Below are 144,179 nucleotides of genomic sequence, written 5' to 3' on the forward strand. Positions count from 1 at the left end.
GAGAATGTCCCATTGAAGTGGACGCAGATGAAACTGCGCAAAGGGAACTGCCTCCATTGCTGCCACCATCTTCCCTAGGAAGTGCATGAGGCTCCTCAAGGGGTGTGACTGGGTCCGAAGGAGAGAGTGCACCCCTGTCTGCAGCGAACGCTGTTTGTCCAGCGGAAGCTTCACTATCGCTGAGAGAGTATGAAACTCCATCCCGAGGTAAGTCAGTGATTGGGTCGGTGTCAATTTTGACTTTGGGAAATTGATGATCCACCCGAACCTCTGGAGAGTCTCCAGAGCAATGGTCAGGCTGTGATGACATGCCACCCGGGAGGGTGCCTTGACTAGGAGATCGTCTAAGTAAGGGATCACCGAGTGGCCCTGAGAGTGTAGGACCGCCACCACGGATGCCATGACCTTGGTGAAGACCCGTGGGGCTGTCGCCAGGCCGAAAGGCAGTGCCACAAACTCAAGGTGTTCGTCCCCGATGGCGAAACGCAGGAAGCGTTGATGCTCTGGTGCAATCGGCACATGGAGATAAGCATCCCTGATGTCGATTGAGGCTAGGAAGTCTCCTTGGGACATCTAGGCGATGACAGAACGGAGAGATTCCATCCGGAACCGTCTGGTTCTCACGTGTCTGTTGAGCAGTTTGAGGTCCAGAACGGGGCGGAATGATCCGTCCTTTTTTGGCACCACGAACAAGTTGGAGTAAAAACCGCGACCACGTTCTTGAATGGGAACGGGAATCACAACTCCTTCTGCCTTCAGAGTGTTCACCGCCTGAAAAAGTGCATCGGCTCGCTCGGGGGGCGGAGATGTTCTGAAGAAACGAGTCTGAGGACGAGAGCTGAGCTCTATCCTGTAACCGTGCGACAGAATGTCTCACCCATCGGTCTTGGACATGTGGCCACCAGGCGTCGCAAAAGCGGGAGAGCCTGCCACCGACCGAGGATGCGGTTTGGGGAGGCCGAAAGTCATGAGGAGGCCGCCTTGGAGGCGGTTCCTCCGGCGGTCTTTGGAGGACGTGACTTAGACCGCCATGCAGAAGAGTTCCTCTGGCCCTTCTCTGACCTGTTGGACGTGGAGGATTGGGACCTGGCTGAGGGCCGAAAGGACCGAAACCTCGATTGAATTTTTCGTTGCTGAGGTCTGTTTGGTTTGGACTGGGGTAAGGACGAGTCCTTTCCCTTGGATTGTTTAATAATTTCATCCAATTGCTCGCCAAACAAACGGTCGCCAGAAAATGGCAAACCGGTTAAGAACTTCTTGGAAGTAGAGTCTGCCTTCCATTCGCGTAGCCACATGGCCCTGCGGACTGCCACCGAATTGGCGGACGCTACCGCTGTACGGCTCGCTGAGTCCAGGACGGCGTTCATGGCGTAGGACGAAAAGGCCGATGCCTGAGAAGTCAAAGACACAACTTGCGGAGCAGAGGTACGTGTGACTGCATTAATCTCAGACAGACAAGCTGAGATAGCTTGGAGTGCCCACACGGCTGCAAAGGCCGGAGCAAAAGACGCGCCTATGGCTTCATAGATGGATTTCATCAGGAGCTCTATTTGCCTGTCAGTGGCATCCTTGAGCGATGAACCATCTGCCACTGATACTACGGATCTAGCCGCCAGTCTAGAGACTGGAGGATCCACCTTGGGACACTGAGCCCAACCCTTAACTACGTCAGGGGGGAAGGGGTAACGTGTGTCATTAAGGCGCTTAGTAAAGCGCTTGTCCGGAAATGCTCTGTGCTTCTGGACAGCATCTCTGAAGTTAGAGTGATCGAAAAACGCACTCCATGTATGTTTGGGAAATCTAAACTGGTGTTTCTCCTGCTGTGAAGCCGACTCCTCTATAGGTGGAGTTGGGGGAGAAAGATCTAGCACCTGGTTGATGGACGCTATAAGGTCATTTACTATGGCGTCCCCTTCAGGTGTATCAAGATTGAGAGCAACGTCAGGATCAGAGCCCTGAGCTGCGACCTCCGCCTCATCCTCCAGAGAGTCCTCATGCTGAGACCCCGAGCAGCGTGATGAAGCCGGGGAAGGTTCCCAGCGAGCCCGCTTAGCCGGTCTGGGACTGCAGTCCGTGTCGGAGTCCTCCCCGTGGGACCTAGGTGTCACCCCAGGAGCACTCTGCTGCACCGACCGAGAGGGGCCTGGGGGCGATGAACTCACAGTGCCCGGGGCCTGTGTGACCGATCTGGACTGCAAGGCTTCTAGTATCTTAGCAGACCATCTGTCCATGGATTGTGAAAGCGACTCAGAGTTTCTCAGCCAAAACTGCAAACTCTGTCCCTGCCACCTGGACAGTGGAAGCCGGCGGTTCTACCTGAGCCGAGGGTCCCACCAGTGCCCGAGGCTCCGGCTGAGTGAGTGCCACAGGGGCCGAGCATTGCACACAGTGAGGGTAGGTGGAACCTGCAGGTAACATAGCCGCACAAGAGGTACAGGTTGCAAAATAAGCCTGTGCCTTGGCACCCTTGCTCTTTGCGGACGACATGTTGTAGTCTCCTCTGAGAGTGATCACTGAGGGTATATAGCCAAAAGCAAAACAATGCGGCCGAACAGAGAAAATGTGTGTGTGTGTGTGTGTGTGTGTGTGTGTGTGTGTGTGTGTGTGTGTGTATATATATATATATATATATATATATATATATATATATATATATATATATATAATATATCACACTTCGGCACCCAAGGGGGGCCAGCACCGGGTAACCGGTGTGGCTTACCGACCGCCCAAAGCGGTTGTGTGTCCACCAGATTCCCTGCCTGGGCCTCCCAGAGCTGTAGAGCTCGTTCTGAAATCCTCCACCGGCAGAAGTGATTGTAAATATGGCTGCCAGAGCTCTCAGGGGAGGAGGGAGCCGTGGGCGTGACTAATAAAGTGCGGGAATCTGGTGCCCCACAGTGCTCAGTGAGGGGGGAGGAGAACACCTAAGTATGCTCCAGCCCTCACTGCTGACGTCCAGTCGACCGTCCCGCCCTTACCCCTGACTGGCAGGCCCGGGGGCAGGAGTTATGGTACTAGGCCGCAGAAGCCGGGGACTAAATGTAATAACGCGGCCAGCAAACAGGCGCAGTCAGCGCGGTAGTCCCGGTCGTCACAAAAACCAGCAGCCGCTGCAGCGTCTGTAACACAGGCGCTCCATGCACCGTCCCCAAGGGGACACAGAGTACCTTATAGATGCAGGGCCTGTCCCTGATGATACTCAGTCTCCTGTCCGTCAGATTCCCCCAGGGGCTGCGGAGGGAGCCCGGTCCCAGTGAATGGTGACCGGTTAGGATCCCACTTCTCCCAGAGCCTCTAAGGGATGGGGAAGGAAAAACGGCATGTGGCTCCAGCCTTTGTACCCGCAATGGGTACCTCAACCTTAACAGCACCGCCGACTTAGTGGGGTGAGAAGGGAGCATGCCGGGGGCCCTGTTAGGGCCCTCTTTTCTTCCATCCGATACAATCAGCAGTTGCTGCTGACTAAAATGGGAGCTTGAGTGAATGTGTGCCTCCTTCAACACAAAGCATAAAACTGAGGAGCACGTGATGCACGGGAGGGTGTATAGGCAGAGGGGAGGGGTTACACTTTTTAAAGTGTAATACTTTGTGTGGCCTCCGGAGGCAGAAGCTATACACCCAATTGTCTGGGTCTCCCAATGGAGCGACAAAGAAAACGAATTATACCTCGGATTCCTGTGGTTTCTAGCGCAGCATCAAACCCGTATTTCTCTTTTTACCCCCTATTACTATGAAATGGCAGTTGGTGCTGATGAGATTCTATGTAGATAAGAGGGCTCCACCCTCTGCCTCTAGCTCCACCCATCAACATCATAGAATCTCATTAGCACCAACTGCCATCTCTTAGTAATGGGAAAGTCTTCACTGAATACAGATTTTACTACAGAACTGAGAATGTTGCTAATGACTCAATTCTGGCAGAGAAAGAAGCAAATTTGTCTAATATATTAAAGTTGCTTATTTTCATCTATTAAAATTAAAACAATGGTTATGCTTTAATGATCAATCTGGGACAGCCACTGATTATTAAAAAAAAAAACAAAACCCCCACACTGACCATTCACTGATCCAAAACACTGGCATAATTATCAATATGTGTTTAAATATGGATGTGAATATGGCCTTAGAATTGCAAGCATCTCTATCTAGTATAACTTCAGGCTGATATATTTTACTCCAATACCTGTATGTGAATTGCAGAACTTCATGAGGCTGAGTTCACATGTCCAGTAATCGTATGTTAGAACAGATCTGTTGGAACAAAACGTTTTGCAAACACTTTTTTTTTTTTTTTTGTCCATTGTTAAAAACCAGAACACAGATCCAACAAATCAGTTATTTAACATTTTAGTTTATGGAGAACTGACCTGGTAACGGATTGCCATTTAGCTATCCTTCTTTCTTTTGTAAAGGATCACTTTTTTTTTTTCTTACAGGATCCATTTCAAATGGAAGATTAATAGCTTTCTGTTAACTGTTCTGTTCTCAAACTCCAATGTGTTTGTTTTTTTTTTTTTTTAAAAAAAAAAAAAAATAAATCCAGATCTGGCAAATATTTAGCCAACAGATCTCTGTAGGGTCTGTTCTGATGATTAGATAACATGTGAATTCAGCCTGAATCTTTTTACACTACTTTGACAACCCTCTTAAATGTCATCTGAATCCCCTGAACCTCCCATGCCAGCACCAACCCAGTGATGGCAGCACTGAAAGTCACATGAGTTCTGCAGTCAATCAGTGGCTGCTGATTGTTGCCTGTACCATTCAGGGCTCTCAGACAGCATGACTCAAACTGAATGTGACAGCCTCATAGAAATACATGAGGTTGTCGCTCTGGTTTGGAGACATGTGGTCAGTCTGTGTACTGTGGTCTGAGATCAGACGTAAGAGAAAGCCCTTTCTCAGAGCTGACAAACTGTAATTTATTGATGAGTAGCTGACCGGATATCACGTGAGTGCTGCAGGCAAACTGGTCCATAGACAACACCTGACATGGACATTGCTGGAACGGTGCTAGTGTGGGAGGTGAGGTGTTTTGTTTAATTTTCTTCAGGGGACTATGGAATTTAAGAGGTTGTCCAAAAGTACAACACAAGAGTATAAAGTTGGCACTAGTCCATGTACTATGTCAGATATAGGCAATATCCAAAGGTATGCACACTATAACGGGTGGTGCTCTGCGTAAATCAGGAACATACAACAAAGACCTTCAAGATGATGTATATTCACAGGACTTGTCCCAGATCTTTATTCAAAATTTCAGTTTATTTACATGAGATGCATATGGGATATAAGCAAGCAGCTACTATGGCACAATTGGCCTCCCATAATGTATACCCTGTATTCACCATCTGAAAATAAATGTAGTGTTGATGAGCTCTAGTAAGTGCCACAAATCTACCCCATATTGGACCACCCCTACAAACTAACTATAAAAACCACAAGCAGTTCAAAGACTAGACCTTTTCAGTAGCATTTCTGCTCAAAAACTTCTGAAGGGGACTTGGTATGATCAAACACTAATGCCATGTTCCCATGAGTTTTTGACACTATGTATTTTTTTCTTAATGTAAAAACGCAATGTCTTGCAGTTCCAGCAAAGTGGACGGGATTTATAGAAATCTGACACGTGGATTTTTTTTTTTTTAACTGACCTGCAGTAATGTTTGTTTCAGACATGCTAGTTTCTCTTGCAGGTACGTGGAGTTGTAATGTGCAGATTTCTCAGAGTTGTATTAAATGTGTGATAGTCATGTGTTGATTACATGTCTTAGGTTATCACACATCTATCTTTTCTGCCGTTTGTCAGATCTGGCGTGCTCCCGTACAGTCTACAGTACAGTGGCTGCACTGCAACTTCCTAGTCACATGACAGCATGTGACCGGAGCTTGTCTCACAGCCACTGTACTGTAGACTGTACAGGAGCGCGCCGGATCCTACAAACGGCAGAAAAGATGGATGTGCGTTCTTAACCTTACCTGTGGATATTTCACAAGTTTTGTTAAAGACCAGGAAGTATCTAAAAAGCTTTATTTAAGACCTGACATACCAAAAAGAGGAGCTGCAGAGTCAAAAAACATAGAATCGCCTTCCTTTTCACCTCCCCAAAACAATGAAAAAAAAACTGCACATAAGCTTGTTTACATTATAGGTGCAGAAATACTTCATTGATTATGAAATACTCATTGTGTGAATGTAGCCCAAGAGATCATGTTGGGAAATTAAGCAGTTGTAGCCATCACAGGATGAGTAGGCAAAATAAATGGTCTTCTGACACAGGGCAAGGATTGTAAGCCTGGCTTTATTGGTTGATAACACAAAAGCAAAAATTATGAATTTTTTTTATACAAGTAGAAAAAGTATTATGAATTTTATACTTTCTGAATAAAAAGATTTCAGCATTTGTGGATTTATTGGCTCACAGCTTTAGACCATCAATATTAGGCAGTCAAGTATGTACTACACATTTTGTTTATTTGGCATATGAGAAAGTTATAGGTGAAAAATGAAAAGTGTATTAAAGTATAACTATTAGGAAATTCATACAACTGGCTCCCTCCTTACAGAAGTGTTCAACAGCACATATGAAAAATTGTCCATCTTGTGTTCCACATGTGCTTTAGCCAAATAGTTTCCCTAACTTATGATGCAAGAACAAAAAAAAAAAACCAGGTTCCAGAGAAACATATGCAGATAGGGAGCAGGACGTTGATGATAAAGAACTGGGTGCAGAAAAGCCAGAGGTAAGAGACGTTTTCTGACTCCTGACTTAGCACATCTAGATCAGAGGTCCCAAACACGCAGGCCGCATGAGGCTCCTCAGGTTACTTTGTGCGGCCACCAGCCCCTGTTGACTATCGTGCCCGGTGCAGGGGCTGTGAGATGAATGTTTTGCTGGTGCTGCGCTCTGAGTCCAGCGCTCTGTGCACAACTATTCCGCCAATGGAAACTGCCTGACCTCTGCTGCTTACCTATGATTGGTGGACAGCTCCGGCTACATTGGAACGTTGTGCACAGCATCAGCAAAACATTCATCTGACACGGGCTGCGGCCCCTGCACTGGCCGTGATAGTTACCAGGGGCACGGGCCTGCAGACCGCAAGAAGCAGAGATAAGGCAGCCGAGTGAACACTGTGTGTGTGTGTGTGTGTAGGGGGGGGGGGTGTAGGTAGGACGGTACAATAACCCCTTAGCGAGCTATGATGTACTGGGTACATCATGGTGAAATTGCAGCCCCGAGCCCTGGTGGCTGGGATCGCTTTGCAAATACCTTAGATTTGGGGAGGAGGGGACCTCTCCCTGACTTTAGGAAGGGTGGTGTCTCCTCCCCGGACCTTAGGAGGCTGTGATTGGCTGACTAACACCGCTCAGCCAATCACAGCCACTGTAATGTTTCAGCCATTGAAAATAGCTGAAACATTGAAATCAAGCCATGATCAGTGCAGATATAGCAATGATCATTGGCCGGAGCTGGGTGACCTGTTTCATATACCCCCAGCTCTGATTGGAGAGACCAGTCTTGTGACCGATCTCTCCAATCACTGTGGAGCTGGGGCCAGAGACCGCTCCCCATTATTACAGGATGGGCACATTACTATAGGATGGGGACTAGGATGAGCACAATACTACAAGGGGACAAGGATGGGCACATTCCAACAAGATGGGGAACATTACTAAAAGATGTTGGGCAAAATTTCTATATAGTACTAATTGTATCCCTTTCTTGTAACTGTTACAATGTAAAAAACCAAAAGGCATGACTTTACCTTTTTTTTTTTAATAATTTAAACAAAGAATGTGCACATTTGTTATAATAAGTGAAAAAATGTTCAAAATCAGTAATCCAAAAGGTGTGTAATAAAAAATAAAAAAGTACAAATAAAAATGTCACTTTGTCCTGCAAAGAATACGGCCTCTCCAAATTATTTTTTTTCCTCTGTGCGGCCCATACACCCAGCCGAGTTTGAGACCCCTGCCCTAGATCCTAGCTTTTATGTGCAGTGAAGGATAGAAAATAAAGCTTATGGCAATTTGTGTTACGGTATACTGGCATGGAGAGAATCTTGTAATTATTCTTTCTCCACAAATAGTTTCATAGCCTGTGCAAATATACCTATAATAAAAGTACAAGCATGATATTCTTAAAAATCTCACCATTATGATTTATTATAGCGTGGAACATACAAAGAATATATGGACTTTTTTTTTGCAATCCCATGATTAAGGCTGTAATTTCTAAAACATCTGACTTGAGTAAAACTTCCAAAAAGAGTGATGTTTGCTATATAATGGTACATTATCCATCCACATGCAAGTCTTTGGCCACCAGCATTGCAGTCACCGGATGCATGAAGGCTCTATTCTTCACAAAAGTGCTGACTGCTTGGTCCCGAGCTTTGTCAAAGTTGTAAAGGTCCCTAAAGAACATACAAAAAGTAAAGCTGTTCAGGCTGGGATAATATTCACATTTCATGCAAAAAAAAAACAACAAAAAACTCTTTTTCATTCCTTATTTTGAATGAGAGAGGGGAGCTAGCACGATCTGAAATTGGCATGCATCATATAAAAAGTGCAAATTCACAGATTTATTCCAACTGTACTATAATATAAATTGAGATTTTTAGCAAATAATTGATCAATTCTTTGAGCCACCCCTGCCAACATCACGGCAAATCTCAATAGGGGGGGTCCTACACTATATTATGTATTTCATGTGCCACGCGGCCTCCTAGATAAAGTTAAAAGCAGAACTATAATGGAGCACACATACCTGTAACCTGTATATAGCCGCTTCTATGTTGCAAAAGAGGCAATTGTGGATAGAGGCCAGCCCAGGTCCCAGTATGGAGAGCAAGCTCTACACATACCAGGACTATATCAGAACTGACCCTCCCAGTGCCAGACAGCAACCATTGATGAAGGCGGACCAGATCTAAGTATGGTGCTTAATTAGCATTGCCTGTGGAAAGGGTGAGGCAACTGAATGTGAACAGCTACCAACAGGAGGAATACATTGCAAACCAAAATTAGGCGTGCATAGCATGGTGGTGACCAGCCACCAGACATTTGTAGCATAACTACAACCAAACAGAGAGAGGGGAGCCAGCACGATCTGAAATTGGCATGCATCATATAAAAAGTGCAAATTCAGATTTATTCCAACTGTACTATAATATAAATTGAGATTTTTAGCAAATAATTGATCAATTCTTTGAGCCATCCCTGCCAACGTCACGGCAAATCTCAATAGGGGGGTCCTAACCTATATTATGTATTTCATGTGCCATGGGCTGGCCTCTATCCACAATTGCCTCTTTTGCAACATAGAAGCGGCTATATACAGGTTACAGGTATGTGTGCTCCATTATGGTTCTGCTTTTAACTTTATCTAGGAGGCCGCTTGGCACATGAAATACAGAATAAAGTTAAAAGCAGAACCATAATGGAGCACACATACCTGTAACCTGTATATAGCCGCTTCTATGTTGCAAAAGAGGCAATTGTGGATAGAGGCCAGCCCATGGCACATGAAATACATAATATAGGTTAGGACCCCCCTATTGAGATTTGCCGTGACGTTGGCAGGGGTGGCTCAAAGAACTGATCAATTATTTGCTAAAAATCTCTTTTTATTATAGTACAGTTGGAATAAATCTGTGAATTTGCACTTTTTATATGATGCATGCCAATTTCAGATCGTGCTGGCTCCTTTTTCTCTGTTATGACTGTAGTTATGCTACAATTTCTTGTGACTGACCATCACCATACCATGCACGCCTGATTTTGGTTTGCAATATATTCCTCCTGTTGGTAGCTGTTCACATTCAGTTGCCTCACCCCTTTCCACAGGCATTGCTAATTAAGCACCATACTTTGATCTGGTCCGCCTTTATCAATGGTTGCTGTCTGGCACTGGGAGGGTCAGTTCTGATATAGTCCTGGTAGTACAGTGTAGAGCTTGCTCCACATACTGGGACCTGGGCTGGCCTCTATCCACAATTGCCTCTTTTGCAAAATGGAAGCGGCTATATACAGGTTACAGGTATGTGTGCTCCATTATGGTTCTGCTTTTAACTTGATCTAGGAGGCCGCATGGCATATGAAATACATTATAGTGTAGGACCCCCCTATTGAGATTTGCCGTAACGTTGGCAGGGGTGGCTCAAAGAATTGATCAATTATTTGCTAAAAATCTCATTTTTTTATTATAGTACAGTTGGAATAAATATGTGAATTTGCACTTTTTATATAATGCATGCCAATTTCAGATCGTGCTGGCTCCTTTTTCTCTTATTTTGAATGAACAGTTTAATAAAAGGCTTAATTCTTACCCTATGAAATGCATTGTCATAGATCAATGAAAACTGCATAACATGGCTGGTAACCTGTGCGATTTTTTTTTTTTTTTTTTTTTTTCCTTTTTCCACACCCACTCACTTAGTGGGAGAGTAGGACCCAAAATATGGATCAATGTAGTGTGTAAGTGTAATATAGAAATTATACACAACACATCATTGCGCTGTATGTAAAAGTCTTATGTCTTGTTAATTAACATGGACTTGCACTGGATAGTGTGCTGCCTGTGAATATTATCCATTTTGCATGCACAGACCAATTATAAGCAGAACAGCAAGCTGACTAGAAGAGAAAATGTAACCTTGATGGGGGGTGGGGGTGGGGGGGAAGTCGCCCCCCCCCTCCCATTGGCACGATTGTGTAAATTTTCTATAACAGTGCAAAGTATATAGAGCTACTTTAAAAAGGTATACTGAGGCGCTATAAAAAAATAATTTTTAGATCCAAAAATCTGCACAAACTGATTTCCCACAGGAGCTGTCAGTGTTTTACAAATGTAGTGATGTCATTTACAGTCACGTGACTGCTGCAGCCAAGTACTAGTCTCAGCAGTGATGTGCGCTGCTCATGCTGAATGATTGACTGCAGCGTATCATTGAAGCAGGAAATAAAAACAGAATTTATAGGGACTGCTGCAATGGCAGTGAATTTAACAAGAAAGTAGCATTAAATGTTAGAAAATAAAGGCTATTTTTAATTTAAAACCCTCAAAACAAATATACATCTCTAATCAGAAAAATACAACATATTTTACAATAGTGGCAAATGCAGGCAGACAGAATACTCTCAGGTGAATTTTTGGATATGGTTTTATTATTAATCATAATTTGTCAGCAGGTTTTTGTTACCTTATCTGAGAACAGCATGATGTAGGTAAAGAGATCCTGAATCCAACGATGTATCACTTAGATTACTGGCTGCAGCCGATCTGACACAATCTGAATATTTAGATTTAGCCAGGAAGCAAAGCTAAGAGAGCTACCCAGTCCACACAAGGCTCTCCTATAGAGATTGACACCTCACTGTCAATCACAGGAGGGGGTGTGCTTGACTGCCAGTATGACACTGTAGCCTGAACAATGAGAAGTCCCTGAACTCTGTTTTAACCCTTACTTCATGCTGTATTCAACTTAAATAGCAAATACCTTCTAACAGATTCCCTTTAAAGGGAACCTGTCAGGGGCAATATGCACCCAGAACCAGGAGCAGTTCTGAGTGCATATTGCTAATCCCTGCCTAACCGTCCCTGTATACAGTAGCACAGATAAAGAGATCACAAGAAAAAGTATTTCTAAAGATCCTTTATAATATGCTAATGAGGCCAGCGACTAGTTGCTAGAGTGATTTTCCCCTGACTTGTCAGAGCTCTTTGCACGCCTCGGTGGGCGTGCTAACATGCTAGTCAATACCTATTGGCACGAGTAGTGACGCGCAGACCTGTGTCTGTTGTCACAGCCACAGACACTAGGTTTAGGCTAAGTGCGCATGATCAGAAGTCCCGGCACTTCCGGTCATAGGTACTAGACCTCTCTGAAGGTGGGACGTGTACACCCGACTTCATAGTGGCATAACCAGAATTGCCAGGACTTCTGGTCATGCGCACTGAGCCTAAACCCGGCGTCTGAGGTGGTGGCAATGGACAGACGCATCACCACTGAGGACTCTGGGCATTGAATAGCATGTTTGCACGTCCCTGTGGGCATGCTAAGAGGGTAGACTAGTCCGGGAAAGCCCATGCCATTGAGACTAGTTGCTGGCCTCATTAGCATATCATATAGGATCTTTAGAATTACTTTTCTAAAGATCTCTTTATCTATACTAGTGTATACAGGGACAGTTAGGCATGGATTAGCAATATGCACCCAGAACTGCTTGTGGTTCTGGCTGCATATTGGACCTGACAGGTTCTCTTTAATTTCAATATGTAACATTTTGCAGTGAGCTCCCCTAGCAGTAAATGCAGGCACCATGACATTTATCCTATATCTACACAAGGGATCTGTAGCCCTTCATAGAAGAAATAAGTTCCAAACAGATAATTCAATTAGTGCATAGTTTTGTGTATACGTAGAAAAGTAAAAGGTTAAGATTGGCTCCAGAATTAGAGTTGAGCGGATCGGTTATAATCCGGGTCCGACAGATCCAGATCGGGTTGCCGCCGAAGTCCGGATCCGATCCGGAATCCGCGGCTATGTAAATGAATGGGGAGTCGGATCCGGGACGAGAGAGATGAATGGGGAGCCGGATCCGGGACGAGAGAGATGAATGGGGAGCCGGATCCGGGACGAGAGAGATGAATGGGGAGCCGGATCCGGGACGAGAGAGATGAATGGGGAGCCGGATCCAGGACGAGAGAGATGAATGGGGAGCCGGATCCAGGACGAGAGAGATGAATGGGGAGCCGGATCCGGGACGAGAGAGATGAATGGGGAGCCGGATCCGGGACGAGAGCGAGAGAAGAAAAAAAATTAAACAAAAAAAAAAAATTCCCGGATCTGGAACGTGCACCCCAAATCCCGGGTACTGGTCGGACTCTGATCGGACTCTCGAACCGTGTGGATCTGGGTTTTGCCGATCCGGGTCCGCTCAACACTATCCAGAATCCTTTTTATCTTACCGATACAAAGGACGTGTAAATTTCATCCGACCTTGCTCTGTTGCCATCTTTAAAGCTAAAGGAATAACGTCTTCCCACTTTGCAAGAATACAAAGTCGTAACCATCTAGAAGTGTGAAGGAAAGAAGAAAAAGAAAAAAGGCTCGTTATAAAATACGAAGATTTATAACTATATTTAAAATAAAAGGTAATGTATATAAATCCTGGTAGCAGTCAAAAGATATTTGTAAATGTTTTACAGCAGCCTTGCCATTTAAAAATGAAAGGCAGGAAGAGGGTAAATCTAGATCAAACTGATAGGTAGAATTATTAAATCAACGTTACTTACATTCTTTATTAAATTATTATGAAAAAATGCAGGTTGATATTTAAAGAACCACTCAAGTGTTCTCCTTTGTTTTTACCGCTTGAGTGGTGCTTTAAATCTAAGTCCTCTGTCCCCTGTCTTATACACACCCTCCTGCATCTTCATCTGTTATCAACGCCAATCCTGTCTGTCTCAAGCAATTTTTGACCTGATGACAGCTGCAGTGTTCCATGGAACGGCAAAGGTCACAACTCAGTACAAGTCTATAAGAGCTTTGCCTGGCCTTATGGCTCTTATAGATTTGTATTGAAAGCTTGTGACGCAATTTTGACTTGTGGCCAGCCAGCAGTTACGGTCACAAGATGGAGAGAGGCTGAAAGGTGATGATGCCGGAGGTAGGGTATAAAAAGACAGGGAGGCAGGGGACTTAGATTTAAAGCACCTTAAAGCGCAGATTTAAAAACAAAAAACAAAAAAAACACTTCTCATTGATTAGCACCAGGTCTTAAATGTCCTCACTGGGTTAATAGGTTTATCCCAATCCTACCTGATTAAGTTTCTCAGTTTTGGTCCTACATACCTAAACAGAATCTCGGAGTTCTTGACATCATTGAAGTTGTATACCTCTTGCATACATTTCACATGAGACACCGGCAATGGCTCCTGCTCAGAATGAAAATGAAATCAGAGTCAATATTCTACATCCATGTTGTATTACGTGAAAAATGATATTGTACACTTATTTGGACAACAGCGATTTCAAGCTCTTTAGTAACAATGCACAAAATCAAGAATACATCCTTAAAGGGATTGTCCACTACTAGGACCACCCCTTCTCATTCACCATGTTTGCTCCCATTAAACGTAAAAAAAAAATAAAAAATCTTTTATTCACCTCCCATGCTCTCATAGCTCCAGCAATGTTACCGGGGCCCACGTGAGATTGTCACATGTGTTCCACATCCAATCAGTGCTGGCTTTCCTGTCTCCACCTTCAGATGTATGAGTAATCAACAGGCGCGAGGGCTGTGGCTGGCCACTCCCTTCCTGTTACTTATACATTAGAAGGCGGAGTCAGTAAAGCTGGTGCTGATTGTCACCCAATCTCATGTGAGCCCTGTGAACACAAATGCATATACTGCTGTAACAGTGTCAACACAGGCGATGAGTACAGTATAAGCTTTTTTTTTTTCTTTTTAATGGGGCAAACATTGGCAATGAGAAGTGGTTGTCCTAGTAGTAGATATCCCCTTTAAAGCACGATTGTCAACTTAACTTGCTAAAAGGTTAATGCATCTAGTAGCTAAAATGACAAAAAATAAGCGTTTTGGCTACTGGAAGTGCAGAAAAAATACAAGTCCTGTATAATAAGAAGAGCACTAAAATTGTTCTTCAAGGTGGTAACTGAGACTAGTGTGTATGCAAGTATAAACAGACTGTCAATCACTACAATCCTAGGACTCCTATTAAAGGAAGTTAATACAAAACGACTTCTAAACAAGCACAGGCGCTTGGTACACCTTTGGAATGGTGAAAAAAAAAAAAAAAAAAAAAAAAAAAAAAAAAAAAAAAAAGGACGACTACTAGTTTTCCATCCTCTTTGACAACCCTGGCTTTACTACGAAAAGAGAAGGGCGGAGATAGACGGAAAACAAGTAGGTGAGAAGGTACACTGAATGACCTGACCATGCCACAAATGCATCAGGCACCTAGACATTGCTTAAAATTAATTTTCAGATGACAGACTACCTTTATCTTCTTCATGACGAGTGATTTTTCAGTTTGTTTTTTTTCTTCTTCCCTTTCAGTTTCCCCCACCCAACCCCACCTCCGCCCCCAAGAACTATACCTGTTTTTTTAATCCATTGACAAAGCCATATGAGGCTGTCAAGTTAACCGGTAACAACAAATTAAAAAAAAAAAAAAAATTCAATGTACTGGAAAATAGGAATAAAATTCCATATGCAGTGAAATTGCAGCTGCTCCTTTCTGTGAGGTAAAACATTTCCCTGGAAAAACTAGCATGTAATTTTTTTTTCCTATATGTTCTGTTTTATGCAATGCTACAAATTCCTGTTTGTTTTTTTTATCCAATAAACAGCTGGCTAGCCCTATGTTTTGCTATCCTGGCCTGTTTAAAAAACTAAAAAAAAAAAAAAAAAAAAAAAAAAAAAAAATGTTGTACCTCACAGAAAGAATCTGCTGTGCTCTCATGCTGTAACATCTGTATGCGATTTTGTGTCCTCCCCATCCCAGGAGCTGTGGTATGATTGCACCACATCCCTGTACGGTCAGACACAGCATGTACCGGTGGACTTTTATCTCAGATATCTAAAAAATAAAAATGTACCTGTTCTAATTCTGGAACTTTAATTAATAGATCTTGGAATGAAAGTAAGTTCCACAATTAGAACAGGAACATTTCTTTGTCGCTCCATTGGGAGACCCAGACAATTGGGGTGTATAGCTTCTGCCTCCGGAGGCCACACAAAGTATTACACTCAAAAGTGTAACCCCTCCCCTCTGCCTATACACCCTCCCGTGCCTCACGGGCTCCTCAGTTTTATGCTTTGTGTGGAAGGAGGCACACATCCACTCATGCATTCCCATTTTAGTCAGCAGCAGCTGCTGATGTTATCGGTTGGAAGAAAAGAGGGCTCCCACGGGGCCCCCGGCATGCTCCCTTCTCACCCCACTACGTCGGCGGTGCTGTTAAGGTTGAGGTACCCATTGCGGGTACGACGGCCGGAGCCTCATGCCGTATTTCCTTCACCATCCCTTGGGGGCTCTGGGAGAAGTGGGATCCTGAGCGGTCATCCAGGTACTGGGACCGTGCTCCCTCCGCAGCCCCTGTGTGGAATCTGCCGGACCGGAGTATTTTCTTCATCAGGGACCGGGCCCTGCATCTGTCAGGTACTCTGTGTCCCCATGGGAACGGTTCATGGAGCGCCTGGCACCCGGACGCTGCAAGGGCTGCTAGGCCGTGAAAGCCGGTGGACTTCCGCGCCGACCGCGCCTGTTTGTCGGCCGCGGTCATAAATTTAGTCCCCGGCTTCAGTTGCGGCCTACTTGCAAAATCTCGCCCCCGGACCTGTCTGTCAGGGTAGGGGCGGGACAGCCGACCGGACGCTGCCTGGGACACACAGCGGCTGCTGATCCGTGAAAGCCGGGGGACTTCCGCGCCGACCGCGCCTGCTTGTCGGCCGCGGTCATAAATTTAGTCCCCGGCTTCAGTTGCGGCCTACTGGCAAAACTCCCGCCCCCGGACCTGTCTGTCAGGGTAGGGGCGGGACAGCCGTCCTGACGTCGGCAGTGAGGGCCGGAGCATCCTGTATGCTTCCTCCCCCCTCTTTGATCACAATAGGGACCCCAGATTCCCGCACTTTTTCCTGGTGCCGCCTACCGCTCCACTCCCCCTCTGAGAGGTCCAGCAGCCATTTTTTTCAGACATTCTGCGCGGGAGAATCATCAGGAAAGAGCTCTTCACCGCTGGGAGACCTGGAGCAGGGAATCTGGAGGACACACACGCCGCTTTTTAGCGGTCGGTAAGCCACACCGGTCATCCGGTGCTGGTCTCCCTGGGGTGCCTGAATAGATACGTATTATATATCATATATATATATATATATATATATATATATATATATATATATATATATATATCTATATATATATATCTATCTCTGTTCGGCCGGGCTGTATACTCTTCCCTTATACCCTCTGTGATCACTCTCCTGGGACACAACAGCATGTCGTCCACAAGGAGCAAGAGCGCTAAGGCACAGGGTTTCTTTGCGACCTGTACCTCTTGTGGGGCTATGTTGCCTGCGGGTTCCACCTACCCTCACTGTGAGCAATGCTCGACCCCTGTTACACTGACTCAGCCGGAGCCTCGGTCACTAGTGGGCCCCTCGGCTCAGGTAGACCACCCTGCTACCACTGTCCAGGCGGCAGGGACAGAGTTTGCAGTTTTTGCTGAGAAGCTCTCTGAGTCACTTTCACAATCCATGGCTAAGTCTATGGACAAATGGTCTGCCAAGCTGCTAGAAGCCTTGCAGTCCAGACCGGTCCTTACACAGACCCAGGACACTGTTGGATCGGCGCCTCCAGGTCCCTCTCGGTCCACGCCGCAGCGCGCTCCCGGGGTGGGCTCTAGGTTTCACGTGGAGGACTCCTCCACGGACCACAGCCCCAGACCAGCTAAGCGGGCCCGCTTGGAATCCTCAGCTTCATCTCGCTGCTCAGGTTCCCGGCTGGAGGACTCGCTGGAGGACGAGGCGGAGGTCGCAGCTCAGGGCTCTGACCATGACGTTGCCCTAAACCTTGATACACCTGAAGGGGACGCCTTAGTAAATGATCTTATCTCGTCCATCAACCAGGTGTTAGATCTATCTCCCCCGCCTCCACCTATAGAGGAGTCGGCTTCTCAGCAGGAGAAACACCAGTTTCGGTTCCCCAAACGTACACTGAGTGCGTTTTTCGACCACTCTAACTTCAAGGATGCTGTCCAGAAACCCAGAGCGGTTCCGGACAAACGCTTTACTAAGCGCCTTGCTGACACACGTTACCCCTTCCCCTCTGACGTAGTTAAGGGTTGGGCTCAGTGTCCCAAGGTGGATCCTCCAGTCTCTAGATTGGCGGCTAGATCTGTGGTATCTGTTGCAGATGGCTCATCGCTAAAAGATGCCACTGACAGGCAGATAGAGCTCCTGGTGAAATCCATCTATGAAGCCACGGGCGCGTCCTTTGCCCCGGCTTTTGCAACCGTGTGGGCACTCCAAGCTATCTCGGCTTGTCTAACCGAGATTAATGCGGTCACACGTACTTCTGCTCCGCAGGTTGCGTCTTTGACTTCTCAGGCGTCGGCGTTTTCTTCATACGCCATGAATGCAGTCCTAGACTCTGCTAGCCGTACAGCGGTGGCATCCGCTAATTCTGTGGCAGTCCTTAGAGCCATGTGGCTGCGCGAATGGAAGGCAGACTCGGCTTCCAAGAGATTCCTAACCGGTTTGCCGTTTTCTGGCGACCGATTGTTTGGAGAACGATTGGATGAGATTATTAAAGAATCCAAGGGAAAGGACTCCTCCTTACCCCAGTCCAGACCGAAGCGACCTCAGCAACGTAAGATACAAGCGAGGTTTCGGTCCTTTCGCCCCTCCGCCAAGTCCCAATCCTCTTCGTCCAATAGGCCGGAGAAAGGTCAGAGGAACTCCTACGCGTGGCGGTCTAAGTCACGCCCCCAAAAGGCTGCCGGAGGCACTGCCTCCAAGGCGGCCTCCACATGACTCTTGGCATCCCCGAACTGCATCCTCGGTCGGTGGCAGGCTCTCCCGCTTTGGCGACACCTGGTGGCCACATGTTCAAGACCGATGGGTGAGAGACATTCTGTCTCACGGTTACAGGATAGAGTTCACCTCTCGTCCTCCAACTCGTTTCTTCACAACCTCCCCCCCCCCCTGCTCGGGCCGACACACTTCTTCAGGCAGTGGCCGCTCTGAAGACAGAAGGAGTTGTGATTCCCGTCCCCCCTCAGGAACAGGGGCGCGGCTTTTACTCCAACTTGTTCGTGGTGCCAAAGAAGGACGGTTCATTCCGTCCCGTTCTGGACCTCAAACTGCTCAACAGACATGTGAGAACCAGACGGTTCAGGATGGAATCTCTCCGCTCGGTCATCGCTTCGATGTCACAGGGAGACTTTCTCGCATCGATCGACATCAAAGATGCTTATCTCCATGTGCCGATCGCACCCGAACATCAACGCTTCTTGCGTTTCGCCATAGGGGATGAACACCTTCAGTTCGTGGCATTGCCTTTCGGCTTGGCGACAGCCCCACGGGTTTTCACCAAAGTCATGGCATCCGTTGTGGCGGTCCTACACTCCCAAGGCCACTCGGTGATTCCCTACTTAGACGATCTCCTAGTCAGGGCACCGTCTCGGGAGGCGTGTCAACACAGCCTTACCGTCGCTCTGGAGACTCTCCAGCAGTTCGGGTGGATCATCAACTTTCCAAAATCCAAGTTGACACCGACCCAGTCATTGACCTACCTCGGGATGGAGTTTCATACCCAGTCAGCGGTAGTCAAGCTACCACTGGACAAACAGCTTTCTCTGCAAGCAGGGGTGCAATCTCTTCTTCAGAGTCAGTCACACCCATTGAGGCGCCTCATGCATCATGGCGTCACGGCACAACAACAAGGTCCCGGCCTTCATGGCACGATCTCAGGATCACAGAGCTCTGGCGGCGGATGCATTAGTACAGGATTGGTCGCAGTTTCATCTGCCTTACGTGTTTCCTCCTCTGGCGATGCTGCCCAGAGTGTTACGCAAGATCAGATCCGACTGCCGTCGCGCCATTCTCGTCGCTCCAGATTGGCCGAGGCGGTCGTGGTACCCGGATCTGTGGCATCTCACGGTGGGTCAACCGTGGGCCCTTCCAGACCGCACAGACTTGCTGTCACAAGGGCCGTTTTTCCATCTGAATTCTGCGGCCCTCAACCTGACTGTGTGGCCATTGAGTCCTGGCTCCTAGCATCGTCAGGGTTATCTCAGGATGTTATTGCCACTATGAGACAAGCCAGGAAACCGACGTCCGCCAAGATCTATTACAGGACTTGGCGGATATTCTTGTCCTGGTGCTCTGTGAATGGGTTTACTCCCTGGCCTTTTGCCTTACCCATTTTTCTTTCCTTCCTTCAATCTGGAATGGACAAAGGTTTGTCACTAAGCTCTCTCAAGGGACAAGTATCGGCGCTCTCAGTATTTTTTCAAAGGCGCCTGGCCAGGCTCCCGCAGGTCCGCACGTTCCTGCAAGGAGTATGCCACATAGTCCCACCTTACAAGCGCCCACTAGAGCCCTGGGACCTTAACAGGGTGCTAACGGCTCTTCAGAAACCACCTTTCGAGCCGCTGCGAGATGTCTCCTTATCACGTCTTTCGCAAAAGGTGGCATTTCTAGTGGCAGTCACATCACTCCGAAGAGTGTCGGATCTTGCAGCGCTGTCATGCAAAGCCCCCTTCCTGGTTTTTCACCAGGATAAGGTGGTTCTGCGTCCTGTTCCGGAATTTCTCCCTAAGGTGGTATCTCCTTTTCATCTCAATCAGGATATCACCTTACCTTCTTTTTGCCCTAATCCAATTCACCGATGTGAAAAGGATTTGCACTCATTAGATCCAGTGAGAGCACTCCGGTACTACGTGTCTCGCACAGCGCCCCTGCGCCGTTCAGATGCACTCTTTGTACTTGTCGCCGGTCAGCGTAAGGGTTCGCAGGCTTCCAAGTCAACCTTGGCTCGGTGGATCAAGGAACCGATTCTTGAAGCTTACCATTCTTCGGGGCTTCCGCTTCCTTCGGGGCTGAAAGCCCATTCTACCAGAGCCGTGGGTGCGTCCTGGGCATTGCGGCACCGGGCGACGGCTCAGCAGGTGTGTCAGGCAGCTACCTGGTCTAGCCTGCACACTTTCACGAAACACTATCAGGTGCATACCTATGCTTCGGCAGATGCCAGTCTAGGTAGGCGAGTCCTTCAGGCGGCGGTTGCCCACCTGTAAGAGGGAGCCGTGTCGGCTCTATTTATCGAGGTATTCTTTTACCCACCCAGGGACTGCTTTTGGACGTCCCAATTGTCTGGGTCTCCCAATGGAGCCACAAAGAAGAAGGGAATTTTGTTTACTTACCGTAAATTCCTTTTCTTCTAGCTCCAATTGGGAGACCCAGCACCCGCCCCTGTTCCCTTCGGGCTTGTTGTTCTGTTGTGTACACATGTTGTTCATGTTCAATTGTTTCTTTGGTTCATGGTTTCAGTTCTCCGAACATCCTTCGGATTGAATTTACCTTAGACCAATTTATAAGTTTCCTCCTTCCTGCTCTTGCACCAAAACTGAGGAGCCCGTGAGGCACGGGAGGGTGTATAGGCAGAGGGGAGGGGTTACACTTTTGAGTGTAATACTTTGTGTGGCCTCCGGAGGCAGAAGCTATACACCCCAATTGTCTGGGTCTCCCAATTGGAGCTAGAAGAAAAGGAATTTACGGTAAGTAAACAAAATTCCCTTCTTTTATTTTTTAGATTTAGATTTTTTTTTTTGTTTGTAGGACAACCCCTTTAAGTAGTTAAAAGAAAAAAGTTTGTAAGAGCAAAGTAAATTTGATTTGCGTTATTTCCCGTGATCTGACATTTCCATATTAATAGCGGTGTAAAAAAAAAAAAAAAAAAAAAAAAAAAAAAAAAAAAAAAAAAAAAAGACTTAAGTGTCAACATACCTATTGATACAACGATACCAATTTGGGGTAGATACATCCTTTTGATCACTGCTTATTGCAACTTTTGGTAAAGCCGCAATTTTGGAGTTGTGAATGGTCGGTAAGCTGTAGCACATCCTAACAGGATGTCATCACTTTCCGAGATGGAAAAGTCCTTTAATGTCAATCTGTTAAAGACGTCACCTAACGTTTCTTCAGTAACTTACACAGAGCGTCCAGTCAGTAGACTTAACATGCGCTGTCAGAACTGTTCCTTATGGCACTACCTAGGTAAGGCTAGTTTCACACTTGCGTTGGGTGAAATCCGCTGGGTCCGTTGCTGCATCTTTTTGAGGCATCCGTTATTTTTGTGGTGTCAACGGATGCAACGGATCCGTTATTTCACAGGAATCCGTTAGCTGATTCCTGTGAAATAACGGACCCTTTGCATCCGTTAGGCGTCCGTCTAACGGAATGAGTCAGCTCCGTTTTTTTATTTTTTTCCATTCTGGGCATGCTCAGTAGAAATTAGCGGAATCCAGCGGCGGATTCCGTTGTAAAGCACTTTGCAACGGAATCCGCTACCATAGGGAGCCATTACAAATTTTAACGGAAGCAACGGAATCCGCTGCTTCGCGTCATTTTAACGCAAGCAATTAATGTTACATTCAGCGTTGCTTCCGCTCGGTGGAAGCAACGCAGCGTCGCCCAGCGGAAGCAAATCAGGTACTTTTGGCACAATCCGTCATCCATACAAGTCTATGGGAAACAGCGGAATCTGTTAACAGATTCCGCTGTTTTCTAAAAGGGCGGATTGTGACGGAAGGAAAAAAAAACAAGTGTGAAAGTACCCTAAATCACACCAAACCCCAGCAATTTAACGACGTGCTAGGGGTTTACGCAAGAAAATGTACCTTAGTTAACACTAAATAAAATATTACAACAAAATCTCTATGGAAATGTCATCTTCCTTCTGCACTATAGATACTTAGATCTTAAAAAAAAAAAAAATTATAATGATTACACTACTAATAAATTGTGATTTATATATATGCATTTGACCTACCTTGTGCGCTCCATCCTGGAAGTATCATTATTAATAAAAAGGAATCAATGCAAAACAATTTGCATAATAGAATATGACGGTAATGCTACAGCGAAGCAGCAACAATTACCTTAAGAAGCAAGAGAGTCAGAAACTCAATTTGCTGATGGCATGATAATTCTTTCAGGTCGGTGGCAGCGAATGAACTCAAATCACTCTCCTTAGCCTGTACAAAAAGCCAAAAATAGAAAAAGAAATTAATGCTATGCTATGCTCTAAAATAAACAATACAAAATGTGAAATCTGATCTAATTAGTCATCATGTCACAATCATTTCACCATAATAAAAGTAGCAATCATCTCCGAGATCCTACCCCAATATGTAGTAGGCATAATATCTGAAAATACTTCCAATTAGAAAGGTAGTATAGTTCTCCTGATATAGCCATGTCTCTTACCTCATGGGCAGGGCATTGCAGCAGCTTGGGTATCCATGGTTACAACCACTCATATAGTGAATTAATTAGTTGCTCATGGTCGTAAGCATGGACACCTAAATAATTCACTATATGGGTGGTTGTAACCATGGATACCCAAGCTGCTGTAATGCCCTGCCCATGAGGTAAGAGACAGCCATAATCAGGAGACCTAAACTACATTTCCAATTGGAGGGATTTGCTTCTATTATTATGCCTACTACATATTGGGGTGTGTGTATATGTATAGATATCGCACCAATCATTGGTACCCACCTTTTTAAAGGAAAAGTTTAAATGAAACCATTTATTCTGAAAATAGTTTCTGACCTGATGGTGTAATGTTATAGAGCAGGGGGAGCGGAGTAGAGTGATATATATATTTTTGTTGGAAACGTTTCAGTCTTTTAATTGAAATAATTATTTTAATAATTGAAATCCCTGATGCTTACATATATAGGAGTCCAGTGGGCGGTCTGATAAGTGATTGACAGTCTTCCTGGTATGACTGAACATGATGGATAGCTGTCAATCACTAGTAGAACCCCCCCTCTGGACCCCTATACATACAAACACCAGGGATTTAAGTGGATAAAATACAAATTATACACAATCTTTTCCCACAGACCTGCCTGGCTTCTCTTTCCCAAACCATGCACATAAAACGTAGAACGAAACACTAACCATTGCTGGCTAAGCAGTTTTGTCCCCCCTTTGAGAACACCTTTTGAACATGTTCACACAAAAGAACCAAACAACAACAAAAAAAAGCACCAAATTGTGGAGATTACGCTTTGTACGTACCACAGATTTAACCTTCTCATCCACAATGATGGTAATTAGAGTTGAGCGAGTACCTAATTATTCGTACTCACTATTCTCATAACGAGTACTGTCTAAGGCTATGTGCCCACGTAGCGTATTTTCATGCAGTTACGCTGCGTTCTGCACTGCAGCGTAACTGCATGCGTCCTGCGTCCCCAGCACAATCTATGAAGATTGTGCCTAATCCATGCCCATGTGGCGTATTAGAACGCAGCACTTCAGTTGCTGCCAAAGCTCTGCGTTCTAAGAAGTGACATGTCACTTCTTTCGTGCGCTTTGCATACAGCCCCCGCTCTGTTTATGGGAGGGGCTGCATCCAGAGCGCATGAAATCGGCTTTTTATTACGGACTGTTTCTGCAGCGATTTGAAGCGCACGTGTGCTGTTCAAATTGCTGCAGAAATTGGGCAGCGTGGGCACATAGCCTAATACTCACGTATTCATTCTGAATGGTGTGTGCAATGCAAGTCAAACTCACAATGTGATGAGTAACCCGAATTCCACACTATTTGATACTCGCACGAAGAGCACAACATTCGGGTCACTCGTTACTTTGCGAGTTTTTCCCCATTGACTTGCATTGCACACGTTATTCAGAATGAATACGCGAGCAGTAGACAGTACTCATTATTTGTATAGCGAGTATGAATAGTTAGGTACTCGCTCATCTCTAATGGTAATGAGTTAATTTACTGACGTATTGAAAACTGTTCAGGCCACAAATGATGTTGCTCCTCTTACCTCCGTCCATCTGTTGCCAAGTTGAATACAGGCATTGGCGAGAGTCATATCATACCTGCAAAAGATAGATGTACGATATCAACCACTACAGCATAATACTAGATACAGAATTTTCAGAGACTTAAAAATAAAAAACAGATATTAGTTTCTCCATTGTCTGCCTCTGCATATATTGGACGGATGTTATCTGAGGGCAGTCAGAGGTTTCACACGCACCATAGACTTGTATAGGTGTATGTGATCCGAGATACCTCTACCAATGCAGCATTGCATGCTGCCATTTTTTCCTCACGACGATTTGTGAACTCGGCGGCTCGTGCAGTCTATGTGGGCAGCGTCACTGAGCTCATTAGCTTCAGCATTGTTGTAGTGACAGACCAGGGCAGCAGTGGGGGACCTGGGGTTGGTAAAACTCCTACAGCCTATGAAAAAGTATTCTAAATGGGAATCACACCTCTAATCTTTAGGAAATAAGGGTCTAGCCCAGTGATGGCTAACCTATGACATGCTCGTCACTGGTGACATGCCGAGACATTTATGCTGACATGCGCAGCATGGGCGGGCAGGCAGGCAGTCGCATCCCGATCCACAAGAAAAGCTGCGGCCAGCAGTGATTTAACTAGAACTGCATGTGCAGCTAAACCGTTCCATAATAACTGGCCCAGGGGGCCCTACATGCAGTTCTAGTTAAATCACTGGCAGCCGCCAGTTATTTGTGTTCTGTATCTTTAATCAGGGTCCGAAGTGAAGCATGCTTATGTACCACGCAGTACGTAACACACCTCTCTCTAACCCAGGGGTTTCAAACACACGGCCCTTGGGCTGAATGCGGCCCCAGAGTCAGCTTCTTGCGGCCCGCAGACCCCCTGACGATCGCAGCAGGGGGCCGCAGTTATTTGTGCTTTACCTCCGATAATTTCCGCCGCCATGCACAAGAAATCTCTGCAGAGCTTCACCAAAGGCGGCCACCGGCCAATCAGAGGCCGAATCCTAACTGTGTGCAACATACACACTGTTACGATTGACCTCTGCTTTTCTGATCAAGAGGTCATTATGTGACCGCTCATATGTGGTTTGCATACTTGCGGTCACATGACAACTTGCTTCGATCTGCGAAAGACTGAGGACAAGTACAAAAAACACCCCACAAATTTGAAAGGGGCATAATTTGCATTTTTTAGACTAAATTTGTATTTCTAAAATACTGATACAAGATGTGAACGAGGAAGCAAGAGCATAAGGTCACTCAAGCTTCATTTGTTAAAGTTAGAACTACAGAATGGATGGATTCCACAATTTATAGCAGTGTTACCTACGCATTTCAGATCCTTAATAGCTCGTAATCATAACGCAATAAAAACGTGAAATGAAATACCAAAGACCAACCATTTAGTTTGTATTTTTGATATGAAGAAAAAGCCTAAGGGGTACTTTGCACGCTGCGACATCGCTAGCCGATTGTAGCGATGCCGAGCGCGATAGTCCCCGCCCCCGTCGCAGATGCGATATCTTGTGATAGCTGCCGTAGCGAACATTATCGCTACGGCAGCTTCACACGCACTTACCTGCCCTGCGACGTCGCTCTGGCCGGCAACCCGCCTCCTTCCTAAGGGGGCGGGTCATGCGGCGTCACAGCGACATCACACGGCAGGCGGCCAATAGAAGCGGAGGGGCGGAGATGAGCGGGACGTAAACATCCCGCCCACCTCCTTCCTTCCTCATTGCAGGCGGGACTCAGGTAAGGAGATGTTCCTCGCTCCTGCGGCTTCATACACAGCTATGTGTGCTGCCGCAGGAACGAGGAACAACATCGTATCTGTCGCTGCAGCGAAATTATGGAAATGATCGACACTACACAGATCACCAATTTTCGACGCTTTTGCGATCGTTTATCGGTGCTTCTAGGCTTTACACGTTGCGACGTCGTTACTGGTACCGGATGTGTGTCACTTTCGATTTGACCCCGATGAGATTGCAGTAGCAATGTCGCAACGTGCAAAGTACCCCTTAGAAAAGGACTAAGAAAACCGGAACACTGGCTTTACTTCCTTGTCCACATCAAGTCTGGTTTTGAAACCAGCCGTGCCTCCATGTAATGCTGGGTGAGCGGATATATTCTATCATAAAACAAATTGGATACTATCACAAAGCTGACTTTGAACAATATATGCAATTAATGACAATAATGCACTAGGTTTGAGTCAGATGTGATGTGTCTTTGCTACAAAGTAAAAAAAATAAATAAAAACAAGCTGAAGATCCTAAAAGTGAAGCGATTTTATCATTTTTTATTTAGAGTTTGCACCAATATAGAGATTGCAACCAAATCTATTATGGAAATTTCCAGAAATAAGTGAAAATAAGCCAAAAGGGGAGAAAAGAATATGAAAAACACAACCAGCGGAAACTCACTTGGGTTGCACTGGTGGCAAGCCTGGCGTGTGCATCCACCCATTCCAGTCAACTTTATCAAGAATCTCCACCTGTGTATTAGGACAAAAAGGACATGTGATCTATGCAATGGCAAGAAGGAAAAAATAAAAATATAGATAAAAATATTCCTATACCTGGTCTTTGAAATATGAATAGAGGAACGTTTTCCACTCCTCGGTGGTTACACTTTTATAAGCAAACACCTGGATGTAGGTTTTCAAAAACCCCAGAAACACATCTAAAAGAAATTTGTACATACAATGGAAAAAAAAAATATAATATAAGGGATCATCAATATTGATAAAAAATAATAATCATAATAATCATCAGAATAATGCTAATACACAAAGTGCTCAAAATAAAAAGTCTCTCATTGTTAAATAAAAAGTGTGGGACCAGGAAGGGATGGAGCCTTCAGCCCACAGCAAGAAACAATCAGAGAATGGGGCCTCATTTTACCAATTTTTCCAGAAAATCTTAGTAACCTGCAGCGATTCTGTTATTTCCTAGGGTTTAATGGACATTTGCATTACCAGAGCAAAAATTAAAAGTATAATAAGTTCCACAATATGGTCACGTCACACAGTTGTACATGAATTAAAGGGGTAATAATGATATATATGTATATTATACATTATATGTTATACAGCTGTATCCTATGGGCCAATAAAGGCTATTTTCTTCACTTTATGCGGAGTGCTGCCTTCATTTTTTTTTGCAATATATATTATACATATACAATTGGCAAGTGCCAATGGTGGATGGTCTCTCACAAAGAGATCATTCCAGCTGTATTGCACTGCAGCTCTCACATACAGATCGAGGTGCCAGTATCAGCACTGAGTGATAGTTACATTACTCAGCGTGAGTGATACTGCTTCTAGTCACCAGGGGGAACCAACAGCTGTAGAATGCAAGGGGATCTGAGGGCGATGCAGATTTGTATGTGAGAGCCCATTCTCTTGCCAACACTAAAGCCTGCTTTACATGTTGCAATTTCGCATACGATATTGCCCCCATCGTATGTGTGGCACGTTCAATTTGTTGAACGTGCCGCACAAACGATTAACCCCCGTCACACGTACTTACCTTCCTTACGACCTCGATGTGGGCGGCGAACGTCCACTTCCTGGAGTGGGAGGGACGTTCGGCGTCACGCGGCAGCCGGCCAATAGAAGCGGAGGGGCGGAGCTGAGCGGGACGTAAACATCCCGCCTACCTCCTTCCTTCCACAATGTGGGCCGGGAGCCGCAGGATGGAGGTAAGATCTGTTCATCGTTCCCGGGGTGTCACACACTGCAACCCCGGTGTGCAACCCCGGGGACGATGAACAATCTGACGTGCAATTCTAGAGAAAGGTACGATGTGTATGCGATGAACGTTTTAACGTTCAATCGCACATACCTGTCACACACTACAATGTAACTTACAATGCCGGATGTGCGTCACTTATGACGTGACCCCGCCGACACATTGTAAAATACATTGCAGCGTGTAAAGCGGGCTTAACTGTTTGGGGTCTGATAAATGTGATTCTTTTAAGGGGTGTCTGCTTTCTTTTCCAGCTCAGAGAATTATAAATTTAAGCACATAATTTAAACCACTGTAAATGTGGTATGTACCCCCCACTATAGGACTGGTTCTGCACCATGAGAAAAGTAGGTCAGATACGAAAATGTGGATCTGAACCAGTAATCTGATTAACACAAAAAGGTTGATGTCCCAGAATGCGATGACATGATATTTGAATAAATGTTGGTTTTTGTTGAAGAATAAATGTGCATTGCTGTTCATGGAAAAATATAAGACATCCCCTGAAAATAAGCATCTTTCGGAGCTAAAAATAATATAAGACCCTGTTTTATTTTCAAGGAAACTCGGTATATATACATAGACACACATTAACTGAAAGACTCCCTTAAAAAAAATATATATTTTTTTTTAAACGGGTCTGTCAGTCAATGTGCTGCCCTTAAATAAGCAGATCATAAGGACAGGTCTATACTACAAAACCGCTTAAAAAAATATTGCACCTTCAGGCTTATAACTAGTGACGGACGAACTTGCAGATATCTGGGATCGGCGGGTCTAACCAGATAAATATAAACACGATCCCCTGACGAAGGAGGCACATTTTGCACCTCTGAAACGCGTTGGGACCCCTTTTGCCCGCTACAGGCCTCCATAGCCTGTCCTGAGCCTTGTGACATCACACGCTCCTCCACACACACGCGTCTAAGTATCCAGGGAAGCAGCCGGCCGGGGCTCCTTGATACAGACGCCAGCTCTGACTTGCACCAATTCCACCAGGTCACATCTTACCCCGTGAAGCCTGCCCGCAGCACACCGCAAGTCCTCGCACCCACTGGGAAGAAGCAGCTGCATTCCTGCAACTCAGCCATCCTGAAACATGCCATCTCAGCAGCGGCCCACGCTGGTCGGATAAGGATTCACATCTACTCATCTGCATTTACTGTTATCACATACAACAAGTAAAGGTGGTGTCACACATACAGCGACGGCGCTAAGTCACCATTTTCTGTGATGTAGCAGCGACGTCCTGTCGCTGTGTGTGACATCCAGCAATGAGCTGGCCCCTGGTTTGAGGTCGCCGGTCGTTGCTGAATGTCCTGGACCATTTTTTGGACGTTGCCCTCCCGCTGTGAAGCACAGATCACTATGTGTGACAGCGAGAGAGCGACGAACTGAAGCGAGCAGCGAGCAGGGAGCACGGAGATGGCTTCTGGCAGCCTGCGGTAAGCTGTAACCAAGGTAAATATCAGGTAACCAAGGGAAGCCCTTTCCTTGGTAACCCGATATTTACATTAGTTACTAGCACCGCTGCTCTCACGCTGCCAGTGCGGCTCCCTGCTCCCTGCACAGTAATTAACCCGATGTGTACTCTGCCTAGGAGTGCAGGGAACAGGGAGCCGGCACTGGCAGCGTGAGAGCGGCAGACGCTAATAACTAAGGTAAATATCGGGTAACCAAGAGAAGTGCTTTCCTTGGTTACCTGATATTTATCTTAGTTACCAAACGCTTCCACGCGTCGCTGCTGGCTGGGGGCTGGTCACTGGTCGCTGGTGAGATCTGCCTGTTTGACAGCTCACCAGCGACCATGTAACAACGCAGCAGCGATCCTGATAAGGTCAGGTCGCCCGTCGTGATCGCTGCTGCGTCGCTATGTGAGACACCAGCTTAAGTTGTCCCCATTCATTTAAAATCGTTTAAAATTGTGTTTAAACTGTGCTGACCCTGACTATCACTTTGTGAGCGCTATAGTCTCTTGTTACTAATGATCTCTCTCATTCACTTAGCAGCTCCAAAGCTGATTAGACCCCCACACACAGGGCTCCACACACTGTAAACCCATAGATTAACTCACTCTGCAGCATTAACTGTTTGTCCACTGCCCCTGAGCGCTGGTATCTCCTGTTTTATAAATATAAACACGATTCATATCTGGAATTGATCCCAGATATGTGGCCAGACGCTGGTCCCCATATAAGTCTATCCAGACCAGAATCCAGCGCTTTAAAATGATGCAGTAGGGATAGGGGGATTAGAGCAGGCGCGTTATACTTACCGAGTCTCCACGTAGGTCTAACGCTACTTCCGGGGCCGCTCATTATCCTTCATACATATTCACTGCTTCCCCTGCCCATCAACAGTTAACCCCCCCCCCCCCCAGCCTGTGTAAGATTGAACTGAGTAACTTCACCTGAGGTCACTCAGTTCAATGTGGTAACCTGAGGTCAGGTTATCTGCGATCACAGGTGGAGGACCGTGGGGACCTTCAGCTGTAACGCAAATAACCTCAGTGATGTCACTGCTCATCGTACGACTCAGTGTTTGCCTGAAGCTCACAGAGGGCAGTAATGTCCTGTTGCAGAGCGCTGTCACTTCAGATGTAGCAGAGCTGAAATCATAATGGGACCTTGTGTGGATCAAGTTGGATCTGGGTGTTTTGAGGATTACGAATAGGGTGAAAGAAGGTGTTTTTTTTATTTTTTTTTATTTTATTGTAAATAAAAGGATTTTTTTCAGTTTGTGTTTATTTCTTTTCACTTACAGATTAGTAATGTGGAGGTCTCCTAGACGCCTCCCATTCCTAATCTCGGGATTATAGGCAGCTCTGAGCTGTTATTAACCCCTTATTACCTCGATTGCTACCGCACCAGGGTAAACGAGATGAGCAGGGTAAAGTTCTAGGATTGTCGCATCTAATGATGCAACAATCCTGGGAAGCTGCAGGTTGCTATTTTTAGGCTGGGAGGGCCCAGTAAGCACGAGCCTCCCCAGCATGCGAATACCAGCTCCCAGCTGTTGGCTTTATCATGGCTGGGTATCCATATTGGGATGAACCGTACTGTTTTTTTATTATTTATTGGAAAAGAAAAAAACCAGTCGCATGCGGTTCCTCTTATTTTGGTACACAGCCAAGATAAGCACATGGCTGGGGGCTGCAGCCTGTAACCTTATGCTTTATATGTGCTGGGTATCATCATATGGGGGGGGGGGCCCTATGCCAAATTTTTTTTATTTATTTATTTTTATGCCACATTATAGACCTGTAGACAGGGTCTGTGGCTGCTACCGTGTTTCCCCGATAGTAAGACACCCCCGATAGTAAGACGTAGTGGGGGTTTTGGGGGGGGGGGGGGTCGCTAATGTAAGACGTACCCCGAAAGTAAGACTTAGTAAAAATTTTTTTTTTTCTTCTTCTTTACAGTACAGTTACAGCGGCCGAGCGCTCAGCTGAGCGCCCTGACATGCCGGCGGCTTAGAGCTCAGCTGAGAGCTGACACATGCCGGCGGTCTGGCGCTCAGCTGAACGCCCCTGACATGCCGGCGGCTGAGCGCTCAGCTGAGTGCCCTAACATGCCAGCGGCCGAGCGCTCAGCTGAGAGCTGACATATGCCGGCGGTCTGGCGCTCAGCTGAACGCCCTGACATGCCGGCGGCTGAGCGCTCAGCTGAGCGCCCTGACATGCCGGCGGCTGAGCGCTCAGCTGAGAGCTGACACATGCCGGCGGTCTGGCGCTCAGCTGAACGCCCTGACATGCCGGCGGCTGAGCGCTCAGCTGAGTGCCCTGACATGCCAGCGGCCGAGCGCTCAGCTGAGAGCTGACATATGCCGGCGGTCTGGCGCTCAGCTGAACGCCCTGACATGCCGGCGGCTGAGCGCTCAGCTGAGTGCCCTGACATGCCAGCGGCCGAGCGCTCAGCTGAGAGCTGACACATGCCGGCGGTCTGGCGCTCAGCTGAACGCCCTGACATGCCGGCGGCTGAGCGCTCAGCTGAGTGCCCTGACATGCCAGCGGCCGAGCGCTCAGCTGAGAGCTGACACATGCCGGCGGTCTGGCGCTCAGCTGAACGCCCTGACATGCTGGCGGCTGAGCGCTCAGCTGAGTGCCCTGACATGCCAGCGGCCGAGCGCTCAGCTGAGTGCCCTGACATGCCAGCGGCCGAGCGCTCAGCTGAGAGCTGACACATGCCGGCGGTCTGGCGCTCAGCTGAACGCCCTGACATGCTGGCGGCTGAGCGCTCAGCTGAGTGCCCTGACATGCCAGCGGCCGAGCGCTCAGCTAAGTGCCCTGACATGCCAGCGGCCGAGCCAGCAGTCAGACACTGTGTCTCACATGCTGGGGGCTCGTCTGACTGCAACCAATCACAGACGCCAGGACTGCCGGTGGGCGGGGGAAGCACAGAATATACACTTGCTTTTTCTTATTTTCTTTATTTTTATTTCGTATTACCAGAGTTTCTGGACCCGGATCATTACCCAGAGTTCCCTGAGAACTCCGGGCCCAGCAGTCTGGTAATTTTGAACCTGCGTGTATCCGGATCTTTACAATCCGGGTCCACCCATCAGTACTTATAACATCTATTACAATAGAGCAGACACATACTGCAGTCTAGCATATTCATGAAGCGAGCACTCCTTTGCCTCTCTCACCAGTCATCAGAGGACCTCAAATAATGACGTGAACATAAAAAGAAACTAATAGTTAATAAAACAACCATTTCTATATAATATTAAGGTTTTTCTTTTCTTTTTGTAATCTGCAGCTCTTTTGTACCTGACAGAAAAAAGCAATTTTAGAAAAGAAAGCAAGATGAAATTTCTACACTACCGAGTCTTGCACACATGGATTGATGCAATATTTAAATGTGAAACCCAACGACTCATTGCAACAACGATGTAGAACAAAGAAAAGCTTTATCGAATGATCCAAGGGTTTGTAATGCAGAAGCCGTTCGAGGACGCCTGGCACAGAACAGAAAAACAGCTCTAGTAAGGCAAGGCCATCTTCGGAAAGAAGCATCAAGGTAATGGATATAACAAAGAACCATCAAAACAAAAGCGTGTTCTTGGTTTATGGTCAAGGTTTCCTGCCCGAGGTCGTAGAGCATCGTGTTAGCAGTCCTATGGCAACAATGGGGGAGGATAGCTCTTCACATGGCAGTCCATTATCCTGCGACATGGAAGCACAATCTGCACCTGCCATATGGGTTCTGTTTTGCTAATAGAATTTTAGGATGTTTTGGCACTCAAAGGCTAAATATTAATCTTTTCTGTCACACACGTGAGGTAGAGGATGTCTTCCACATCCAACATTTACAGACCTGGTCCACCAAGAAGCTGCTCCAAGTAAAACAGAAGGGCAAAGCCTTTTTCATATGGTACGGAGGAGAATGCTGCATCCACATCAACTTCATGGAGGTTGGGGACAAGGTTGGTGAGTGGATTAGTAGCACCGAAGGTGTTAACCTGTACAACAGAGAAAATGCCCAGAATATTAGGCAGTAGTGCAATGAAAGAACAAAGTGAAGTCTTCTAAACTAATTTTCCAATACTGTAAATAAATAAAAAAAATATTTATCTCTTTATAAAGATGTTTACCTATGTCTCTGTAGAATATATTTATAGATTATAGAGAGCACCCACACTATCTCTAGTGCTCGCTCACTCACTATATCCCCTTCTAGCTCATACTCTCCCCCTCCAGCTCTCACTCTCCCCCGCACACCATCCCCTTCTCCCTCCAGCTCACACTCTTCCCCTCCCACTCCAGTTCACACTCGCCCCTTCCCCCTCCAGTTTACACTTGCCCCCTCCCCCCTCCAGTTCACACACCCCCCCTCACACTCTCCCTCTCCAGCTCACACTCTCCCTACCTCTCACACTCTCTCCCTCCAGCTCACACCATGCCCCTCACAGTATTCCCCTTCCAGCTCACACTCTTCCCCTCCCACTCCAGTTCACACTTGCCACCTCCCCCCTCCAGTTCACACACCCCCCCTCACACTCTCCCTCTCCAGCTCACACTCTCCCTACCTCTCACACTCTCTCCCTCCAGCTCACACCATGCCCCTCACAGTATTCCCCTTCCAGCTCACACTCTTCCCTTCCCACTCCAGTTCACACTTGCCACCTCCCCCCTCCAGCTCACACTCCCCCTACCCTTCACACTCTCTCCCTACTACCCCTCCAGCTCTCTCCCTCACACTCACCCCCTCCAGCTCCCACTCACCCCCTCCCACTCCCTTCCTCCCCCTACAGTTCACACTCTCCCCCTTACACTATCCCCTTCTCCCTCCAGCTCACACGCTCCCCCTCACACTCGCTCTCTACCCCACATTCTCCACCTCCAGCTCACACTCACCCCCTCCCACTCCAGCTCACACTCACCCTCTTACACGCCCCCCCCCCTTCATTTCATACTCTCCCGTTCACCCCCTCCCTCTCATTAGCGGTGTTCCTTCCCTAGCGGACTGGTCACCGGTGGTAGACAGCAGAGGTGGCCAGTAACTTAGGCAATGAGCTATACACAGCAAAATAGAAACCCCACACAGATCCCGAACTGTACACAATAAAACTAAAAATGTATTAATAAATTACTTGCAAAGTAGCTTGTTTTTACAAGCAGTTTCCAATATTACTCTTTGATAAGATGAGACCACACCCTTTAAATTCACCACTGTCTTCTTTTGCCCCACACCAAGGATAACACATTCTGTTCTTCCTATAAAGTTCCGTTAATGTGTTACTACTTGAATTTGGACCTCTGTATAATACCAGACTAAATGGATTAATATTATAAAGTGTACATCTACATCATCTGGCGTAGAATGTTCACAACTCCTAATGTAAACATATGAAGACAAAAGGGCCTACATACTGCGTTCTGAAGTTCTTTCCATCCTCCCAAAGCCTTGAACTGTCGGAACTGCTCTCCATACAGAAGTCCATCAATTCTCCTTTCCAGATAAACAGTGTGACCTTCATTTAACCTGATACAAAAAGCTGCGATTAAGTATATTCTTCTATATTAAAAGGGTGTTTTTATGAATGAGAAAAATAAAGTGTTTTGTTTTTTTGCATCCAAATAACACTGCCACTCCCATCTGTGGTTGTGTCTGGTATTACAGTTCAGATTCATCCACTTTAATAAAGATAAGCTGCAATACCACACACGGCCCATAGGCACTTGGTGGGGAGGGGGGGGGGGAGGGGGGAGTAGCCCCAATTTGTGATCCCTCTTATAATAAAGAAATAAAACTAGTTCCATATTCTCTAAATCCAGTACAATAAATGGCCAAGAATAAGACAAAAGCTTATAGAAAATTGAAGACCTGATAAAGTAATAATTTCTGCAGAACAAATATTTGATTTTCTGCACAAGGCAGAATTTCCCTTTAATTTACTACCTATTGTGACACTGAACCAACTGCAGCCACATAAGGTAACATGGATTTTGTTATGCCTTCCTCTTCAGCTAAAAAAGAAGTTTTTGCTTGGGGATGACAAAAACAACCATGTAAGGAGATAATGAATCAGATATGTACATACCAGAAGTTTTCCCAGGTTCTGTTTGTGACCAAGTTTCCTGTCCAGCTGTGTGAAATTTCATGTGCGATGACCTACAAATTAGATGGGTAAGAGTATCATGTCTGACATCCAGAAGATTACATTTGTGACTATTACTGCATGCACAATGGGCTGGCGAAAAAACGAAAACTTGTGAACCAGAAAATATTGGTAGGAGATTTTATATACAAAAGATTCTAAAACAAAAAAAAAAATGGAGAAGTTGCCTAAAAATGGAGAAGTTGCAAGCCATGGGCAGAACAGTTCTTCAGTGGTTAGCATTGTTGCTTTGCAGCGCTGGGTTCCTGGGTTCAAATCACATCGAGGACAACATCAGTATAAGACAGTTGGTTCTATTTGATTAAATGTAACAGTTACCACCAAGATGTAACAAAGCACCAAGCTGCAGATCAAACTAACACAGGGTGGAGAAAAAGTGCACATGCATAATAGCTGCAAGAGTACTCGGTTCCATAGAAGTGATGACACGCCCATAATAAAGTACACATGCATAAGAGCAGCAAAGATAGCTCGGTCTTTGTGACCCCCCTTGAAGAAGCCCACGCGAAATGCACGTCAGGGTCCTGGAGATGTACCTCTTTACAGGGTACTATGGGGGAATGCTTCCTACTTTGGAACGATTATGCATGTGCACTTTATTATGGGCGTGTGTTCCCTTCTGTGGAACGGAGTTCGGAGTTCTCTTGCTGCCATTATGCATGTGCCCTTTATCTCCACCCCATGTTAGTTTGATCTGCAACGTGGTGCTCTCCTCATTTATATTCCTCACTAGCCCTAAGTCTGTTATTGTATAAGCTGTATTACTATTGGTTATGTTAAATAAACTAATCTAATTCTTTACTATGGTGGATTAATGACTCTTTTTAGTTATAGATTTGGATTGTATCTTGAGCAACTACCAATTACTTTCTGCAATCTAGTCATTTTGTAGCAAGCTGGGCTTTCTGATCTACATTTTGGATCACGATTATGTTTCCCTTTGCCTATTGTTCAGATGTTGACACAAAATAAACGTGAGAAAATGTTAAAATGGGGCAGAGAAAATGCCCCGATTATTATGGGCATCGATACGTGGGAGTTGTTAGAACAGAAGAATACGTTCTGCATGATGCGCTTTTTCTTCCATTCTGAAACTCACAAATATCAGAATCAAGATGGACCTCATTATAATCCATGGTGTCTGCAGTCTACAGTTTTCATCCATTTTGTTAAAGATTAGGGATGAGCGAGTATTACGGTATTCGGGCTTCGGGCTACTCGTTACTCCGTGAGTATCCTTGTAATTACTCGTTGGGAGTAGCGAATCCAATGTCAGTCAATGGGAAATGTGAGTAATTGTCTGCTGGACCCTACAAAGCGGTCTGGGGGCTGAGTAAAAGGCTGAAATGGATGCATGATTGCTTAAAAAAGCCAGCGGCTTTTTACCGCCCGGATTTTAAACAATCAGCTGATGCACGCTCCACGCCTGGGTCCTTCGCTCCCTGGTGCTGCGCTCCCCGCCCGGTCCTAACTTAGGATCGGGTGGGGAGGCGGCGGGGGAGCGAAGGACCGGGCAGCGGGGAGGGAAGCACCAGTAGGGGGAGCAAGGCAGGCAGCATGCATCAGCTGATTTTTTTACCGCCCGGCTTTTAAACAAACGGAGTCTTTTTTAAGCAATCAAGCATCCATTTCAGCCTTCTACTCAGCCCCCCGACTGCTTTGTAGGGTCCAGCAGACAATTACTCTGCTGGACCCTATTAACTTAGATTGGACTCGCTACTCGTAACGAGTACACCAGTATTAGGACCTACTCGTTACGAGTGTAGAGAGTCCGAGTAGATCAGTAATAATAATAATAATTAATAATTTTATTCATTTATATAGGGCTATTAATTCCATAGCGCTTTACATACATCAGGAACACTGTCCCCATTGGGGCTCACAATCTAGAGTCCCTATCAGTATGTCTTTGGAGTGTGGGAGGAAACCGGAGAACCCGGAGGAAACCTACACAAACACAGGGAGAACATACAAACTCCTTGCAGATGGTGTCCTTAGTTGGATTTGAACCCAGGACCCCAGCGCTGCAAGAGTGCAGTGCTAACCACTGAGCCACCGTGCCGCCCAGTACTCGCTCATCCCTATTAAAGATCCATTTTTCCCCCATTAGCTAGGTTTGCCTGTTTCTAAAAATGGAGCAGACAAGAGGAATGGTAAAACACAAGTGTGAATACATTAGCCTCACTTCTAGATTCGGCATACAAGTATACACGTATTGTGCAAATTGCTATGATTACAGGATGGCAAATAGGTTGAAAGGATGTTAAGTATTTTCATTTGTTTTTAACGTGTTGGGTTTTTTTTATCCAAAAGGGGAGATTTACATTTCAATGTTCTACAGTTCTTACTTTTCACCAAAATGTTCTTATATGCCAGTACATTGGCTTGTGTACTCCTTGTATAGCCAGTTGTTAAAGGGAACCTGTTATTAGCTTCATGCTGCCCGATCACGGTGACTGGCCGACTGCAGCCAGGTATGTTTTACCCTAAAATGTTACGGCAATTGAGAGAAAACATAGGAGGAGCCGGCAGGGGACTGTAGGGAGAGACCCCATTTGTCTGGTGCAGCCCCCTAGCCAGCTGCTACCCACCCCATTCCAGTGGATTGACCACTCTATCCCATGTGTGTACATAGGGAGAAATCTGTATCAACTGGGGCTAGAAGAAGCTGACCAGTGACCGCGCCTGACTAGTCAGGTATCTGTATAATTGCCGTCCAGCCTTTCAAACTCTGAACTAAAACAATCACTCAACCAGGCTCCGATTCATGCTTCCTGTGGCTCGGGTAATGTGAATTTAAATTACAGGTTTCCTTTAAGGCATAACCAAATATGACTATAGAGGCAATATGGTCAAAGGCCTGGCTTCCTTTAAAAGACCATTTGACACCCCCTTTATGCTCTGCCATAATTACCGCTGACTGCAGCTTTCTAAGGCCAACATAGGGTTAAACAGCAGAAATCTCTTCTCTACTATTAAAGCAGGGCTACATCTATGGACTTCTATGCTCGTCCAGATGCAGTTACTCATTGCCACTTAAAGGGAATCTCTTGCCAGGTTTTTGCCACTTAATCTGAGAGAAGCATCATGTAGGGGCAGACACCCTGATTCCAGCAGTGTGTCACTTACTGGGCTGCTTAGTGTAGTTTTGATAATCTACTGCTGATTAAACAGTGATCATTAGAGGACTTCTTAACCTGCTGTCAGGTAGTCCAGCATATTCATGAGCTCTGTATAACTGCTAGATCTTAATTAAGTATAGATAATTAAAAAAAAGAGAAAAAAAAAAAAAAGTTTTTTCTCTTAAACTGCAATATTCTCAAGAAGCTGCCAGGGCTCCCAATCTAGTTAAATGGGCCAGTTTATGTGAATAATGCCCAAAACATCACTCAAGGCAATATATTATCCTAAAGATGGGGTCACTGCAACAGCCACAGATAGTCATACAAAAAAACACAAGAAAAAAAAAAAACACAAAAAGACAGAAAACAACACAGTTATATTTGCTGTCAGGCACTGGACAGTGGTCCTAGGTGAAAAAAAAAAAAAAAAAAAAAAAAACACACAGCAAAACCCAACATAATAAACCTAAATACATATATATATTCCATGAGGTGCTGACAGTGGTCAGACACACAGGAGAATATATAGTAATACAAGGACAAGGAATGATCTCACCGCGTCCTTCTAGGTCAGGGTATACAGAGTCTCCAAGGGAATTCTGGGTCCAGAGTCATGATCCAGTCCTATCTGTCTAGTACTAGCACTATGGGCAGATGATAGCTGGGTTTAAGGGCCTCATCTATACTGAAGAGTCAAATAAGACAAAACGTGTCAGGTCGCAGATAGGTTCAACATAGGGGTCCAGCGTTATACATCTAGCTGTGGACCATCCTTGTTAGGACGGGTGCTCAGGGTAACATAGATTTTTTTTGGTTTCTCCAGGAGATATTAGGGACAGATAGGATTGGATTAAGACTCTGGACCCAGAATTCCGATGGAGACTCTGTATACCCTGACCTAGAAGGACGCGGTGAGACCATTCCTTGTCCTTGTATTACTATATACTCTCCTGTGTGTCTGATCTCATGGAATATATATATATATATATATATATATATATACACACACACACATAATATATTATATATATATATACATATACATATACACACACACATACATAATATATTATATATATATATATATATATATATATATATATATATATATATATATATACATATACACACACACATACATAATATATTATATATATATATATATACATATACATATACACACACACATACATAATATATTATATATATATATATATACATATACATATACACACACACATACATAATATATTATATATATATATATATATACATATACATATACACACACACATACATAATATATTATATATATATATATATATATATACATATACACACACACATACATAATATATTATATATATATATATATATATACATATACACACACACATACATAATATATTATATATATATATATATATATATATATATATATATATATATAGATACATATATATATATATATTTTATATATATATATACACATATATATATACACATATATATATATACACATGCACACATATACTTTATGGGTTTGTTTTTTTCTTGCGTTTCTTTTTTTTGTATAACTATCTATGATAATATATTGTGATAATATATTGCCTTGAGTGATGTTTTGGGCATTATTCACATATACCGGCCCATTTAACTAGATTGGGAGCCCTGGCAGCTTCTTGAGAATATTGCAGTTTAAGAGAAAAAACTTTTTTTTTCCTCTTTTTTAATTATCTATACTTAATAAAGGTTGAAGTTTTATGATGCTTAATTGAATTAATATTTATCTGATTTCGTATTGCTGTTACAATAACTGCTAGATCTGCAGCAGACAAAACATTGATTTTATCAAATCACAGCAAACAGCCCAGTAAGTCACACATCGCTAGAATCGGGGTCTCTGTCTCTACATTATACTACTCTCAGATTAGGTAGCAAAAACCTGGTGACAGATTCCCTTTAAATCGAGTATACTGGTGAATAGGTTTAGAAAACATAAAAGGAAATATTATAAAACGGAAGACATGGCAGAAGGAAATTGTGTATATAATCAAATACAATAGGGAAGAATGCCATAGGAGTTACAGGCACTGAATTTGGGAGGCACAAGCTGTTTGATAAATTTGCCACATTCAAGCTACTCCGAAGACAAAAATTGAAATCTATGTCTGCAGTACAATTTTGTCAATAGTTTCTGCCAAAGGTACTGATATATCTGCCATACCAAAGATCACCCTGGTCTATCCCATTTATATGAGTACGCTTTCAAAATTAGCAGGAAATGTGAAAAGTAAAAAAAATAATAAAAAAGATAAAAAAAAAATTTTTTAGCGCAAAATATGCTGTGCACCAAAATTTACCAATCAACATAGCACTAGAATTTCTTATTACTGTATAATACTCACACTTGCTAAAGATCGGTCACCAGCCTGAAACAAAAACCAAGAATTAAATTCAGACTTGTAAGATTTTTTTTTCAGGTTATAAAAAGGCATTAAAGTAAAAAAATCAGGAAAAAAAACAAAAAAAAACAAAAAACAACACACACTACTGCATGTACTTAGCCCTTAATAAACAAGCCTTTATGTTATTACAAATATGGATACTAAATATGTAAAGTTTATGGGATTTTTTGAATTTTGTCTTTTGGGAAGGTTTTAATAACATTTTTTTCTTCCGTTTATTAGTTACATGTCTTCATTACATATTTCGTCCCCCGACAGGTGAAAAAACGGTTACCGTACTTTTTTTTTTCATTGCTCAGTTTTTCACTGGTACTGGGAGACCCTACAGGAGCATTAATGCAGCAATGGCAAGAGACATAGATACACACTCAAGATCAGCAACACGCGCTCCACTGTCTAAAGACAGGGGTCTGTAAGGAACGGGCTAAAGAGTTTCTGTGGAATCTGCATTTCTTCTCCCTTAGGCTATGTTCACACTAGAAAAATGATTTTTCTTAAGAAATTTCTTAAGAGTGAAGGATTAGTGCACCTGCGTTAAAAAACGCATCAAAAACGCACCTGCGTTTTTGCCGCGTTTTCGGTGCGTTTTTGGTGCGTTTTCGGTGCGTTTTTGGTGCGTTTTTACCGCTGGTTGCTCCCTGCGTTATTGTGCCAATTATCTATGGCAAAAAACGCAGTTAGCTGCAGAAAAGAAGTGACATGCTCATTCTTTTTCTTAAGAAAATCTACTGAAAGAATTTTCTTAAGAAAAAAACGCAGTGTGTGCACAGCTAATTTTTTTTGCCATAGGTTTTGCTGGGGAATGTCTGCAGAAAGGTTACAAGAATTTCTCAAGAAATTTCTGCAGCAAAAACGGACCCAAAACGCAGGTAAAAAACGCAGTGTGTGAACAAAGCCTAAGGCTACATGCGCACGCTGCTTCTTTTTCGTGTTCACAAACTGCAGCCAAAACTGCAGCCAAAACTGCACCTTGTCAGAGAGAGCCTGGAAATGTCACAAAAAATGTAGGTGCTTTTTTGGTGCATTTTTGCTGCTTTTTTGGTGCGTTTTTGGCTGCAGTTTTGTCAACAATTGTTTCATGTATTTTTCAGTTCAAACAAGCCCATAAAGCTTGTTGAATTGGAAAAAAAAAAAAATTAGAAATAAATAAATAATTAAAAAAAACGGCGTGCGGTCCCCCCCAATTTTAATGCCAGCCAGATAAAGCCATACGGCTGAAGGCTGGTATTCTCAGGATGGGGAGCCCCACGTTATGGGGAGCCCCCCAGCCTAACAATATCAGTCAGCAGCCGCCCAGAATTGCCGCATGCATTAGATGCGACAGTTCTGGGACTGTACCCGGCTCTTCCCGATTTACCCTGGTGCGTTGGCAAATCGGGGTAATAAGGAGTTATTGGCAGCCCATAGCTGCCAATAAGTCCTAGATTAATCATGTCAGGCGTCTATGAGACACCTTCCATGATTAATCTGTAAATTACAGTAAACACACACACCCGAAAAAATCCTTTATTAGAAATAAAAAACACAAACACATTCCCTCATTACCAATTTATTAACCCCGACAAAGCCCTCCTTGTCCGGCGTAATCCAGCATGCTCCAGCGTCGCATCCAGCAGTGCTGCATGGAGGTGACCGGAGAAGCAGCAGACACCGCCGCTCCGGTCACCTCCATGCAGCTAATGAAGACAATAGCGCGATCAGCTGAGCTGTCACCGAGGTTACCCGCTGTCACTGGATCCAGCGGTGGCCGCGAGTAACCTCTGACAGCTCAGCTGATCGCGCTACAGCGTGGAGCCGGCGGCAGGAGCGTGGAGCCAGCGGCAGGAGCGTAGAGCCGGCGGCAGGAGCGTGGAGCCGGCAGGAGCGTGGAGCCGGCAGGAGCGTAGAGCCGGCGGCAGGAGCGTGGAGCCGGCAGGAGCGTGGAGCCGGCCGGCGGCAGGAGCGTGGAGCCGGCCGGCGGCAGGAGCGTGGAGCGTGGAGCCGGCCGGCGGCAGGAGCGTGGAGCCGGCCGGCGGCAGGAGCGTGGAGCCGGCCGGCGGCAGGAGCGTGGAGCCGGCCGGCGGCAGGAGCGTGGAGCCGGCCGGCGGCAGGAGCGTGGAGCCGGCCGGCGGCAGGAGCGTGGAGCCCGGGACTGTCAGCGGCGGCGGCGGTGGCGGTGAGAGGGGTCCATCATCTCCCCTGTGCGGGGACCGCGGTACTTCGGGGAACACGGGGAGGACGGGACTATCAGCGGCAGCGGCAGCAGCAAGAGGGAAAAATCAATGTTTTCAGCTGCCAATGTCCATCCCCCTCTCGCTGCCGCTGCTGATAGTCCCCGTCCTCCACATCATCTCCCCTGGGGACAGCGGTACTTCGGGGAACACGTGGAGGACGGGACGGGACCACTTGCCTGACCTCACTTCCTGACAAATCACCTGCGTTTTTGCTAGCAAAAACGCAGGTAAAAGGCAGGTAAAATGCACCACTTTTGATTAGCATGCATTTTTCCTGCGTTTTTGATGCCCTCATTGATTTCAATGGGTGACAAATGTTGACAAAAACGCAGGAAGAATGAACATGGTGCATTTTTTTTGTCACAAACTTTTGACAAAAAAAACGCTGACAAATAAACTGCAGTGTGCGCATGACAAATCTGACTTCTCATAGACTTTGCTGGGAAGTCAGATGTCAGAAAGTTCTGCTGACAAAACTGCAGCCAAAAAAGCAGCAAAAAAGCAGGAAAAAAAGCAGCGTGCGCATGTAGCCTAAAGCTGCACCAGGCTTATACAAAAGCTGTGCAACATTAAAGCCAATCCAAAATCAAAAGTAAAAGTGATATCAGTGACAGCCGATGAGTAAGAGATAAAAAGTTTGAGAGAGTGGGAACCTCCTCAACCCATCCCACCCAAAATAAATAAAAAAAATAAATAAATAAAAAAAGTCAAAAACATACAAACACAAAAACGACATACCAGCTACACTATCATTTTTAGTCCCTAATTTCGAAGTGTTCTATGTTTCAGAGTGATTATCCAGTTCTAGCAGCCACTAAAGGCTGCTTTACACGAGTCGATCTATTGTGCGATGCATTGTTGGGGTCACGGTTTTCGTGTCGCACTTCCGTAGTTCATAACGACATCTTTGCATGTGTCACCTCTGTGCAATTCCAAACGATCAATAATCGTTATAAAATCGGCCATCGTGTACTCGTCGTTTATTTCCATAATATCGTTTATTTTTGGCTTTCAGAACGACACATTGATAAATGTGACTCCCTTTCATCGTCCTTCTTCGTCGTTTTTTGAAACGTCATCAACGTCCAGGGCGTAGTTGCTATTTTAACCCCTTAAGGACGAAGCCAGATTTGTACTTAATGCCCAGGCCATTTTTTGCAATTTTGACCAGTGTCACTTTATAAGGTTATAACTCTGGAACGCTTCAATGGATCCCGGTGATTCTGAGATTGTTTTTTCGTGACATATTGGGCTTCATGTTAGAGGTAAATTTAGGATGATATTTTTTTATTTTATTTGTTAAAAAATCTGAAATTTGACAAAAAAAAATTAAAAATTTTGCAAGTTTCAAACATTTAATTTTTATGCCCATAAACCGGAGAGTTATGTCACACAAAATAGTTAATAAATAACATTTCCCACTTGTCTACTTTAGATCAGCGCAATTTTTGAAACAAAATTTTTTGGGGTTAGGAAGTTAGAAGGGTTCAAAGTTCATCAGCAATTTCCCATTTTTTCAACAAAATTTACGAAACCATTTTTTTAGGGACCACATCCCATTTGATGTGACTTTGAGAGGCCTGGGTGACAGAAAATACCCAAAAGTGACACCATTCTAAAACCTGCACCCCTCAAGGTACTCAAAACCACATTCAAGAAGTTTATTAACCCTTCAGGTGCTTCACAGGAACTAAAGTAATATGGAATGAAAAAAATAAAAATTAACATTTTACCTAAAAATGTTACTTTAGCACTAATTTTCTTACTTTTTCAAGAGGTAACACCAAAAATTGGACCTCACACTTTGTTACCCACTTTCTTATGAGCGCGCCGATACCCCACATGTGGTCAGAAACCTTTGTTTGGGTAAATGGGAGGGCTTGGAATGAAAGGAGCAATATTTGAATTTTGGAAAGCAAAGTTGGCTGAAACAGATTGCGGGCACCATGTTGCTTTTACAGATCCCCTAAGGTACCTAAACAGCAGGAACCCCCCTCAAGTGACCCCATTTTGGAAACTAGACCCCTTAAGGCTTCTATCGAGGGGTATACTGAGCATTTTGGACCCACAGGCACTTCACAGATTTTGATAACGTTACTTTGTCATATTGAAAATTGTAATTTTTTTTCTCAAAAATGTTGCTTTAGCATCAATTCTCTCACTTTTTCAAGAGGTAATTCCAAAAATTTGACCCAAATGTTTGTTACCCACTTTTTTATGAGCGCGGTGATACCTCACATGTGGTCTGAAACCTTTGTTTGGACAAATGGGAGGTCTTGGAACGAAAGGAGCAATATTTGAATTTTGGAAAGGAAATTTGGCTGAAAAAGATTGCGGGCACCATGTTGCATTTGGAGGACCCCTAAGGTACGTAAACAGCAAAAAAACACCACAAGTGACCCCATATTGGAAACTAGGCCTCTCAAGGAATTTATCTAGATGTTTGGTGAGTACCCTGAACCCCCAGGTGCTTCCCAGAAGTTTATAACGTTGAGCCATGAAAATAAAAAAATAAAATTTTACCACAAAATTGTTACTTCAACCAGGTAGCTTTTTTTTTCACAAGGGTAACAGGAAAAAAATCACCATGAAATGTATTCTGCAATTTCTCCTGAGTTTGGTGATATCTTATATGTGGTGGAAATCAACTGTTTGGGCACACGGCAGGTCTTGGAAAGGAAGGAGTGAAATTTGACTGAACATTTGACTGGAATAATTAGTGGACGCTATGTCGCATTTGGAAAGCCCCTAAAGTGCCTAAACAGTGGAGGCCCCCCACAAGTGACCCCATTCTGGAATCAAGAAACCTCAAGGCTTTTATCTAGGTGTATATTGAGCATTTTGAATCCACGAATACTTCACAGAATTTGATAAGCTTAGGTTGCCATATTGAAAATTTTCATTTTTTTCACAAAAATGTTTCTTTAGCATCACATTTCTCACTTTTTCAAGAGGCAACAACAAAACGTGGACCCCACAGGTTGTTATCCAATTTCTTGTGAGCGCAGGGATACCCCATATGTGGCCAAAAACCTCTGTTTGGATATATGGGAGGGCTTGGAATGGAAGGAGCACCATTTGAATTTTGGAAAAGTTGAAATAAATTGCGCGCACCATGTCACATTAGCAGGGCCTCTTGGGTACCTATACATTAGAAACCCCCCACAAGTGACTCCATTTTGGAAACTGGACCCCTCAAGGATTTTATTCAGGAGTATACTAAGCATTTTGAATCCACAGGTACTTCACAAAAATGTTGCTGTAGCAACAAATTTCTCTCTTTTAGGCTATGTGGCCATGATCCAGCGACACGGCGTCCAGTACACAGTGTCAGCCTTCCTACAGAGATGTGAGTGTTGTCCACGGGAGAACGCAGCTGCCCATGCACACGATTTGGGTTCAGGCTGCTGTGGAGCTCTATGCTACCTGCAGAGAACACTCATCTCCGCAGCATAAATTGACATGCTGAGGCTCGGGAAGCTGCGCCACAGGTCGGTTTATGCTGCGGAGAAAAGAAGCACAGTGGGCACGGGATTTCTAAAAATCCTTCCACTGTGCTTCTACTGCACAACGCAGCGTTATGGACGCAGGGAAAATACTCTGCGTCTAAAACGCTGCAAACCCTGATTGTGGGCGCACAGCCTAAAATGCTACAATGGATGAATGGATAGATGTCAAACATATATAACGTCCCACCCCCCTGCATATTCTAAGCTGGCGCCCTTTAGTGCCTTTCATGTGGCACTAAAGGGTGCCTAGCCTTGTATTTAGCCCAAAAAGAAAAAAAAAATAAATTAAAATAAATGACGTGGGGTCCCCCCTATATTTGATAGCCAGCTAGGGTAAAGCAGACAGCTGTAGCCTGCAAACCACAGCTGACAGCTTCACCTTGGCTGGTGATCAATTTGGAGGGCTCCCCAAGCTGTTTTTTTTTTAATTATTTATAAATAAATAATTAAAAAAAACAAAACAAACGTGGGGTCCCCCCAAATTAGATCACCAGCCAAGGTGAAGCTGACAGCTGGGGTCTGGTATTCTCAGGATGGGAAGAGCCATGGTTATTGGACTCTTCCCAGCCTAAAAATAGCAGGCCGCAGCCGCCCCAGAAGTGGCGCATCCATTAGATGCGCCAATTCTGGCGCTTCGCCCCAGCTCATCCCGCGCCCTGGTGCGTTGGCTAACGGGGTAATAAATGGGGTTGATACCAGGTGTGTAATGTCACCTGGCATCAAGCCCAGCAATTAGTTATGTCACGGCGTCTATCAGATACCCGACATAACTAATTGACAGTAATAAAAAAAAAAATTGACAACAAAAAAAAAATTATTTGAAAAAACACTCCCCAAAACATTCCCTGATTGACCAATTTATTGAAAAGAAAAGAAAAAAAAATCCGCTGTAATCCATTTGGACGTCCCACGTCGACTCTGGACCTTCTAGAATATGGGGGGGCACGTTCAGGGAACGTATCCCCCATTTTCTAGGTGTGAGGACCCTCCATTTGAGGAGAGTGGGTGCAATGAATCTGCACCCACCCTCCCTGGGTCACAGCTGCACACACAGTGCCGAGCAGCAGCAGCAGCCAGCGCAGCTCACACTGAACACAGGAAGCTGTCAGCTGCTCTGCACATGTGACCGGCGTCTGCTGAGAAGGAGCCGGAGGAGGGGGCCGCGGGGGATCAGAGCTGCGACAGGTATGTATGACACCGGGGAACACCGGGGGGGATAGGGGGGGACCCGGCAGGGCCTAGGGAGCAGGTATCTGTCGCATGTGTTATGGCACATGCGACAGAAACCATAGGAAAGGGGGAAATGCGGCCGGCGCGCTGCTGTGCTCGCCGGTGCGCGCGGCCATCTTGGATTTTCGGGAGGGGGTTGGGGGTCGGGGGGGCACTTTGGGGATACCGAGGGGACCGGAGGGAACCGGGAAAAAGATTTATCTCCCATCTGGCATGTTTGATCATGCCAGATGGGAGATAAATGATTTTTTACCGGCGCGGTCATTTACTGTAACCTGATCATCGGTATACGGTGTATACCGGTCATCAGGTGAGCGGGGACCGGAAAAACCGGCCAGAATCATGATCTCCAGGGTCTCAGCTACCCCCGGCAGCTGAGACCCCGGAAATTTTCTGACTCTGGGGGGCGCTAGACCCTTTTTTCCGACCGCCGTTAAAAAGCGGCGGATCGGAAGAAGTACCCTAATTTGTCGCCGTTAAAAGGCGTATCGGCGGTCGTTAAGGGGTTAAATAGACACACCTAATATGTTGTGATTGGTTGTCGCTGATGCGTTTTGATTTGCTAATCATGAAATAAAAGCCGGAGCTAGTGTTCTGAATTTCGCCCATTCTGGGTAGCCTTGGCGCAGTGTGTATAATAGTACAGTGTTACTTATTTGTTTTTGTCGGGATTCCTCTGCTTGTGTCCTTTTGCAACCGTATTTGTGGTAAGTTTTATTTTAGCCCCTTTTTTTTTTTTATAAAACATACAATGTCAATATCAATTGAATAAATAAAAGGTAAAAACCTTTGCTTAAAAAATTTACAAAAATAAGGAAAACATTTTTCCTAACCAAAATATTATTTGAATAATATTAAAAAACATAACATTAAAAAAAAAAACCCAAAAAAAACAAAACAACCAAACAAACCTTTGATGCAAGACAAACAAAATACTCCAAGAGAAGGATGCCAGGAAAAAATGTTCGCTGATGCAAGGGAAAAACAAGACAACAAGGACGGACGCACGAGAGACGATTTATATTAAAGCCAACCAATCAGCCAAAGAATAAAGACAGGAGTGTGCTGGAAAACAAGATTCTGGGCGTGATAGATTATAGACAACGTCACAGAGGGGTGTATAGTTTACATAAAAACGCCCCTACGAAAGACAGATTGACTAAAACAAAACATGTGTGAAGCCTTTAGCAGGCTTTACACGCTACGACATCGCTAGCGATATCGAGCGTGTAAGCACAAGCCCCCGTCGTGGATGCGATATCGTGTGATCACTGCCGCAGCGAACATTATCGCTACGGCAGCGTCACACGCACTTACCTGGTCGTCGCTGTGACTGCTGAACAATCCCTCCCTCAAGGGGGAGGGACGTTTGGCATCACAGCGACGTCACTAAGCGACAGGCCAATCAAAGCGGAGGGGCGGAGATGAGCGGGACGTAACATCCAGCCCACCTCTTCCTTCCGCATTGTGGCCGGCGGCAGGTAAGGAGACGTTCCTCGCTCCTGCGGTGTCACACACAGTGATGTGTGCTGCCGCAGGAGCGACGAACCACATCGATAATCAACCATTACCGATTTTTGGTTTTGGGACGACCTCTCCATGGTGAACGATTTTCACCATTTTTGAGGTCGTGACCCCGACGATAAAACATTAATGATATTGTAGCGTGTAAAGCCCCCTTTTGGCACGACCGCCATGGACAATCAATACATCGCTGATCGCTATTGGGTCGTTGATCAAAACAAAACATGTGACGCATAGACAACAACCTATGTGCGATCAAAACAAAAACAAAAAACGGGCGTGACGCAAAAAAAAAAAAAAAACACGCGATCGGTCGTCTCGTGTAAAGCAGGCTTAAGACACTGTATTAAAAGAGCTTGGTCCATGACTTACAGAAGTTGTCCCCTACTTTTACTTTGATGACTTATTCTTAGGGGCACTTTGCACACTACGACATCGCAGGTGCGATGTCGGTGGGGTCAAATTGAAAGGGACGCACATCAGGCGTCGCAGGCGATATCGTAGTGTGTAAAGCCTTTTTGATACGATTAACGAGCGCAAAATCGTCGCAATCGTATCATCGGTGTAGCGTTGGTCATTTCCATAATTTGGAAATGACCGATGTTACGATGTTGTTCCTCGTTCCAGTGGCATCCCACATCGCTGTGTGTGAAGCCGCAGGGGCGATGAACATCTCCTACCTGCGTCCTGTGGCTCACGCCAGCTATACGGAAGGAAGGAGGTGGGCGGGATGTTTACATCCCGCTCATCTCCGCCCCTCCGCTTCTATTGGCCGCCTGCTGTGTGACGTCGCTATGACTCCGCACGACCCGCCCCCTTAATAAGGAGGCGGGTCGCTGGCCAGCGTGACGTCGCAGGGCTGGTGAGTGCACGTGAAGCTGGCGTAGCGATAATGTTCGCTACGCCAGCTATCACAAGATATCGTACCTGCGACGGGGGCGGGGACTATCGCGCTCGGCATCACAGCATCGGCTTGCGATGTCGTAGTGTGCAAAGTGCCCCTAAGGATAGGCCATCAATGTCTGATCAGAAGGGGCCCAACACCCCGCACCACCACCAATCAGCTGTTTACAGTGCCGCCGGTGGCAGCAGGTGGCCGGTACTGCTCAGTTCCGGAGCTACTCTGGCTTCTGATAGTGGCCACGGCCGGGTACTGCACATCCACCTTCTATTGATTTGAATGCGAGGCAAATGTGCAGTACCTGGCCGTGATCACAATCAGAAGAGAGCAACTCTGGAACTGAGCATTTCCTGCCGCCTACTGCCGTCATCAAGAACAGCTAATGAGCAGTTGTGAGGGCTGTCAGACCCTGGCTGATCAGACATTAATGATCTATCCTAAGGATAGACCATCAATTTTAAAGTAGTGGACAACCCCTTTAAATAGTCATATACCTTTATCAAAGAAGAGGAGACTTTGCTTAAAAAAAAAAAAAAAAATTGCAACACTATGACTGATAACAATGACATAAAAGTGATTTAAAGTAGATCGCAAGAGGTATGGAGGAGCGAAAAGCAGATCCTATAGTATAGCTGTACAGAGATACATAGGTTACATAGCTAAATAGTAGTAATTATAGGAACAATAAATAAGCCTAAAAGTTAATGTACATAGCTGATCAACCAGGTCATAAAAAGTTAAATATTACATATTTGCTGAGAAGTGGTGCACACAGTACTATTATTATTCATCCATATGGAAGATAAGAAAGTGCTTAGTGCAAGTACATGGCTCTCCATATAACATGCATATACAATACTAGTAGGACTATTCAATGCAGGTGCCTATGGAATGAACCCAACATTATGAAGGTATGTCTGTACAGTTGTATGTACTCTAGGATCTGCTTTTTGCTCTTCAATACTTCCTGACATCCATTTTAAATTATTTTTCTGTCACTGTTATCAAGCAATAAAGTTTAGCAATTTTTTAGTAAAGTTTACTCTTCTTAAATAAAAGGTATATGCTACTTTTATGGAGATGATACAAACTACTTTGGCCCTTATATTGCTTAAATATTCATGGTTTAAACGAAGGATCAGTCATCAGTATCAAAGTTGGTGGAGTTTCAACACATGGCACGCCACTATTCAGATGTTTGGATCTTTTGCGGTGGTTGGATGTACACAGTGTATAAACTAGGGCTGTGGAGTCGGAGTGATGGAGTCGGAGTCGGTATAAAATGGACCAACTCCGACTCCAAAAATATATAATAAATTGGGTACAGTAGTTCTATGCAGAATGTGCTGAATATTTTTTCATAAGATTTTGGGAAAGTTATGAAATGTCCTATAAATGGCTGCTCTATTCCTGATCTAAGGCTGCATTCACACACAGCGTTTTTGCTGCGTTTTTTGAGGATACGTTTTTCAGCTGCAAAAGCAGATCAGCTTTTTGAAAAACCGAGGTTTGAGCTCATAGATAATGTTTTCAATAGCAAAAGAAGATTAGAAAAACGCCACACAAACTGATATGAGCCCAAAAACAGATCCTCACAAAACAATTCTTCAAACATACGTACATACTGATGAATGAGAGTAATGAACAACGGCTAGAAGAAAATGTAGGATTCAGTATGTGTGAGATGGAGCCACAGTGCTCTTCATGTAACTGAGGAACAAACCGTTATTACAACAGAAGAACAGCAAAATGATACTTTAGAATTAGATGATCTTGTTGAAGCTTCTTCAAAACACTTTCATATTCATCACATGCGCGGTGTTGTTCACACGCTGCAGCTGGCAATAAGAGAGTCTGCAAGAGGGACATGCTGGAAATCTTTTTGGAAAAGTGAGGAAATTGGTTATTGCCACCAGAACTCCTAAAATTGATTCCATCTTGAAGAGACGTGCTGGGAAAGGGGCAATTGTCGATCAAGCCACTCGGTGAGGCAGCACTTATTTAATGATTGAGCGATTGCTTGAACTAAAACTGGTTCTTATAGATATGGCAAACCCTTAGGTAACCCTAAATGAAGGTCAATGGACACAGGTGGCTGAATTGAAGGAATTGCTTAATCACCAATTTACCGTGACTAACAAATTACAAGCTGAGGATTTAACTCCTAGAATATAAAAGGGTAAAGCCGGGCTCTAAGGATTTAACTCCTGGCATTTTCATAAGTGAGTGTCAGAACTTACTATTTTGCCTGTCCTAAAGAGGTGGTTTAATAGCAGATGGCATTTCTGCTTCAATGAAACGGAGAGAGACACAGCTATTGGAAAATAAAATTCTTCTGGCAGCTGTTTATGTGGTCCCAAGTCATCGTATACTGCTTGATGATGAACAGCTTACTAAAACGAAAAGAAGCTCTGACTGAGGTAGCAGTTAGGATGAGTGGCTACAGGACTGCCAGGCGCAAGAGGACTTTGGTCCTGACAGTGCTACTGCTGCCATATCTTCATCCTCATCAGATGAGAAGTTTAACTTTGACAAGTATTTGGATGACATGGAGCAGGCAAAGCTTTGCCACAAGGAAAAAGATTTCACTCCGTCTCCTATAGAAGCAGATTGACCAGATTTCAGCAAAATTTTTCACTTACTCTCAAATAGAAAAATTCAACCATTCATCAAAACTGACTGTGCATGAGGCAATTCCTTTACACACGGACATTGTTAGAGATGTTGCCCATGTGGTTACGGCTTTGCCTCCAACCCAAGTTAGTGTAGAGAGGTTGTTCTTTAGCCTTAAAATTATTAGGTCCGATTTACGGTCATCTATGAAGGAGGATGTGATGGAGGCAATTCTATTTCTTACAACACATTGATAGAGTGCACAAATGTTATATGGTATGTTTTAGTTGAAAACTGTTTTTTTGCCACTTACATAGTTTATTACATAGTGTTTAAAATAATTATATTATATTATATTAATATATATATATATATATATATATATATATATATATATATATATATATATATATATATATATATATATATATATATATATATATATTAGGCCCCCTTCACACGGCCGTGAAAAAAACGATCCGTTTTTTCACGTACGTGTTAAAGGGGTGGTTTGCTCCCCGTGTGCCGTGTTTGTGGCACATTCCTGTTTTCCGTGTGTTATATGTAATAACACACGGAGAACGGAAAGCCCCGCCTTACTTGATTCTTCCAGAGCTGCCTGTGGTGCTGAATGACAGCGTCCGGCACAGGCCACGCCCTGCTGACGCTGCTTCCGGCCCCCAGTGAAGAAGATGCGTTCTTCAAATTCAATGGGGGAAGGCTGCAGGTGACAGCCGCGGCAGAGACTGCAGGGCTGATGGAGGAGAGTTTGTGTTTTTTTTTATTTTTTGAATGACACGTGTGTTTCTCCGGCGCGTGTCACCCGGGCCCGCATCCACACTACTTCCGTGTGGTACGTGTGCGGGCCCGTGCTGCCGGAGAAACACGGACATGCATCCGTGTGGAGCAAACGGCACACGTCTGTTCCACACGGAGGCACGGGCCCGTGGCAGAACACGTGTGTGCACATATACCCATTGATTTTAATTGGTATACGTGTGCCCGTGTCTCCTGTACATACGGGCACGGACCTACCACGTACCGGAGACACGTGCGTGTGAAGGGGGCCTTACATAGTGTATTACATATTTACAATTTATTACAGTTTTTTGTGTTCTAAAGTTGTATTCCAATAAATATATTTTATGTTCTATCTAAATATCTTGATTATTGTATCATAAAAATGATTAAATGTCTGATGTTCACATTGTACTACAAGAAATCTTTCACTTAACTATAAGCAATATTTGTGGGAGTCTGAGTCGTGGAGTCTGAGCAAGGGAAATTGAGGAGTCCGAGTCGCAGGTTTGGCTTACTGACTCCACAGCCCTGGTATAAACACCTCTGTAGTGTGTTTACAGGTGCTGCGGCTAAGCTCTGATTATAACAAATGGAAGCCTAGCTGCAGTACCCGAGAATGGGCACTAGACAGTATATAGAGCTGTTCAGTTCAAGCTCTGTATTTCTGGAGATTCCTCTGCTCTAATCTATAAATAGCTCTTTAAGTCTTTAAGACCCAACACTAAAGAACCACTCTAGCGGAGTGGTGCTTCTAATCTAAGGTAGCACCCTCTAGTTATATCCTCACCCTCCAGTGTCTTCAATTTTACCGAAGCCACTCCAGTCATGTGCCATCTTGTGACCGCAGCTTCCGATTGGCCAGAAGTCAGGTCACAAGCTTACCATGCAAGTCTATAAGAGCCAGGATGAGGCTCCCATAGACATGCATTGACCTCCAGCTCGCTCAATGAAAAAGTGGAGCGGCCAGTAGGGCGATTATGCTCAGGGAACTTATATTGAAAAGCACCACTCCAGGGGAAATAGAAGTACAATTTGTTTATTTATTACACACACACACACACACACACACACACACACACACACACACATACACACACACATACACACACTTTTTTTTTAAATAAGAAAAAAAACAAAACAGCTGGAGTGGTGCTTTGAAGAACCCTCCCATTGTTTTTTTCATACTAAATTATATATGTAAAGAAAATGATACTTGGTTTTCCAAATATTTGTAAAATATAAAATTTGAAAATTCTGACTCATATTGGCATTCAGCCCCCTGTAGACTGAGCCCCCTAAATAATATCCTTAATGACCAATTGCCTCCAGAATTCAATTAAATTAGTAAACTGACTCCTCCTATCTGTAATTTAAACTTAGTATAACTACAGCTGTTCTGTGACGGCGCCAGGAGTTTTGTTTGAGAACATTCGGCTTCAAACAGAAATTATAAAAACAAGGAACGCACCAGACAGGTCAGGGATAAAGTTGTGGAGAAGAGAAAAACAGATTTAGGTTATTCAAAATTGCTCAAGCTATGAACATCTCACAGAGCATTGTTTAATCCATCATTCAACAATGCAAGGAGTATGACAGAACTGCAAACCAACCAAAGAAGTCCTCTAGATTGACAACCCAAGCAAGAAAAGCACTAATTAGAAAAGCAGTCAAGAGGCCCATTATCACTCTGGAGGAGCTGCAAGAGAGCCAAAGTTCAGGTGGGAGAATCTGTCCACAGGACACCTATTTGTCGTATACTCCACAAATCTGGCCTTTAATGAAGAGTGGAAAGAAGAAAAACCTTTTTTTAGAGCAAGTTCAAACAAGTCCCATTTGAAGATTTCAAAAACCCATGTAGGACCCAGCTAGCATATGTAAAAAGGTGCCCTGGTCAGATGAGATATAAATAGAACTAACACTACATCACCGTAAAAACACCATCCCCACTGTCAAACATGGTGGAGGCAGCATCATCCTGTGAGGATGCTTTTAATCAGCATGGACAGGGAAGCTGGTAAGGATTGATGGAAAGATGGATGGAACTGAATACAAGGCTATCGTGAATTAAAACCTGTTAAAGGCTGATAAAACATGAGACTGGGGCAAAGGTTCACCTTCCAGCTGGACAATGACCCTAAACATACTGCGAGAGCTACCATGGATGGATTAGATCAAAGCATAGTCGTGTGTGTATATGGCCCAGTCACTGTTCAGAACTAAATCCCATTGAGAATTTGTGACAAGACTTGAAAATTGCTGTTCACAGATGCCTCCATCCAATCTCAGAAGAATGGGCAAAAATGTCAGCTTCTAGATGTGGAAAGCTAGTAGAAACCTATCCCAGAAGACTTGCAGCAGAAATTGCATTGAAAGGTGGTCCTACCAAGTATTGACTCGGGGAGGAAGGGAGGGGGGGCTGGGGGTCTTGGGGCCTGAATATGAATGCATGTCACAATTTTGAGATTTATATTTTTTAAAATATTTAGAAAACCATGCCTAATTGCCTTAACACTTCAAAAATACTTGCTACTTATCACACAAAATCCCCCAAAAAATACAGTTACGTACTAATCTACCCCACTTTCTCTGATATCCAGCGCCGTTCTGCTCCTTTTCTGAGTGACATCACCACTCTTCAAATTCTTTGGATCACTCTTTGTTTTGTGTGAGTCTTTTACAATGAAAGTCTATGGAGCCTCGTTCTGACACCAGGTCACACAGTACAGTGTGACCCAGAGAGCCTGAAAAGCGGTGACGTAACTCAGCAGCGGAGCAGAACGCCCCTAGATACCAGAGAAAATGGCGGTATGAGAGTAATGCACACACCCCATTTCCACTATTTGCACAGAAACTAAGATTTAATGGTGTGAGAGAATACAATCCATTTTGTTCCTATAGAAACCATCTTGTCTTATAACTGAATGATGTCACAGGGCTCAGCTAACACTGCTGGGCGGCAGTGGCATACCGTCAACAGAGGCAGGCCAGCCACACGACCGCTATGGGGCCCAAGAGTCAGGGGGGCCCAGTCCCAGGGCTGCACCGGCTTCACCCCTCTCACGGGTCCCCCGCCAAGAATCACATTTTCAATTGCATCGACATTGCAGCTGTCGATACAATTGAAAGCAATGATGAGAGGGGGTGCGGAGCACTCCTCCTCTCATCAGTCTCCTGCTGTGTCTTCTCTGCTTCCCTCTGACAGCTCAGCACAGTGGAGCGCGATGATATCACCATTGCGCACCAGTGTGCAGAGCAGCAGAACAGTGGACACACACTGAGGAGACCTTAGCACCGGTGAAACGTATTTGTATAGGGTGGCTGCATACCTATAGGGTATAGGGTGGCTGCATATTTGTATAGGGTGGCTGCATATTTGTATAGGGTGGCTGCATATTTGTATACGGAGGAATATAAAGGGGTGAGATACGGCTATATGGGGGTTGCATACTGCTATATGGGGGTTGCATACTGCTATATGGGGGAATATGTCAGCTGCATTATAATACATGGAGGACTATGAGGAGTGCATTAAACTATATAAAGGAATATGGGGTGTGCATTATAACATATGAAGGACTATGTGGCCCATTATTAGATATGGAAGGCTTTGTGGGGCTCATTATATTATTTGGAAGGCTATGAGGGAGCCATTATACTTTATCTACAATTATTTGAGTGCCATTATACTGTATGCAAGCAATTATACAGTATGAAGGTTTGTGTGGGACCTATCATACTGTGTGGAGGGCTGTGTGGGACCATTAAACTACTGTATTTGTAGGGATAGTGGGGGCCGTTATACTAGATGTACGCCCATTATACTGCATGGAGGGCTATGTGGGAGGTCACAGTTGGGGGTCACCATTCATTTCCAGGGTAGTTGAAGGGGGGTACAGTAGGTTCATCATACTGTCCATGTGGAGGGTAGTGTGGAGGAATTCACGGTGGGGGAATCATACAGTGTTAGTGGGGCACTTTTGTTGCCATCATAATTTATGGCAGAAGTGAAACGGGAATCTAGGGGCTTCAATAGGAGGAAAATTACTTGGTAAGGGCTGTAAAGGTGTGAAGTATGCTTCTGTGACCCAGCCGAATCTAATTAGAAATTCTGCTATGGGGCCCCATGATTTCTATGTACGCCCCTAATGGGCAGGAAGTTCCACATTTCTACACACCCCTCCGGCTCTTACGAGTGCATAGTTCTGAAGTTATTTCTTTGTTTGGGATACTATATAAACTGGTCACATGATGTAATAAAAGCCGAAACTTTCAGTACACCACAAAGCCTGTGTGTTGCAAGGATTTCCCAAATGCTTGTAAAACAAATCTTATTAATTTGGAGTTCCAAAAGCAAAGAAAAAGTGTATTTCATTCACAACGGAGGAAAAAAACAAAAAACACAAAAACAACCTTGAGAAGCCTTCTTTACACAAATCTAAACCGAAAACATAGTACACTTATAAAATCTAGATGGAAGTGGCAATTTTTTTTTTTAACAGGGTATAAGCAAAAAGTCAAATTTTAGTAGATTCTTTAATTGGCTTTTTATTTTATTGAAGATTTATTTATTTTTATTTTTTTACATAGGAACAAACATTGCAGTAAACCATATGATTAATATGTATAAGCAAATGAAAACTATGTATTATGTTAATTTTTTTCAAAAAATTATTTTAAAGAAAATCATTAAGACAGTTTTTGGGAACTCCACCAATTCAAAGGATTTTAATTCACATAGATTTCATAAGGTGACATGTCTTATGTTACTTATGTATCCCAATCAGTATCATTTATGTATACAGTGGAACCTTGGATTACGAGAACAATCCGTTCTGGGAGTGTGCTCGTAAACCAATTAACTCGTCTAGCAAAGCAAAATTTCCCATAGAAAATCAATGGAATGCAGACAATTTGTTCCAAAACTTTTAGTAATATCCCATCCTGGTCCCCTATTGTGCCATTCCACACATGCACAAGCACGCGCGCACACACACACACACACACACACACACACACACACACACACACACACACACACACACACACACACACACACACACACGCACACACACGCACACACACACAACATTATGCTCACTTATCCTCCGTTCCCTCGTTCTTATCCTCCTGATTCTTGCAGTCCGCTGGTAACCATAGCGGCCAATACAAGGGCTTCAGCGGCTGTAGTCATTGGCATGAGCCGCTTGCCTCTGTGATTGGCCAGCGCGCTGACGTCACAGGCATGAGCCGCTTACATCTGATTGGCCAGCGCACAGACTTCAGTGGCTCTGATTGGTCAGGGTGCTACCATTGGGAAGCACAGCGGCAGCTCCTGTATCGGTCGCAATGGTTACCGGATCCACATACCGGCGGACAACAAGAACCAGGTATAAGGCCGGCAAGGGAACGGAGGTTATATGAGCATTATATACATAATATATGTGTATTTGTGTGTTTGTGCGTACGGAACCGGAAGTGTGTGCGGTATTTTGCTTGTACAGCAAAGCTTGCTCATAAACATACAAATTTGCAGCAAGCTTTGCTCATATAGCGAAATACTTGTACACCAACACCAAGTTACTCGTAAACCGAGGTTCCACTGTACACTGAAAATATATTGCAGAAAGAATACTGTCACAGTCATCATCACACGTACATTAATTACTTACCAGCACAGTCGGAGTTACAAAAGTAAGGCAAGGGTTTTCCATTCCACCGTATGGAAATGATGGAGGCAAAATGAGTAAGTCGTATTTCTCCCAGACATAGGGGCCTACCAGAGATTCGGCATGCTTCAGCATTTTTTCTGTCTACAAAGTGTATGTAGAAAATCATAAATTATTTAACACAAATTAATTTCAATGCAAATATTCATAAGAAAAGGTGAACATTTTGACCATATGATGACAGCAGTCACACATGTATAACCCACCTCAGCAAATTCATAGGCAGAGGCTTCCAGAAGCTCTTTTTCAGTCCATACTGTAGTTCTTGGACCAATCTTTCTAAAATTGCAAAGCATATAAGTAATGAATACAATAAGGGAATTTCTTTTTCTTGGGTTACAGAAAAAAAAAAAAAAAATGTAGATGTTGGTTTCATTAATTACTGAAAGCACCAATCCAGTAGTACTTTAATGTAAGGTCTCTAGCCCTACTCTCATAGTAACCCTCCAGCGTTTTCCAACTTTTTTCAGCATCTCTACGGTCCCGCGGCATCATCTTATGACCACAACTTCTGACTGTCCGAAAGTGAGAAGTTATGTCATAAGCCCTCAATGGAAGTCTATGAGAACCAGAATGAGGCTTTTTTAGACTTGTACAGAGCTGTGACTTCTGGCATGCTTCATCAAACACTGAAGCAGACCAACTGGAGCAATGCTGATAATACATAAAGACACCGCAGGGCGAGTATAACAGTAAGGGCGGCTTTGCACGTTGCAACATCGCACGTGCGATGTCGGTGGGGTCAAATCGAAAGTGACGCACATCCGACGTCACTTTCGACATCGTTGTGTGTAAATTCTAGATGATACGATTAACGAGCGCAAAAGCGTTGTTATCGTATCATCGTTGCAGGCTCCGACTTTTCCATAATTATGCTGCCGCGACAGGTACGATGCTGTTCCTCGTTCCTGCGGCAGCACACATCGCTGTGTGTTACGCCGCAGGAGCGAGGAACTTCACCTTACCTGCCGCCGGCGACTCTACGGAAGGAAGGAGGTGGGCGGGATGTTTACATCCTGCTCATCTCCGCCCCTCCGCCGCTATTGGCCGCCTGCCGTGTGACGTCGCTATGACGCTGCACGACCCGTCCCCTTAGGAAGGAGGCGGGTCGCCGGCCAGAGCGATGGTCGCAGGGCAGGTGAGTGCATGTGAAGCTGGCGTAGCGATAATTTTCGCTACGCCAGCTATCACAAGATATCGTACCTGCGACGGGGGCGGGGACTATCGCGTGCGACATCGCAGCATCGGCTTGCGATGTCGCAACATGCAAAGCCCGCCTAAGAGTAGGGGGTTTAGATTCAAAGCACCACTCTAGTGCTGAACAACTTGTGAAATTAAAATATTGTAGAAAATCAGATTTCAAGTATGCCAGATATTTTATTTCATTATAAAATTCTATTATATTGCACTGGCGCTCAGATCATGTACCTTATCACTATTTATATAGATTGGTTCAGTTGTAGGAGAATAAAGCTGCTAGTAGGTAGGGGATACCATGTGAGTATCACCAGGGAGGTTAAAATAATAAATAATTGGTGTACTACTACGCTAAATATTCCATTTGATAAATCAAATTTTTATCAAATGGAATATTTAGCACAGTAGTACACCAATTATTCATTATAAAATTCACAAAACATTTCTCCTTGTGGTTAGTTTACTTGTTGAAATATGCCATCACTTGCGGATTGCGGTGTCCACCTGTTTGGACCTCCATCCCTCCTTAGACGAAAGAAGCATTGTGGCTTCTTCGCAGTGTTTCTTTCTATAGCTTTGCTCCCACTATAAAGAAATAACACTACAATCCCCTTTTACTTGGATAGAGCCGTGTTGAAATTCCCTGCACAGCGGGAACACAGGACATGGGGAGGTCTTAGTCCCTTCAGTCTCTAGTTCAGAAAGGGTTACAAATGTCAGACTCATGCTAATCAGAATACTATGGTATATCCTAGCAGGATGGAAGAACAATTAAAAATGTGCATTGCCATTTTTTTGCCTGTACAGTGTAGAATAGTCCTTGGTGTTAAGGGGTTAATGGCAGTGGACAGGATATGGGTGGACACACTATATATGTCTATGTGATGTTGCTTCTACCTGCTCTCACCTGAAGGGGAGAAACCAGCAAGGTTAGCAAAGAAACACTGTAAAGAAGGGAATTTTGTTTACTTACCGTAAATTCCTTTTCTTCTAGCTCCTATTGGGAGACCCAGACAATTGGGTGTATAGCTTCTGCCTCCGGAGGCCACACAAAGTATTACACTTTAAAAAGTGTAAACCCCTCCCCTCTGCCTATACACCCCCCAGTGCATCACGGGCTCCTCAGTTTTGGTGCAAACGAAGGAAGGAGGAAACTTATAAATTGGTCTAAGGTAAAATTCAATCCGAAGGATGTTCGGAGAACTGAAAACCATGAACCAAGAACAATTCAACATGAACAACATGTGTACACAAAAGAACAACAGCCCGAAGGGAACAGGGGCGGGTGCTGGGTCTCCCAATAGGAGCTAGAAGAAAAGGAATTTACGGTAAGTAAACAAAATTCCCTTCTTCTTTGTCGCTCCATTGGGAGACCCAGAAAACTGGGACGTCCAAAAGCAGTCCCTGGGTGGGTAAAAGAATACCTCGGTAAAAGAGCCGTAAAACGGCCCCTTCCTACAGGTGGGCGACAGCCGCCTGAAGGACTCGCCTACCTAGGCTGGCATCTGCCGAAGCGTAGGTATGCACCTGATAGTGTTTCGTGAAAGTGTGCAGACTCGACCAGGTAGCCGCCTGACACACCTGCTGAGCCGTAGCCTGGTGCCGCAATGCCCAGGACGCACCCACGGCTCTGGTAGAATGGGCTTTCAGCCCTGAAGGAACCGGAAGCCCAGAAGAACGGTAGGCTTCAAGAATTGGTTCCTTGATCCACCGAGCCAAGGTTGACTTGGAAGCCTGCGAACCCTTACGCTGGCCTGCGACAAGGACAAAGAGCGCATCAGAACGGCGTAGGGGCGCCGTGCGAGAAATGTAGAGCCGGAGTGCTCTCACTAGATCTAGCAAGTGCAAATCCTTTTCACATTGGTGAACTGGATGAGGGCAAAAAGAAGGTAAGGAGATATCCTGATTGAGATGAAAAGGGGATACCACCTTAGGGAGAAATTCCGGAACCGGACGTAGAACCACCTTGTCCTGGTGAAACACCAGGAAGGGGGCTTTGCATGACAGTGCAGCTAGCTCAGACACTCTCCGAAGTGATGTGACTGCCACTAGGAAGACCACCTTCTGCGAAAGGCGTGAAAGAGAAATATCCCCCATTGGCTCGAAAGGTGTTTTCTGAAGGGCCGTTAGCACCCTGTTCAGATCCCAGGGTTCTAGCGGACGCTTGTAAGGAGGGACTATGTGGCAAACCCCCTGCAGGAACGTGCGTACCTGCGGAAGCCTGGCTAGACGCTTTTGAAAAAACACAGAGAGCGCCGAGACTTGTCCCTTAAGAGAGCCGAGAGACAAACCCTTTTCCATTCCGGATTGAAGGAAGGATAGAAAAGTGGGCAAGGCAAATGGCCAGGGAGTAAAACCCTGATCAGAGCACCAGGATAAGAAGATCCTCCACGTCCTGTGGTAGATCTTGGCGGACGTTGGTTTCCTGGCCTGTCTCATAGTGGCAATGACCTCTTGAGATAACCCTGAAGATGCTAGGATCCAGGACTCAATGGCCACACAGTCAGGTTGAGGGCCGCAGAATTCAGATGGAAAAATGGCCCTTGAGACAGCAAGTCTGGTCGGTCTGGAAGTGCCCACGGTTGACCCACCGTGAGATGCCACAGATCCGGGTACCACGACCTCCTCGGCCAGTCTGGGGCGATGAGGATGGCGCGGCGGCAGTCGGACCTGATCTTGCGTAACACTCTGGGCAGCAGTGCCAGAGGAGGAAATACATAAGGCAGTCGAAACTGCGACCAATCCTGAACTAATGCGTCTGCCGCCAGAGCTCTGTGATCTTGAGACCGTGCCATGAATGCCGGGACCTTGTTGTTGTGCCGGGACGCCATCAGGTCGACGTCCGGCTTCCCCCAGCGGCAACAGATCTCTTGAAACACGTCCGGGTGAAGAGACCATTCCCCTGCGTCCATGCCCTGGCGACTGAGAAAGTCTGCTTCCCAGTTTTCTACGCCCGGGATGTGAACTGCGGAGATGGTGGAGGCTGTGGTTTCCACCCACAGCAGAATCCGCCGAACTTCCTGGAAGGCTTGCCGACTGCGTGTGCCGCCTTGGTGGTTGATGTATGCCACCGCCGTGGCGTTGTCCGACTGAATTCGGATCTGCCTGCCTTCCAGCCACGGCTGGAACGCTTTTAGGGCTAGATACACTGCCCTTATCTCCAGAACATTGATCTGAAGGGAGGACTCTGGCTGAGTCCAGGTACCCTGAGCCCTGTGGTGGAGGAAGACCGCTCCCCACCCTGACAGACTCACGTCCGTCGTGACCACAGCCCAGGATGGGGGCAGGAATGATTTCCCCTTCGACAAAGAAGTGGGGAGAATCCACCACTGAAGGGAGGCCTTGGCTGCCCGGGAAAGGGAGACGTTCCTGTCGAGGGACGTCGACTTCCTGTCCCATTTGCGGAGAATGTCCCATTGAAGTGGACGCAGATGAAACTGCGCAAATGGAACTGCCTCCATTGCTGCCACCATCTTCCCTAGGAAGTGCATGAGGCGCCTCAAGGGGTGCGACTGGGCTCGAAGGAGAGATTGCACCCCTGTCTGTAGTGAACGCTGTTTGTCCAGCGGAAGTTTCACTATCGCTGAGAGAGTATGAAACTCCATCCCGAGATATGTCAGCGATTGTGTCGGTGTCAATTTTGACTTTGGGAAATTGATGATCCACCCGAATCTCTGGAGAGTCTCCAGAGCAATGTTCAGGCTGTGTTGGCATGCCACCCGAGAGGGGGCCTTGACAAGAAGATCGTCTAAGTAAGGGATCACCGAGTGTCCCTGAGAGTGTAGGACTGCTACCACTGTTGCCATGACCTTGGTGAAGACCCGTGGGGCTGTCGCCAGGCCGAAAGGCAGTGCCACGAACTGAAGGTGTTCGTCCCCGATGGCGAAACGCAGGAAGCGCTGATGCTCTGGTGCAATCGGCACGTGGAGATAAGCATCCCTGATGTCGATTGATGCTAGAAAGTCTCCTTGGGACATCGAGGCGATGACGGAGCGGAGATATTCCATCCGGAACCGCCTGGTTTTCACGTGTCTGTTGAGCAGTTTGAGGTCCAGAACGGGACGGAAAGATCCGTCCTTTTTTGGCACCACAAACAAGTTGGAGTAAAAACCGTGGCCCCATTGCTGAAGGGGGACAGGGATCACCACTCCTTCTGCCTTCAGAGTGCTCACCGCCTGAAGAAGAGCATCGGCTCGCTCGGGGGGCGGAGATGTTCTGAAGAAACGAGTCGGAGGACGAGAGCTGAACTCTATCCTGTAACCGTGAGACAGAATGTCTCTCACCCATCGGTCTTGGACATGTGGCAACCAGGCGTCGCAAAAGCGGGAGAGCCTGCCACCGACCGAGGATGCGGTTTGGGGAGGCCGAAAGTCATGAGGAGGCCGCCTTGGTAGCGGTTCCTCCGGCGGTCTTTTTAGGACGTGACTTAGACCGCCATGAATCAGAGTTCCTCTGACCCTTCTGTGGCCTGTTGGACGAGGAGAATTGAGACCTGGCTGAGGGCCGAAAGGACCGAAACCTCGATTGTACCTTCCGTTGTTGAGGTCTGTTTGGTTTGGACTGGGGTAAGGACGAGTCCTTTCCCTTGGATTGTTTAATGATTTCATCCAATTGCTCGCCAAACAGGCGGTCGCCAGAAAATGGCAAACCGGTTAAGAACTTTTTGGAAGCAGATTCTGCCTTCCATTCACATAGCCACATGGCCCTGCGGACTGCCACTGAATTGGCGGATGCTACCGCCGTACGGCTCGCAGAGTCCAGGACAGCATTCATGGCGTAGGACGCAAACGCCGACGCCTGAGAGGTTAAGCACACAACCTGCGGAGTAGAGGCACGTGTGACTGCATTAATCTCAGACTGACAAGCTGAGATAGCTTGGAGTGCCCATACGGCTGCGAATGCCGGAGCAAATGACGCGCCTATAGCTTCATAGATGGATTTCATCAGGAGCTCTATCTGCCTGTCAGTGGCATCCTTGAGTGATGAGCCATCTGCCACCGCAACTATGGATCTAGCCGCCAGTCTAGAGACTGGAGGATCCACCTTGGGACACTGAGCCCAACCCTTGACTACGTCAGGGGGGAAGGGATAACGTGTGTCATTAAGGCGCTTAGTAAAGCGCTTATCCGGAAAAGCCCGGTGTTTCTGGACTGTATCTCTGAAGTTGGAGTGATCAAGAAACGCACTCCGTGTACGTTTGGGGAACCTAAATTGGAATTTCTCCTGCTGAGAAGCTGACTCCTCAATCGGAGGAGCTGGAGGAGAAAGTTCTAACACCTGGTTGATGGACGCTATAAGGTCGTTTACTATGGCGTCCCCTTCAGGTGTATCAAGGTTGAGAGCGGCGTCAGGATCAGAGCCCTGATCTGTCACCTCCGCTTCATCCTCCAGAGAGTCCTCATGCTGAGACCCTGAGCAGTGTGATGAAGTCGAGGGAAGTTCCCAGCGAGCCCGCTTAGCCGGTCTGGGACTGCGGTCCGTGTCTGAGTCCTCACCGTGGGACCTATGAGTCGCCCCAGGAGCACTTTGCTGCGCCGACCGAGGGGGGTCTGAGAGCAATGATTCAACAGTGCCCGGGGCCTGTGTTACCGGTCTGGACTGCAAAGCTTCTAGTATCTTAGCAGACCATCTATCCATAGACTCAGAAAGTTTGTCAGCGAATACTGCAAACTCTGTCCCTGTCACCTGGACAGTGGCAGCAGGTGGTTCCACCTGGGCCGAGGGCCCAACCGGTGGCTGAGGCTCCGGCTGAGTGAGTGTCACAGGGGCCGAGCATTGCACACAATGAGGGTAGGTGGAACCTGCAGGTAGCATAGCCGCACATGAGGTACAGGTTGCAAAATAGGCCTGTGCCTTGGCACCCTTGCTTTTTGCGGACGACATGCTGTTGTCTCCTCTTAGAGCAATCAGTGAGGGTATATAGCCAAAAGCAAATAGTGCGGCCGTACAGAGCAAATGTATACAATATAAGCATATAAATATACACTTCGGCACCCAGGGGGGCCAGCACCTAGTAACAGGTGCGGCTTACCGACCGCCCTCAGCGGTTGTGTGACCACCAGATTCCCTGCCTGGGCCTCCCAGAGCTGTGGAGCTCGGTGTTGTCTCCCCTCTGAAGTTCTCCAGCGTCAGAAGTGCTGATAGGAATGGCTGCCAGCGTTCTGAGAGGAGGAGGGAGCCGTGGGCGTGCCTCAGAAAGTGCGGGAATCTGGTGCCGCACGGTGCTCAGTGAGGGGGGAGGAGGATACTAAGTATGCTCCAGCCCTCAGCGCTGACGTCCAGTGCAGCGTCCCGCCCTTACCCCTGACTGGCAGGCCCGGGGGCGGGAGTATGCGGTACTAGGCCGCAAAAGCCGGGGACTAAAGTTATAAGCGCGGCCGGCAAACAAGCGCGGTCAGCGCGGTAGTCCCGGCGCACAAACACACCCAGTAGCTGCTGCAGCGTCCGTTACACAGGCGCTCTATGCGCCGTCCCCAAGGGGACACAGAGTACCTCAGAGTAGCAGGGCCCTGTCCCTGATGATACTCGGCTCCTGTCCGTCAGATTCCCCCAGGGGCTGCGGAGGGAGCCCGGTCCCAGTGTATGGTGACCGGTTAGGATCCCACTTCACCCAGAGCCCCTAAGGGATGGGGAAGGATAACGGCATGTGGCTCCAGCCTTTGTACCCGCAATGGGTACCTCGACCTTAACAGCACCGCCGACCAGAGTGGGGTGAGAAGGGAGCATGCCGGGAGCCCTGATAGGGCCCTCTTTTCTTCCATCCGACAAAGTCAGCAGCTGCTAAAAAGTGGAGCTTGCGTGAATGTGTCTGCCTCCTTCAACACAAAGCAGAAAACTGAGGAGCCCGTGATGCACGGGGGGGTGTATAGGCAGAGGGGAGGGGTTTACACTTTTAAGTGTAATACTTTGTGTGGCCTCCGGAGGCAGAAGCTATACACCCAATTGTCTGGGTCTCCCAATGGAGCGACAAAGAAAATAACACTCAGAATTTTAGGCCCCTTAAATGCAGAATGCAAAATCTCTAATGTATTCCTATAAGCCACTGCCCCAGACTGTCCCCTGGATCCTGCTTGTGACGGATAGGCTTCTGCCTTTCAGCTCTTACAAGCAGAAGGCAGTGGGAAGATACACTGGAGATTCTGCACACAGCACTCATACAGCAAAGGAAAACAGTATAAACGCCACTTTACACGATGCAATATCGGTACCGATATCGCTAGCGTGGGTACCCGCCCCCATCGGTTATGCGACACGGGCAAATCACTGCCCGTGGCGCACAACATCGCCCGGACCAGTCACACTACTTACCTGCCCTGCAACGTCGCTGTGACCGGCGAAACGCCTCCTTTCTAAGGGGGCGGTCCGTGCGGCATCACAGCGACGTCACTAAGCGGCCGCCCAATCAAAGCGGAGGGGCGGAGATGAGCGGGACGTAACATCCCACCCACCTCCTTTCTTCCGCATTGCGGGCGGCGGCAGGTAAGGTGAGGTTCCTCGTTCCTGCGGCCTCACACGGAGCGATGTGTGCTGCCGCAGGAGCGACGAACTACATCGTACACGCTGCAGCAGCGATATTTGAGAAGGGACCCCCATGTCACAGATGAGCGATTTTGAACGTTTTTGCGACGATTCAAAATCACTCATAGGTGTCACACGCAACAACATCGCTAATGCGGCCGGATGTGCGTCACAAATTCCGTGACCCCAACGACATCGCATTAGCGGTGTCGTAGCGTGTAAAGCGGCCTTAAGTCATGGAAAATTGTATAACTCCCTAACAATTTGGATCTACACAATGCACTAGATTATGCACATGTATTGCAAAAAAATAGTGAGCAAGATGCCTGTTACGACCGATCAGGCTCATCTGACTATTTTTTTCCAAATAAGATTTGATAGGCTCTGACGGGTTGTGATGAGTAATATCCATTTTTTTCTATAAAGTTATCTAAAATGTGAATAAGGTAACCAAAAAAAAAAAAAAAATTAATCAGCATGTGATGTCAGACACACAGATATAGGACCGTTATATCAATTGGTTAAAAATAAAGACTTTTTATAACAATTCACTGTCTATAACACTCCTATGAGTTCTGAATACAAGTTATGATGGCAAATTACAGTCGGTAATATATATGGAAAGGTTTTGACTACACAACAGGCTTAACTGGGAGTACACTTACCTCCCCTCCAAAGCGCCAGCCACTAGAGCAATTAAATAACTTGGTATTGGCACCTGTTCAAAAAGAAGAAAAAAAAAAAAAATGGGCATTCCGTCAGGTTAAATCCACACATGTATATGGATTAGAAAATACATCTACTTTTTCTTTACATACAGTACAGACCAAAAGTTTGGACACACCTTCTCATCTCTAGAACAACTGTTAAGAGGAGACTTTGTGCAGCAGGCCTTCATGGTAAAATAGCTGCTAGGAAACCACTGCTAAGGACAGGCAACAAGCAGAAGAGACTTGTTTAGGCTAAAGAGCACAAGGAATGGACATTAGACCAGTGGAAATCTGTGCATTGGATCCAAAGATCACAAATTTGGACTCATCAGACCAACCACCGTGTCTTTGTAGAAAAGGTGAACGGATGGACTCTACATGCCTGGTTCCCATTGTGAAGCATGGAGGAGGAGGTGTGATGGTGTGGGGGTGCTTTGCTGGTGACACTGTTGGGGATTTATTCAAAATTCAAGGCATACAGAACCAGCATGCCTACCAAAGCATCTTGCAGCGGTGTGCGATTCCATCCGGTTTGCATTTAGTTGGACCATCATTTATTTTTCAACAGGACAATGACCCCAAACACACCTCCAGGCTGTGTAAGGGCTATTTGGCTAAGAAGGAGAGTGATGCGGTGCTACGCAAGATGACCTGGCCTCCACAGTCACCAGACCTGAACCCAATCGAGATGGTTTGGGGTAAGCTGGACCGCAGAGTGAAGGCAAAAGGGCCAACAAGTGCTAAGCATCTCTGGGAACTCCTTCAAGACGGTTAGAAAACCATTTCCGGTGACTACCTCTTGAAGCTCATCAAGAGAATGCCAAGAGTGTGCAAAATAGTAATGAAAGCAAAAGGTGGCTACTTTGAAGAACCTAGAATATAAGACATATTTTCAGTTGTTTCACACTTTAAGTATTTCATTCCACATGCTTTAATTCAAATTTTGATGCCTTCAATGTGAATCTACAATTTTCAGAGTCCTGAAAACAAAGAAAACTCTTCGAATGAGAAGGTGTGTCCAAACCTTTGGTCTGTACTGTACAAGACTAAATTCTAAACGCTATAGAATAAAAGAAAAGAAACTCTACGTTTTGCTTGAAGCGATAGATCTTCCTATTGCAGTCTTGGGGATCAATAAAATCGCCGTCATTTAGAGCGCTCATTAACGCCACCAACTCCTTTGGAATCGACACCTAGTGAAGAAAAATAAAAGATTTCTCAAGCCCTTTATTTTTACAGGTTTTTAAATACTGACATTAATAGGCAAAAATTACAATAAAATGTTACAAAAAATATCTCACAACAAAACACCTCAAAATGTTCAAAAATGTCCTTAAATCCTCAGGATTCAGTCCCTATTGCAATGTGGGATCTGTAATTTGGCTATTAAGGTGAAATCCTACAGCTGTGATCTTACAATAAAAAACCCTAGAAATAAAGTCATTACAAAACTGCACAGTTAGAAACCAAGGTTATAGTCACAGGACTATGAATGCCAACTAAACGTTTCACCTAATCCAATTTATAAAGCAAGAACGGTGTGAAGAATGCTGGTCTTCATGAGGTGACCTGTAGGGAGTCAGAAGCTCTCGATTTATTAGGAGGCACACACCTCTTAACACATAACCTCCTCCACACCACATTAATAAATTAGAAGAATCTGAAAAGTGGCGTGCGCCTCGCTAGCAAACTTCCTCCAGACACGTAACGTACGGCACAGCCCGTCATGAATTAGACAAGCTGTGGCGTCACGTTCCAGTGCTGTGAAAATGCCAGCAGTCAAAACAATGTAGGAGCAACTCAACCTTCAGAAACGTTTGTGATATTTCAAGGCGACTTATGCCAGAATTCTGACTTCTTCATCTTGATAAAGCAGGGACCAAGTGTTTCTACTTGGAGAACATTCTTAAGCCCGCTTTACACACTGCAATTTCGCATACGATCTTGTATGCGATTTGCAACGCCCCCATCGTATGTGTGGCACGTTCAATTTGTTGAACGTGCCGCACATACGAGTAACCCCTGTCACACGTACTTACCCGTCCATACGACCTCGATGTGGGCGGCGAACATCCACTTCCTGGAGTGGGAGGAACGTTCGGCGTCACATCGACGTCACGCGACAGCCGGCCAATAGAAGCGGAGGGGCGGAGCTGAGCGGGACGTAAACATCCCGCCCATCTCCTTCCTTCTGCATTGTGGGCCGGGAGCCGCAGGACGCTGGTAAGATCTGTTCATCGTTCCCGGGGTGTCACACACTGCAATGTGTGCTACCCCGGGTACGATAAACAATCTGACGTTCAATTCTAGAGACAGGTATGATGTGTATGCGATGAACGTTTTACCGTTCAATCGCACGTACCTGTCACACACTGCAATGTACCTTACAATTCCGGATGTGCGTCACTTATGACGTGACCCCACCAACACATTGTAAGATACATTGCAGCGTGTAAAGCGGGCTTAAGATTAGCAGCATTTATGTTTGCGGTTTCTGTGCATAGAATATTCAATTAACCCCATCACAAAAACAAAAAAAAAAAAAATCTTCAATTGGGGGAGATTTATGCAGAGACTTGTGCTTTTCATGACTTGCATCTTGAGTATTACAAACTATCTGTCCCTTCTCTACAAGGAGATGTGGCTCATCGTAAAACAGTGCACCGAATTTGGATCAAAACCGTAGCACAAATATCTGGAACAAAGTCACCATTAATAAGTGGTGTACACTTTGCCTAGACAGTCTAAAAAAAAAAAAAAATACAAATAAAATACACCAGATTTATCATAGTGAGTCAAGGATTTATGTGTGCAGTTCCGAAGAATTAGCCAATGGGGGAACCTATTAAATACTAGCGTTCTATACACCAGTATAAGGGTATGTTCCCACGATCAGGACTCACTGTGTTCTGCACGCAGCGGATCCTGACCTGCGGGGCCACGACTTCTCCTCAGGAGACTACAGGTGCTCGTACCCACGATCAGGGATCAGTGTGCTGCGGTCTCTCGCTTGTGTTCTCCCTATGGAGGACGCATGTGAATCCGCCTGAAACAATTGACATGCTGCGGTCTGGAAAGATGCACCGCAGCTCGGCGTTTGCTATGGAAAAAACAAGTATAGTTGGGCACGGGATTTCTGGAAATTCCCATCCACTATGCTTGTAATGTACAACACAGCATTTTGGACGCAACGAAAACACAATATATCCAATACGTGGCAAACATTGATCGTGGGCACACACCCTAAAGATAAGTTCACATGTCCTGTCACCATTTAGAATGGATCTGCAGAGAGCTGTTGGGAAAAGAGTTCTACAAACACAACTATTTTGTCCATTGTTTAATAACTGATTTCGTCCGGATCCGTTTTTCTTTTTTAACATAGGAGTCTATGGAGAACAGGTCCGATTACTGAGTGCTATTTAGCCATCCGTTTTCTTTAATTTGTAATGGATTCATTCGTCTCCTACAGTATACGGTTCAAAACGGAAAATAAATAGTAATCTGTTTACAGATCCATTCACCATAGACTCCAAGTGGATCTGGCAGGCATCATTTTGCCAACGGATCTCTTCAGGATCCATACGAACGGATGATTACAGGACATGTGAAATCAGCCTTAATATTAAGCATGCTTGAGGAAGATGTGCCAAATTTATTAGGAGGCGCAGCTCAACATTTTCCATATGATCACTATAGCGGAACCAGCTGCTCCCAAATGTTTGGGGTTTTTCTTTATCTGCCAAACTGCTCCAGAAATATGGATTGTTTTTTTTATTATTTCGTCTTTCAAGGGGCCATGGGTCACAGGATTATCTAGGGATGTATCTTTAGGCTACTCTGCATCATTACCCTGTGAGGAACATTCCATTGTAAACACCAGAAAAATAAAATCACTAAATTAAAAAAAAAAAAAAGCCATTATCTCTGATCCTATATGAGGGATTTACACTACAGTTCAAAAGTTTAGGGTCACTAAGATATTTCCTTATTTTTTAAAGAAAAGCACATTTTTTCAATGAAGCTAACATTAAATTAAACAGAAATACACTCTATACATTGTTAATGTGGTAAATAATTATTCTAGCTTCAAAATGTCTGATTTTTAATGCAATTTTTACATAGGTGTATAGAAGCCCATTTCCAACAACCACCACTCCGGTGTTCTAATGGTACATTGTGTTTGCTGTGTTAGAAAGATAATGGATGTTTAGTAATACCTTGAAAACCCTTGTGCAAGTATGTTAGCACAGCTGAAAACAGTATTGATGATTAGAGAAGCTATAAAACTGACCTATCTTTGAACTAGTTGAGAATCTGGAGCATTACATTTGTTGGTTCCATTAAACTCTCAAAATGGCCAGAAAAAGAGAACTCGACAGTCTATTCTTGTTCTTAGAAATTAAAGCTATTCCATGTGAGATATTGCCAAGAAACTGAAGATTTCCCACAACGATGTGTACTACTCCCTTCAGAGGAGAGCACAAACAGGCTCTAACCAGAGTAGAAAGAGAAGTGGGAGGCCCCACTGCACAACAAGACAAGTACATTATAGTCTATAGTTTAAGAAATCGAAGCCTCACAGGTCCTCACAGGTCCTCTATAAAAGAGAAGACTTAGGGGAGACCTAATAAATATGTACAAATATATCAGAGGGCCATATAGAGATCTCTACCATGATCTGTTTGTACCAAGGACTATGACAAGAACAAGGGGGCATTCTTTTCGATTGGAGGAAAGAAAATTCCTACATCAGCATAGAAGAGGGTTCTTCACGGTAAGAGCAGTGAGGCTCTGGAACTCTCTTCCTGAGGAAGTGGTGATGGCCAACTCACTGAATGAATTTAAGAGAGGAATGGATGCATTTCTTGTTAGCAAAAGTATAGAAGGTTATAAATAGCATAATCTTACAGGTAGATAGAAGAGCGACCTAGATTATTAGAGGAATGGGGGGGGCTGCAATACCAAGACAGGTTATTAAACTTGGGGTTAGTTAGTTAGGAAAAACAAAGGCTTAGGGGGATCTAATCACAATGTATAAATATATGAGGGGACAGTACAGAGACCTTTCCAAAGATCTCTTTACACCTAGGCCTGCGACTGGAACAGGGGGCATCCGCTAAGTCTTGAGGAAAGAATGTTTAATCATAATCACAGATGAGGATTCTTTACTGTACGAGCAGTGAGACTATGGAGCTCTCTGCCGTATGATGTTGTAATGAGGGATTCACTAGTAAAATTTAAGCAGAGCCTGAACGCATTTCTTGAAAAATATAATATTACCAGTTATGTATATTAGATTTTATGACAGGGTGTTGATCCAGGGAACTAGTCTGATTGCCGTATGTGGAGTCAGGAAGGAATTTTTTTCCCCATTGGAGCTTATTTGACACATTGGGGTTTTTTTGCCTTCCTCTGGATCAACATGTTAGGCTACAGGTTGAACTAGATAGACTTAGGCGGGCTTTGCACACTACGACATCGCAGGTGCGATGTCGGTGGGGTCAAATCGAAAGTGACGCACATCCGGCGTCACTTGCGATGTCGTAGTGTGTAAATCCTAGATGATACGATGAACGAGCGCAAAATCGTCGTCATCGTATCATCGCTGCAGCCTCCGACATTTCCATAATGCCGGGGGAGCGACAGGTACGATGTAGTTCCTCGTTCCTGCGGCCGTACACATCGTTGTGTGTGAAGCCGCAGGAGCGAGGAACTTCACCTTACCTGCCTCCCGGCTGCAATGAGAAGGACGGAGGTGGGCGGGATGTTTACATCCTGCTCATCTCCGCCCCTCCACTTCAATTGGCCGCCTGCCGTGTGACGTCACTGTGACGCCGCACGACCCGCCCCCTAAGGAAGGAGGCGGGTCGCCGGCCAGAGGGACGTCGCACGGCAGGTATGTGCGTGTAAAGCTGCCGTAGCGATAATAATCGCTACGGCAGCTTTCACTAGATATCGCACGTGCGACGGGGGCGGGACTATCGCTGCAGCATCGGTAACACATTGTTACCGATGTTGCAACGTGCAAAGCCCGCCTTAGAGTCTCCCTTCAACCTTAAAAACTATGAAACTATGAAACGGGCAGCTTCATTAAAACAGTACCCGCAAAACACCAGTGTCAACGTCTACAGTGAAGAGGCGACTCCAGGATGCTGGCCTTCAGGGCAGAGTGGCAAAGTAAAAACCATATCTGAGACTGGTTAATAAAAGGAACAGATTAATATGGGCAAAAGAACACAGACATTGGACTGAGGAAGATTGGAAAAAAGTGTTATGGACAGAGGAATCGAAGTCTGAGGTGTTTGGATCACACAGAAGAACATTTGTGAGATGCAGAACAACTGAAAAGATGCTGGAAGAGTGCCTGACCCAATTGTCAAGCATGGTGGTGGTAATGTGATGGTTTGGGGTTGCTTTGGTGCTGGTTAAAAGTGGGTGATTTGTACAATGTAAAAGGGATTTTGAATAAGGAAGGCTATCACTCCATTTTGCAACGCCATGCCATATCCTGTGGACAGCGCTTGATTGGAGCCAATTTCATCCTACAACAGGACAATGACCCAAAGCACACCTCCAAATTATGCATGAACTATTTAAGGAAGGAGCAGGCAGCTGGTATTCTATCTGTAATGGAGTGGCCAGCCCACTCCCCAGATCTCAACCCTATTGAGCTGTTGTGGGACCAGCTTGACCGTATGGTACGCAAAAAGTGCCCATCAAGCCAATCCAACTTGTGGGAGGGGGGGGGGGGGAAGCATGGGGTGAAATATCTCCAGATTACCTCATCAAATTAACAGTTAGAATGCAAAAGGTCGTCTGCAAAGCTGGAATTGCTGCAAATGAGCATTCTGTGATGAAAGCAAAGTCTGAAGGAGAAAATTATTATTTCAAGTAAAAATCATTATTTCTAACCTCGTCAATGTCTGGACTATATTTTCTATTCACTATGCAACTGATTTCATAAATAAAAGTATGATTTTTCATGAAAAGACAAAAATTGTCTGGGTGACCCCAAACTTTTGAGCTGTAGTGTATATAAAAAAAATAAAATAAAGAATAAATTAATTAAATAAATAAATAAATAAATAAATAAATACTCAGGGGAGCGAGGGAATAAAATAAGAGCAAAAACTGGCCTCTTTTGTCTTGGTGACAAAATTTACATTCAATTCCGTTTGCAATTTACTAAGACACCATGCATTATTGCTGTCAGAGTATCTGCAAAAGGCACCACTCGCACCACAAACATTAGATGCCATGTTTATTCTATCACTTATTTAGGAAACAAACCTGACAGTAATAGGAGAATTTCACTGATGGAGTATCTTGACAAGGAATTATAGTTCTGCAATGTGTTGCCTGGAAAGAAAAAAAAATATTTGATTGAAAATATATTACCAATAACTAATAATTAGCGAATAAATGAGTAGCATTAACGTTAATTGAATTTTAGAAAAATCCACATGTGGCAAAATGTAGTTCTGTTTGTAATTCGCTTCTGTACAGATTCAGCAAAATTGGTGTCTACTGTTCTTCTTGAGTGTAAAAGGCCATCAAAAGGTTATTATATACACACACAATTTTTTTTCCCATTATCATTATTATATACAATGCCTTGAAAAAGTATTCATACCCAGTGAACTTTTCCACATTCTTTTTTCACATTACACAAAATTCTGAGTGGCGAATTGCTACGAGTAGTCACCTAATTAGTAATTTAAGTCTCACTGTGGGTAATTTATTCTCAGTATAACTACAGCTGCTTTGTGAAGACCTCAGAGATTTGTTTGAGAACATTAGGGATCAAACAGCTTAAATCAAACCAAGGAACATACCAGACAGGTCAGGGATAAAGTTGTGGGAAACAGTAAAGCAGGGCTAGGTTATAAAAACAATAACCCAAGCTCTGAACATCACAAGGCGCACTGTTCAATCCATCATCAATAAACTGAAACAGTATGGCATAACTGCCAACCTACCAAGACATGGATGTCTACCTAAACTGACATCCCAAACAAGTAGGGCACTGGAACCGGTGGCAAGGGAGCTATCAGACATTAAACAAGAAATCGGCCAAATTGGACACAGGGTGGAAACCTTGGAAGCTGCCCAAGCCACATTAACCTCCACTTCCAACACTGTCATCTCCTGCCTTCGCCAACAGGAGGACAACATCAATCAAATTCATGCCATCCTGGAGGACCATGAAAACAGAGAAAGGCGAAACAACCTCAGACTAACGGGACTCCCAGAATCGGTGGCAAATGAAGCTTTGATCCCGACCCTGCAGGGCATCTTCTCTGACCTTATAGACTCTGACCCTGCTCCAACATTGGAACTGATAAGAGCTCATAGATCTTTGAGACCTCGACCCAAACAAGGGGAACCACCAAGGGATGTCATATGTCGCTTTCTGGATTACCGAATAAAAGAACTTATTCTTAAAAAAGCCAGAGAAGCGGAGTCCATAAGTCATGAAGGCTCTAAAATCCTGATTTTCCAGGACCTCGCTTCCACCACCCTGACCAAAAGGAGATTGCTACAACCCTTCACAACAGTGTTACGCCAACGCCAGTTTCCGTACCGCTGGTTATATCCATTTGGCATTGCTATATCTGCTAATGGGAAGCACTACCAAGCCAAAAATTCTGCGGAGATAAGGCGGATTTGTGAAGATTTGGGGATCACATTGGAGAAATATCCGGAGCTGGAAATCCATCGATTGGCTTCTACGCTACAAATGCTTCCAGATCCGGCACCGTGGCACAGTCTCACCCCAAAGACCCACAGATCCAGACGCAAAGCGGCAAAGAAACTCCAGATGAACTCTGAGGGCGAGCCCCCCTGAAGGGACCTTTGAGTGGGTCTGTTGTTGCACACAACTGATTATGCTAGTTAAAACATGCAGTTATTATAGGGGTTTTGCACCTATTGCTCCCTCTTGATGCACACTCTAACTTGTTTGAATTTCAAATAGTTGAAAATGTTGATAATAATACCCTGTTCTCCTCTGAACTTCTCTCCACCCCCTGCTCTCTCTCTTCTTCTCTTCTATTGGTCATAGGTCTGGTCCATTCATCTCGATGGAAAAAGAACAGAATGTCCTTCCATCTGTATTACCATGGCTTTACATCATAAGGTATTTACGGCAATAAGCCTCAATTCACATGGGTTAAATTCCCCCATACAAAGGTCACAGACGCTACACAGCCTAAAAAAGAAGCACGCGGACATGATATTCTTCCAAGAAACGCATTTCCGCGAAGGCAAAATCCCAAGTTTTAACAAAGCATACTATAACACTTGGTTCCATGCCCCCTCCCCACGTAAAGGTTCTAGAGGGGTCTCCATAGCCCTGGCTAAAGACATACCCTTCCTAGCTCAAGATGTCGCTATTGATCCAGAGGGCCGGTTCATTTTCGTTAAGGGTCTTGGCCGGCTCTATGGTAACCCTGGGGAATGTATATGCCCCAAATGTCAAACAGATTCGTTGGTTGATGTCCACACTCAAAAAATTCCGCGTTTTTTCAGAAGGTACTCCAATATTGTGCGGTGATTTTAATGTGGCTCTGGAACCTAAATTGGATTCCACTGCAAAAAAAAAAGTCACCTCTCTTTAAGGGACCTATCTCGGATTAAATGCTCTCTCCTTTCCCTTTCTTTGGTAGATATCTGGCGTTACCAACACCCCACAACTAAAGATTTTACATTCTACTCTAATCCTCATAAATCATACCACAGACTGGACTACATTTTTCTACCCAGGCACCTACTACCTAATGTCAATGACACAGAGATCCAGTCAACTCCCTACTCTGACCATTCTTATGTCTCAGTCAGTTTCTCACTCCTGAGGCCGTATTGGCTTCACCGTACGTGGAGATTGAATGAATCAATTCTCTCCTCGGAAGAAAATAAGAAACGCATATCTGAATGTCTCCGTAATTATTTTGCAGAGAACAAGACACAAGATATTGCGGCCCCAATGTTGTGGGAAGCGCATAAGACGGTCATCAGGGGAGAGTTGATCTCCATTTCCTCATATCTCAACAAGCAAAGGAAGTCGTCCTTGCAGACTTTGTATGCTGAGATTGCCACGTTGGAGGCTCAGCATAAAAAGTCCCTATCCCAACAGACATTAGAACAACTGACAGCGAAGCGTGTGGAACTTAGGGATATGCTTAATAAACAGTCGGCTAAATTTTATCTCGGTTGGAGGAATCGTATGTTCCTCCACGGGGATAAAGCTTCTAAACTAATGATGTCCCTGATAAAAAAAAGACAGGCTCGCACTTTCATACATGCAATCAAAACCTCACAGGGTTATCGCACGCAAGACTATTCCCAAATTTCGGACGAATTCCTTCGTTTTTATAAAAATTTATATCAAATTCGGCCAGAGGAGTCAGATACGGAAAGGGACAAGAGGAAATGTGGTATACAAAACTACTTAGCCAAATTAAATCTCCCAAAACTCTCTAAAATACAGCAGGCGACCCTGGGAAAACCGTTCACTCGAGCCGAGGTCCAGTCCATCCTGTCCATGAGCCCTGTGGGGAAGGCTCCAGGTCCAGATGGCCTTCCCATTATCTATTATAAAAAAAAATTTTGATATCCTGGGGGACCACCTCTTAGCATCATGCAACGCTCTACTACACGGCGATCCTATACCTAAGCAAGCACTAGAGGCGCATATATCATTGATACACAAAGACGGGAAAGACCCGGAGTGTTGTGGAAACTATAGGCCCATCTCACTCTTGAATGTGGACCTTAAGATATATGCTAGCTTAATTGCTAACCGAGTGGCGGATATCCTTCCAGATCTCATCTCCCCGGAACAATCGGGGTTTGTTAGAGGTAGAGAGGGGAAGGATAACGCGCTAAGAGTAATAAACTTAATGCAACACGCCAGGACCCATAAGCTGCCTCTGGTGCTGCTGGGAACGGACGCTGAGAAAGCGTTTGACAGGGTGGACTGGACCTTCTTGCAGGGGACGTTGGAGGCCTTCCATTTTCCTCCAGATACCATACGCGCAATCCTACAGATGTACACATCCCCCACGGCCAGGATTAAGATAAATAATACTCTCACCGACCCCCTCGACATTAAAAATGGCACAAGGCAGGGATGCCCCTTATCCCCCCTACTCTTTATCTTGGTCATGGAGCCATTGCTAATTTCCATCCAGCAAGACCGGGAAATCGAGGGGTTCAACCTGCAGGGAGTTCATCACAAGTCTGCCGCCTTTGCCGACGACTTGCTGGTGGTAATGTCCAGACCGGAAAGGGGTTTCCCTGCCTTTATGAAAATACTAGAGGAATATGGCCACTGGTCTAACTTCAAAATTAACCTATCTAAATCAGAAGCATTAAGCATTAATATCGCCAGTAAAGTTACAAAGTCTCTCCAAAACTCGTTCTCTTTTCGGTGGCCAAATAGTCATATAAACATACTTAGGCATTAAACTAGGGAAAACCTTCAAGTCCTTGTTCGATCTCAACTATAAGCCCCTTCTCCCTAATCTTACCGCACAAATAGCCTCGTGGAGGGCTCCCTTTCTTTCGTGGATGGGGCGGAAAAACCTAATTAAAAGCATTATACTCCCAAAGTTTATCTATCTCTTTCAAATGTTACCCATACCAATCCCCACGGCTTTTCTTTCTTATTGTAACTCTTTAATATCCAACTACGTCTGGAATAAACATAAACCAAGAATCAATTTTCAAACATTGAACCTTCCAAAAGACAAAGGGGGTATGGGTTTACCCAATGTATCGTTATATTACCAAGCCGCCGTCCTCTCCAGAACGGTAGACTGGATCAGACGCCCACCGAATAAATTGTGGATATCTATAGAAGAATACTTAGCCCCCACCCCTCTGCGAGCTATGTTACTTTCCCCTCCTAACCAGAAAGATAAAAGAACCATTCCAAATGAACTAACGAGAACCCTTATGCACAAATGGAAGGAAAATAGGGAGACACTGGCCCCCCTCTTTCCCCTCTAACCCAAGTTTCAGACATACTAGACGCTGATGTAAATCAAGCCGCGTCCACGAAGGCCACATTCCTGACCAATGTAAATGTCCCGTTGGCTGATCTTTTGGTGGATGGCTCTTTGATATCTGACCAGGAGATGGGTACGAACCCTCTCCTCGCTAGGCTCACATTTCTCCATCATACGAAATTAAAACACGTGATCCACCCATTATTGCCTCACACTCGTCTCGACAGACCTTTAACTACATTTGAATCTTTCTGTATGCAAACCCGGGCTCCCAGAAAAGTTCTTTCTAATCTATACCATACCCTGCTTACAAAAAAACTGGTGGTAAAGAGAGCATATATACCAAGATGGGAAAGGGACCTGAAAACTACATTTACCGATCTACAAACGAGCCAAATTTACAATGCCTCACACGGTCCGTCGTGTTGTGTGAGAGTTCAGGAGAATTCCTTTAAAGTGATTGTGAGATGGTACATTGTCCCCACCTCGTCTAGTTCGTAGAACTCTTCCACCTCAGATCAATGCTGGCGATGCGAGAGGGACAGGGGAACGTATCTACATGTGTGGTGGGAATGTCCGATTATCCAGACCTTCTGGCGGACAGCATCACAGTTAATACTTGACCTCACAGGCAAAAAAGGGGTCCTGGATCCTAGACAAATGCTCCTGAACTTCCCAATGTGGCCTAAGGATAAAGCTACTTCGAAACTAGCGACATTTGTAGGCTCAGCTTGTAAACTTCTCATAGCCCAATTGTGGCGCACAACGAAAATTCCCACTCTCACGCAGCTCTTACTGAAGATTGATCAATTATATCATGTTGAAGAACTTTCGGCCCTCTCACGTCAGAATGTGCTCCTTTTCCACCAGGTTTGGAAGGCTTGGCAAACCTATAAGTCTACTCCCCAATTCTCAGTAGTTACTTCGCAGACGGCAACTTAGGGAACTGTGAGTCATCCCACCACCCTCCAATGAGATGAAGGACAACTGTCAGACCATACCCACCACGAGATGAGTGGACCCAAGACCAAAATCCTCTCCTTTCTCTTCCCTCTTCTATCTCTTCCTCTTCTTTCTCCGTCTCTTGAACACTTTCATTCTAATCCCTTAACTGAATTTCATGCGATATAAATTCGCTCTTCTAGTTTCTAGCTACCCCCCCCCCTACCCCTATTTCCTATAGTACTTACTGTTAAAATTGTTACATATTAATCCAGAAACCAAGCTAAAATCTGGATCGGACTTTCCCACAGCCGGAAGATTAAGTCTATTATTTGGATAAGCTCAGGCAGCGCAAAAGTAGTCTGAGTTATACAGATATAATGGGAAGATACGATACAGTTGAAATAATACTAGTTAAGACTGTGATTTCTGTTGACTTTGTATTCTTATTTTTTTGCTTCAATAAACAAAACATTAAAACAAAACAAACAAGTAGGGCACTAATTAGAGAAGCAGCCAAGAGGTCCTTGGTCACTCTGGAGGAGCTGCTGAGATCTACAGCTCAGGTGGTAGAGTCTTTCAACAGGACAACTCACAGGTACGCAAAATTTGGGTTTATGAAAATGGTTTCAAATCCAATGACTGATTCTTATATTTTCCAATGCCACGATTTAAAAAAATAAATAAATAAATAAAAATAAAAAAAAAAAAAACACTTCTATTTTTAACCATCATGTATTGATCTTTCATTCTGCAACTTTATTTGAAATTCATTTTTGTGCCTTTTACTTATCTCTTCAAAGCGCCTCTTGATACCTTTTCTATTATAGAAGGCCTATGGATCTTCTGTGAAGCGTCTAGCAGTTTTCCCCAATCATATTCCATCTACCTTAGTATTGTCGTTACATCTCCTTAATATCCTCATGAAACATTTCATCTTACTCTTCGATAACAGCAAGTTTTCAGTACAGTAGTTCAAATGGGAATGTAGAAAAATGTAACTTCATGTTCATCAGACAGACAGACAACCCAACATTTCAGCATGTTCTCCATGACAGACTTACATTTTGGATCTTTGTTGTTACCTAGAAATTTCTTCACAACTTCCTTAAAAAAAAAAAAATAATCTTAAGTCCTTTTCACTACAGCTTTTATTTTTGTTTTGAACACTTCATCATGTGTTTCCAAATATCTGGACCTACAAAAATGCCTTCCTTCAATTGTGCTTCGGAGAGTCCCTGAAACTCGGTACACAGGTACATAAACGTCTATCCTTCTTTCAGTAGAGCGGTCACAAACTGCTTCATATGTCCAGGCTTAATGCGGAGTAGTGACAGGAGAACTTTAGTGGGATCAACTAAACTTTCTGCAACTATCAAAGTTCCAAAGATGTTCTATTTGGCCAACGTTTTGGCTCCAGTGATGAGTCCTATCCTGGCTCTCCCATTCACACAAAAAGCACGGGTACTAAAGGGTACTTTACATGCTGCGACATCGCTAGCGATTTCGTTAGCGATGTGAAATTCTAGATCGCAAGTGCGATCTTTCGGGATCGCACATAGGTCATTTTACGCATGTGCGATCTCGAAAGATCGCACTTGCGATCTAGAATTTCACATCGCTAACGAGATCGCTAGCGATGTCGCAGCATGTAAAGTACCCTTTAGTGTATCCTCCTTGCACAGCAGCAACATTCAGATCACCACATATTGACCATCCTTAATTCTCGTAGTTCTTGAGAATAAAGTCTAAATTCTCATAGCTTTCCTTCAAGTGCCCAGAATGCTCTACAGGCACGGATGCCTACTTGCTGCCATTCTGCAGTAGCACAGATATCAGACTTTATTGGATGAATCAATAAAGAGTTTCCACTAGCTCACATTATACTTATGTTACATTTTTCCATCAGCATAGGAACATCACTACAATACACTAGAGCACCATCTTGAGAAAAGTATGGAAGGAATTCCTTTTGGAATTCTATTCTTTGGAAGCCTATGGAGTCAGTGTTTTTTGTTTTGTTTTTCTTTTAACAATCTGCATGTGACGGAATTTTTTCGATATTTTTACTGAGATCAGCGACTAAAATTATATAAAAATCACTTCTTACTTTGAAAACAATTTTATCCCTGTAGACCTGTGGGCCTCACACACACCACATAAATCGGAAAAGTGCTATCTGTTTATCGGACAGCACTCGGACCAATGTTATTCAGTGGGGCAATGCTGATTACCGATTTTTCTCACTGACAAAATTAGTCTGTAGTAAAAAAATAAATAAATTGCAGCATGCTGTGATATCACTTCAAAACATGATCTGTGTGGGAGAACAGAAAAAATAAAAATCTGATGCCCCACATAGCCACAGTACATCATCCAATTTTTTCAGACATTAAAATTCTGTAACATAGGAAACTAAATGATTGCATACGGATGATAAAGTGAGAAAAAAAATAAATAAATTGCCCCGCTTTTCTAGATAAAAAGGACAGAATTTTTTTTTTATACTGTTATGTGACTGTAGCCTTAGTCATACACTCCAAAAATCTGGCCTTTATTGAAGAGTAACAAAATGAAAGCCATTTTCTGAAAACAAATCATAACAAGTACCATTTGCAAATAGCCATGTAGGGGACACAGCTAGAATGTTAAACAAGGTGCTCTGGTCAGATGAGACCCAAGTAGAACTTTTTGGGCTAAATGCAAAACTCTATGTCTAGGGGAAAGCTAACACTGCACATCACCCTGAAAGCACCATCCCCATTGGCAAACATGGTGGTAGGTACCAGCATAATGTGGGGTTGCTTTTCTTCAGCAGGTACAAGGAAGCTGGTCAGAGTTGATGGAGAGATGGATGGAGCTAAATACAGGGCAATCGTGGAGGAAAACCTGTTAGAGGCTTCAGAAACATGAAATTAGGACATTGGTTGACCTTCCAGCAGGATAAAGGCACTAAACATACCGCCAGAGCTATAATGGATGGTATATATAAAAGTACGTGTGTGTGTGTGTGTGTGTGTGTGTGTGTGTGTGTGTGTGTGTGTGTGTGTGTGTGTGTGTGTGTGTGTGTGTGTGTGTGTGTGTGAAAATTGCTGGTCACAGACCCCTCCATCCAATCTCACTGAGCTGGGGCTAATTTGTAAAGAATGAGCAAAAATTGAAAAATTGAGATGTGTAAATCATGAGGAGACACACCTCAAAGACTTGGAACAGTAATTGTAGCAAAAGGTCGTCCTACAAATGTATTGACTCGGGGGCTGAAAAGAAATGCACATCACTATTTTCAGAACAATATATTTTTAAATATTTGGAGACATATATTATTTTGTTTACACTTCAAAGACTTGCTATGTAGTATCAATAAAATACATTTACATTTGTAGGTGTAACATGAACAATTAAAAGTTGATGGGGCATAAACACTTTTTCAAGGCACTGTAAATATACTTCTACTCACCTCTCTGCCCCCTCCAATCCTCACAGTCCCTGATCTGGTCCTCGCTGCATCTTCTGATCCTCCTCACAAGTGTGTTATGACCTTATGCACGCATGCGCAGAACTATCCTGGGCCTCAGAACCGGAAGTCCCAGCTCAAAGTGAGAGCCATGAGGATTTCAGAAGATGTGACATTTACCGGATGGGTGAAAGGGAGTGCTATGATGAGGATAAGAATTTCTCTTTTTTTTTTTTTGTTTACATATTACATTTATTGTGTGTAATTACATTCATGGAGAGTAACTTCTCTGCAAATAACATGTCCTATGAAAATCCAAGCGAATTGGCAAATTTGAATTTAGATAGGAAAGGATATGAAAGGATCCCGAAGGATACAAAATCACCAAGTGCTCCAGAAACTAGCTTGTTTTTGCTGTATTTAGATGTAAAGAGGTTTTCATACTTTCACCAATACACTTTTTAGATCCTTTGTCAGAATATTATTGCCTTTTTTGTCCAAGACAGTGACGTTGTTTCGAGTTCCGCAAAGAAAAACGTCTAATACATTAAGCTTGCTTCTTCCTTCTATATATACAAATTCAAATTTTGCCGGAGTCACTCATCTGTACTGATAATCCACCTTATCGCTCGCTGCCAAGCCCTTCATGTGCTGCCTATTCCCCAACTAACAATGGCTTACAAGGCAGCCATTTATTATCTGTCTCTCCATACATCTCCGTACTAGTCTCCAGATTCCATCCCACTCATAACTCATACATTCCTCACCCAGTCCTCTCCCAAGGATTGCCAATCATCTGGAATTCAGTACCGCAACATGTCCGATTGTCTCCCTCACTCGTTACCTGAAAACTCATCTTTTCAGGTAAGCCTATAGCCTGCAATAACCTTGCTACCACCTCACTATTCATATAGTGACAATTAGTCCATTAACTGCTCATGGTCGTAACCAAGCTGCAATGCCCTGCACATGAGGAAAGAGACATGGCTGTATCAGTAGAACTATACTACATTTCACATAAAAAAGCATTTGCTAATATTAGTAAAGGTAAAGTGGAGGTGAAAGGTTTAATGCCGCTCTGCTGTGTAAAGAAAGGGCAATCCAAGGGTTCCATGATGGTGAGTTTATTGAGTTACGCGTTTTGGAGATACCATCTCCTTCAGACTTGTTGTCTGATGATGACAAAAATGAAAAAAAGAGTTCAAACATCCTTAATGCAAAAAATTGTTTATTAAATTATAAAGGTGAGAGTGGGAGTGAAAAATTCTAGGGACGCTCATGCGTCAATCTCTGGCAGGTCATGCACCGATTGGACACTGGACCTATTCATACTTCCGTTCATGCAAATGATGTTACTCGCTGACGAAGGCTCACGCCGAAACGGCCGTCGGGTGGGCGCTCTTCCCTATCAAATACCGGTAATACTTTCTTGCAGTGCAGGATTACGAGCTTTGGGTTCCCTGCTCCCTATATCGATCTTGGTAAGCGGATGAGTGTTTATTATTCTTGGGGAGATAGTATGTTCTATCCCCTGTATAGTCTATTTATTTATGATCCCTTATGGATGACATCACACCATGGGCCCTGGGTACTAATATGGTATATATGGTTGCTTATAATCAGTGGCATTAAATACTCTGTTAGCACTTTGCAATTTACATTCTCAGACTCTCTGATGCAAATCTGCCGTAGGTGGTTATTTTTGTGATACTCACACAGTTCAGTCTGTAATCCTTGGGCTGTTTATATTACTTCTTAATATTATATATATATATATATATATATATATATATATATACATATACATACATACATACATACATACATACATATATTTAGTATTTGCAATTTTTTTTATATAATCTGTGCCTGCCTTGATTACCATTTTCCGGCATTGTAATTTATAGTATATTAAAATCTATGGATATTCCAATATTTAGCAATTACACTTGCTGTGGGAATTGTGTGCCCTTTTCCTGACCTGTGTGGTCACATTTTTCACCCCCCACTGTATCACCTTATAATTTAATAAACAATTTTTTGCATTAAGGAGGTTTAATCGCTTTTTCTTTTTTTGTCATTGTTCTTCCCTGCGATTTTGCTTTGTCCATCTATTTTTCCAAGCATAAATATTTATAATTTGATCTTTAGTCATTTTGGACAATATGATGAATTTGCTTTTGTTGAAATTTTTTGTTTATGTTATCTGATGATGGAGATAGACTCTAAGAAACGCGTAACACAATAAAATTACCATCAGTGTACCCTTGGTTTGCCTTTACTTTACACAGCAGCGCGGCATTAACCCTTTCATCACCGCTTCACCTTGGATCTCCACGTGAAGCTGCAGCAGCCGTGCTATCTATACGATTACAGGTGGTTGTGACTCGCACAACCCTACGAGGTGATCATCATTCTCTGTGCCTCACCAGGTGTGTCTCACTGGGATAAGACCCTGTTTTGCGCTTCTTTGTCTTCCAGTTTTTACTTCTATTATTAATTATTATTATTATACCTATTGGTATAAGATCTTAGAAATGGAAATACCCCTTTAAGTACTAGGGCAGACAAGAGGTTTCAACTTCCAGATATCCGATTGCACTGGGCTTTGCTGCCAAAAGAACTATGAATATATAGCAATATATCACAACTTCACATACAGACCTTGAAAGGGAAGAAGTGCATCATATTACCTGGCACTGACTGAAGAGATAAGGGTGCGTCTTCCCTGCAGTCTGCTCAGGGTTAAGCCACTGAAGGGCCGATGATTTGGGGGAGGTTTCAGAACAGATTTCCAAAATGGCTTCTTGTCCTCTATGCAAAATAAAAAAAAAACAAAAAACAAAGAAATAAATTAAATTAATACATAATGATTTAATGCTATACTATCTACCTTATAGAATTAATATGGTTACATTATGTAAGCATCAGCAGATTAGGCCAGCATGACCGTACTACACCATTTCATGAGCAGAGATTTTTTTCGTGTTGTGCTTTCCTTTTTTTTTTTTATTCCTTCCCCTTGGTCCATGAGCCATAACTCCAAGAGCCAAGCATTTTGTTCACAGACGTACAAGCGTTTGATTTTTGGAAGTAAGGGGCACTTTGCACACTACGACATCGCAGGTGCGATGTTGGTGGGGTCAAATTGAAAATGACGAACATCCGGCGTCGCAGGCGATATCGTGTGTAAAGCCTTTTTGATACGATTAAGGAGTGCAAAATCGTCATAATCGTATGATCGGTGTAGCGTCAGTCATTTCCATAATTTGGAAATGACCGATGTTACGATGTTGCTCCTCGCTCCAGCGGCATCACACATTGCTGTGTGTGAAGCTGCGGGACCGAGGAACATCTCCTGCCTGCGTCCTGTGGCTCACGCCAGCTATGCGGAAGGAAGGAGGTAGGCGGGATGTTTACGTCCCGCTCATCTCCGCCCCTCCGCTTCTATTGGCCGCCTGCCGTTTGACGTCGCTATGACGCCGCATGACCCGCCCCCTTAATAAGGAGGCGGGTCGCCGGCCAGAGCGACGTCGCAGGGCAGGTGAGTGCATGTGAAGCTGGCGTAGCGATAATGTTCGCTACGCCAACTATCACCATGATATCACAGCTGCGACGGGGGCGGGGACTATCGCGCTCGGCATCGCAAGCATCGGCTTGCGATGTCGTAGTGTGCAAAGTGCCCCTTAGAGTTGTACTTTTGAATGACACCATTCATTTTACCACAGCGTACTGGAAAATGTGAAACATTTCCACAAGCAGTGAAATGACACACAAAAAAAATATTATCATTTCTTATTGACATTTTTGATTAGTCCACCATAATGGTGGATAAAAACACGACAAAAAAAAAAAAAAAAACGAATGGAACTTTGTAAAAGAAAATGTTAGGCTGCTTTCACACTTACGTTGTTTTGCATCCGTCACAATCAGTAGTGTGACTGATGCGTTGCAGATAGTGGCACAACTGATCTGACTGATGCTGAAAAAAAAACGATCCGTTGCGTTTTGTTTTTTTTTACTGCTTTACTGGCTGATCGTTCACAAAAGCCAGCAAACGGGCGTTCAGCTGATCGTTCAAAAAAAGCGTCCGCCGGCCGATCAGCTGATCGTTCATGCCACTGGAACTGAATTTACAGTCGATCATGGTTTTTTACTGTGCGCATGCTCACAGTAAAAAAGAGAATTTTGTTTACTTACCGTAAATTCTTTTTCTTATAGTTCCGAAATGGGAAAAACATTACATTCAGTGTTGCTCCCACCTGACGGTCAGTCAGTAAACGTCAGATCCGTCAGCGGCGGATGCAACGCAAGGCCATCAGTCACAATCCGTCACTAATAGAAGTCTATGGGGAAAAAACGGTTTCCTGCAAAATATTTTGCAGGATACCATAATTCCTCAAGGCGACGGATTGTGACTGATGCAAAACAACACAAGTGTGAAAGCAGTCTAAAGCCTGCTTTAGACGCCTCAATGTATCTTACAATGTGTCGGCGGGGTCACGTCGTAAGTGACGCACATCCGGCATCGTAAGGTACATTGCAGTGTGTGACAGGTACGTGCGATTGAACGGTAAAACGTTCATCGCATACACATCGTACCTTTCTCTAGAATTGCACGTCAGGTTGTTCATCGTACCCAGGGTAGCACACATCGCAGTGTGTGACACCCCGGGAACGATGAACAGATCTTACCTACGTCCTGCGGCTACCGGCCCACAATGCGGAAGGAAGGAGGTGGGCGGGATGTTTACATCCCGCTCAGCTCCGCCTCTCCACTTCTATTGGCCGGCTGCCGCATGACGTCGATGTGACGCCGAACGTCCCTCCCACTCCAGGAAGTTGACGTTCGCTGCCCACATCGAGGTCGTATGGACGGGTAAGTACGTGTGACGGGGGTTAATAGTTTGTGCGGCACGTTAAACAAATTGAACGTGCCACACATACGATGGGGGCGTTGCAAATCGCATATGCTATCGTATGCGAAATTGCAAAGTGTAAAGCAGGCTTTAGATAGTGTCATCATTTTCCGAGACCCATAACACTTTCAATTTTCAGCCGCTGGAGCGGTGTGAAGATTTGTTTTCTGTGGGGCAAGACATTTTTTTTCGATTCCATTTTGGGACAGATACAGTCATATGAAAAAGTTTGGGCACCCCTATTAATGTTAACCTTTTTTCTTTATAGCAATTTGGGTTTTTGCAATAGCTATTTCAGTTTCATATATCTAATAACTGATGGACTCAGTAATATTTCTGGATTGAAATGAGGTTTATTGTACTAACAGAAAATGTGCAATCTGCATTTAAACAAAATGTGACCGGTGCAAAAGTATGGGCACCTCAACATAAAAATTACATTAATATTTTGTAGATCCTCCTTTTGCAAAAATAACAGCCTCTAGTCGCTTCTATTTGACCATTCCTGTTTACAAAACAATTCCAGTTCAGTTAAGTTTGATGGTCGCCGAGCATGGACAGGACGCTTCAAATCATCCCACAGATGTTCAATGATATTCAGGTCTGGGGACTGGGATGGCCATTCCAGAACATTGTAATTGTTCCTCTGCATGAATGCCTGAGTAGATTTGGAGCGGTGTTTTAGATCATTGTCTTGCTGAAATATCCATCCCCTGCGTAACTTCAACTTCGTCACTGATTCTTGCCCATTATTGTCAAGAATCTGCTGATACTGAGTTGAATCCATGCGACCCTCAACTTTAACAAGATTCCCGGTGTCGGCATTGGCCACACAGCCCCAAAACATGATGGAACCTCCACCAAATTTTACTGTGGGTAGCAAGTGCTTTTCTTGGAATGCCGTGTTTTTTTGCCTCCATGCATAACACCTCTTTGTATGACCAAACAACTCAATCTTTGTTTCATCAGTCCACAGGACCTGTAACTGGCTTGTCCAAATGTGCTTTTGCATACCTCAGGCGACACTGTTTGTGGCGTGCTTGCAGAAACTGCTTCTTTCGCATCCCTCTCCCATACAGCTTCTCCTTGTGCAACGTGTGCTGTATTGTTGACCGATGCACATTGACACCATCTGCAGCAAGATGATGCTGCAGGTCTTTGGAGGTGGTCTGTGAATTGTCCTTGACTGTTATCACCATTCTTCTTCTCTGCCTTTCTGATATTTTTCTTGGCCTGCCACTTCTGGGCTTAACAAGGACTGTACCTGTGTTCTTCCATTTCCTTACTATGCTCCTCACAGTGGAAATTGACAGTTTAAATCTCAGACAATTTTTTGTATCCTTCCCCTGAACAACTATGTTGAATAATCTTTGTTTTCTGATCATTTGAGAGTTTTTTTGAGGAGCCCATGATGCCACTCTTCATAGGAGATTCAAATAGGAGAACAACTTGCAAGTGGCCACCTTAAATACCTTTTCTCATGATTGGATTCACCTGCCTATGAAGTTCAAAGCTCAAAACCAATTTAGTGCTTTAGTAAGTCAGTAAAAAGTAGTTCGGAGTATTCAAATCAAGAAATTGATAAGGGTGCCCATACTTTTGCACCAGTCAAATTTTGTTTAAATGCGGATTGCACATTTTCTGTTAGTACAATAAACCTCATTTCAATCCAGAAATATTACTGAGTCCATCATTTATTAGATATATGAAACTGAAATAGCTGTTGCAAAATCCCAAATTGTTATAAGGAAAAAAGGTTAACATTAATAGGGGTGCCCAAACTTTTTCATATGACTATGAAATTTTAAATGCTTCTCATAGCATTCTCAAATAGCATTTAGCAGCATTGCTGGAAAAAAAAAATTGCTTTTTTTATTGTTCTGTTTACCAACTAGATAAATTAATTCTAGATTTTCAAAAATTGGACTATTCAGGATACGGTGATACCACGTACTTGTGTTTATTTGTCATCTTTATTTTTAATTGGAGAAAAAGGGGTGATTGGAACCATTTTTTTTTTTTTGCTGCATTTATTAGTCCCCTTAGGCTACGTTCTCATGATGAGCTTTTGGAGAGTTGTTTTTTTTTTATGTATTAAAAATTCTGCACCCATTTTGTAAATTAGGTGAAATGCGTTAGTATGCGTGTTTTTTTTTTTTTTAAATGAAACGGTTTTGTTTTCGTCGTTTAAATAAAGCTGCTTTGATTTTGATACTTTGTACTTGGCCTTGACAAAACTTTATTGATATAACAATGTGAGGATTACATGTGTTTGATATGTTTCCGCACCGAAAACGCATGTGTGTTTTTCACGTGTGGATTTTTTCTACATTTATGCCAAAAATCTGCCAGAGAGCTGTTAATACTACTGCCAGAGTTTGACAGCAGCATTTAACAGTTTAACATTTAAGGGTGGACCTCCACTCCACTCGTGTGTCACAGCCATTACCTGCCAAGTATGGGGTGAACGCAACCCGTGAGTCTGCTCCATACCCCCGCTACCGACTTACGCTATACAAGTAGGACGGATGTTGGTAGCAGGTAAAATTGAGCACCTCCTCCAATTACAGCAGCTCTACTGGAAAGAACGGCCACAGAAAAGTAAGGCTACTTTCACACTTGCGTTCAGCGGAGTCCGTCACTATGGAGAATAGCGCAGTCCGTTAACGCACTGCGCTATACTCTATAGACTTGTATGGATGACGCACTGTAACGCAAGTGACAGCGTTGCATCCGCTGGACGACGCAGCGTCGTTATTTTGACGCTGCGCCGGGCGGATGGAACGCTGCATGTAACGTTTTTATGAGCAGCGAAAACCTTTATTTTTCACTGCGCATGCTCTCTTTTTTTTGCTTTTTTTTTTTAAAATCACAAACTTTATTTTATTTCTCGGTGGCCGAACGTTCAGCTGAGCGCTCGGCCGCCGGCATGTCAGGGCACTCAGCTGAGCGCTCGGCCGCCGGCATGTCAGGGCACTCAGCTGAGCGCTCGGCCGCCGGCATGTCAGGGCACTCAGCTGAGCGCTCGGCCGCCGGCATGTCAGGGCACTCAGCTGAGCGCTCGGCCGCCGGCATGTCAGGGCACTCAGCTGAGCGCTCGGCCGCCGGCTATTAAGAGCGATCAGCTGATCGTTCACAATAGTCGGCTGCCGGTACTGTAAAGAAGTAAAAAAAAAAAAAAATAAGAAATAAATAACGCTCTCTGTTATTTTGTACGATCCGTAGCATTGCGTTGTGCCACTATATGCAACGCATCCGTTGCATCAGTCACACAACGCAATGCTACGGAAGCCGTCCAACGCAAGTGTGAAACTAGCCTAAGAAACACTGTTCTAGAACCAAAAGTTCTGCTCCCAGTAATAAAGATACAAATGTTCCCTTCAACCAACTGGTGTATACCACAGAACTTCCCTTTGGGTGCAGCCATATTTCCAGATTTATTCTAGGCCTAACAATCTATGATTAAACTACGTCATAGGTTATTAACCAATTAAAGTGGTTTTCTACTTCTAGGATTCGGGCTTCTAATTGCCACAGAGTCAAAATGATAAACCCACCCTCTCCTGATCCCACCACTCTCACCTTCGTTTTTGTGGCTGCAGCAGTGACGTCACAACATACAGCACACGTCTGAGCAGATATGGACAATATGGCTGGTTCGTGTGAGGGAGAGTACTATTTGACTTTAGTAATTTTAACCCAGTGTAGGCCATTAGAGACCAGAGTGGTGTAAGTGGAAAACCCTAAGGCTACTTTCACACATCCGGTTTGAGCACTTCGGCTCAATCCGGCTGTGAAACCTATGCAACGGATGCGGCGAAAACACCGCATCCTTTGCATAAGTTTTTACATGCGGCTCGTCCGTTTTTTTTCCGGTTGCGGCACGCTACTGAGCATGCGCAGTGGAAGAAACCGCATGCGGCGTCCGAATGCGGTTTTTGCCGCATCGCGCCGCATTCGGTGTCCATAGACATGCATTGAAAAATGCGCCGCAGCGGCTGATGCGGCGCGATGCGGTTTTTTTTGCTGGAGCAAAAAACGTGCCAGGGAACGTTCCATCCGGCCACCGCATCGGCTAAATCTGCCGCATGCGACAAAAAACGGACGGAACGCAAGCCCATGCGGCACAATGCGGCGCCAATGAAAGTCAATGCTGGAAAAAAAAGGAAACCGGCGGCAAAAAAAACCCGTTTTTTGTTTTTTCAGCAGAGCGCCGGATTGTGCCGCACTGCTACAGCCGGATGTGTGAAAGTAGCCTAAGGGTGCTTTCACACACAAGTTTTTTGCCATCAGGCATAATGCGGCAAAAACCTGAAAAAAACGGATCCGGCATCTGTTGCCGCCAGATCCGTTTTTTTCCTCAAAGACTTCTATTAGCGCCGGATTGTGCCAGATGGCCTTGCGTTCCATCCGGCTTTTGCCGGATCCAGCAAAATTTGCTTGTCCGGCGGCTGGATGGAACGCTGAGGGGAACATTTCTTGTCTCTGGCGAAAAACCGTATCGTGCCGGATACGGCGCCATACGGTGTGTTTTATAATGGAAGCCTATGGACGCCGGATCCGGCATAATGCAGCAAAGAAGGGAATTTTGTTTACTTACCGTAAATTCCTTTTCTTCTAGCTCCTATTGGGAGACCCAGACAATTGGGTGTATAGCTTCTGCTTCCGGAGGCCACACAAAGTATTACACTTAAAAAAGTGTAACCCCTCCCCTCTGCCTATACACCCTCCCGTGGATCACGGGCTCCTCAGTTTTGGTGCAAAAGCAGGAAGGAGAAAACTTATAAATTGGTCTAGGGTAAATTCAATCCGAAGGATGTTCGGAGAACTGAAAACCATGAACCAAAAGAACAATTCAACATGAACAACATGTGTACACAAAAGAACAACCAGCCCGAAGGGAACAGGGGCGGGTGCTGGGTCTCCCAATAGGAGCTAGAAGAAAAGGAATTTACGGTAAGTAAACAAAATTCCCTTCTTCTTTGTCGCTCCATTGGGAGACCCAGACAATTGGGACGTCCAAAAGCAGTCCCTGGGTGGGTAAAAGAATACCTCAATAAAAAGAGCCGCAACGGCCCCCTCTTACAGGTGGGCAACCGCCGCCTGAAGGACTCGCCTACCTAAACTGGCGTCTGCCGAAGCATAGGTATGCACTTGATAGTGTTTCGTGAAAGTGTGCAGACTAGACCACGTAGCTGCCTGACACACCTGCTGAGCCGTAGCCCGGTGCCGCAATGCCCAGGACACACCCACGGCTCTGGTAGAATGGGCTTTCAGCCCTGAAGGAAGCGGAAGCCCAGAAGAACGGTAGGCTTCGAGAATCGGTTCCTTGATCCACCGAGCCAAGGTTGACTTGGAAGCCTGCGAACCCTTACGCTGGCGAGCGACAAGGACAAAGAGCGCATCTGAACGACGCAGGGGCGCCGTGCGAGACACGTAGAACCGGAGTGCTCTCACTAGATCCAAAGAGTGCAAATCCTTTTCACATTGGTGAATTGGATTAGGGCAAAATGAAGGCAAGGAGATATCTTGATTGAGATGAAAAGGAGATACCACCTTAGGGAGAAAATCCGGGACCGGACGCAGAACCACCTTATCCTGGTGAAACACCAGGAAGGGGGCTTTGCATGACAGCGCTGCAAGCTCAGACACTCTCCGGAGTGATGTAACTGCCACTAGAAAGGCCACCTTCTGCGAAAGACGTGATAAAGAGACATCCCGCAGCGGCTCGAAAGGTGGTTTCTGAAGAGCCGTTAGCACCCTGTTAAGATCCCAGGGTTCCAGCGGACGTTTGTAAGGTGGGACTATGTGGCAAACTCCCTGCAGGAACGTGCGGACCTGCGGAAGCCTGGCTAGGCGCTTTTGAAAAAACCCTTGACAAACCCTTGTCCATTCCGGATTGAAGGAATGAAAGAAAAGTGGGTAAGGCAAACGGCCATGGAGGAAAACCGTTATCAGAGCACCAGGATAAGAAGATTTGCCAAGACCTGTAATAAATCTTGGCGGACGTTGGCTTCCTGGCCTGTCTCATGGTGGCAATGACATCCTGAGATAACCCTGAAGACGCTAGGAGCCAGGACTCAATGGCCACACAGTCAGGTTGAGGGCCACAGAATTCAGATGGAAAAACGGGCCTTGTGACAGCAAGTCTGGGCGATCTGGAAGCGCCCACGGTTGTCCCACCGTGAGATGCCACAGATCCGGGTACCACGACCGCCTCGGCCAATCTGGAGCGACGAGAATGGCGCGACGGCAGTCGGATCTGATCTTGCGTAACACTCTGGGCAGCATCGCCAGAGGAGGAAACACGTAAGGCAGTCGAAACTGCGAACAATCCTGAACTAACGCATCCGCCGCCAGAGCTCTGTGATCCAGAGACCGAGCCATGAATGCTGGGACTTTGTTGTTGTGCCGTGACGCCATGAGATCGACGTCCGGCGTTCCCCAGCGGCGACAGATCTCTCGAAACACTTCTGGGTGTAGAGACCATTCCCCCGCATCCATGCCCTGACGACTGAGAAAATCTGCTTCCCAGTTTTCTACGCCCGGGATGTGAACTGCGGAGATGGTGGAGGCTGTGGCTTCCACCCACTGCAGAATCTGCCGGACTTCCTGGAAGGCTTGACGACTGCGAGTGCCGCCTTGGTGGTTGATGTATGCGACGGCAGTGGCGTTGTCCGACTGGATACTGATCTGCCTGCCCTCCAGCCACCGATGGAAAGCCAATAAGGCTAGATACACTGCCCTTATCTCCAGAACATTGATCTGAAGGGAAGACTCTATCGGAGTCCAGGTTCCCTGAGCACTGTGGTGGAGAAAAACCGCTCCCCACCCTGACAGGCTCGCGTCCGTGGTGACCACAGCCCAGGTTGGGGGTAGGAAGGATTTTCCCTGCGATAGAGAACTGGGAAGGAGCCACCACTGAAGAGACGTCTTGGTTGCAAGGGAAAGAGAGACTTTCCTGTCGAGGGAAGCCGACCTCCTGTCCCATTTGCGGAGAATGTCCCATTGGAGTGGCCGCAGATGGAATTGCGAACGGCACTGCCTCCATCGCTGCCACCATCTTCCCCAGGAAGTGCATGAGGCGCCTTAAGGGGTGTGACTGACCCCGAAGAAGAGATTGCACCCCTGTCTGCAGAGAAAGCTGTTTGTCCCGCGGTAGCTTGACTACCGCTGACAGTGTATGAAACTCCATCCCGAGGTAAGTCAGTGATTGGGTCGGTGTCAACTTGGATTTCGGGAAGTTGATGATCCACCCGAACTGCTGGAGAGTCGCCAGAGCGACGGTAAGGCTGTGTTGACACGCCACCCGAGAAGGGGCCCTGACTAGGAGATCGTCTAAGTAGGGAATCACCGAGTGGCCCTGAGAGTGTAGGACCGCCACAACGGATCCCATGACTTTGGTGAAAACCCGTGGGGCTGTCGCCAGGCCGAAAGGCAATGCCACGAACTGAAGGTGTTCGTCCCCGATGGCGAAACACAAGAAGCGTTGATGCTCGGGTGCGATCGGCACGTGGAGATAAGCATCCTTGATGTCGATCGATGCTAGGAAGTCTCCTTGTGACATCGAGGCGATGACCGAGCGGAGAGATTCCATCCGAACCGTCTGGTTCTCACAGGTCTGTTGAGTAGTTTGAGGTCCAGAACGGGACGGAATGATCCGTCCTTTTTTGGCACCACGAACAAGTTGGAGTAAAAGCCGCGACCACGTTCCTGAAGGGGAACGGGGGATCACAACTCCTTCTGTCTTCAGAGCGTCCACTGCCTGAAAAAGTGCGTCGGCCTGAGCGAAGGGCGGAGAGGTTCTGAAGAAACGAGCCGCAGGACGAGAGCTGAACTCTATCCTGTAACCGTGAGACAGAATGTCTCTCACCCATCGGTCTTGAACATGTGGCCACCAGGCGTCGCCAAAGCGGGAGAGCCTGCCACCGACCGAGGATGCGGCTAGGGGATGCCGAGAGTCATGAGGATGCCGCCTTGGAGGCAGTGCCTCCTGCGGCCTTTTGGGGGCGTGACTTGGACCGCCACGCATAGGAGTTCCTCTGGCCTTTCTCCGGCCTGCTGGACGAAGAGGATTGGGGCTTGGCGGAGGGACGAAAGGACCGAAACCTCGATTGTATTTTTCGTTGCTGAGGTCTCTTAGGTTTGGATTGGGGTAAGGAGAAGTCCTTTCCCTTGGATTCCTTAATAATCTCATCCAATCGTTCGCCAAACAAGCGGTCGCCAGAAAACGGCAAACCAGTTAAGAACCTCTTGGAGGCCGAGTCTGCCTTCCATTCGCGCAGCCACATGGCCCTGCGGACTGCCACAGAGTTAGCGGATGCCACAGCTGTACGGCTAGCAGAGTCTAGGACTGCGTTCATGGCGTAGGAAGAAAAAGCTGACGCTTGAGAAGTCAAAGACGCAACTTGCGGAGCAGAATTACGTGTGACAGCATTAATCTCAGCCAGACAAGCTGAGATAGCTTGGAGTGCCCACACGGCTGCAAAGGCCGGGGCAAAAGACGCGCCCGTGGCCTCATAGATGGACTTCACCAGAAGCTCTATCTGCCTGTCAGTGGCATCCTTTAGCGATGAGCCCATCTGCAACCGATACCACAGATCTAGCCGCCAATCTAGAGACTGGAGGATCCACCTTGGGACACTGAGCCCAACCCTTAACGACCTCGGAGGGGAAGGGGTAATGCGTGTCAGTGAGGCGCTTAGTAAAGCGCTTGTCCGGAACCGCTCTGGGCTTCTGGACAGCATCTCTGAAGTTAGAGTGATCGAAAAACGCACTACGTGTACGTTTGGGGAACCTAAACTGGTGTTTCTCCTGCTGAGACGCCGACTCCTCTACAGTAGGAGGCGGGGGAGAGAGATCTAACACCTGGTTGATGGACGAGATAAGATCATTCACTAAGGCGTCCCCTTCAGGTGTATCAAGGTTAAGGGCGACGTCAGGGTCAGAGCCCTGAGCTGCGACGTCCGCCTCGTCCTCCAGAGAGTCCTCAAGCTGGGAACCCGAGCAGCGTGAAGAAGTCGGGGAAGATTCCCAGCGAGCCCACTTAGCCTGTCTAGGACTGTGGTCCGGGCAGGAGTCCTCCACGTGAGACCTAGGGCCCAACCTGGGAGCGCGCAGCGGCGCGGACTGAGAGGGGCCTGGAGGCGACGATCCAACAGGGGACGGGGCCTGTGTAAGGACCGGTCTGGACTGCAAAGCTTCTAGCAGCTTGGCAGACCATTTGTCCATAGACTGAGCCATGGAATGTGAAAGTGACTCAGAGAGTTTCTCGGCAAAAGAGGCGAACTCTGTCCCTGCCGCCTGGACAGGGAGAGCAGGGGGGTCTACATGAGCCGAGGGGCCCACTAGTGACCGAGGCTCCGGCTGAGCAAGCGAAGCAAGGGTCGAGCACTGCTCACAGTGAGGGTAGGTGGAACCCGCAAGGTAACATAGCCCCACAAAAGGTACAGGCCGCAAAAAAACCCTGTGCCTTAACAGCTTTGCTCCTTGTGGACGACATGCTGTTGTCTCCTAGGAGAATGATCACTGAAGGTATATGGGCAAAAAAAGGGTATACAGCCCGACCGAACAGAAATATATATATATATATATAAATACGTATCTATTCCGGCACCCTAGGGGGACCAGCACCGGGTGACCGGTGTGGCTTACCGACCGCTAAAAAGCGGAGTGCGTGTCCTCCAGATTCCCTGCCTTAGGTCCCCCGGAGCTGCAGAGCTCTTCCTGAGAATCCTCCACCGGCAGAATGCCAAAAAATGGCTGCCGGAGCTCTCAGGGGAGGAGTGGAGCCGTGGGCGGCGCCAGGAAAGTGCGGGAATCTGGGGTCCCCACAGTGATCAGTGAGGGGGGAGGAAACATGCAGGATGGTCCGGCCCTCACATCCGACGTCAGGTCGGCAGTCCCGCCCTTACCCCTGACAGGCAGGCCCGGGGGCGGGATTTTTGCGACTAGGCTGCGATGAAGCCGGGGACTAAATTTGAGACCGCGCCCGACAAGCAGGCACGGTCGGCGCGGAAGTCCGCCGGTCTTCTCAATTCACCAGCTGCCGCAGCGTCCGGGAAGAAGGTGCGCTCCCTGCACAGTCCCCTATGGGGACACAGAGTACCTTAGAGTTGCAGGGCCCGGTCCCTGAGGTTGAATAGACTCCTGTCCGGCAGATTCCCACAGGGGCTGCGGAGGGAGCACGGTCCCAGTAAATGGATGACCGCTCAGGATCCCACTTCTCCCAGAGCCGCTAAGGGATGGTGAAGGAGACGGCATGAGGCTCCGGCCTTTGTACCCACAATGGGTACCTCAACCTTAACAACACCGCCGACGTAGTGGGGTGAGAAGGGAACATGCCGGCGGCCCCGTGGGGGCCCTCTTTTCTTCCAACCGACATAACTAATATGAGAATGCATGAGTGGATGTGTGCCTCCTTCCACACAAAGCATAAAACTGAGAAGCCCGTGATGCACGGGAGGGTGTATAGGCAGAGGGGAGGGGTTACACTTTTTTAAGTGTAATACTTTGTGTGGCCTCCGGAGGCAGAAGCTATACACCCAATTGTCTGGGTCTCCCAATGGAGCGACAAAGAAAAAAGGATACGGCCGCCAGATCCGTTTTTTGAACTGAGCATGCTCAGCATCACAACGGATCTGTCAAAATACTGAAGGAACTGATGGAGAAAAACTGATGCAACTGATCCGTTTTCTCGCCGGATCCGTCGCATCAGTTTTTTCGCCGGATCATGCCTGATGCCAAAAAACTGATGTGTGAAAGCAGCCTAAGGCTACTTTCACACATCCGGCTTGAGCTCTGCGGCTCAATCCGGCTGTGAAGCCTATGCAACGGATGCGGTGAAAACACCGCATCCTTTGCATAAGTTTTTTACATGCGGCCGGTCCGGTTTTTGCCGCTTGCGGCATGCTACTGAGCATGCGCAGTGGCAAAAACCGCATGCGGCGGCCGGATGCGGTTTTTGCCGCATCGCGCCGCATCCGGCATCCATAGGGATGCATTGGGAAAAGCGCCGCATCGGCTGGATGCGGCGCGATGCGGTTTTTTTTTTGCCGGAGCAAAAAACGTGCCAGGGAACGTTCCATCCGGCCGCCGCATCGGCTAAATCTGCCGCATGCGGCAAAAGCCGGACCGAACGCAACCCCATGCGACACAATGCGGCACTAATTAAAGTCTATGCAGGAAAAACGCAACCGGCAGCAAAAAAAAAACGGTTGCGGTTTTCCTGCAAAGTGCCGGATTGTGCCGCATTGCAAAAGCCGGATGTGTGAAAGCAGCCTTAGGAGGTACAGTATGTCCACACATAGGTTATAACACCAACAAACAAAAAACACGTGACATAAGCTTCCTTGTAATTGTAATGGGAAATGTGTCCATTCAGGTTTTGTTCTGCTGGTTTTTAAGTGTATGGGGAAAAAATCAAATTAACATGTCAATTTTTCATGGAAAATGTGCCAAATTTTACATGGTGTTGCAATAAAAGTGAACAAAGAAAAAAAAAAGCTCCATACACAAAGATAGAAAGAAAAACCTTATGTTTAAGACATTTCTAGAGGTGGATTTTTCCTTCTAATGTGTGACCATGCTCAATGATTATTTCCTATTAATAAAAATCTATGACATATAGACATCTTACAGCCAACTCCCAGTGGTTGAATTCCCCAGGATTACAGGCTGATCGCAGGGAGGTTCACCAGCATTTAGAGAAATGCACCTAAACCTTCAGCCCAAACAGATTCAGGGACAATAGCTGTGATCACCAGCAGCTCCTCGTGTCACTGTACTCAGCGGTGACAGGAGTAGCAGCCGCAACACCAGGCTCACAGGAAGAGGTTCCGGGAGCAGAGGTTCGGGATGGGGTGAGAACCAGGGGCGGGGAAGCAATGATCGCATCCGAACATCCATAGCACAATGCCTGGCCGCAGATCACTGCTCCCCGCCGCTGCTGTGTTCAAAGCAAAGCAGAGAAATCACATGCTGCTTTCCTCTGAATTAACTGACACAGCTCTGCTATATCACTGCATACTGATATAGCAGAGCTGCGTACTGTATGCAGCTTTATGGGGCACTATATATGGAACATGGTATTGCGAAGCATGATATTGCGAAGCACAGTATATCATGGGGCACGGTATTGCCAAGTACGGTATATTATGGGGCACGGTATTACACAGCACTGTATACTATGGGGCACGGTACTGTAAAGCATCGTATATTATGAGGCACGGTATTGCAGTGCACAGTATATTAAGGGGCACGGTATTGCATTGCACGGTATATTATGGGGCACGGTATATTAAGGGGCACGGTATATTATGTGGCACGGTATAACAGAGCACAGTACATTATGGTGCACAGTATTGTGGAGCACGGTACATTGTGGGGCACAGTATACAGTGGGACACTATGCCACCTGTCATTGGTGACACTTTAGACATATTAAGATCACTTTGCAGTCACCAACCAAATGGCTTTGCACTGTGTCCTAAATTTCCTCTTTCCTTATCCTTTTGGAAACACCCAGGTTGGGAGGGGAGGGGACATCACACACAGGAGAGCAGATTCTGCCCACTTTACTGCAGTTGTAATCTAGGTTAGTTTTACACTTTTTTCAGTTTTTCAGCAGCTGCTCCCCCTAGTGTTTAAAAGTGGAACATTTAAAACTTTTTGAATTATTATTTCATATTTTGCTCAATTAAAACAAATATTTAAACAAGACATTAAAACATTAATAATATATTTTTTCAGTTTATGTTTTTTTTATGCCACTTTCCCTTTAATGCAATGAACGTTGTAAATCTAAGGGGCACTTTGAACACTACAACATCGCAAGCCGATGCTGCGATGCCGAGCGCGATAGTCTCCGCCCCCGTCGCAGCTGCGATATCATTGTGATAGCTGCCGTAGCGAATATTATCGCTATGGCAGCTTCACATGCACTCACCTGTCGTGTGACGTCGCTCTGGCCGGCGAACCGCCTCCTTATTAAGGGGGTGGGTCGTGGGCGTCACTGCGACGTCACACGGCAGGCGGCCAATAGAAGCGGAGGGGCGGAGATGAGTGGGATGTAAACATCCCGCCCACCTCCTTCCTTCTGCATAGCCGACGGGAGCCGCGGTGACGCAGGTAGGAGATGTTCCTCGCTCCTGCGACTTCACACACAGCGATGTAAGCTGACGCAGGAGCGAGGAACAACATCGGACCGTCGGTGTCAGCGTAATTATGGATTTCGCCGACGCTACACCGATGATACGATTACGACGATTTTGCGCTCGTTAATCGTATCATCTAGGATTTACACACTACGATGTCGATAGCGACGCAGGAAGTGCGTCACTTTCGCCGTGACCCCACCGACATCGCACCTGCGATGTCGTAGTGTGCAAAGTACCCCTAAGGCCCAATATCTAGATGCACAAGTACAAATAAATAAGACGAGAGACTGCCAAGTAAGGAGCCACAGGGTGTGAATCATTACAGTGGCAAACTTCGTACTTCGCTCAGTCATTACGTACAATAGCAGGACGAGTGATAAAACTGGTCAGAGTCTTCGCAATCTACAAGTTTGCAAAATGTAATCACACTTTCAAAGCAATCCAAAGTCTTAGAAGTCAAAGAGCCTCAAGAACATGATCAGAATCTCCTACCGTGCAAGAACTGATTACCTGCCTGCCAAGACCAGCCATTAAATATAGTTATTCATTGGAGAAGGAGACAATAAAAACTCAAAATGTTTATCACCGCACAAATGTATTAGGAATAAAGGCACTTGTACCTGGTCAGGGGGGATGGAAGGGTGATTTGCAGGGGGGTGCCCTTAAAGCTGTGAGCTGCCCCAAGGGAAAATTTGGCTTCTTGTCCATTTAGAGAAACTTTTTTGATGGTGAGATCTTTGGTGTCCAAAATCTATGGAGAATAAACAAAAAAATAGAAATAAGCACATACAAATCATAAGGAAGAAGTGCAAACAGTTCAGTGGTAAGAATACTCCGAATAAACACATGAAATTCCTAGGCATTGGTTAAGTGTGTGTTCAGTGGTCACGGCTCTGCCCTACAGGCCGTGTCTGGTATACACAGGGTTACAACACAGTGAATAGAGGGGATTGGCATTCTGAAAGAACTAAAAATCCCACCATGATTCTCACCAAAATTTATTAATTCTTCTTAACTGTACCATACAGTTTGTACTCTGAGAAACACAAAAGAACGAGGGCCAAACCTGAACATTTTGGTGGGTATGGAGAAGTACAGATTCTGACTACAGATGTAAAGAAATGAGGAATCAGGCCATGTAAGATGTGAATAGTGATCTAATGGGAAATCCACCACCAGAGGTGTCCAGGAGCAGATAATGACCTTCTTCCTATAGGGAACACATGCACACATGGCTGAGTGTTCATGAGTAAGAAGGGATGCGTTAAAGGGAACCGGTCACCTCGGATAACACTATTTACCTGCATACATAGGGTTAATAGTTACAATGCTGTCCGGCTGCCTTACTGAAAGCGCGGCTACTGGAAAAAAAAATGTAATTTATTCCTCTCAGTAGCCTCTGGCTTTCAGTTATAGAGGTGTGGCGGCACGCCTTCAGTCACTACTCACTATACTGTGACCCGAGATTTTGATTGACAGATGGGTCTACTGCAGATCAGTGCAGAGCCTGCTGTCAGGGAGTGCTCACTAAACTGCCGCTGACAGTGTAGTGAGCAGCGATTGAAGCCACACCAGCAAGCATCTATAACTGAAAGCCAGCAGCTACTGGGAGGAATAAAGTTTATTTTCTCCTGGTAGCTGCACAACATTGTAACCCTATAAACCAGTTGATTTACACTATAGCTGCAGGTAAATAGCGTTCTCAGAGCTGACCGTTTACAAATTGCAGGTGGCTGTCAACCTTCGATGGTGTACAGCCAGCCTTAGATCAATCCAGCTACCTAAACTGAATATAAAAACACACAATACTGGGGATGAATAGAGAAAACAATCCTGATAGATACACAACACTGAACCAGAAAGAAACTAAATTGCTAAAGTTACAAAGTATAAAATTACAAAGCAGTAAGTGAATATTTGCAAGAAATTGCAGTAAGTACAGAGAAGCTACAATACAATGTAATACTGTACATTGGATCAATGGCCGTACAATGCTAATAACAACCATGAGACCTGATACCATCACTAGAACCTGCAGCGATACAGCCAAGAATGAGGGAACTGCTGCATGAAACTTAATGTACCGCACAGTATATCATGGTCCAGGGGTGTGCCAAGTCTTTGGGTCTGTGAAATACTCGGACAGCACAGACATACTACTAACTCTCTAGTGCTGTCACTTTTTAATAAAAGCTTTTTTTAACAAAATTAAAAAAAAGTGATGAAACGGATACTGAAATCTGACACTGTCCAAAGACAGAAGAAAATCTGACCCACCAGGTGGATGAAAATCCGGTCAATTTCCTTCACGTACGAGAGAGAAAAAAAAAGAAATTCCTTAATCAAGCTCAATTCTATATGTAGTACAAGAGGGTTACAGTCACAGATGTGGGCAGGGTGTGATGGCACAAGTCATGGCACGGCCTGGAAGTTGTACTTGCACCCACAAAATATCTGAGGTTAATTAATGTTAATCTACTATTCAAACAGCCGGTTGTTGTAGTAGTGATCGCCTAATGGGCGTGATATAGTGAGAGTGAGCCAAAAGAGGAGAGAGCGAGCTAGAGACAAAAAGTAAAAAAGAGAGACAGACCCAAAGGGGGGGGGGGGGGAAGAGAAAGAGAAAAAGAGAAAAAGAGAAAAAGAGAAAAAGAGAAAAAGAGAAAAAGAGAGAAAGAGAGAAAGAGAGAAAGAGAGAAAGAGAGAAAGAGAGAAAGAGAGAAAGAGAGAGAAAGAGAGAAAGAGAGAGAAAGAGAGAAAGAGAGAAAAAGAGAAAGAGAAAGAGAAAGAGAAAGAGAAAAAGAGAGACCCATATCTGGAGAAACTAGCAAACCCCAAAGTGCGACAGATCCTGAACCAGTACAAACTAAAAAGGTCACAGTCTACTCATCGAATCCTGGCGGCATGGACAGAACTACAAGCCCCAAGAGAGCAGACTGTGACAACAGTGCCACCAGGAAGCTGTGGTGGATGAGGCCCATTTTTCCTGAGGTCCCCTAAATACTCCACGGTGAGGGACACTCACTTCAGGAGACTGTCTGATGTCTTTCCAGACTTCAACTCCATGGAAGAGGAAGAGAAATTGATCGCACACACAAACTTATAGGGGTACTTTGCACACTACAACATCGCAGGTGCGATGTCGGTGGGGTCAAAATCGAAAGTGACGCACATCCGGCGTCGCTGTCGACATCGGAGTATTTGAATCCTTTTTACTACAATTAACGAGCGCAAAAGCGTCGAAATCGTATGATCGGTGTAGCGTCGGTCATTTCCATAATTTCGGAAGGACCGATGTTACGATGTTGTTCCTCGTTCCTGCGGCAGCACACATCGCTGTGTGTGAAGCCGCAGGAGCGAGGAACATCTCCTTACCTGCGTCCCAGCTGCAATGAAGAAGGAAGAAGGTGGGCGGGATGTTTACGTCCCGCTCATCTCTGCCCCCCTGCTTCTATTGGCCGCCTGCCGTGTGACGTCGCTGTGACGCCGCACAACCCGCCCCCTTAGGAAGGAGGCAGTTCGCCGGCCAGAGCGACGTCGCAGGGCAGGTAAGTGCATGTGAAGCTGCCGTAGCGATTATTTTCGCTACGGCAGCTATCACAAGATATCGCAGCTGCGACGGGGGCGGGGACTATCGCGCTCGGCATTGCTACCATCGGCTTGCGATGTCGTAGTGTGCAAAGTACCCCATACACACACACACCATACATCAGATTGCACACACACAGTCACTCACCACATCCAACAATATCGATTGCTTACGGCCAGCAGGAGAAGATGGGATGAAGATGCGAGGACCTGCGGTGGAACGCATGGAGCACTCGATGTGCTCCACCCCAGATCATCTATGCGTTCCACCGCACTGCATCCCAGAATTCTTTCCCGTCCAGAAGCAATCGGTATCACAGGATGTGGTGAGTGTGTGTGTGATCTGATGTGTGATCTGATGTGTGATCTGATGTGTGATCTGATGTGTGATCTGATGTGTGATCTGATGTGTGATCTGATGTGTGATCTGATGTGTGTGGGTGTATAATCCACTGCATGTCCTCCCGTTCGGCATCTCGCAAGTATGATTGTAGAGTCTTCTCTCTTCGGTCTTCTTTTTTTTGGGGGTGTCTGTTTTCTATAACGAAGTGTCCTGCGGTATTCTTTAACTTTTTTAGCTGCATGGACACTTCATTATTGAACCACGACTAGGGCTTATTTTTGGGGTAGGGCTTATATTTAAGCCTTACACCGAAAATGCCTAAAATTCCTGCTAGGGCTTATTTTTGGGGGAGGTTTTATTTTTGGAAAAACGGTATTACACATAAGAAAATATAAAAGAAAGATCTTTAAAATAAAACAACATGGGGAGTGCACTGTAGGCAATGCAGATCACCAGGAGCCAGCAGGGGACCGGACACATTAGTGATATCCTTTCATGAAAATACCAGGTCCATGGAAGCCAGAAAATCCATACAAATGGACACTATCAGGAAAAACCCCAAGACCCAATGACTTTAAAGGCCTCGTCACACATAACGAGATTGCCAATGAGATTGTTGCTGAGTCACAGTTTCTGTGACGTAGCAACGATCTCGCCAGTGATCTCGTTATGTGTGACACCTACCAGCGATCAGGCCCCTGCTGTGAGATCGCTAGTCATTGCAGAATGGTCCGGATCATTTTCTTCAAAGACGATGTCCTGCTGGGCAGGACACATCGCTGTGTTTGATACCTACCAATGACCTCCTAACACAGTCCCAACGCCCGCCGACATCGTTATACAGGTCGCTACTGCGACCTGTATCGTTACTGTGTCGTTGGTAAGGCCTGACTGTGACATCTCACCAGCGACCTCCCAGTGACTTACCAGCGATCCCTATCAGGTCGCATCGTTGTCAGGATCGCTGGTAAGTCATTGTGTGTGATTGGGCCTTAGGAACAGGGGGAAAAAAACAAATATGTTATTCTATCACGATACAAGGAACGTACAGTAATTAGAAATGGAGGCATTTCATCAACAATTCCACCACATTAAGAACCAAGCGAAACCCCTGAAGCAGAGAGGAAGCATAATCACTTCTGATCAGACCACAGCAGGCAGTGTCTCCAGCTGTCCCCCAGACCCCATCTACATCACAACCCCCCCAGGGATATACTCAGAGACTGTCTTTCCCTATTACAAAGCAATTCTATTGTATTTAGTTCAAAGTGTCAAAGAAGCCAAGGTGAGAAAAATGCAAATGACCATCTGGGGGTCGAAATATCAACTTCAAAAGAAGAAATAACTGTGCTAAAATCAGACCTGCAACAAAGACCGGAGAGGACACCTCAAAGTACCAGCACTCCCCCAAAACCAATGCCTACACTCTACACACAACCCCAGCAATAACAATACAGCCCCATCCACACAGCTAATCAGGGTAACCAACACACGAAGGACCCAACACTGCAAAGTAAAACTCTACCATCAATCCCCGCAACAACAAAAAATACAGCCCAATCATCACAGCAGAGGGCAACCAACATCCAAGGACCCAACGACAGACAGAAAACATATGGTCCAAACAAAACACCAGGTCCTGACATAATAATAATAATAATAATAATAATAATAATAATAATAATAATAATAATAATAGTAAAAATCAAGATCAAAATATGCCACCAAAACCTACCACAAAAACTGGTATATCCTATAAAAATCTAATTTTCTTTAAAAAGGTATATCGACTAAATATGACATCCTTAGTTATCAGCAGCTGGAGCATTCAAGGGCTGAATTCCTCAGCTTTTGGGTCCAAGACAAACGACCCAGACTTCAAACAAAAGCTATACAAATCATAGCCATCAAGATCCTCCTGGAGACATGGGCCGGGCAGAGGAGGAATCTCTCGCACCTATGGGATACAGGGAAATATTTGTCTCTGCCCAGAAAAACAAAAACACCAAGTAGGGCCGATGCTCAGAGGGCATACTAATATGGTACAAGGAGGAGATCAAGGAGAAACTCATCATACAGAGACACACGCCACGCACAGAGATGCAGCTTAGAACTAGACGCACTTTAGACAGCCTCAAAGTAAAGAGAGCCTTAAAGTAATGAGATCAAGACCCAATGTAGAGAGAGACACTCAACGTAGAAAGATACTCAACAGAGATAAAGAGAGATCGCCAATGTAGAGAGAAAGATACACAACAAAGAGAGATACCCAATGTAGAAAGAGCGGGATACCCCAACATAGAGATACCCAATGTATAGAGATACCCTACATACAGAGAAAGATACACGACAGATACCTAGCACAGAGAAAGAAAGATACCCAACGCAGAGAAAGAAAAAGATACCCAAAGTAGAGAAAGTCAGAGAGATACCCAACAGAGAATGAAAGATACACAACAGAGAGATTCCCAACGTAGAGAAAGATTCCCCCAACGTAGAGAGAGTGATACCCAACATAGAGAGAGCGATACACTGACAAGGGAAAGGGAAAAGGGGAGAAGATCCAGCTCACCCACCGGTACTCAACTGAAGCAAAGAATGTCTGTTAAACCAAACAGAGATCCAGTGAATAAAGAAAAGGTTCCAGCTTCTTTAAAAATTTTCAAGATTTATTCCAACATATTTTTAAAATCCATGGCAAAAGCAATGCATTTCGAACGCCAGCATGCGTTCTTTTTCAAAGAAGTACATAACATAGAGAGAGATACCTAACAAAGAGACACAGATATCCAGCATAGAGAAAGAAAAAAGATGCGCAACAGAGATAACTAACATAGAGAAAGAAAGAAAGAAAGAAAGAAAGAAAGAAAGAAAGAAAGAAAGAAAGAAAGAAAGAAAGAAAGAAAGAAAGAAAGAAAGAAAGATTCCCAAAGTAGAGAGAGACTAATGGTGTTCTGTAACATAAAAGTAATACTCTCTCACTAGCTGGGGCACGGGATATATTCAGCATTCGGCTCTTAGTGATTGTCATAATTGGTAGAATTTTCTAGCAATATTTCCAGAATTTTGATAATTGTCGATATAACAGTGGGAAATATATTGGACATTATACGATCTTCACAAGGTTAAGCACACATATTTGCTGAATTGCATTTAAAGGGGCTTTCCTAAAATCACAAGCCATCCATAGGTTAGGATAATTAGGGGTTAGGGATAATTCGCTGATGTGCACCCACTGGGACCCTGAACGGGTCTCCAGTACCCCAATAGCAGTAAGAGGACATTTTATCATCGCTTAAAAATAAAGATCTGCATTCTGTGCATGGAAGCTCTGTTCCCCTTAGGCTGCTTTCACACATCCGTTTTTTCCTGTGCGGCACAATCCGGCGCTTTGCAGAAAAAACGCAACGGTATTTTTTTGCCGCCAGTTGCGTTTTTTTGCATAGACTTACATTAGTGCCGTATTATGCCGCATGGGCTTGCGTACAGTCCGTTTTTTGCCGCATGCGGCAGATTTAGCCGATGCGGCGGCCGGATGGAACGTTGCCTGGCACGTTTTTTTGTCCGGCAAATAAAACTGCATTGCGCTGCATCCGGCCGATGTGGCGCGATTTGCAATGCATGCCTATGGACGCCGCATGCGGCGTCCTGCAACCAAAAACGCATCCGGACGCCGCATGCGTTTTTTTCCACTGTGCATGCTCAGTAGCCTGCCGCAAGCGGCAAAAACCGGACGGGACGCATGTAAAAAACTTATGCAAAGGATGCGGTTTTGTCGCCACATCCGTTGCATAGGTTTTAGAGCCGTATTGGCCGGCTCTGCTAAAACCGGAGGTGTGAAAACAGCCTTACACCCATCGAGCAAAGTTCGAGCAGACGTTATCCCGTTAGTTACAGACAACAGCGCTGCTGCTGATTGCGATCTGACCATACTGTACAATGATCCCCACATGTATGGCGCTCAGGTTATACTCCGGTATCAGAGCTGGAGCAACTAAACATGGGGGAATCTAGTCTGAAACCAGATCACCTGCTGCCTACACAGAAATGGAGCATGAGTTATATATGGGCACTATAGACATGGACACACTATACACATGGGCACTATGTAAATGGGCACTATAAAGCACTATAGACATGGGCACTATGTACATGGGCACTATAAAGCACGATAGACATGGGCACTATGTACATGGGCACTATAAAGCACTAGACATGGGCACTATAAAGTACGATAGACATGGGCACTATGTACGCGGGCACTATACACACGGGCACTATACAGCACTATAGACATGGGCACTATGTACGCAGGCACTATACAGTACTATAGACATGGGCACTATGTAAATGGATACTATACAGCACTATAGACATGGGCACTATGTACGCGGGCACTATAGACATTGGCACTATGTAAATGGGCACTATAGACATGGGCACTATGTACACAGGCACTATAGACATGGGCACTATGTAAATGGGCACTATACAGCACTATAGACATGGGCACTATGTAAATGGGCACTATACAGCACTATAGACATGGGCACTATGTAAATGGGCACTATACAGCACTATAGACATGGGCACTATGTAAATGGGCACTATACAGCACTATAGACATGGGCACTATGTAAATGGGCACTATACAGCACTATAGACATGGGCACTATGTAAATGGGCACTATACAGCACTATAGACATGGGCACTATGTAAATGGGCACTATACAGCACTATAGACATGGGCACTATGTAAATGGGCACTATACAGCACTATAGACATGGGCACTATGTAAATGGGCACTATACAGCACTATAGACATGGGCACTATGTAAATGGGCACTATACAGCACTATAGACATGGGCACTATGTAAATGGGCACTATACAGCACTATAGACATGGGCACTATGTAAATGGGCACTACACAGCACTATAGACATGGGCACTATGTAAATGGGCACTATACAGCACTATAGACATGGGCACTATGTAAATGGGCACTATACAGCACTATAGACATGGGCACTATGTAAATGGGCACTATACAGCACTATAGACATGGGCACTATGTAAATGGGCACTATACAGCACTATAGACATGGGCACTATGTAAATGGGCACTATACAGCACTATAGACATGGGCACTATGTAAATGGGCACTACACAGCACTATAGACATGGGCACTATGTAAATGGGCACTATACAGCACTATAGACATGGGCACTATGTAAATGGGCACTACACAGCACTATAGACATGGGCTCTATGTAAATGGGCACTACACAGCACTATAGACATGGGCACTATGTAAATGGGCACTACACAGCACTATAGACATGGGCACTATGTAAATGGGCACTACACAGCACTATAGACATGGGCACTATGTAAATGGGCACTATACAGCACTATAGACATGGGCACTATGTAAATGGGCACTATACAGCACTATAGACATGGGCACTATGTAAATGGGCACTATACAGCACTATAGACATGGGCACTATGTAAATGGGCACTATACAGCACTATAGACATGGGCACTATGTAAATGGGCAGTATAGACATGGGCACTATGTAAATGAGCACTATACAGCATTATACACATGGGCACTATGTACACGGGCACTACAAAGCACTATAGACATGGGCACTATGTACACGGGCGCTATACAGCACTATAGACAAGGGCACTATGTAAATGGGAACTATACAGCACTATAGACATGGGCACAATGTAAATGGGCACTACACAGCACTATAAACATGGGCACAATGTAAATGGGCACTACACAGCACTATACACATGGCCACTATGTAAATGGGCACTATACACATGGCCACTATGTAAATGGGCACTATACACATGGCCACTATGTACATGAGCACTAAACAGCATTATACACATGGCCACTATGCAGCATTATACACATGGGCACTATGTAAATGGGCACTATACACATGGCCACTATGCAGCACTATAGACATGGGCACTATGTACGCAGGCACTATACAGTACTATTGACATGGGCACTATGTAAATGGATACTATACAGCACTATAGACATGGGCACTATGTACACAGGCACTATAGACATGGGCACTATGTAAATGGGCACTATACAGCACTATAGACATGGGCACTATGTAAATGGGCACTATACAGCACTATAGACATGGGCACTATGTAAATGGGCACTATACAGCACTATAGACATGGGCACTATGAAAATTGGGAACTATACAGCACTATAGACATGGGCACTATGTAAATGGGCACTATACAGCACTATAGACATGGGCACTATGTAAATGGGCACTATACAGCACTATAGACATGGGCACTATGTAAATGGGCACTATACAGCACTATAGACATGGGCACTATGTAAATGGGCACTATACAGCACTATAGACATGGGCACTATGTAAATGGGCACTATACAGCACTATAGACATGGGCACTATGTAAATGGGCACTATACAGCACTATAGACATGGGCACTATGTAAATGGGCACTACACAGCACTATAGACATGGGCACTATGTAAATGGGCACTACACAGCACTATAGACATGGGCACTATGTAAATGGGCACTACACAGCACTATAGACATGGGCACTATGTAAATGGGCACTACACAGCACTATAGACATGGGCACTATGTAAATGGGCACTACACAGCACTATAGACATGGGCACTATGTAAATGGGCACTATACAGCACTATAGACATGGGCACTATGTAAATGGGCACTATACAGCACTATAGACATGGGCTCTATGTAAATGGGCACTACACAGCACTATAGACATGGGCACTATGTAAATGGGCACTACACAGCACTATAGACATGGGCACTATGTAAATGGGCACTATACAGCACTATAGACATGGGCACTATGTAAATGGGCACTATACAGCACTATAGACATGGGCACTATGTAAATGGGCAGTATAGACATGGGCACTATGTAAATGAGCACTATACAGCATTATACACATGGGCACTATGTACACGGGCACTACAAAGCACTATAGACATGGGCACTATGTACACGGGCGCTATACAGCACTATAGACAAGGGCACTATGTAAATGGGAACTATACAGCACTATAGACATGGGCACAATGTAAATGGGCACTACACAGCACTATAAACATGGGCACAATGTAAATGGGCACTACACAGCACTATACACATGGCCACTATGTAAATGGGCACTATACACATGGCCACTATGTAAATGGGCACTATACACATGGCCACTATGTACATGAGCACTAAACAGCATTATACACATGGCCACTATGCAGCATTATACACATGGGCACTATGTACATGAGCACTAAACAGCATTATACACATGGCCACTATGCAGCATTATACACATGGGCACTATGTAAATGGGCACTATACACATGGGCACTATGCAGCACTATACACAGGCACTATACACATGCACACTATGTACATGGGCACTACGTCATGGACACTTTACAGCCCTATACAAATGGGCAGTATACACATGGGCACAGGTACCAGGCTGGTGACGGAGTCCTGCAGGCAGCGCACGGTCAGGGCACTGGAGGCGGCGATCACTCGGGTTTTGAAGTCCACTCTCAGCTGCAGGTTCAGGTGCCGGGTGATGAATTGCTCGGAGGAGCAGAACGAGCTGGGGTCAGACATGGTTACAGTTACACGAGCAGCGGACACTGATGAAGAAATGTGACGGCTCACACACAAGAAGGATGAAAAAGAAGCCAATCCCTGCCTGGAACGGGACCACGTGACCGCGAAAGGCCGTGTGGGAGTTGTAGTTTTGTTCGGTTAGTTTCACAATCTCCCTTTCAGGAAGTGCTCATGGTCTATAAAGGGAAGCGGCATAATATTCTGCAGACAGGGTCAGTGTCAGGCAGTAAGAGGCTGATGGCCATTTCCATGTGCTACCAATATATGCAGGGATATTCCCAATAAACCAAGCATTTGTACAGGAGTGCTGCCTTTTGGAGGCTTTACAGAAATAAAAAGATTATGGTGCAAGGTAACAGAACTTCTCATGGCTCAGAGTATGTTCACACTGTGCTTTTTCTCAGCATTTTTTTTGAGTGACTCCACTAATAATGCAGGAAAATAAATGCTTATAACATGCTCAAAGATTACCTTTATAGCTTTCTTCATTTCTGTGGAAATGCGACTTGCTGTTCTTAGGTTCAGGATTCTGAACGTCTTTTAACCTCTGGTTTTCAGACATGCTAAGCTGAGCATTCAGGTGTTTTCCCCTAGGAAGATGCCCCCTTCACACGTCAGTGATTCCGTTACGTATGACGTCTGTTTTCATAGATACCGGAATCACAGACATACGCAGACCCATTCTTCGGTGCTGCTGTCATTTGCTTCAGGGCCCCCTCATTATGCTCATTGCATATTCACTGCACCGCGGACCCGGAAGCAAGTATGACCGCAGCGCCGCAGACATCAGCACCACGGACAGCAGCGCCGGGGACAGGTGAGTAAAAAGTTCCTGCTCTATATGTGCTATCACACAAAATCAAAATCACGGCACACGGAGGGCTGTACACACCTTCAACACATCAGTGAAAAACGTGTCTTTTTCACTGACGTGTGAAAGAAGCCTTACATAACAGTAAACAATTAATAGGCCATGACGATGCCCACGTTCTTTTGAAGATTTTGTCAGCATTTTTACCTGAGAAAAATATTTATTGCATAAAGGATTTTAATAAATGCTAGTAAAAAGATGCCCGATTTTCTTTTTTTCCTCCCATTTTTATTTTTGCAAGATGAGTTGTAGTGACCAATTCCCGAGATCCATAATTGTTTTTATTTTTCTATCAATGGAAGGATTTTTCTTTCTTTTTTAGAATGCCACTAGTTGTCATAGCAACCAATCAGTTCCCTGGATCTCGACATGAAGAGCAGTTTCCCGCTGCCATTCTCGTAGTGAAAGTGCAAGATCTCACTCTTTCCACTAATCCAGAGCTGCCACGTACTGACCCGTAACCGCTGTAGTGATGTCATACCTCCCAACTTTTGAAGAACAGAAAGAGGGAGAGATTGTGCGACGTGCAGCACGTCGTGGCAAGTTTTGACCACGCCCCTAGCCACACCCATTTGGCAGTGAGGGACATTTAGCAGATGCCCCGGACTGTTCATTCATTCATAGTCGGAGCAGCCAGAACTTTCTCATCTCTATGTAGCTTCACTATATGATAAGTTGCCATTTTGTGTCTGTAAAGCCGTGTTCACACGTTGCATAAATGCTGTGTTCTTCGTTTTCTGCACTACACTACACATTAACAATCTTTTACCCATTATTTGACACGTTTCTGGTGCCGATAAGAAGCTGCGTACAGAAAAGCTATGATTCTGCTCTTAAAGTAACTGCAGTTTTCTCCATGTGTTTTTTTTTGGGGGGTTTTTAAGCTCCACATAGAAGCCTCTAGATGAAAAAAAAGCACCAGAAACGCAGAGTTCAGCTTTTTATGGAATCACATCCACTTGGATAGTTAAACTCAGTAGAATTTCTGTGCAACAAAAAGTGGCAGAAAAAAACGCACCATTTACACTACATGTGGACACGGACTAAATGTTCAAGCAAAGTGGATGTGATTTCATGAAATCTCCTCCCACTGACGCTGCTGAACTGTGCACTTTTGCTGTTTTTTTCCCTCTATATACTTCTTTGTGGAGCCTGAAAAAAACGCAACCCAAAAAAAGTGCTGTTACATTTTTAAACGCAGAATCAAAGCTTTTTTGTAGTATTAAACGCATTAAAATCCAGGATTCACATCTGCAACAAACATGAAATATTGGGAAAACGTATAAAAAAACACAGCAAACACGCAATAATCAGAGAAGCGTTGTGTGGTGTGCACACGTGGAGAAAAACGCTTCATTTACGTTACATGTGAACATGGCCTCAGCGTTACATTTTTATTAAAGGGAACCTGTCAGGTGTAATATGCACCCAAAATCACGAGCAGTTCTGGGTACATATTGCTAATCCCTGCCTAACTGTCCCTGTGTACACTAGCTTAGATAAAGGGATCTTTAGAAAAAGTATTTGTAAAGATCTTTTATCTTATACTAATGAGCGCAGGGACTAGTCCCAGGAGTGTTGCTTCTCTTGCCAGTCGCCCCCTTTAGCATGTTAGCACGCCCCTGTGGGCGTGCTAACCTGCTAATGAATGCGCAGCATCAGAGGATGATCTCACTCACCTCTCCTCTGCCTTCGCCGCTCGACGCAGAATTTCGGCTCAGTACTCATGACCCCAGACTTCCGGTCATGCGCACTACTTCAGTTTGAAGCAGGGACACGTACACCCGGCTTCTTGGATTTCGGCTCAGTGCGCATGACCTCGGAGTTTTGGTCATGCGCACTAAGCCGAAATCCAGCACTCGTTCCTTCAGCATCACACATCGCTATGTGTGACACCGCAGGAACGAGGACCATCTCCTTACCTGCGTCCACCGGCAATGAGGAAGGAAGGAGATGGGCGGCATCTCCGCCCCTCCTCTGCTATTGAGCGGGCCGCTTAGTGACGCCGCTGTGATGCCGAACGCACCTCCCCCTTATAGGAGGGATTGTTCGGCGGTCACAGCGACGTCGCTGACAAGGTATGTGCGTGTGACGCTGCCGTAGCGATAATGTTTGCTACGGCAGTGATCACCACATGTCGCACATACGACGGGGGGCGGGTGCTATAGCACACGACATCGTTAGCAATCGCTAGCGATGTCGCAGCGTGTAAAGCACCCTTTTCTCAAATGCGTCTTGTTTATACCTGGCAGTAGTCTATATCTTTCTCTACTTTGTATTGAGTAGGAGTCCCATGTTGGAGCTTTCCATCTGGACACTCCATAATAAGTCCTTCACTCCATCTATACTTGTTTCTATCAATGTTGTATTGTCTGTATATTTTAGATTGTTGATGATTCGTCCAGCAATTTTGATTCCTTCTTTTTCGACAAGTCCAGCCTTCCTGAAAATACCTTCACCATATTATTTGAAGAGAAATGGTGAAAGGATGCAGCCTTGTCTGACTTCTCGCTCTACTTTGAACCATGCCGCGTCACCATTTTCCATTCGAACTATTGCTTCTTGGTTCATACAAAAGGTTCCTTATGAGGCTGATTAGATGGTTTGGTACACCTTTATTCTTCATGATATTCCAAAGTCAAAGGCTTTGCTGTAGTAAATGAAGCAAAAATAGAGCACATCATTATATTTTTTGCCCTTTTCCATCATCCATCTATTGTTAGCAATTACCTCTGCCTCTTCTGAATCCTGCTTGTTCCTCTGCAACTCTTTGTCAAAGTAAGGCTGTAGCCATGTTTGTAGGATCTTCAGTAGTATTTAGCTGGAATGAGGTATGAGCACAATAGACTGATAGTTTCCACAGTTGATAGCATCTCCCTTCTTTGGAATAGGAATAAACTCCGATCTTTTCCAGTCCTTGAGCCATTTACCGATTGTCCATATGTGCTGATTTCTTCCCATATCACTAAGTCATTCTTGTAGAGGTGCTCCACGCATTTTTTTTTAAATCTTGTCTTGATCTGTTCTGGCTCAGTTAGTTTGATCCCATTGGCATCTTTCAACATTTCCACTCTTGGTTGAAACGTTTGTCGTATCTCTTCGATCTTTTGGTATGATTTCCTGGTCTTGCCATGCAGCTGTACATTTTCTATCTCTGCACAAATATTTTGGTAATAAAGTTCTTTGTCTGCTCAAATTACTTTCTTTAGTCTTTTATTGATGTTGTCTGTGACCTGCTTGTTACCTTTTGACATTCATCTTTCTTCTATGATCTTTAGGATGGAAGGAGTGTTCCCCTGGGTTCTTAAAGGGAGTAGATGAAAATCCAGCAGGAAATCAGTAAGCAATGAGTACTATACTAACAGCAGGAACAACAGAAAGTCAGGGAGCATTTTGCGCAGCCAAATGCTGTGATCTTCTATTTCCAGAAACCACATGAATGTCTGTCAGCGATGACACACCCGTGACAACAAGTCAGTGAATCGTCCTCCAGCCTCATTTCATTCACCAACTCCATAGTTTCCAACAATGAATCCAGGTTGCTGTGGTTCACTTTGGCATTCAAGTCTCCCATGATAATGAGTAAGTTTTCTTTTGGTGTCTTATCGATTTCTTCTTGAACTTTATCATAGAATAGTTCAGTGTCCTCCTCGGCATCTGTTGTTGGTGCGTAGACTTGTATAACTGTGATATGTAGTATTGGCACTCCTTGTAGTCATAGCGAGATGACTCTATCACTGACTGCATTGTATTTGAGGACAGTGTCAGACAATGTGCAGTTGAGAATAAAAACAACACCGTTTCTACTTCGGTTATCATTGCCAGAATAGTAGCCCAAGTATTCGTTTGATTGGAAACGTCCAGATTGAGTCCATCTTAGTTCATTAATTCTGAGTAAGTTGAGTCCTGTTCTGTCCTTTTCAGGTTTGACGATAACGAATTTGACTTGGTTCATGGTTCGCACATTCCAAACTTTATGATATCTTTGCAACTTTTGATATTTCCTTTCGATAAAGCGATAAAAGCACCGAGACATTCTTGCGGCTTTGATCCTAGCACATCCTGAGACTTAATCATACTCAGGTCAACCATTGGTTCTTCCCCAGTAGCTTGTTGAGTGCCTTCCAACCTAGTGGTGCATCTTCTAGCACTATATTGAAGTCCTTTAGTTGTATTCTCCTTTACGGGAGTTGATTGTCAGGCCTTTCTTCCACGCGGTAATGTTGCTCCCTTGAAGGAGCCACACTTAATCAGAGTTGTATGTTATCAATACAAACTGCGTCATCATGCATTGTCCTGCTGCTGACACTGGTACAGGGGCGTATGCATAGTTTGGTACCTCAGTTCAGTTAATACCTGTATCAGGTATCCCTGATGGCAAAATAATTTGCGGACATCATGGCTTTCATCATCACTTATACACAGAAGTAAGACCCAATACAGACATAAAAAACCCACTCACAATAAATACATCATATATATATATACATCAAAAACACAATTCAAATACACAATATAGATACCAAATACATTATTTAGACATCAAATACACAATATAGACAGCAAAAACACAATACATACATCAAATACACAATACAAGCAAATGCACAATTTAGACATCAAATACACAATACATAAATTAAAAAAGAACCCACAATACATACGTCAAATACACAATGCAAAACGAATACACAATACAGACATCAAATATGCAATACAAGCAACAAAAACACAATACACACAACAAATACACATTACAGAACTCAAATATACAATTTAGACATCAAGTACACAATAGAGACTGCAAAAAGACAATATATAGCATTGGCTGAATTAATATATGTTTTCTTGATGGGGTGGGTTTAGATGTGATATATTGACTTTCATGGTTCTTTTGACACTAGCACTTTCCATGTTATATATATATATATTTCTTTTTTACATATTGAATATTTATTGTCTATTATTACACATAGATTTGCACTTCATTTGCTATATATGTTCATGTTTTAGTCTTAGAACAATTTTTTCCATCTCCATCATCAAATATTTAATTCACAAATTGGTTTTCAATTTTTTTTTTCGTATATATGCTAAAGCCAGTGCTATACTGGCACTATCAGGCTGATTCTCTGTATACCTTTAGTGGTCAGCAAGGATGTTTAGGTTTTGAAATTCAAGAAAGTAAAGTGACAGCAGCTGAAAATCAGATCATATCTGGGGGGGTATTCATAGTTATCCCCTCCCCCTGTTAGAATTAGCATACAGTAAGTATTATACAATTGATATAACTTTTTAGTTCCAAGACCTGTGGTGAGGTCATACCCATGTGACCAGAAGGGGCGGGGCCTCAGCCAACAAAGCTGATATAAGAAAGCAACATTTTTCTGTTAGCTGAGGCCCTGCCCCTTCTGGTCACATGGGTATGACCTCACACAGGTCCTGCAAGGGAAGAAGTGAATTGTTTGTATAATACTTATACTAATTCTAGCAGAGGGAGGGGATAACTATGAATACACCCCAGCTATTATCTGATCTTCAGCTGCTGTCACTCAACAATTAGCTAATTTTATAAACTTTACTTTCTTGGATTTCAAAACCTATATATCCGAGCTGACCACTAAAGGTATGTAGAGAATCAGCCTGATAGTGTAGGTCATATACGAAAATCCTGGTGATTGGTTCCCTTTAATGCTATATGTATCCTGGTACCGACTAATTGTTAGTCTTAGGTATTTCCTTCTTTTTGTAGATTTGTAGGGCCACTCAGTGCGAGGATTGGTCTCTCGTCTTAAAGGGGTGGTTCACCCATTTTTTTTATTTTCTGTATGAGCTCTACTTACCTTTCTAGGCGTCTTCTCCATTGGCTTCTGTTTCCAGTTCTGGCACTGATTGGCGCTATCCTGCACTCTCAGTGCCGGTCACATGACCCCCTGGAGCTGTGGCCGCCGGCATCCTCTGACGTCCCGGCATTTCCGGGCTCTCAAACAAGACGGGTACGTCACAGGATGCCGGCGCCACTCAGATTGAGTGACAGGGCTGTGGGCGGTGACTACCGCACGTCACAGCTCAGCATCGAGGGGAGGACCCGGAGGACGTCTGTGTGGAGCCGGCGTCCTGCAGATGGTGTGAGGCACGGGGCGCCAGTGTGCAGTACAGGGGGGGGGTCTTCAGCTGACTCCCCCCCTGCACGTAAGTATGTGATCACACTGTCCACCCGCCCGCTCTGCTGCGATGTCAGGAGAGCAGCCGGTGTCGGGCAGTGTGATCATCTGCTCCTCCCAGCAGCAAGACACTGACAGGCATGTCACCGCTGTGCTCTGCCATCTGTCCTGCTGCATGGGACCAACTGTCTGCACTCTGTCACCTGCACCACAAGTCACAGAGTGGAGACAGTTGGTGACAGAGCACCTCTGCCCCCCCCCTGTTCTTTCCCCACTCTCTTCTCTCCCCCCACTCTTCTCCCCCTCCCCTCTTCCCCCTCTTCTCTGCCCCCCTCTTATCCCTCTCTCCTCTCCCCTCTCTTTTCCCTCGCTCTCTTCCCCCCTCGCTCTCTTTTCCTCCCCCCGCGCTCTCTTTTCCTCCCCCCTGCGCTCTCTTTTTCTTCCCCCTGCGCTCTCTTTTCCTCCCCCCTGCGCTCTCTTTTCCTCCCCCCTGCGCTCTCTTTTCCTCCCCCTGCGCTCTCTTTTCCTCCCCCCTCGCTCTCTTTTCCTCCCCCCTCGCTCTCTTTTCCTCCCCCTGCGCTCTTTTTTCCTCCCCCCTGCGCTCTCTTTTCCTCCCCCCTGCGCTCTCTTTTCCTCCCCCCTGCGCTCTCTTTTCCTCCCCCCTCGCTCTCTTTTCCTCCCCCCTGCGCTCTCTTTTCCTCCCCCCTGCGCTCTCTTTTCCTCCCCCTCGCTCTCTTTTCCTCCCCCCCTCGCTTTCTTTTCCTCCCCCCTCGCTCTCTTTTCCTCCCCCCTCGCTCTCTTTTCCTCCCCCCTCGCTCTCTTTTCCTCTCCCCTCGCTCTCTTTTCCTCCCCCCTCGCTCTCTTTTCCTCCCCCCCTCGCTTTCCTCTCCTCCCCCCTCGCTCTCTTCTCCCCCCCTCGCTCTCTTCTCCCCCCCCTCGCTCTCTTCTCCCCCCCCTCGCTCTGTTCTCCCCCCCGCTCGCTCTCTTTCCCCCCCGCTCGCTCTCTTTTCCTCCCCCCTCGCTCTTTTCCTCCCCCCCTCGCTTTCTTCTCCTCCCCCCTCGCTCTCTTTTCCTCCCCCCTCGCTCTCTTTTCCTCCCCCCTCGCTCTCTGTTCCTCCCCCCTCGCTCTCTTTTCCTCCCCCCTCGCTCTCTTCTCCCCCCTCGCTTTCCTCTCCTCCCCCCTCGCTCTCTTCTCCCCCCCTCGCTCTCTTCTCCCCCCCCTCGCTCTCTTCTCCCCCCCCTCGCTCTGTTCTCCCCCCCGCTCGCTCTCTTTCCCCCCCGCTCGCTCTCTTTTCCTCCCCCCTCGCTCTTTTCCTCCCCCCCTCGCTTTCTTCTCCTCCCCCCTCGCTCTCTTTTCCTCCCCCCTCGCTCTCTTTTCCTCCCCCCTCGCTCTCTGTTCCTCCCCCCTCGCTCTCTTTTCCTCCCCCCTCGCTCTCTTCTCCCCCCTCGCTCTCTTCCCCCCCCCTCGCTCTGTTCTCCCCCCCGCTCGCTCTCTTTCCCCCCCCGCTCGCTTTCTTTTCCTCCCCCCCTCGCTCTCTCTCTTTTCCTTCGCTCTCTCCTGGCATGGTCAGTACAGAAATCTCTCCATCGTGGAGGGGTGAGAGGGAGTAATAAACATGGAGTCCCTACCGTGTCTGTGTATTTATTTCTAATAAAGTATTTTTCTCTGTGTGGTCTTTTTTTTTTAAACCCTTTATTGAAGATTCTTAATGGCCAGGTCAACCTTGGCCTGACATTAAGAATCTCGGGCTTTATACCAGCGGGTAAAACATAGCTGGTATTAACCCCTTATTACCCAGCGTGCCACCTGCCACCAGGGCCACTGGAAGAGTTGGATACAGCGCCAGAAGATGGCGCTTCTCTGAAAGCGCCATTTTCTGGGGCGGCTGTGGACTGCAATTCGCAGCGGGGGGCCCAGAAAGTTTGGGCACCCTTCACTGCGGATTCCAATCCCCAGCTGCCTAGTTGTACCTGGCTGGACTCAAAAATTCGGCGAAGCCCATGTCATTTTTTTTTTTAATTATTTCATGAAATTCATGAAATAAAAAAAAAAAAAAGGGCTTCTCTATATTTTTGGTTCCCAGCCGGGTACAACTAGGCAGCTGGGTGTTGGGGGCAGCCTGTAGCTGCCTGCTGTACCTGGCTAGCATACAAAAATATGGCGAAGCCCACGGCATTTTCTTAAAAACGTTTTCAGGGAAAAACCTTTATAAAAAAAAAAATGCTTCCCTGCATTTCTATTGCCAGTGAAAGTAACACCAAGCAGCGGGGGCTAGCAGCCAGTAGCTGCTTTGGTTACCCTTAGCAACAGAAAATGCAGCGGGAGCCCACAAACAATGTGATTTTTTTGTTTTTTATTTTTAATGAATTTTTGTTTAAAAAAAATCGGCATGGGCTTCGCCCATCGAGCACCAGAGCATTTTACTGCTCAATTCATCCCAAGTAATCAGATGACTCCAGTGTCGGCCGATTACTTGTTCTGTGTCCCCCTGCATCCATCGCAGCGTGTACGGGCTGTGAGGTCAGCGGAGTGGAGACAGTGACATGCTCTGCTCTGACACATAGTGTGCTGCATGTCACTATCTTTCTCCACTCTGGCACTTGTAGTACAGGTGACCGGATGTACATGTCACTAACTGTCTCCACTATGGGACTTGTTGTGCAGGTGAGAGTGTATACAGTTGGTACTATGCAGCAGAAATCACAGAGTGGGGCAGTTAGTGACATGTATCATCCGGTCACCTGCACAACAAGTCCCAGAGTGGATACAGTGACATGCAGCACACTATGTGTCAGAGCAGAGCATGTCACCAACTTGCTCTGCTCTGTCACCTGCGGTGCTGCATGTAACGTTTTTGCCGCGATTTGGTGCCTTTTTTGCTGCGTTTTTGCTCACTGCGTTTTTAATCAGTGCACAATGCCATTAAAGATTGTTGATGAAAAAAATAAAAAAGGTCTGATGTCATTTCCTTATTCAAAATGTTCATTGTATGCAGGAGAGCAGACAGCAGCTGCAGAACTACAAGGCTCAGCATCCTCCATCCAGGACTGTATGCAGTTTTTTACCCAAAAAGAAAAAAAAAATGACGTGGGTTTCGCCATATTTTTGTATGCTAGCCGGGTACAGCAGGCAGGTACGGGCTGCCCCCAACCCCCAGCTGCCTAGTTGTACCCGGCTGGGAACCAAAAATATAGAGAAGCCCTTTTTTTTTTTAATTATTTCATGAATTTCATGAAATAATTTAAAAAAAAAATGACGTGAGCTTCGCCTAATTTTGGTGTCCAGCCGGGTACAACTAGGCAGCTGGGGATTGGAATCCACAGTGAAGGGTGCCCAAGCTTTCTGGGCACCCCCACTGCGAATTGCAGTCCGCAGCCACCCCAGAAAATGGCGCTTTCATAGAAGCGCCATCTTCTGGCGCTGTATCCAACTCTTCCAGCTGCCCTGATGCCGGGTGGCTAGCCGGGTAATAATGGAGTTAGGACTAGCTGTATATTATCAGCTAGCCCTAAGCCCGAAATTCATGGTGTCACGCCAATATTAGACATGGCCACCATGAATTTCTAGTAATGACAAAAAAAAAAAAAAACACAACACACAGAAAAATATTTTTAGTAGAAATAAAACACAACACAATTAGTGACTCCATCTTTATTGAAATAAACCCCCCTCCGCAGTAATCCTGGGTTAGGGTCCCGCGCCGTCCAATCCGAATCCAATATCATCTGATCGGCTTGCTGGAAGGCAGAGCGATCAGATGATGTGTCAGGTTAAAGGATGTGAATCACATCATACATCAGCTGATTGTATAAAAGCCGATTATACAATCAGCTGATGCATCAGTGCAAAAAAAAAAAAAAATAAATAAAATACTTACGTCTGTGCTGATTACCGGCAGCTCCTGGAGCGATCGGATGAGAGTCTGATCCTGTCCCATCGCTGCAGGAGCTGCTGGTAATCAGCTGATGAAGTCCCCTGACGGCAGGATCAGCTGATAGCTGGCCGGGCGCGAAAAAGCCGGCGAGACTACGATCAGCTGATGCGTCAGGTGACTGCATCAGGTGATCCACGGCCAGGTCCTGCAAGCTTCGTGCGTGCCCCGGGGAGACTGCACACAGCCGAAGCGGCGGGACCGAGACAGGGGCTGGAAGCAGGCATGGCACCGGGACCCTGCAGACAGGTGAGTATGACATACACACACACATACACACTCACTCACACACCGTATATATACACACACACACTGTATATACGCACACACACACTGTATATACGCCACACACACTTTCTTCCCCTGGCTGTGTGGAGCTGCTGCTGTCTCTGTATGATTGATCTCAGTGCACATCCACTGGGAAGAGGCAGGGAGGAGGGTTTGGGTGGGAGCAGAGTGGGTGTATTAGACACAATGGGTGTGTTAGATAAGCTAGACACCGCCCTAGAGCCACAAAGAATTCTGGGACTTGTAGGAACTGAACACAGGAAGTCAGAGGAGAGATTAACCCCATCAGAGCTGGAGCCAGCAATGAGCATGTGCTGCTAGTGCACAATGAAAGGTAATTTTGCTGAAAAAACATAATAGATGTGTTGAGGGGCACATATTAGCAAGATTTATCAGAAAAAAAAAATCAGTTTTGGTAACTGGACAACTTCTTTAATTCTGTTTACACTCTGCCATATTAGGCTATGTTCACACTTCCGTTGTTTTGTATCAGTCACATGCGTCGCTTGACGCATGTGACTGATGTGTTGTACAACGGATGACAATGAAAAGAATTTCATTGTCGGACTCCGTTGTGTGCGGGAGGGAGCGGAGCCGAGCGGGGGGCGGAGCCGAGCGGGGGGCGGAGCCAGGCGCTGAGGATGTCAGTGGCAGTGCTGCGGTCTGCATGGCTGGGGACAGGTGAGTATGTGAGTGAGTGAGTGTGTGTGTGTGGGTGTGTGTGTACACATGCGGAGTGCAGGAGGGGGCGGAGCTGAGAGGGGGGCGGAGACAGGCGCTGAGGATGTCAGTGGCAGTGCTGCGGTCTCCATGGCTGGGGACAGGTGAGTGTGTGAGTGAGTGTTGTGAGTGAGTGTGTGAGTGAGTGTACACATGCGGAGTGCAGGAGGGGGCGTAGCCGAGCAGGGGCGGAGCCGAGCGGGGTCAGGCGCTGAGGATGTCAGTGGCAGTGCTGCGGTCTGCAGGGCTGGGGACAGGTGAGTGAGTGTGAGTGTGTGTGTGTACATGTGCGGAGTGCGGAGTGCGGGAGGGGGCGGGGCCGAGCGGGAAAGTGTCGGCTCCCTGCACGCGTAACCCGACTAAATACCGGGTAAAGCAAAGCACCCGATGTTTACCTTGGTTACCCGATATTTACCTTGGTTACGGGCGTACACCGCTTAGCGCTGGCTCCTTGCAGGGTAAATATCGGGTAACCAAGCAAAGCTGGTGACGTGTGCAGGGAGCCAGAGAGCATGCGCAGCGAAATCCGATGGATTGCACTGCTCAAAAAACGTTACAGGCTGCGTTCCTCCCGCCCGGCGGTCAGTCGTTCCACGACTGATCAGTCGGGCGGAGGGTGCAACGCAGCATCATCAGTCACAATCCGCCACTCATACAAGTCTATGGTAACAATGGAATCCGCTAAACGGATTCCGTTGTTTACCAGAGCAGCGGATTGTGACTGATACAATTTAACGGAAGTGTGAACCTAGCCTAAGGGCGGCTTTGCACGTTGCGACATCGCACGTGCGATGTCGGTGGGGTCAAATCGAAAGTGACGCACATCCGGCGTCACTTTCGACATCGTACTGTGTAAATGCTAGATGATACGATGAACGAGCGCCAAAACGTCGTTATCGTATCATCGTTGCATTCACCGACATTTCCATAATGCCGGTGCCGCGACAGGTACGATGTTGTTCCTCATTCCTGCGGCAGCACACATCGCTGTGTGTAAAGCCGCAGGAGCAAGGAACATCTTCTTACCTGCAGCCGGCGGCTATGCGGAAGGACGGAGGTGGGCGGGATGTTTACATCCTGCTCATCTCCGCCCCTCCGCCGCTATTGGCCGCCTGCCGTGTGACGTCGCTATGACGCCGCACAACCCGCCCCCTTAGGAAGGAGGCAGGTCGCCGACCAGAGCGACGGTCGCAGGGCAGGTGAGTGCATGTGAAGCTGGCGTAGCGATAATTTTCGCTACGCCAGCTATCACACGATATCGTACCTGCGACGGGGGCTGGGACTATCGCGTGCGACATCGCAGCATCGGCTTGCGATGTCACAACGTGCAAAGCCCGCCTTAGTCAATACTCGAGGTTTACACCATCTTGTCTCCAGTCACCTTTCCTTCTTTTTTTATATTCACAAACCATCCACTGCATGCGACCTTTATGATCAACCGACCACTCATTTGTCACTTGCACTCACTAGGTCTTCATTGACTCCTCTAGAACAAACCATCACTTTCCCTTTTAACTGACCCCTCCCATTGTGGCTAGTCTCAGCACTTAACTATTACTGACCCCATTGTCCAATAACTTCCTCCACAAGTGCTGTACAACACAATACCACATGCAATACTGGCTACTCCTTACATTATAGATTACTAAATATCACAGGAACACATTACAATGCACAGGACACAATATTCACAAAAGAGGCAGGACATTGTTCACATTACAATACATAACAACAGAATGCCATGATTGGTGTCTTCAGGTGTAGGAACACAGCCACAACAGTCCATCCCTCTTACATTCCTTCCCTCTTTTATAATAGTCATCCCCGACCATTCGGAAAACTGGAAGATGAAGTATTTCTTCCAGAAAATTATTGCAATTACACATGTTATGTTATGACCATTTATTTCCATTGTATTGGAATAACACAAAAAAATACACAGGAAAAAAAAGCCAGATATCATTTCACACAAGACCAGAAAAATGGGCCGGACAAAATTGTTGGCACCCTGTACTTATTACTTGGTTGCACACCCTTTGAAATAAATAACTGCAATCAATAATTTCCTATACTCCTCAACAAGTTTCTATCACCTCTCAACTGGAATTTTGGACCACTCTTCTTTTGTAAACTGCTCCAGGTCTTCATATTTGAAGGCCGCCTTCTCTCAACAGCAAATTTAAAATCAGTCCACAGGTGTTCAATGGGATTTAGATCCAGATTCATTGCTGGCCACTTCAGAACTCTCCAACACTTTGTTTCCATCCATTTCTGGGTGGTTCTTGAACTATGTTTATGGTCATTGACCTAAGGGACGACCCATGACCTAGGACAAATGCTTTGGCAGTCTTCAGATTTCATAATGCCTTGCACAGTCAAGGCAGTCAGTGCCAGAGGCAGCAAAACAACCCCAAAACATCTTTGAATCTCTGTCAGAGTTCCGGGATTTCCAGTTTGCTTCTGAAGGATCTTGCCCTTTGTTAACATGGAGTTTTCTGTTCTGTTGCCCTACTTCCTGTTCATCTGTTTAAAAGCCCGCCCCTAAGCTTAGTCTAGTTGCTTGAGTATACTGCTTCCTGTCTACTCCTGCCCTGCTGCTCTTGGTTCCTGATTGCTATTTTGGATCCTGTTGAAACACCCGACACCAGCTCTGGACTTCACCTGGTCTCAGCAAGCTGTGCCCTCGCTGGTCCCGGACTCCGTCTACCGTCTCTGGTCGGCACTTCCGCCCGGTTCCTTCCGTTTCATATCCACCCTAGGACTCACATCACGTACAGACATTTTTGGACTATACCTATTGCCCTTTCGTGTCCCGGCTGTTGCGCATTTTGGCCTTCTGGGGTGATCGCCAGACAGCCCCTGTATAGGGGTTCGCTCCTGGTGGTCTCCCTGGGGGAGTCCGGTGCGCGGCCCCGGGAATTCCCCTTTGTTCCGAACCTGGCAGGTATTTACTGTGTTTATGTTCTACTGTGTTTATGTTCTGTTCTGTGTACATATTGTTGGTTGCATATTATAAAACGTCTTTGCACCAAGAACCCGTCTCTGGTTGTCATTGCCCTAACGCAATCGAAATTCTCAGTTCATACAATAATATTACAACCTCCATCATATTTGACTGTAGGTACTGTAGGACTCTAGGTAGGTTCTTTTCTTTGTAGGCCGTGTTATGGCAATTAGCCAAGAGCCACGTGCCAGTGAATTGCATCGACAGAGGAAAGAAAGGAGGCCGTTATGACAGTCATATGATTCCCCAATAGGGAAATACCCTTAGGTCATATTTATTGAAAAGCTTTAACATGCAAGCCAATACACTCCAACATTATTGATCACTTTTCAATCCTTACTCAGTGATTTGTTCATAAAGCTTAAATGAGTGTTTTGACTGGTTCTTTGCTGTACGACGTAAATCTGAAGCTATATGACGTAAATGGCTGCCAAGGTGATGTACTTGGCATGATGTGTGTCCCTTACGGTCCTTATCTTCTGACATAAAATAATATTAAAAAGCTCCTAAACTTATGTAAGTGTAGAACGTGCAAAGTCATGTTCTTCTATTTTAGATACGTTAAGTATGAAGTAGTGTCTTTATACATATTGTAATGTGCCAATATCATAAGATGGTGTATTCATATAATCAGAATGTCAGGAGCATTATTATACCATAACAAATTCAAACAATAACAATGATAATAAGCTGATGAGTTCCTTAACAGCTTCATTCTGTTTTCCATAAGCAGTAGATTGATGTGATTTACCCAAAAATTGTTTACCCATAATTTTGAAAAGATGCCAACAATTTTGACAGGCCTATTTTGGGGCTTTTGTGTGAAATTAGGATGATGTTCTATTCTTGGAGGTCCATGCTTACTTGTGTCAACTGTCCATAGAACAATTTCTCAGAAGCACTGTAAACAGCCATGTGCTCTTGTTAAAATTGATACATGCAATGTTTTTTTTGGACACCAGCAACTTTCTTTCGGTGTCCTTCATTCTTGTTCTGTGGTTTTCTAATAGTGAACACATAGATTTTCTAGTTTTCAGATTCTTTAATAAAACTTTTACTGTTTTGCTGTCATGGCATCCTTCTCATTTGTGCCAAGTATACTCTTGTAATAACTTTTGTTGACGTTGTTTGCCTCTTGTTGTAGTTACTGCTGAGCAATCTTTCCTGAGAAGAACAAATTTAGCAATACAAATGCTTTCTTTGCATTGGGAAAGCACCTGTGAAACTCACATTTTAATCTCAAGAACACACAACTAAATAACTTAAAAAGATGGTACTAAAAACAAAAGGAGAGAAAACAGAAAGCTAGAGAGAAGGAAAAAGCAGGGTAGAAAGATCTTCAAAGTCAAACTGTTTTGTTTCTGTCAAAATGCACAATAACATGTTGTCAAACTTGTAGTGCTTGCGAGTGTGAGCAGGAGTGGACCCCTTGTGCCGTAGCACACAGTACACCTGAGAGGTGTGACTTAGGCGCACACCGGTTTTTCACCAGAGCCTCTAATGGTAAGGATGAACTGGACTGCCGGTAGCAACCATGTGCCACTCAGGGAGACTTGTTGCTGTGACATCGGGCACCAGGGGTATAGATAATGACAATCTCTGATGAAGCAGGTGCAGCCGGGACAGCTGATGTGGCAGGCATGGCTGGTATGGATAGATACAGCAGGAACAATTAGTACATATAGGTGCAGCTGGTACAGCAGACTCGTCCAGTATAGAACGAAGCAGCAGGAGCAGTCGGTTCAGCAGGCTCCGCCAATATGGAACAATGCAGAAAGAGTGGCTGGTACTGCGAAACAGACAGGTGTAAGTAACATAGCAGCAGCACATATGTAAGAGACCTGAACAACTAGCAATGCATCTCTAGGATTAGAAGATTAGACAACATTGCCCAGGCACCTCCCAAAAGGGAAAGATGCCTTAAATATAAAGTACCTCTCAGCCACAGGCTGAGAGGCACTTCCAGGTTAGGGCGCCCAGGCACTTTAAGAAAAGGTGCCCTAAGTGTGCTCCCAGGAGGCCTGTGCACAGATCCTGGGAACCAGTGCCAGGGACCGGAGCAGCCACCACTGAGCGGCTGGAAGGGTGAGTGAGCCAGTGCCACCGTCACGGGAGGGGGGCAGGACAGTGCGGGATATCGGTGGCAGTGTTACAAAACTACACTGAAAGGTTATCTGAAATTTGGTCCAAGAATCCTTTAGTTGTGTTCACACTTTGTACAGAGAAACAGTGTAAAGACCTCAACGGCAAATCAGTTAATCTTGAAGGAAAACAGCTGTTTCTTCTGTAAAACCATGTGGCCAAAATAATATGCAGCGTGGTCTTGTAGGTGAAACAGCTGTTTTCCAGCAAGATTAAGCGATTGTGCAGGGAAAGAGTGTAAAGACCGGGGTGGTACTGGGCTACTGCACTAGGAACAACAGCCTAATTTCATTTTTGTGAACACAAAGTAAAGGGCCCATTTAAACAAGCCATTATTTGAGAAAGTGTGTTCCTATGAATGATTATTTACCAATCTGCCTGGCTAAACAACTGACAATTAAGAAAACACTCATTTGAAAAAAACAGAAAGATTTTAAAGCTTGGTTAAAGCGGTTGTCCACTTCTTTTATACTAATGACCTATCCTAAGGATACAGTTGGTCATCAATATTGGGAACCCAGCACCCCCACTAATCAGCTGCTGATCTTAGTGCTGGTGGCTGCCGTATGTGGTCAGTTGCGATGCTGCACAGCGCAGACTCAATAACTACATAGTGGCCACGGCCAGTATACAGTTGTGAGGTAAATCCTGGGATATTAAGAGGAATGATGATGTCCAGTCATCATTTCTCTCCTCACTCCCTGGTGGCACCCCCCTCCCTTGTCCCTTCACACACCGAGATCCTTCTCAGATGCCACAACATCTGGAAAGGTGTAAAGTCCCACTTACACATCCAACAGCCATCTCCTATGATATGGAGATTAGTTGTCCTCTCAGGCCTTTACAACAAAGAGAGAGGAAGACCCCCTGGGGGGTTGGGTCCATTCATCAAACAGAGTGGACAGGGACCTAGCAAAACCAAAAGGAAGCTAGTCACCACAGGAGAGCATACTGCTGGCTCCGTAATATCATATGCAGTTATGATATTACCGTGCGTCTCAGCCATACACCCCCTACATTGTTAGAATCGGGACTTCGAGCCGAATCTGTGCATATCCTCGAAGTCTATGTGGCATCCTGGGGCGGCGAGATATAGAGAACTGCTAGTAGGAGTCCGGTAAATGAGTCGTGCTTGGACTCAAAATGCAGAGGGGACCCAGGCGGATCTGATGGCACCAGAACCGTCCAGATCGGACCTCCCAGTCAGGAGTTGCGGGTAATAGCCCCTTCTGGGATATTACTCTGACTCAATGCAGGGGGAGTGGCAGTGCTTCCCTGTGAGGTCACTAGGGTAGGAGGGGACCTGGATATGCCCAGGTTGATAACCCCAATTTGGCCATTTTCCAGTGTTCTTTCGCCGGGGGTCACGTGTAGGAAACATCTGTGGGAAAGATCCTGGAAACCTGGTCTACAGCGCCCCCCTGTGGCCAGACGCACAAGGTAACTGATTGAATTGTATACCTGTTTGTAATCCATATCTTGCTTGTAACTGTACTCTGACCTATGTATATTCTGTAGATCCCCTATTGTATATATTGTAGTTTCTAGTGTAGCTTAGGCCGATTAAATTATATAATTAATCTTGGGCTGTTCTGTTATCTCGATCTTGAACCCCACGCCTGTGTGTTCGGCTAATAGTTACCGTGAATCGGTTGGTGGCAGCGAGTTGTGCTAAGGATCATTGTGGGGCAGCCAGTGAGATTCGGAGAGGTTTTTATATATTCCGTCCACGGAGGTCGGGGGAATATATACCCTACTCTCACCGGGAACCCTTCAATCATCGGCATAAGTAGAATAGCGGCCTCCTTGCTTATTGTCGGGCAATTCCATAATTGGCCTGACTATAAGAGGGGCGCTAGAGAGCGCGTCACGTGCTCTGTCTGTCGCTCGGGAGGTATAAAGGAGGGGTGACTCCCGCTTGTTACCCCTCGATCGTGACATTGGTGGCCAGCACGGGGGATTTCTGAGTGACCCCCCCCCGGCTGTTCGTGACAACAGTTAAGGCTCCTTTACACACTGAGACTTTCTAGCGATCCCACCAGCGATCCCACCAGCGATCCCAAAATGGCCGGGATCGCTACAAAGTCTCGTTTGAGTTACTGATGAGCTGTCAAACAGACAGACCTTACCAACGACGCAGCAGCGATGCGGACCTGCAGAACGACCTAGCTGGTGCTTAGATCGGGCACAAACAATAGTGAATAAAATTGATAGATCTGATCTTTTCAAGAATAATAATAAAAATAAAAATAAAGACAAATTCAATAATAAGGTGACTTTCACAACGAATTTTTCTCCACAATTTCATGATATAGTAAAAATAGTACAAAAACATTTGCCCATTTTACAAAGTGATGATTCACTGAACCATATTCTCAATAAAAACAAAATTAATGGCCAAAAGAGCTCCCAATCTCGCTAATATGTTATCTCCCAGTTTGGTCGTCAGCAAAAAAGACAATGTTATTTCCAAAAATTAGTTGTCTTGTACGGGTTTTTTTGGTTGCGGGCACAACTTTTGCATTTCGTGCAAACATGCAAAAAAATGCAAATCATTTGTGGCGCCCTTGACAAGCCAGGTCGTCACAGCACAACACCTACACACCCCACACTCCCGGTCAGGCACACCAAAGTCAGACAAAAACCCTTGTTGCCTTCCTCCAGGGGCTGATGTCTACACCAGGGGGTGGGCCAGGCGGTTGGTCCCGCCCACCAAGGAGTTCACAGTCCTGGAGGCGGGAAAAGAGAGCAGATAGTTTGCAGTAGAGATTAGTGTTGGAAGTGAAAGTGGAAGGAGGGAAGTGGCAGAGGAGAAGCCTGAAGTTGGTCTGGGTGTGTGGCCCGGACGGATCAGCAAGGTTGGCAGACGGTGGCGACCGTCTGCAGGAGTGACCTATTGGAGCTAGCCGTAAGGACCGTGGACGGGCGTTGGCCCGGCGGTACCGGACCGGTACACAAAGAGAAGCCAGCACCATCTGGCAGGGGCTTACGGACCCCGGCAAGGCTAGGAGTCGCCGTGAATTTGCCAAATCCGTTAGCGAAGGGAACTTCCTGGGTTTCCCAGCAGCCAAGTCCCGTCAGAAGGCAACAGTCCAACCGAGAGAGGGAAACACAGTCACCGCCAAGGCTAAAGTTCCCAGGGCCAGAGCCTGCGGGCAAAAGGGGCTCCTTCAGCACCCATCCAAGCTGGGGAGCGGGTTACCGGTGGGAACCCATTGAAACCGTACACGTTACACAGGTGCATGGAAAGGCAGTCACCATCAACCTGCCGGCAGGAGAATCACCGCAGCCGTCTGTGGGACCCGTCCATCCAGCCGTGTGTTTTACCGAGAACTGTGTCCTCATCATTGGCTGAGTGAGTACCACCGTGCCGTGCGGCACAGCGCTGCCCCCGTGACCCTGCACCTCGCCAGGCCCCGTAACCTGCCTGCCATCCATCCCTACCCCATCACCGGGCCCCGGGACAACCAACCCCCTACCCACGGAGGGGAGAACTAACATCCAGGCTGCTCCCTGTCATCGCTCCCGGGATCCCCGTCCAGAGCAGCGGTGGTGTCACCAATATCACCACAACCGTGGGTGGCGTCACGGACAATAACCAAATCCCCACAATCCAATCCCCACCCTTTTCACTCATGGGCGAGGAGCGCCGCTCGAGTCCCCAGGATCCGGCCCACCGCTCGAGCCACCACCGAGCAGCCGCAGCAGCCGGACCTGAGCAGTAGGAGAGCGCAGCGTCCCCTCCTCCGCCCGCGACAACTTGGCGTCACGAACAGGATCTTACCGCTCTGCCATCTGGTAGAGGTGCGCCTTGTTACCACCGGAGGTGTCCGGCCGAAAAATTGGAGAAGCCGCCATCTTGGGCGCGAAAAATTCCCGCTCGAGAGTCTCCTCGAGTAGTGGAGGCGCGAAGGCCGAAGCCCCGCCCCGGTAGAGGAGGAGCCGAAAAGAGACTAGGGGGACTGATGGCGTCTGGCCGCATGTAGCCCGCGGCTATAAAAGCAGGGACGCCAGGACCCTGCGGCCATCTTGTTGCTGGTTCCTGGAAGAGGCCGCCAGAGCCATGTTTATGCAGTCCCGCAGCACCGTAGCCCCAGCGCTTGGAACCGCGGCGTCGGTGGAGATCCGGACCGCGCAGCTCCAACAACGGCTGCAGGTCAAGATGCAGCTCCTCCTGGAGGAGTGGGAGGCCGACATGGCGGAGGTTGTAGCGACCGTGCGGAGACGCGAGGAAGAGGGAGCTTCGGAAGGGAGGGTGAGTGACCCACGCCCCTGTGCCCCTAGTGGGTCGGTCATCGCGGCCGAGGGACCCGGTCCATGCCCACTCGCCCTGCTACCTCCCATGCTACCCGTACCGGCCGCCGCGGCCCCGCCACTAGGCCCGCTACCCCCGCAACCGGTAGCGGTACCCCGCATGTCCACCCAGGTGGATCGGCCTGTAGCCAGACCCCGTGACCGACTAGAGTCGCTACCCTGGAAGGTGCAGAAGCCTGAGCCGGAGGCATCCCCAGAAACTTCCTCCGAGTCGGAGTCGACAGGCCGCTCCGTGCAGGAGGCCCGGCGGAAGAGGACCCCTGTGCCCATCCCCCACACCTCGGCTGAGGTTGCGCCGGGTTACCGCTGCAAGGCAGCACCCCAGGCCAAGTCACCGCGGGACCTTCCACCCAGATCACCAGTGGTGGGCAGTGTCCAGAAGGTCTCGCGGGGCCCGACCCGTGCGCCGGAGCTCGCAGCAGCTCCGTATTGGGACAGGGAACCGACACCGCTGGGCCCAGAGATTGCTGAGAGAGAGAGGAAGAAGGCGGAGTTGGTGGCCTGTACGATCCGGGAGAAAGAGAGTCTCCGTCAAGCGACCTTCCGAGTCTGGGGCCCGCTGTATGAAGGGCAGGTGAGGCGGTTTGATGTCCGCCGGGGCTATGGTTTCATCTACGAGCCGGGCCTGGAGGCCGAAGTCTTTGTAGCCCGGCGGGATGTCAACGCCCACCTGCCGGAGGAGCACCCTGGCCGTAACTTGATGCCGGGAGACCTAGTTCAGTATACCCGGCACTGCGGAGAGAGGGGGTGGTTCGCGTTAGACGCCAAGCTGAGGGGCAGCCAAGAGGCCCGAGTGTCCACCGCGCCCCCTCCTCCAGCCGACACCGAAGAATCGGAGTGATGGCAGCGGAGTCCCGTTGCAAGTGTCCCCCGTTGGGACCACCAGTGTGCTGTTTAACGTTTCTTCGAATGATAAGTAAATAATTGATGAGAAGTTACCTGATTTGAAGCCTTGATTTGAACCGGTCGTTGCTGGCAACTGGTCCCCGTTGGGACCCCTTTACCAAATACGTAGGAACTACTACGGACAAGCCCGAGGACTGGCAGGGCAACCACGAACTTGTGGTATGTAAATAAAAATATGTTTTAAGGCTATACCGTAACCGCCTCCGGAGAGGCTGATTTGGAGAATGGGCCTGTAGGGAAGTGATGGCCCAGGCCCTTCACTACCGCAACCGGTGGCAATCCTCTGGGGGTTTCAGGGGCTCCCCATGGACGTGGGTCCCCTGAAAAGGACAGAACCCACTCGGGTAGCTTGTGCTGGACTGGGGTCAAGGGGTGCTGCCTGTTTGCTTAGGGGCAGCATCAGGGCCAGGTTACTTGGGTGGGAGAGAGCGGAAGCCGTAACCGTTTTGCAACGTTTAAGTAAGAGTACCTCCCGATGTGGGAAGATGTTATTATAATTGTAACTTGTTTTACCGTTTATCTTTCCAGTTTGTAAAAATAAAACCGGTGATGGACGGGCAGCCCGCAGACGGTCTGCATTTTACTAAGGGGGAATGTGGCGCCCTGGACAAGCCAGATCGTCACAGCGCAACACCTACACACCCCACACTCCCGGTCAGGCACACCAAAGTCAGACAAAAACCCTTGTTGCCTTCCTCCAGGGGCTGATGTCCACACCAAGGGGTGGCCAAGCGGTTGGCCTCGCCCACCGAGGAGTTCACAGTCCTAGAGGCGGGAAAAGAGAGCAGATAGTTTGCAGTAGAGATTAGTGTTGGAAGTGAAAGTGGAAGGAGGGAAGTGGCAGAGGAGAAGCCTGAAGTTGGTCCAAGTGTGTGGCCCGGACGGATCAGCAAGGTTGGCAGACGGTGGTGACCGTCTGCAGGAGTGGCCTATTGGAGCTATTGGAGAAACACCGCAGCCGTCTGTGGGACCCGTCCATCCAGCCGTGTGTTTTACCGAGAACTGTGTCCTCATCATTGGCTGAGTGAGTACCACCGTGCCGTGCGGCACAGCGCTGCCCCCGCGACCCTGCACCTCGCCAGGCCCCGTAACCCGCCTGCCATCCATCCCTACCCCATCACCGGGCCCCGGGACAACCAACCCCCTACCCACGGAGGGGAGAACTAACATCCAGGCTGCTCCCTGTCATCGCTCCCGGGATCCCCGTCCAGAGCAGCGGTGGTGTCACCAATATCACCACAACCGTGGGTGGCGTCACGGACAATAACCAAATCCCCACAATCCAATCCCCACCCTTTTCACTCACGGGCGAGGAGCGCCGCTCGAGTCCCCGGCATCCGGCCCACCGCTCGAGCCACCACCGAGCAGCAGCAGCCGCAGCAGCAGCGGCCGGACCCGAGCACTGGGAGAGCGCAGCGTCCCCTCCTCCGCCCGCGACACATTCACGTCCACCTATACGGGTCTTTCTTATAACATCAATAATTTTATAAACTGTAATACCCCCAATGTAATATATCTAATAGAATGTACCTCCTGCCACATACAATATGTGGGTTGCACAAGTTGTCCCCTCAAACAAAGAATACGTAGACATATGTCGGATACACTTAATACATCTGCGGTGAATGTATCTGCTGTTTCCAGACACTTTACTACTGTTCACAACAGGTGTCTGGATTCCCTTGTATTCACCGGTATAGAAAAAGTATATAGACCTATTAGAGGTGGGGATCTTAGAAGAAAGATTCTCAACAGAGAATATTTCTAGATTTTCAAACTGGGCACCAGAATTCCGCATGGTATGAACATGAGGAGAGATCTTGTCATGTAATACACCTGATGATCTCTATCCTCGTGTTCACTCCATGATGTAGTCAATTTCTGATTGTCTGTTTTATATTCTCAATGTAAGCAACAACATTGCTCTATACATCGATATGTTATTGGAAGCTGATTTTGAGAGTTATCTCCTCTCCTTTTTTAATAACATACTTCCAAGCTACATTTAGCATATAACTTTGCATTATAATGATATGGAGAGTGTTCGTTTTTTACTTAACACCTACTAAACTAATTTTTGTCTACAGCAGTACTGTCATTATAAACTTTTATCAGTCTGTATTTCACTTAAAATTTGTCCTAAAAATAAGTTGTTTTTCTTTTAGTTTTTTTTGTGGCTTCTTTGGTCATATTTGTTTTTTATCAGTATTTATTGTACATTCTTACTCTTTATTTTTTCACTGTATTTATTTGCACTGTATTTTCCATTTTTCTGTTTGTCTGCAAAATTTAGTGCAGTTGTCTCTGTATTTTGTATTCATTTCTGTGCTTCCTACACTAAGTGTGGTGGGTGTGTGTTTCACCTAATTAATTCAACCTGTTTTGATGTGCACAGACTTTAAATACTGTGTTGGAGACTTTCTCTGCGCATTCCATGATTAAGACCTCCATAGGTCGAAATGCGTAGGAAATTGCTCCCCTGTCTCATTTGCCTCCATATTTTGCCTTGTACTGATGGAAGATTATAACCATTAAATAAAGTAATTGATTTTAATCCATTATTCTCCTGGAGTTGCTGGAAAATTCTTCTATTCCTAGCTGGTCATTAGGGACGTGTTAAAGCAGCTATTTGAAAGGGAAGTTGCTAACGAAGTCGTTGTAATGGTGTCAAACACACCAATGCATGCTGCTCAGCGGGAAACAAAGGACCAAAAAATAGTCCTGAAAGATTTGTAGCGATCAGCGACCTCACAGCGGGGGCCAGGTCGCTGATGCATGTCACACACTGCAATGTCGCTGGGGAGGTCACTATTGCGTCACAAACCGGTGACGATACAGCGATGTCGTTAGCGATGTTGCAGTGTGTAAAGGGGCCTTTAATGTCTTGATATAAGAAGTGTAGTCAGCACTCTAGCAAATCTTATAAAAACATACTTTCTTATTTAATTTGTCTACAAAAGGCACATGACAAGAAAAATGTTAAATCCAAGAAAAAAATAAATGCATATTAAATGCCGTACTCATACAGGTTAAAAGGAACCTGTAAGGTACAATATGCACCCAGAACCACAAGCAGTTCTGGATGAATATTTCTAATCCCTGCCTAACTGTCCCTGCATCTAGTAGCATAGATAAAGAGATCTTTTGGCACGTGGATCACTAAGTGTGGATCTATAAGTGTGCAGATAATGAATTAGGTCAGAACTGGGCCGGAAGGGACCGGAAGGTAACTGGATACATAGCCACTTTAAACAATGTTTGTATTTTTAATCACGTTCACCCCTATAATACTTCATTTTTTACTTTCCCCTCTAATTCCTACACCCTGTAATGACCTGGTCATCTCTCCCTCCATCCTCCCCACCCATCTCACCCTCTCCTCAGATCTGTTCCTCCACATTACACCGTGTCTCCAAATACACAAGACCACCTCATGGCCTCTCCTGCTCCTGTGGAGGTGGCCTGAGCTATAGCTTGTTTGTTCAAACGTAATAAGAATATCTGTGTATGTAAATAATCAAAATGTAGATGTAGTAGCATAATTATCTATGTGTCTATATAGCAATTGCGCAGACCTATAATATGATTCTAAGCTGTATAGTCATGAAGGGGTTACCAAGGATAAGTGAACAGATGTACAAACAATGGAAGTTTTTATGATGATGAGTAAAAGTCTTATCAGTAGTTTTCACACAGAAAGAATGTATAACGAACAAGAGATGTATTTCATAACATGCTGGGAGAAATTGGCGAGTGGAACACTCTCTAGACTCTGTGTTTTAGTCCCAAGGTTAATGATGCATACTGTATAATTGAATCTATCCAATACACGAGTTTCATTTGGAGACGCTGGCTCAAAGAGAGAATATGTCTTGTGTGGTCATTGTCTGATTCATTAATATCGGCACTGATATACAACTAATACTGCACCAGTCTCTCGATACCCTGTATGAAGACTCCATTAGTAGTCTTACCCAAATTTCTCCCTTGACACTCCCACTTACTAACACTCTCTCTGCTTCTCCTCACTGCTGGTGATGTCTCTCCAAATCCTGGCTCTTCTCACCACATCCCCATTGTCACATCGAACTGCCATCCTCAATCTAAGACAAGTTTCCGCAAATCTCCTAACCTCATACCCATTCACCGATCCCCCGCACCCCCAGTCCCACTAACAGGAGCTCTATGGAACGCTCGCTCTGTCTGCAACAAACTCTCCTACATCCATGACCTTTTCATCACTAATAAACTTCCTTCCTCAACATCACAGAAACCTGGCTCACCCCCTCTGACACAGCCTCTCCTGCTGTACTTTCTTATGGTGGTCTCCATCTCTCTCACACCCCTCACCCCCGTAACAAGCATGGTGGAGGAGTTGGTTTGCTCCTGTCTGACCAATGCTCCTTTGCACCAATTCCACTGCCACCCTCTGTTACTCTCCCCTCTTTTGAGGTGCACTCTGTTCGCATCTACTCCCCTTCTAACTTCCAACTGGCTGTCATTTATTGCCCTCAAGGGCCAGCCACCACCTTTTTTGACCACTTCACCACCTGGCTATTTAATTTCCTTTCCACAGACATCCCCACCATCATCATGGGTGACTTTAACATCCCCATTGACACTTCCCACTCATCTGTCTCTAAACTTCTAACACTTACTTCCTCCTTTGACCTCACACAATAGTTTTCTGCAGCAACTCACAAAGATGGCCACACGCTTGACCTCATCTTCACTCGCCTCTGTTCCCTATCTAACCTCTCTAACTCATCTCTCCCCCTGTCTGACTACAACCTACTAACATTTTCTTCCCTTTCTTCTCCAAGTACACAACCCACCTCCACAAACTTTCACACCCTCGCAGAAATATCAAACACCTTGACTTACACTCACTTTCTCAGTCCCTTCTCCCTCTTGCTGACATTGCTTCTTTAAACGATGCAGATGTTGCCACTTTATACAACACCACCATCTCTGCAGTTCTCAAATCAGTTGCCCCCCTCACACACACCAATACCTGCACAATCAACAGGCAACCCTGGCACACAAGCCAGATTAAAGAATTGAGACGGGCTTCCAGAATCGCTGAACACAGTTGGAAGAAGCCTCATTCCACCGAGCACTTCGTCACATACAAACAGGCCCTCACCACTTTCAAGTCTGCACTCACTGCTGCAAAACAAACCTACTTCTCATCTCTCATATCCTCTCTATCTCACAACCCTAAACAGCTATTCAACACTTTCAACTCTCTCCTCCATCCCCCAGCACCACCTCCCTCTCCTCTCAGCTGAAGACTTTACCTCTTTCTTCAAGCAGAAGATTGACAACATCAGAGCAAGCTTTGGCCCACAATCACCACAGCCCCTTCTCACAACTACTCAGCCTTCTTCCTCCAAATCCAGCTTCTCCACAATGACAGAAAATCATCTTTCCACTCTACTCTCAAAATCACATCTCACAACCTGCCCTGTTGTGAATACATTTTCCAGTTTGGGGCTCCCTCTTGTGGTCAGTGCTAGCGGTGCAGTTGATTTGTGGAATGAAAGCCACACACCTGTAGAGGACTGGCAATCAGGGTCAGATTGGGACTATAAAACTGAGTAGTTTTCTCTTTTTACTTGCCGGTGCTCAATGGTCTCCTGTGTGTTAAGGACATTCTGTAACCAGCTCTGCTCACTACCAGAACTCCTCTCAGATAGTGGTCCTTATACCTCTGCTGTTTGTTTTCCACTTTCTTGTTGTTTTTTTTTTGCTTTGATACCAATGCTTGACTCCTATTTTGTCAGTGTGGAGTTTTTGGTGGAATGGGATCATTCCCTGCTGGGAGTGTCTGTATACTTAGCTCCATGATTCTGAAAGGTATTGTGTTTGTCATGCTTGATAGTAATTCAGTCCCTCATCTATATTAGTGTTTTTGGATCCCAGTAACATCAGAGTGCTGATACAGTGGGGGAGAGGTTGTGTGACCTCAGGATTTTTCCATATCAGAAGTGCTGGTATATATTAGGGTTTTTACGGTTGCAGACAGTGTTGCTTCCTATCCTTTCCTATAAAGATAGTTTGGACCTCACCATTGCTGAATCTGTCTTTTCTAGCTTTTTATTGTGTTTTCCTATATCATCGTAGCCTTTACATGTGGGGGTCTATCTATCTATCCTTGGGGACTGCTCCGAGGCAGATTAGCTTTCTTATATCTCTATCTGTGAGAA

At 45.8% G+C, this 144,179-nt stretch overlaps 1 protein-coding gene across 1 annotated transcript; it reads right to left on the reverse strand.

Moving 5' to 3' along the window:
- Positions 1-6,289: 6,289 nt before the first annotated feature.
- On the reverse strand, positions 6,290-115,677 carry LTA4H (leukotriene A4 hydrolase). Its single transcript, XM_075344741.1, has 19 exons — positions 115,480-115,677; positions 104,612-104,742; positions 88,609-88,729; positions 76,799-76,867; positions 70,594-70,698; positions 69,461-69,513; positions 60,287-60,359; positions 60,024-60,164; positions 41,504-41,527; positions 35,896-35,966; positions 35,225-35,336; positions 33,669-33,813; positions 27,174-27,277; positions 27,019-27,089; positions 24,607-24,661; positions 22,696-22,791; positions 13,864-13,946; positions 12,978-13,082; positions 6,290-8,421 (listed from the first exon to the last, which is right to left on the reverse strand). The coding sequence occupies exons 1-19, from the start codon at positions 115,624-115,626 to the stop codon at positions 8,301-8,303; spliced, it is 1,827 nt and encodes a 608-aa protein (XP_075200856.1). The 5' UTR covers positions 115,627-115,677; the 3' UTR covers positions 6,290-8,300.
- Positions 115,678-144,179: the final 28,502 nt, after the last annotated feature.

Source organism: Anomaloglossus baeobatrachus, chromosome 4 (assembly GCF_048569485.1).
Source record: "Anomaloglossus baeobatrachus isolate aAnoBae1 chromosome 4, aAnoBae1.hap1, whole genome shotgun sequence".
NCBI classification, from domain to species: Eukaryota; Metazoa; Chordata; class Amphibia; order Anura; family Aromobatidae; genus Anomaloglossus; species Anomaloglossus baeobatrachus.

Coding starts and splice junctions, on each gene's coding strand:
- LTA4H (XM_075344741.1), bottom strand. CDS start 115,626: ATGTCTGACCCCAGCTCGTTCTGCTCCTCCGAGCAATTCATCACCCGG. Junction 104,743..115,479: donor AGGACTCCGTCACCAGCCTG/GTACCTGTGCCC, acceptor TATTCTCCATAG/ATTTTGGACACCAAAGATCT. Junction 70,699..76,798: donor AATTCTCCTATTACTGTCAG/GTTTGTTTCCTA, acceptor TTTCTTCACTAG/GTGTCGATTCCAAAGGAGTT.